This window comes from Glandiceps talaboti, chromosome 19 (assembly GCF_964340395.1).
Source record: "Glandiceps talaboti chromosome 19, keGlaTala1.1, whole genome shotgun sequence".
In the NCBI taxonomy this organism is placed as follows: Eukaryota; Metazoa; Hemichordata; class Enteropneusta; family Spengelidae; genus Glandiceps; species Glandiceps talaboti.
This window is the reverse complement of record NC_135567.1, coordinates 9,704,484-9,816,983: the sequence shown is the minus strand read 5'-3', so window position 1 is coordinate 9,816,983 and position 112,500 is coordinate 9,704,484. Positions and strand designations below refer to the sequence as shown.

Sequence of the window (112,500 nt, the reverse complement as noted above, 5' to 3'; positions counted from 1 at the left end):
ACTTGTACCCAATGACTAGGGGTATCTCATCACTCCACACACCTGCATGATCGTGTACATTAAAACATGTATCTATCAAACAACCCGGACTAAGTCATCAGAATAAGGGCCCCGAGTATAAGATACCGTAGATAATTCACCACAGGACTATTCATTGTTTGTGGTCATCTTTCATTTTAATCACAACCGAATAATTTTAGAAGAATGTAATGAAGGAGGATTAATGTAAAGAATTGTGTGTACATTTCCCGCCAAGTAATCAATAGATAGGTCATGTTTTGAAACGAAATATTCACTGTATTATTTTTACTATATCATTTATAGGGTGCCAACCTGAACCTCTGACAAAGCAATCGTGATCTGACAGACCAGACAAGCATGTGACGTATGTGACCTTGTGAAAACCCTGGGTCAGGAATACATTAACTTCATTAAAGGAGGCAGCAATGGGAATATCCTTGTAAGTGACAAAGTTCATTTTTCCGACAAGAAATACATATACGATACATATGCACAGTATCAGTTTCTCCAACTCGAATTACATACACAGGACAGAAGGGCATCATGATTTCACATGTCAACACAACTATTAACAACTGATATATACATCTGATATTGCCATATGTCGGTCAGGCATCGTCAGCTTTCTCGTATACATTTGTCCGTGAACCTCACACATAAGAGAAGACAATTCAAAATTCAAAGATGCAGTATGTTATACACAATATATATATATATATATATATATATATATATATATATATATATATATATATATATATATATATATATATATATATATATATATATATATATATATATATATACATTACGGTGTGCATGTGTGTTTGTGAGCGAATTAAGATATAGGTCAAAAGATTTATACTTTTCACTTTTTCAAACAGATTTTTGCAGAAGGACTTGATGTGTGCTGTGGCAAGGTCATCTATATCGTGATATTATTATAAAACTACATCACGAGGTCATACGAAGGACATCTTTGTAGCCATTTTTGTTGCATGACCTACATAGATAGGTCAATGGTCTGTATACTGTTAATACTATTTATTTACATGGTCCAACAATTACTATAACGTCCCAGGCAAAAAGTTACAAAGTGCGTTTAATATGAATATTGTTAAGGAAAAAACTGAAAAAGTGTATCCCAGTGTCTCAGAAACAAAACACTCATTAGGAATATAATGTATGTGACTTTGTTCTGTTGTTTGGTTGTATTGTGTGCACTATGGTTGTTGCATTGTACCTCATTGTATCCCTGTAGCTGTTTTAAATGGCAAACGGTGGTTACTAGCTGTGACTTTCACTGAGGGGTCAACGGTCGGTACTGTGTTTCAGTCTAGTGATGAGGATGGTTGTTGTGCTGTATATTGTGTGCACTATGGTTGTCGCATTGTACCTCATTGTATCCCTGTAGCTGTTTTAAATGGCAAACGGTGGTTACTAGCTGTGACTTTCACTGAGGGGTCAACGGTCGGTACTGTGTTTCAGTCTAGTGATGAGGATGGTTGTTGTGCTGTATATTGTGTGCACTATGGCTGTTCCATTGTACCTCATAGTATCCCTGTAGCTGTTTTAAATGGCAAACGGTGGTTACTAGCTGTGACTTTCACTGAGGGGTCAACGGTCAGTATTGTGTTTCAGTCTAGTGATGAGGATGGTTGTTGTGCTGTATATTGTGTGCACTATGGCTGTTCCATTGTACCTCATAGTATCCCTGTAGCTGTTTTAAATGGCAAACGGTGGTTACTAGCTGTGACTTTCACTGAGGGGTCAACGGTCGGTACTGTGTTTCAGTCTAGTGATGAGGATGGTTGTTGTGCTGTATATTGTGTGCACTATGGTTGTTGCATTGTACCTCATAGTATCCCTGTAGCTGTTTTAAATGGCAAACGGTGGTTACTATCTGTGACTTTCACTGAGGGGTCAACGGTCGGTACTGTGTTTCAGTCTAGTGATGAGGATGGTTGTTGTGTTGTATATTGTGTGCATTATGGCTGTTCCATTGTACCTCATAGTATCCCTGTAGCTGTTTTAAATGGCAAACGGTGGTTACTAGCTGTGACTTTCACTGAGGGGTGAACGGTCAGTATTGTGTTTCAGTCTAGTGATGAGGATGGTTGTTGTGTTGTATATTATGTGCACTATGGTTGTTGCATTGTACCTCATAGTATCCCTGTAGCTGTTTTAAATGGCAAACGGTGGTTACTAGCTGTGACTTTCACTGAGGGGTCAACGGTCGGTACTGTGTTTCAGTCTAGTGATGAGGATGGTTGTTGTGCTGTATATTGTGTGCACTATGGTTGTTGCATTGTACCTCATAGTATCCCTGTAGCTGTTTTAAATGGCAAACGGTGGTTACTAGCTGTGACTTTCACTGAGGGGTCAACGGTCAGTATTGTGTTTCAGTCTAGTGATGAGGATGGTTGTTGTGCTGTATATTGTGTGCACTATGGCTGTTCTATTTTACCTCATAGTATCCCTGTAGCTGTTTTAAATGGCAAACGGTGGTTACTAGCTGTGACTTTCACTGAGGGGTCAACGGTCGGTACTGTGTTTCAGTCTAGTGATGAGGATGGTTGTTGTGTTGTATATTGTGTGCACTATGGTTGTTGCATTGTACCTCATAGTATCCCTGTAGCTGTTTTAAATGGCAAACGGTGGTTACTAGCTGTGACTTTCACTGAGGGGTCAACGGTCGGTACTGTGTTTCAGTCTAGTGATGAGGATGGTTGTTGTGCTGTATATTGTGTGCACTATGGTTGTTGCATTGTACCTCATAGTATCCCTGTAGCTGTTTTAAATGGCAAACGGTGGTTACTAGCTGTGACTTTCACTGAGGGGTCAACGGTCGGTACTGTGTTTCAGTCTAGTGATGAGGATGGTTGTTGTGTTGTATATTGTGTGCACTATGGCTGTTCCATTGTACCTCATAGTATCCCTGTAGCTGTTTTAAATGGCAAACAGTGGTTACTAGCTGTGACTTTCACTGAGGGGTCAACGGTCAGTATTGTGTTTCAGTCTAGTGATGAGGATGGTTGTTGTGTTGTATATTGTGTGCATTATGGTTGTTGCATTGTACCTCATAGTATCCCTGTAGCTGTTTTAAATGGCAAACGGTGGTTACTAGCTGTGACTTTCACTGAGGGGTCAACGGTCGGTACTGTGTTTCAGTCTAGTGATGAGGATGGTTGTTGTGCTGTATATTGTGTGCACTATGGCTGTTGCATTGTACCTCATTGTATCCCTGTAGCTGTTTTAAATGGCAAACGGTGGTTACTAGCTGTGACTTTCACTGAGGGGTCAACGGTCGGTACTGTGTTTCAGTCTAGTGATGAGGATGGTTGTTGTGCTGTATATTGTGTGCACTATGGCTATTGCATTGTACCTCATTGTATCCCTGTAGCTGTTTTAAATGGCAAACGGTGGTTACGAGCTGTGACTTTCACTGAGGGGTCAACGGTCTGTATTGTGTTTCAGTTTAGTGATGAGGATGGTTGTTGTGTTGTATATTGTGTGCACTATGGTTGTTGCATTGTGCCCCTTAGTATCCCTGTAGCTGTTTTAATTGGAAAACAGAATTACAATAGACAAAAACTGATTCCACAAATTACATATTTGAAAGCCACTGTTCATATAAAAATCACCTAAATTTTTATTTTTTGTTTCGTTTCAATTCGTTTCGTTTTGATGCAGCGATTGCCATAAATCCTGTCATCCACTTTAACCAAGTCTCAGCTAGTCTGTGTCAGACATAAGCTGGTGACAAATCACTGTCATCCATTTAACCAAGTCTCAGCTAGTCTGTGTCAGACATAAGCTGGTGACAAATCACTGTCATCCATTTAACCAAGTCTCAGCTAGTCTGTGTCAGACATAAGCTGGTGACAAATCACTGTCATCCATTTTAACCAAGTCCCTGCTAGTCTGTGTCAGACATAAGCTGTGACAAATCATTGTCATCCATTTTAACCAAGTCTCAGCTAGTCTGTGTCAGACATAAGCTGGTGACAATTCACTGGCATCCATTTTAACCAAGTCTCAGCTAGTCTCTGTCAGACATAAGCTGGTGACAAATCACTGTCATCCATTTTAACCAAGTCCCTGCTAGTCTGTGTCAGACATAAGCTGTGAGAAATCATTGTCATCCATTTTAACCAAGTCTCAGCTAGTCTGTGTCAGACATAAGCTGGTGACAAATCACTGTCATCCATTTTAACCAAGTCTCAGCTAGTCTGTGTCAGACATAAGCTGGTGACAAATCATTGTCATCCATTTTAACCAAGTCTCAGCTAGTCTGTGTCAGACAAAAGCTGTAACAAATCAATGTCATCCATTTTAACCAAGTCTCAGCTAGTCTGTGTCAGACATAAGCTGGTGACAAATCACTGCATGTCGTCCATTTTAACCAAGTCCCTGCTAGTCTGTGTCAGACATAAGCTGTGAGAAATCATTGTCATCCATTTTAACCAAGTCTCAGCTAGTCTGTGTCAGACATAAGCTGGTGACAAATCACTGTCGTCCATTTTAACCAAGTCTCAGCTAGTCTGGGTCAGACATAAGCTGGTGACAAATCAATGTCATCCATCTTAACCAAGTCTCAGCTAGTCTGTGTCAGACATAAGCTGGTGACAAATCACTGCCACTGCCATCCATTTATCTAAGACAGGTAACACCTCTGTGAGGATGGCCACACAACTCAGACCTTTTAAATATGTACTGTGTAGGGAGAATCAATAAAGAGGGTTTTGTGGTGTGAGGGTCAGCAATCTCTAATAGTTTGGCCACACAACTCAGACCTTTTAAATATGTACTGTGTAGGGATAGAAAGTAAAGAGGGTTTTGTGGTGTGATGGTCAGCAATCTCTAATACTTTGGCCACACAACTCAGAACTTTAAAATAGGTACTGTGTAGGGATAATTTAGTGTAGAGGTACTGTGGTGTGACGGTCAGCAATCTCTATGAGGATGGCCACACAACTCAGACCTTTTAAATATGTACTGTGTAGGGATAGAAAGTAAAGAGGATTTTGTGGTGTGAGGGTCAGCAATCTCTAATACTTTGGCCACACAACTCAGAACTTTAAAGTATGTACTGCATAGGAATAATTTAGTGTAGAGGTACTGTGGTGTGACGGTCAACAATCTCTATGAGGATGCCATGGCCACACAACTCAGAACTTTAAAACATGTACTGTGTAGGGAGAAACAATAAAGAGGGTTTTGTGGTGTGAGGGTCGCGATATCAGCAATCTCTAATAGTTTGGCCACACAACTCACAACTTTAAAATATGCACTGTGTAGGGATAAAAAGTAAAGAGGGTTTTGTGGTGTGACGGTCAGCAATCTCTAATAGTTTGGCCACACAACTCAGACCTTTTAAATATGTACTGTGTAGGGATAATTTAGTGTATAGGTACTGTGGTGTGACGGTCAGCAATCTCTATGAGGATGGCTACACAACTCACACCTTTTAAACATGTACTGTGTAGGGATAAAAAGTAAAGAGGGTTTTGTGGTGTGAGGGTCAGCAATCTCTAATAGTTTGGCCACACAACTCAGAACATTTAAATATGTACTGTGTAGGGATAATTTAGTGTAGCGGTACTGTGGTGTGATGGTCAGCAATCTCTATGAGGATGGCCACACAACTCAGACCTTTTAAATATGTACTGTGTAGGGATAAAAAGTAAAGAGGGTTTTGTGGTGTGAGGGTCAGCAATCTCTAATAGTTTGGCCACACAACTCAGACCTGTAAAATATGTAATGTGTAGGAATAATTTAGTGTAGAGGTACTGTGGTGTGACGGTCAACAATCTCTATGAGGATGGCCACACTACTCAGACCTTTTAAATATGTACTGCGAAGGGATAAAAAGTAAAGAGGGTTTTGTGGTGTGAGGGTCAGCAATCTCTAATAGTTTGGCCACACAACTCAGAACATTTAAATATGTACTGTGTAGGGATAATTTAGTGTAGAGGTACTGTGGTGTGACGGTCAACAATCTCTATGAGGATGCCATGGCCACACAACTCAGAACTTTTAAATATGTACTGCGAAGGGATAAAAAGTAAAGAGGGTTTTGTGGTGTGAGGGTCAGCAATCTCTAATACTTTGGCCACACAACTCAGAACTTTAAAGTATGTACTGCATAGGAATAATTTAGTGTAGAGGTACTGTGGTGTGACGGTCAACAATCTCTATGAGGATGCCATGGCCACACAACTCAGAACTTTAAAACATGTACTGTGTAGGGAGAAACAATAAAGAGGGTTTTGTGGTGTGACGGTCAGCAATCTCTAATAGTTTGGCCACACAACTCAGACCTTTTAAATATGTACTGTGTAGGGATAATTTAGTGTATAGGTACTGTGGTGTGACGGTCAGCAATCTCTATGAGGATGGCTACACAACTCACACCTTTTAAACATGTACTGTGTAGGGATAAAAAGTAAAGAGGGTTTTGTGGTGTGAGGGTCAGCAATCTCTAATAGTTTGGCCACACAACTCAGAACATTTAAATATGTACTGTGTAGGGATAATTTAGTGTAGCGGTACTGTGGTGTGACGGTCAACAATCTCTATGAGGATGGCCACACAACTCAGACCTTTTAAATATGTACTGCGAAGGGATAAAAAGTAAAGAGGGTTTTGTGGTGTGAGGGTCAGCAATCTCTAATAGTTTGGCCACACAACTCAGAACATTTAAATATGTACTGTGTAGGGATAATTTAGTGTAGCGGTACTGTGGTGTGACGGTCAGCAATCTCTATGAGGATGGCCACATAACTCAGACCTTTTAAATATGTACTGTGTAGGGATAAAAAGTAAAGAGGGTTTTGTGGTGTGAGGGTCAGCAATCTCTAATAGTTTGGCCACACAACTCAGACCTGTACAATATGTAATGTGTAGGAATAATTTAGTGTAGAGGTACTGTGGTGTGAGGGTCAACAATCTCTATGAGGATGGCCACACAACTCAGACCTTTTAAATATGTACTGCGAAGGGATAAAAAGTAAAGAGGGTTTTGTGGTGTGAGGGTCAGCAATCTCTAATAGTTTGGCCACACAACTCAGAACATTTAAATATGTACTGTGTAGGGATAATTTAGTGTAGCGGTACTGTGGTGTGACGGTCAGCAATCTCTATGAGGATGGCCACACAACTCAGACCTTTTAAATATGTACTGTGTAGGGATAAAAGTAAAGAGGGTTTTGTGGTGTGAGGGTCAGCAATCTCTAATAGTTTGGCCACACAACTCAGACCTGTAAAATATGTACTGTGTATAGGGATATAAAGTGTAGAGGGTTTTGTGGTGTGTCTGTGTCAGACATAAGCTGTTGACAGATCACCATCATCAATTTTAACCAAGTGTCAGGTAGTATTTGTCAGACACATAATGTTGTTCTATTCTACCATACCCCATAGTATATGTAGTTATTTGAAGTGGCGATTTGCATCAAATATGTGACCTCCACGAATAGGTTAACTGTCAGTATGAGTGTGTTTCAATGTAGTGATCTCTTGGTTCTATTAATAATGTATGGGGTAATGTTACTGTGCGGAATATATCTCCAGAGAGCTAACATACATTCAAGGTCAGTCCAGTGGATAGCACACATTGCTACAGTCCTTGTATAAATATACTCTGAAGAGAAAAATAGAGAAGTACATTTGTTCTACAACTGGATTTGAGAACAATGCACATCTCCTCAAATTGTCAAAAGCTTAAAAACATTCTTTTCCGCTAATACAACCATTCGTTACATAATGGTTTTCAATTCGACTTGAAACAGTTTATATTTAACTGGTCAATACCAAATGTCTTGATATACAAAAGATTGCCACCTTATTTACATATCAAGCACGGGTCAATACCAAATGTCTTGATAAACAAGAGAATGCCATCTTATTTACATGTCATATTAATTTAAGCACTAGTCAATACCAAATGTTTTGATATACAAAAGATTGCCATCTTATTTACATATCATATTCATTTTAGCAATCACCCTTTATTGTTTTCTCTTTATTATAGACCTTGAGGAGCATGGAGATGTTACTCATAAGGGAACTAGGTGAAAATGCATAAGCAACGGTCATAGACCTTGACAACAGTTCCAAAGTGTAGATGAACGACGAAGACGAGATGGAATAAACATTGAATTCTCTATTTTCTCTTGTTTAACCAATGTCTGTGTCACACACAAGCTAATCACATTGACGTCCATTCTGCTAACCGAATATCGGCTTATATATGTCATGCACACAATGTACATTGTGTATTGTTAGTATGCACACTACGAACTTTCGTGATAGATCTTAATAGTTGTTACAGATGGATATAATTTCTATATTTTCACCATTACAGTTGCTCTAAAATATGTCCATCAAACGAACACTATTTGTTGCCTGGCCCTAGTGTTCCTCTTTGATTTGTCAACATTTTATAAAAAAAAATTGAGTTATTAGAACAGTTTTGCTTGTCATAAATAAAATGTATATGTCGTCCTTGTTACAACCATATATGTAACACATTGCTATTTTTATTTACAATGATATACACATTGCTATTTGTATATTCACAAAGACACAATTACGAAATTTGAAGCTACAACATTGCACTTTTTGACTTTCTGCGATAATATCTATATTCGTCTGAAAGTTTAACATTTTGAATAAAAGATTAGGGAGAGCCTTCCCCGACAAAGATTTTTATATGATAACAATCTAAAATCGGACATTTAATAAAAAACTTAAAGATATTGAGAGAGGGCTTCCCACAACGAAGCGTTTCTATCTAATATTATCGACAATATCAGCTAAATATCTAACACTTTGAATATCTTTTTGACTGACTACTCAGATGAGGGCGGGCTTTTCCCGACCGACAAAGCGTTTTTATTCGACAGTATCGTCTAAAAATCGAACCCTTTGAATGACTTACACAGATTTGAGGTTGAGGTCTGGCCTTCCACGACAAAGAGTTTTTATCCGATAGTATCATCTAAAAATCTAATATTGTTAAAAACTTAGACTACACAGAAGATAGAGGGTATTTCCCGACAAGATTTTCTGTAACCATCGTAAATATTTGACCTTTATCGATAATCCGGTCATGAAATTTTGTGCAATGTCGCGCTTGCATGAGTTCAGCATTCCCGTTAATTTCTTTTATCTCACAGGTTGCAGTGTAGAGAATGCAAGTATTAAATAAGTAATCAAAACAATGCTTCTGTTTTTACTTGTATCCTATACTTCCAGTCTACTTCTGTTTGTTATGTCGACAGCTTTTTTGTTAGTCTGTAAGGTACGCCGTGACGGGACGCCCTCACACATCGGCCAAACCCTCCTTGAGAGGAGGTCGGTAAGGGCAGAACGTCACGACGTATCTTACAGTCTACTTTTTTGTGTGTAACATTCATCAGGAAATCGTTTTTTCAAAATAACGTGAGTTCTATTCGTGGTCGTATGCATGTAGGTACAGTGATGCACTCAATATCTATTGGGATCGTGTCCGTAGAGTGACGCTGTCTGGTAAATGTAGACTATATGGCGTAAATCATCACTTATATTGACACCAAATGTCCATTTTAAAAGATAAAAAAATGAACATGTGGAAAGGGGACTAACATTATTTTCTGAAGTCATTACTAGAGGGCGCTACACTAGGAGAAATGTTTTCTTGATTTCATTGAATTTCTTTGGGATTTTATCATACAGTCGTTGGTGGCGCTGTTTATAAGAAAAATAATTGCGATCATTTCATTTGAATTCATTTTTGTTTTCCACTTACTCTCGGCTATTCAGCTCACCACTGATGGATCGCTTGTTGGCCGGGGTAGACTGGTGGTGGATAGTCTTAGTAACCGAGACTGTATACACAGTTGCCACTTGGACAACCAACACAAATGTGTTCGCTTTAAGTGGTTGCCATTACCAAAAACCTTAGACAATCCGGACAATAATGTGATGTAATGCTACACGTGACCTATGAAAAAACTGGTGAGGTATATGAGCCAATTAGTTTTTATACCTATATTTGATTCAATACAAATTCTGCAATGTTCAGAGTATCATATCGGATATGTAATAGGTATTCTCTGTTACATACACACATATGAATGTCAGTATGATCTTCTCGAACAAGAATGTGCATGAGTCATAAATGACATATTCTTATTAATAATACGTCTGGACATATTGTTCGTAACAGGGGACATATACTCATGAATGTTTGCACTCCCACACATAAATATCCCGAACAAGAATATGTATGAGTTATACAAACATATTCTTATTCATAATACTATTCCAGCGTATTCAGGTTTCCATATTGGGTTTGCCTAAATATTCTTTGCAAAATACTTTAGGGAATATGAGAATGAATATGTATGTCAATTTACCCAACATATTCACTTTAAAATACTACGCATATGCAATATTCCGAAATATTCCGTAATATTCACACTGGCATACGTAAGCATACAGAGATATAAGAATATTTCAGCATACTTCTGGCATACATAAAGTATTGCTGACATATGCTTGTTCGCATAGTACTGAATATGCAGCATTTGGTGCAGTGTAGTATAACATAATTGTGTTTATATCATCAGTACATTTAACATGTGTACACTTTCGAAAGATATTAAAATTTTCACATCATGTATCACCATTTATCTTACCTCTGTCAATGCTTGTAGATCACATCCATTTTCAAAGAGAAACTTCACCACATCAAGTTTACCTGCCTCAGCAGCTAAATGGATTGGTTGTACCCCGTCCTTCAAACAATATGATACAATGTAAAGATACTTAATTAGTATAGAGTATATTGAGAGGTCACGTATGCTCTCTAGTTTTATGTGAAATTTATTTCAAAATGTATTGATAGACAAATATCATTGATATAATTAATTCAAATGTTAGTTTATATTTTTGTAGCTGTATACACGATAAATCAAATCAAATTGATTACTGGGTCCGCACCCAAAAATCAGCGCCCTCAACGGTGATCTATTTTTGTCAGCAAGTATATTGTGGTTGCTTGATCGAAAAATGATACTCAAGTTACAACTAGTACAGTTTTAACATGGTGATGTTCAAAACCAAGCTTCTGTTCAAGATTTCAACTTGTAACTACAACACCTACGGATAAATCAGCGCCCTCAACGGATAACATTGACTGCTAACTGACAGACACAATGCCATTTCAAAGTAAATGCCCAATTTTCAGTAAATATGTCTTTGCTTCCATTACGAAATAAATGTCCAAGTTGCAGCTAATGCAGTATGCTTTGCTAAAATAACAATATCATCGGGTAGGTAAATGACTAAACACACAAATGTATGCTAATATTCCTAGCAAAAAAAACCACGCCCATAGCAACAGCCAAATGTTGGGTTCTATTGGAAAGATAACATCAATTAATAGACAAGTGAATTTCAAAAAACATATGGAAATATGTCGAGCAACAGGACCACACCAATAGCAACAGCCAACTGATGGTATTTGCAGGGATTAACAGACAAGTGAATAACAATTTATGTAAATATGCCTAGCAACATGACCATGCCCTTAGCAACAGCCAAGTGATGTTTTTATTACCTGTATCACCTGACAAATGAATAAACATTTCACAATTGTATGCAAATATGCTTAGCAACAAGACCATGCCCCCAGCAACAGCCATATGATGATGTATTTTGCAAATATAACAACGGGGATGAATAGACAACCATTAAACATACGGCAAATCATTTATATGTAGCATGGATCAGCATGTGGATAAACATTTTTTTAAATACCTTTACTGTTATGCTAAAATTCCATTGTCGCTATTTTTTCATTACCTTAAAATAAATTGCCTCTATCATCTGGAATAGTTTAAAATGTCTAAATAAACTTTCCAAAACTTGATATAGCATATTCTTTGAGAACTGAATCACAAACAATAAAAAACTTTCATAGTTTTACCTAAATGTAGCCTACATATGGATTAGTAATGAAATTAAAATATTCAGCACACTTACCTCGTCCTTTGCATCCAGTTTGTGTCCGTTGTCAAGGAGATTTTGTAGTTGACTGATATTCCCATCTTTGGCTGCTTGGTGAACGAGTTGCTCATCTTCCTATGGGATGAATTAAATGCAATTTTTCTTATGATCATATACAGGTGGACAGAGTTGTTGTAGTGTAAAATACCATAAACACGTATATTTTACAAGTAGGTGGGGTAGGTAGATTTTTTTATAATATAGATTTGCATGTGTGTGTGTGGCAGTGTGTGTGTGTGTGTGTCTGTATGTATGTATGTATGTATGTATGTATGTATGTATGTATAATGTATGTATGTATGTATGTATGTATGTATGTATGTATGTAAGTATGTATGTATGAATGTATGTATGTATGTATGTATGTATGCATGTATGTATGTATGTATGTGTGTGTGTCTGTGTACATGTGTGTATGTATGCATGTATGTATGTATGTATGTGTGTCTGTGTACATGTGTGTATGTATGCATGTATGTATATATGTATGTATGTATGTATGTATGTATGTATGTGTGTCTGTATGTGTGTCTGTGTGTGTCTAGTTCTGATATGTTTTCCATTGTTTTTCTATATCTATCTATCTATCTATCTATCTATCTATCTATCTATCTACATATCTACCTATCTATCTACCTACCTATAGCCTACCTATCTACCTACCTATCTACCTATCTACCTACCTACCTACCTATCTACCTACCTACCTACCTACCTGCCTACCTATAGTCTACCTATCTACCTACCTACCTACCTACCTATATACCTACCTACCTACCTATCTACCTACCTATCTACCTATCTACCTATCTAACTACCTACCTACCTATCTACCTACCTATAGTCTACCTACCTACCTACCTACCTACCCATTGTCTACCTACCTACCTACCTATTGTCTACCTACCTACCTACATACCTACCTACCTATTGTCTACCTACCTACCTATTGTCTACCTATCTACCTACCTATTGTCTACCTACCTACCCATTGTCTACCTACCTACCTACCTATTGTCTACCTACCTACCTACCTACCTACCTATCTATTGTCTACCTACCTACCCATTGTCTACCTATCTACCTACCTATTGTCTACCTACCTACCTATTGTCTACCTATCTACCTACCCATTGTCTACCTATCTACCTACCTATTGTCTATCTACCTACCTACCTACCTACCTATTGTCTACCTACCTACCTATTGTCTACCTACCTACCTATTGTCTACCTATCTACCTACCTACCTACCTATTGTCTACCTATCTACCTACCTACCTACCTATTGTCTACCTACCTACCTACCTACCTACCTATAGTCTACCTACCTACCTACCTATTGTCTACCTACCTACCTACCTACCTATCTATTGTCTACCTACCTACCTACCTACCTATAGTCTACCTACCTACCTATTGTCTACCTATCTACCTACCCATTGTCTACCTACCTACCTACCTATTGTCTACCTACCTACCTATGTCTACCTATCTACCTACCCATTGTCTACCTTCCTACCTACCTATTGTCTACCTACCTACCTATTGTCTACCTACCTACCTACCTATTGTCTACCTACCTACCTACCTATTGTCTACCTACCTATCTATTGTCTACCTATCTACCTACCTACCTATCTATTGTCTACCTACCTACCTACCTACCTACCTATAGTCTACCTACCTACCTACCTACCTACCTACCTATTGTCTACCTACCTACCCATTGTCTACCTACCTACCTACCTATTGTCTACCTACCTACCTACCTACCTATCTATTGTCTACCTACCTACCTACCTACCTATCTATTGTCTACCTACCTACCTACCTATCTACCTACCTACCTACCTACCTATTGTCTACCTATCTACCTACCCATTGTCTACCTACCTACCTACCTATTGTCTACCTACCTACCTACCTATCTATTGTCTACCTACCTACCTATAGTCTACCTACCTACCTATTGTCTACCTACCTACCTACCTACCTATTTATTGTCTACCTACCTACCTACCTACCTATCTATTGTCTACCTACCTACCTACCTATAGTCTACCTACCTACCTACCTACCTACCTACCTACCTACCTATCTATCTACCTACCTACCTACCTACCTACCTACATTTGTATTCATAGCACTACATACTACTACATACTGGCTTTGTATTCATAGCACTACATACTACTATAGACTGGCTTTGTATTCATAGCACTACATACTACTACATACTGGCTTTGTATTCATATCACTACATACTACTACATACTGACTTTGTATTCATATCACTACATACTACCACATACTGGCTTTGTATTCATATCACTACATACTACTACATACTGACTTTGTATTCATATCACTACATACTACTACATACTGGCTTTGTATTCATATCACTACATACTACTATATACTGGCTTTGTATTCATAGCACTACATACTACTACTACATACTGGCGTTGTATTCAAAGCACTACATACTCTACATACTGGCTTTGTATTCATAGTACTACATACTACTACTACATACTGGCGTTGTATTCAAAGCACTACATACTACTACATACTGGCTTTGTATTCATAGCACTACATACTACCACATACTGGCTTTGTATTCATAGCACTACATACTACTACATACTGGCTCTGTATTCATAGCACTACAAACTACTACATACTGGCTTTGTATTCATAGCACTACATACTACTACTACATACTGGCGTTATATTCACAGTGCTACATACATGTACTACTACATACTGGCTTTGTATTCATAGCACTACACACTACTACGTATTGGCTTTGTATTCATAGCACTACATACTACTACATACTGGCTTTGTATTCATAGCACTACATATTACTACATACTGACTTTGTATTCATATCACTACATACTACTACATACTACTACATATTGGCTTCGTATTCATAGCACTACATACTACTACATACTACTACATACCGGCTTTGTATTCATAGCACTACATACTACTAGATTCCCTGATCCGATTTGAAGTTATTGGCCAGGTTAGTTAGAAGGGGCATCGGGTGTGTCTGAGGCCTAAGTAAACGAATTTAGGTTTTTTTATCCTACAGTGAACTGTCATCTCGTCCCTAAGAGTGTTTGTACTGACAACATTACTTCCGTGCAATGTGCAGCAAATTTCCTGGTATGAGGTCAAACGTCATCATATTGAATACTTTGAATACAGGTGTGGGTTTCGGCGAAGTCATAGAATAGTGAAAGTGGGTTATGATTCAGTTGAATTACCAACTTTACTAGCGCCAAAATGTGTACCAACTTAGTCCTGCTTGCATACGGAGTAAGTCGTCCCTTCCTGCGCGCTCCGAAACGTGTGCACCGTCTGCAATTGCAAGCAGGACTACCATAGCACCAACTACGGTACACTGGTATGTTATGTTTTCACTCCTACACTTGTGTGTGCACGGGTTAGATGGTGTGCACTGTTTCGCTTATTGACAGGAAATGACAACTCATTCGTGGTAATGGTAATTAAAATAAGTACTCGAATATAGTGATATAAAAATCAAAATTCGGACGCCATTATATATTTAATAGCGATGAGGCTGGGTTAACCAGCTAAATAAGGGGAAAGAACACACTCATATTTGTCATGCGCAGTTCGATGTTATGTATGTTGACAACAATGGGGCTGATTATATGCAACAATGAAGATGCGCAATTCTAAAGTTGTTGAAAAGTTGTGCGATACCGAAATAGTTTTTGGAATGATTTCTTACTGTTAGCCTTGGCATTACTTGTCCTTCTTCTACACACCCTCTCAAATCGTTGACTCTTGGAAACGTTACTGGTTTTTTTCTGCCAGGTGGACGTGGATTCGAGTCGACTCACGTTTCCTAAGGTGGAGAATGGCTTCCTGGTATAAGGTCATCTTTTACTTTCAATATAATTCTTTTGAATAATTTACATACTCTGGTGTGGGGAATCCCCCTGTCTTGTTTACACAGTCTCGTCGTTTAGGGCTCACTTCAGACAACGAACAGGACAGACTGAGAACTCGACAAATTACAGAGGTGGTGAAATGCAATGAACGACGTGCCGAAAGACGTAGCGTATGCATGTAGATCTACGCTACGATGTGATAGTTCATAGGGGTAAACCAATTGATACAATGATAGGGGGTGGGGGGAGAGGAGTAAGCTGGAAGAATTGGACCTCATTTTTTAAAATCAGTTTGTCAAGGCCTATATATTCAAGTAAGATTTCTGTCATTAGATCAGTCCGACCTCCTTTAAGTTGGTATGCGATAAATTACATGAATAATACCTGAACAATATGGGGGGGGGTAGACTTTGACTATTTTTTTATTATGATCATATACAGGTGGACAGAGTTGTTGTAGTGTAAAATACTATAAACACGTATAGTTTACGATTAGGTGGGGTAGGTAGATTTTGTTATGCTATATATATATATATATATATATATATATATATATATATATATATATATATATATATATATATATATATATATATATATAATATATATATATATATGTGTGTGTGTGTGTGTGTGTGTGCGTGTGTGTGTCAGTGTCTAGTTCAGTGGTGGTTACGGTGGTGGCAGTGGTGGTGGTGGCAGTGGTGGTGACGGTGGTGGCAGTGTTGGTGGCAGTGGTGGTAGTGGTGGTGATGGATGTGGTGACAGTGTTGGCAGTGATGGCAATAGTGGTGGTTGAGCCATTTGATTACTTATCCTACAAAATCAATTTTACATTTAATGGGTCTGTGTCTACTGAATGCAAATATTCGAGAGAGAAAAAATGGCATCAAATTGAAGAATAGAATTTCGGTATTGTAAATGCATAACACTGAAATAACGTAAACTGTCAACAAAGAACGATTTTTTCTTATGTAACTACATACTACTATATACCGACTCTGTATTCATATCACTACATACTACTATATACTGACTTTGTATTCATATCACTACATACTGACTTTGTATTCATATCACTTCATACTACTACATACTGGCTTTGTATTCATAGCACTACACACTACTACATACTGGCTTTGTATTCATAGTACTACATACTACTACATACTGGCTTTGTATTCATAGTACTACATACTACTACATACTGGCTTTGTATTCATAGTACTACATACTACTACATACTAGCTTTGTATTCATAGCACTACATACTACTACATACTAGCTTTGTATTCAAAGCACTAAATACTACTACATACTGGCTTTGTATTCAAAGCACTACATACTACTACATACTGGCTTTGTATTCAAAGCACTACATACTACCACATACTGGCTTTGTATTCATAGCACTACATACTACTACATACTGGCTTTGTATTCACAGCAGTACATACTACTACTACATACCGATTTGAAATTTATTGTGCTTTCCGAAACATTTTCAATTTTGGCCAGTTTAGTTAGAAGGGGTAACGGGGGTGTCTGAGGCCTAACTAATAGAATTTAGGGGTTTTTATCCTACAGTGAACTTTTCATCTCGCCCCTAAGAGTGTTTGTACTGACAACATTACTTCCGTGCAGTGTGCAGCAAATTTCCTGGTACAAGGTCAAACAGTACGTCATCATATTGAGTATTTTGCGGATACAGCTGTGGGTTTCTGCGAAGTGATAGGATAGTGATAGTGAAAGTGGGTTATGATTCAGTTGAATTACCAACTTTACTACCGCCAAAATGTGTACCAACTTAGTTCTGCTTGCATATGGAGTAAGTCTTCCCTTCCTGCGCGCTCCGAAACATGTACACCGTCTGCAAGCAGGATTAGCATATCACCAACTACGGTACACTGGTATGTGAAGTTTGCATTCCTACACTTGTGTGTGCACGGCTTCGATGGTGTGCACTGTTTCGCTCATTGACAGGAAATGACAACTCATTCATGGTAATGGTAATTAAAATAAGTACTCGAATATAGTGATATAAAAATCAAAATTCGGACGCCATTATATATTTACTAGTAATAGCGATGAGGTTGGGTTTACAAGCGAAATACAACGTATGGGGAAAGAACACACTCATAACTGTCATGCGCAGTTCGATGTTATGTATGTTGACAACAATGGGGCCGATCATATGAAGATGCGCAATTCTAAAGCTGTTGATAAGTTGTGCGATACCGAAATAGTTTTTGGAATGACTTCTTTCTGTTAGCCTTGGCATTACTTGTCCTTCTTCTAGACACCCTCTCAAATCGTTGACTCTTGGAAACGTTACTGGGTTTTTTCTGCCAGGTGGACGTGGATTCGAGTCGACTCACGTTTCCTAAGGTGGAGAATGGCTTCCTGGTATAAGGTCATCTTATACTTTCAATTTTAATTCTTTTGAATAATTTACATACTCTGGTGTGGGGAATCCCCCTGTCTTGTTCACACATCCTCGTCGTTGATGGCTCACTCCAGACAACTAGCAGGACAGACTCAGAACTTGACAAATTACAGAGGTGGTGAAATACGTAGCGTATGCGTTCAGATCTACGCTACGATGTGATAGTTCGTAGTGGTAAGCCAATTGATACAATGATAGGGGGCGGGGCGGGGCGGGGGGGAGAGGGGTAAGCTTGAAGAATTAGGCCTCATTTTTTAAAATCAGTTTGTCAAGGCCTATGTATATTCAAGTACAATTGCTGTCATTACATCTGTCTGACCACCTTCAATGTGTGTGTGTGTGTGTGTGTGTGTCAGTGTCAAGTTCAGATAGTTATGTTTTCCGTTGTTTTCCATATGGTCTCTGTGTTATTGATATCTTCTCTTGAGATATACAGTCATTAAAGATTGAAAGAACAGTTTTATAACTTTTTAAGTTGATGTCAGTTTCCACATCCACTATTTCTTGTGATTTTATTTCTTTCTCGAATACGTACAAAAAGGCGTAGGGGGTCGGTAGTGAAAAAATAGGTGGGGTCGGGTAACTGGAACCAAACAATTTTTTAGGCCTAATCTTCAACTGTCAGGCCAGAAGATTTATGTTTTTCCCAGTTACAAGTAGCCCCCCCCCCCCCCGGATAAAAAAGTTGACCACAAATTCAAACATTTAAAGATTATAAAACCATCAAATCTCCAAATTGACTGGTACCAATCTAGTATATGAACCATACAACAGTATTAGAAACTAGTTTATGTTGCTTTAATTTTTGTCAACATTTGATACATTTGTAAGGACCAATTCTGATAGAAAGAGTTGTAATAAGTCTCCCATAGATTTATGATGTGGTATGAGATATCCTGAGAAAACTGTGGAACCGAACACGAACCGTAGTGAAGCTTGGTGTTATTACTTTTTTAAAAGATACATTTGGGTAGAACAAAGGAAATCTCTAGAAAGAATATTAAACTCTATTGAATTGAATTTTTAATCTGAAAATAGGTCCTTTACTCTCATACAGTTATACCTGCTTCCGGGACTACGCTAGGCGAGTTAGCGTATGAGCTGAGGTCAGTGGAACGTCGGGGTTCGAACCCATTCAGGGTTTGATTAAATTTACCACCCTGTAAGTAAGAAGCATGCCGTTCAGTTTGACTCTACCGAACAGCACAATTTCTTCATGGGTAGTCCGGTTTCCTCCTGAATTAACACTGTCCCCATGAGGCGATAGTCCCCACTGGATGTTTTGGGAGATAAGTGTTTATACTTGAACAACTATCCACTATAAATAAAGATTAAACACAACAAATATAAATGAAAACGTCTCATTCACATGCTTTCTATCTATCTATCTATCTATCTATCTATCTATCTATCTATCTATCTATCTATCTATCTATCTACCTACCTACCTACCTACCTATCTCTATATATCTATCTATCTATCTATCTATCTATCTATCTATCTATCTATCTATCTATCTTCCAGTATGTCTGTATCTGTCTTTATGTGTCTGTCTGTCTGTCTGTCTGTCTGTCTGTCTGTCTGTCTGTCTGTCTGTCTCTGTCTGTCTGTCTCTCTGTCTCTCTCTGTCTCTCTCTGTCTCTCTGTCTCTCTCTGTCTCTGTCTCTGTCTCTGTCTCTCTTCACATTAAATTTTTTGTTTAGGAAAACATCTATGAGAGACAATACAGTTAATTAGAAATGTACTATAGTCATTTAGACAATCTCTTTCCTTCCAAACAGAGTGAATGGTGAAAACCTGCAATGACCAACAAGGGGCGAGATCAATGGTTCAATGTAGGATAAAAAACTAAATTATTTTCCTTTGAGGGTTGTGGCAGTGGTGGTGGTAGTGGTGGCGATGGTGGGGGGCAGTGATGGTGGTGGTGATGGTGGTGGTGGCAGTATTAGTGGTGGTGGGGGGCAGTGATGGTGGTGGTGGTAGTGGTGGCAGTATTAGTGGTGGTGGTGGTGGCAGAGGTGATGGTGGTGATTGTGATGATGGTGGTGGTGGTGGTGGCAGTGGCAGTGGTGGGGGTGGGGGTGGTGACGATGGTGGCAGTGGTGATGGCAGTGTTAGCAACGGTGGTTTCAGTGGTGGTGGTGGTGGTGGTATTGGTGGTTACAGTGGTGACGGTGGTGGTGGTGGTGGCAATGGTGATGGCTGTGGTGGTGGTTACGGTGGTGGTAGTGGTGGTGGCGACAGGCGTGGTGGTGACAGTGGTGGTGGTGGTGGTGGTGAGGGTGGTGGCAGTGGTTGTGGCAATGGTGACAGTGGTGGTGTTGTTGTTGGTGGTGGTGGTGATGGCATTCGTGGTGGTGGTGGTTACGGTAGTGACAGTGGTGGTGGTGGTGGTGGTGGTGGTGGTGGTGGTGACGGTGGTTGTGGTTACGGTAGTGGCAGTGGTGGTGGTGGTGACGGTGGTGGCAGTGGTGGTGATGTAGGTTATGACAGTGGTGGCAGTGGTGATGACAGTGGTGGTGGTGGCAGTGGTCGTGGTGATGGTGGTAGTGATGGTGGTGACAGTGGTGGCAGTGGTGGTGATGGAGGTGGTGACAGTGATGGCAGTGGTGGTGATGGCGACAGGGTGATGGTGGTGGTGGTGGTGGTGGTGGCAGTGGTGGTGATGGGGACGGTGTTGGTGACGGTGGTGGTGATGGTGGTGGCAGTGGTGGTGATGGAGGTGTTGACAGTGGTGGCAGTGGAGGTGGTAACAGTGGTGGTGATGGCGACAGGGGTGATGATGGTGGTGGTGGTGGTGGTGGTGGTGGTGGCAGTGATGGTAGTGGTGGCAGTGGTGGTGGTGGTGATGGCGGTAGTGATGGTGGTGACAGTGGTGGTGACGGTGGTGGCAGTGGTGGTGATGGAGGTGGTGACAGTGGTGGCAGTGGTTGTGATGGCGACAGGGGTGATGGTGGTGGCAGTGGTGGTGTGGTGGTGGTGGTGGTGGTGGTGGTGGTGGTGGTGGAGGTAGTGACAGTGGTGGTGATGGCGACAGGGGTGATGGTAGTGGCAGTGGTGGTGGTGGTGGTGGTGGCAGTGATGGTAGTGGTGGCGGTGGTGGTAATGGTAGTGGTGGTGGTGGTGGTGGTGGTGGTGGTGGTGGTGGTCGTGGTGGTTGAGTCATTTGATTTCTTATCGTACAAAATCAATTTTACATTTAATGGGTCTGTGTCTACTGAATGCAAATGTTCGAGAGAAAAAAAATGACGTCAAATTGAAGAATTGAATTTCGGTATTGTAAATGCATAACACTGAAATAACGTAAACTGTCAACAAAGAACGATTTTTTTCTTAACTACATACTACTATATACCGACTCTGTATTCATAGCACAACATACTACAACATTCCGATTTGAAATTTATTGTGGTATCCGAAACATTTTCACTTTTGGCCAGTTTAGTTAGAAGGGGTATCGGGGTTTGTCTGCGGCCTAACTATAGAATTTAGGGGGTTTTTTATCCTACAGTGAACTGTCATCTCGACCCTAAGAGTATTTGTACTGACAACATCACTTCCGTGCAGTGTGCAGCAAATTTCTTGGTACGACGTCAAACGTCAAATTTCCTGGTACGACGTCAAACGTCATCAAATCGAATAATTTGCATACAGGTGTGGGTTTCCCCTTACCCAGCCTCATCGCTATAAAATATATAATGGCGTCCAAATTTTGACTTTCATATCACTATATTCTAGTAATATTTTTGATTACCATTACCACGAATGAGTTGTCATTTCCTGTCAATAAGCGAAATTGTGCACACCATCCAATCCGAACATATACAAATGTAGGAATGTAATCTTAACAAGTAATACACATACCAGTGTTGTTGGTGATATGCTAGTCCTGCTTGCAGACGGTCCGCACGTTTCGGAGCGCGCAGGAAGGGACGACTTACTCCGTATACAAGCAGGACTAAGTTGGTGCATATTTTGGCGCTAGTAAAGTTGGTAACTCAACTGAGCCCAACCGGTTTTCACTATCCTAAGACTTCGCAGAACACACTCATAATTGTCATGCGCAATTCGATGTTATCTATGTTAACAACAATGGGGCTGATTATATAAAACATTCAAGATACGAAATTCTTAAGTTGTTGAAAAGTTGTGCAATACCGAAATAGTTTTTGGAATGATTTCTTACTGTTAGCCTTGGCATTACTTGTCCTTCTTCTACACACCCTCTCAAATCGTTGACTCTTGGAGACGTTACTGGGTTTTTTTCTGCCAGGTGGACGTGGATTCGAGTCAACTCACGTTTCCTAAGGTGGAGAATGGCTTCCTGGTATAAGGTCATCTTATCTTATTGATAATTCTTTTGAATAATTTACATACTATGGTGTGGGGAATCCCCCTGTCTTGTTCACACAGTCTCGTCGTTGAGGGCTCAATTCAGACAACGAACAAGACAGCCTCAGACAGCACACAAATTTTTAATTCGTAGTGTATGCATGATCTACGCTACCATGTGATTGTTCGTAGGGGTAAGCCAATTGATACAATGATAGGGCTAGGGGGCGGGGTGGAGAGGAGTAAGAATTGGGCCTCATTTTTTTAAAATCATTTTTGTCAAGGCCTATATATTCAAGTACATTTTCTGTCATTAGATCAGTCCGACCTCCTTTAAGTTGAAATACATGAATAATACATGAACAATATGGGGGGAGGGGGAGGGGGGCTAGCCTTTGACTAAACTTAACTGAATTAGTCGACTGATATCGCAAAAGCGGGAAATTCCTATAGCTACGGCTTAGGACTGCCAATTGGGATGATACGAAAATTCTTAAGTTCACTTAGGGTACATGTCCCCCCCCCCCGGGGGGGGGGGGTACATGTATAACTACACAACATACATTATAGAGCTCATAGGTGGGGAGGGGGGGGATTAATCCCCTCGCTACCTGCCCGATCCCTGTTTGGTATTCAGTGCAAAGAAAAATTTATTTTAGTTGGCTAAACAAAAACAAAATGTTACTGTTAACGCATGGTGTTAACAATAGAACTATTTTTTGCTCACTACATATACTGACTTTATAATTCATAGCACTACATGTACTACTACATAGTTATTTGAAATTGATTGTGCTGTCTGGAATATTTCAATTTTGGCCAATTTAGTTAGAAGGGGTGGGTAATTTGAAGCCCTAAGCACCTTTAATCCACTCTTGTGTTAAACAGCGCCCACTAGCGACGAATATGAAGCTACCGCTATATTCACATTGAGCGTAGAGGTCAACTTTTGAAAGTGAAGATGAATATGAATATTCATATTCATCTTCACTTTCAAAAGTTGACCTCTACGATCAATGTGAATATGATGATAGCTTACACCTCATCATCAGATTCGAAGTACTTCCGAATGGCTACGAACATGCGTTCGGCAAATCACATATCCTTCATTGGCAGGTTGAAATCATGTGATTGTAATTACTTTTCACTTGATTTGCCTGGATTTGCATGCTCTCTTGTTATTTTTGCCAGAGTATCCAATTTGCACCATGAATTATTGTTGTCATGGACCATTATTTTTCACAATCGATTGCGTTGACCGATCCCGATCAATGGAACTACACACATTGTGATAATTGTGGTCTTGACAACACTATATTGTGTAAATTTCACCAGTGTAAGTGTTAAGTAGGGTTTCAAAGATAGCAGCACTGCGGGAAATCAAAACACACCCAGCCAGGCTGTATTTTATTACATTACTCATACATTTTTTTTGTACACCCAAATATTGATATTTCATTTTCAAAGATATGGGAAAGGCATACTAAACATCCAAATTAGTTTTTTATATGACAACAATAATTCATGGTGCAAATTGGATACTCTGGCAAAAATAAGAAGAAAGCATGCAAATCCACGCTAATCAAGTGAAAAATAACTACAATCACATGATTTCAACCTGCCAATGAAGGATTTGTGATTTGCCGAACGCTTGTTTGTACCCATTCGGAAGACTTCGAATCTGATGATGAACGTGTGAAGCAATCATCATATTCACATTGAGAGTAGAGGTCAACTTTGAAAGTGAATATGAATATGAATATGATGGTAGCTTCACACTCGTCACTCGTCCCTCAAGCGACGTGCATTTCCTTTTCAACTTTGACCTTTTGAGCTCTGAGTGAAAGACGTGAAATGTGCAGCTATCGAAATGTGAAAGAACTAGACTAGGACAGACCCAGAGTCGCATCGAATGTTGACTTTATCAACCTGTAAGTATCTCATTAACTAAATCATTATTCATAGTTTAATAATTTCGACACCCTCTGCATTTGTTGAGGTATGCTTGCCCACGCGGTGTGTGCTACTCGTACTCGCGGGACATACAGTGCACACATACACTATTTATAATAATTATGCACTAAGCTTATGTGTTTGCGATTGACTTCGTCCCAATTTCAAGTCGTCCCCGTTCAACTCACCCCATTTTCAACTCGCCCCAACAACACTAGTAAACTTTTATAAATCTAAACGATACATGGACTGGAAGTACGGGACCGAAAAATGTACATGATTTTACCTACGTAGCGTAGCAAATATGCCAAAATGTAACATTTCGTAGCAGAAAGTGGTGTGGGTTTTCGCTAAGTGTTTGCTAGATCTAGTACTTATACTAGCACAACAACTTACCTCAGTCATGGAATATCACTTTACACATTTACAACCCAAATAAGAAATAATAATGATAATAATCAGGGCCCAGGCAGTGATTGGGAAGTCTCAAAACACCAATGTGACAATGGCCCCATTCCAGCAAAAATGAATGGGCCATTTTCAATTTCAATGGGCCATTCAGAAATTCTAATGGACCCAAGTTAGCATTCATGATCCAACAATATTTAAAATAGTTAAAATGAAGTAACCATCAATTCTACATTTTTATTGACAAAATATGAGCTCACACATAGGGAGGTTTCAAATGTGAAAGATGCATCTTTCAATCACAGGTCATTACATAACAGTTAACTATTATAGCAAAATCCAAACAATGATGAGCACAGGGATATATGAGTCTCTATTTAACAGAGGTTTTTATTAGCCTCTTTTTGTCATGAAATTTCCTGAAAGATTCCTCAAAGTTGTGGTCTTTGAGACCTTTACCCTCAAGTCGAACTCGTAATAGTCTCTCACAATGTAGTGGTGAGAGCCTGTTTCTCAGCTTGGATACCACTAATATCTTTTTCGGAAGCATGTTTAATACAGTAAACGCACGTGTTTGCCAGCCAGAAATGACACGATCGCGATGTGGGGGATAATTCATCCATATAGTTACATTGTTTCTAAATTATGTATACGAGTAGTACGTAAAATGAGACTTTATAGTATAGTAACGAGTTACTACGGAATGAATTGTGAGCTAGAATTGCCAACATTCGTTATTTCTGATAGGGCCTATAGGGGTACGAAAGTAAAAGTGTTCTTATGTAGTCACATGAAAATTAAATACATAAATAAGTAAAGTAATATTTCTGCTTGTTATTGTTTGTACAGTTGGGAAGCATGTTCAAGTCGCGAACCGTAAGTCTGTACCCAATCTGATTAAAATCCGATGTGGTGAAAGCGGCTAGATCGCGGCGAACACTCCGAACAAAACAAACGTCACAACACGATGAATAGAGGTAAATAAGGACATCTAGCCGCTTTCACCACATCAAATTTTAATCAGATTGGTCCGTACCGTATGAAGCCATGCAACCGTTGTAAGCCTGACACGGAAAAGTGGACATCGCGACAGTAGTTTTCTGTGGTAGCGATTTGAGTTGTTACCTACAAGATTAGTAATTGTGTTGATAAATTTATGCTTCAAGTATTTATTCTAAAACATCGGTGATCATAATCACTGATCGTAACATTCATTCAAGGAGTTGACATCTTTTCTCAGGCATGATGAACGCAGTGACTGTCAGGCGAAAGATTAAACAATGTGTAAAATATTTGTTATAGTACGTACAATAACAAACTTTTTTGCATTTTTTGCATCTTTTTGCAATGTATTGAGTTATGAATATGGATTGGTATATGTTATTTCACATTATTTTTTCAAGTAGAAAAACACAGTGAAGCTGTTTTATCAAATAAAAATCCAAAATAAATACCAAATTCTCATCCATATGGCCACTTTGATAGACATCATTGCCTATGTGTGCTAGTATAGCTATAAGACTACATGTATAACTTATAGTCTTAGTACAAATATTAAACAATGTGTAAAATGTTTGTTATAGTACGTACAATAACAAACTTTTTACACTTTTTGCATCTTTTTGCAATGTATTGAGTTATGAACATATACTTGGTATATGTTATTTTGCATTATTTTTTCAAGTAGAAAAACATGGTGAAGCTGTTTTATCAAATAAAAATCCAAAATAAATACCAAATTCTCATCCATATGGCCACTTTAACAAAAAAACTAAGTGTTTCCAATAACTCAACCTACCCTAGTTTATGCTCTTAAAACAAAAAAATAAGAAATTCTTTGTCTTCTTTGACCTTCATCTTCATCTGTTTTCTTTCCCCAGCAATGCCTGTACATGTCGTCAAACTCACAGAAGGGGTATTCGGACCAACAGTTTGTTAGTTGACAAAGACTGAAGTGTGCAGTTGAAAATTTCAGGTAAATTTCAATATAACATTTTGTTTGCTTTTGAATCAAAGTAATATTTTTCAAAAATAAAAATAATTAAAAAGTAAAAGTATGATGACATGAAATTCTGACCTTGTGTACCTACCTTATCATCTAAGGTCATGTTATCGAAAACACACATTATTTTTTTTTTTGCCTTATTAGAAATTGATGTGTGCTAATATTTGTCAATTAACATTAACTAAATTTGTAAAGACAAATACCTGAGATTGAAACATGGCTCATTAACCCTCTCTTCCCTGACTATTTTACAGATTAATACAGACCAGAACAAGAAAGTATAAAGTTTATACCAGGAATACTTCCAGGAGTAACACAGACCAGGATAAGAACATACAAAGTTTATACCAGCAATACTTCCAGGAGTAACACAGACCAGGATAAGAACATAGAGAGATTATACCAGCAATACTTCCAGGAGTAACACAGACCAGGATAAGAACATACAGAGTTTATACCAGGAATACTTCCAGGAATAACACAGACCAGGATAAGAACATACAGAGTTTATACCAGGAATACTTCCAGGCGTAACACAGACCAGGATAAGAACATAGAGAGTTTATACCAGGAATACTTCCAGGAGTAACACAGACCAGGATAAGAACATAGAGAGTTTATACCAGGAATACTTCCAGGAGTAACACAGACCAGGATAAGAACATAGAGAGGTTATACCAGGAATACGTCCAGGAGTAACACAGACCAGGATAAGAACATAGAGAGGTTATACCAGGAATACGTCCAGGAGTAACACAGACCAGGATAAGAACATACAGAGTTTATACCAGGAATACTTCCAGGAGTAACACAGACCAGGATAAGAACATACAGAGTTTATACCAGGAATACTTCTATGAGTGACACAGACCAGGATAAGAACATAGAGAGTTTATACCAGGAATACTTCCAGGAGTAACACAGACCAGGATAAGAACATACAGAGTTTATACCAGGAATACTTCCAGGAGTGACACAGACCAGGATAAGAACATACAGAGTTTATACCAGGAATACTTCCAGGAGTAACACAGACCAGGATAAGAACATACAGAGTTTATACCAGGAATACTTCCAGGAGTAACACAGACCAGGATAAGAACATAGAGAGTTTATACCAGGAATACTTCCAGGAGTGACACAGACCAGGATAAGAACATACAGAGTTTATACCAGGAATACTTCTAGGAGTGATGTGGGAATGAAATATTAGAGGCTGCAGAACACAGTTTCCTGCAAATTATGTGTAGTTTTATGAATTGCACCAAACTGTCTCTATGTTAACAATGTAGTGTTTTTTACACAAACAAACCAGAAACTCAGATATATTGTCGTGATCAGCGTGGACATATTTATGTACAAAGATGAAATGCAACATTTCCAGAGTACCTGGTGAGGATGACCACGTTTATAACATTGGTTTAGAAATCGGAACCAATGGCAGCCATATTGTTTTCGCTATCGGCAACAAACATACTTTACAAGCAGAAGATGATTTGCCCTTCTTCAAAAACGCAGTCCATCGATTTCACACACAAGAATGCAAAGTGAAATGTGACTTTTGTGAAAACATTTTGCCGCTTAAAGTCCATGTTGGAATTGATGGTGAAGACACAAATGCGTGTGTTTCTCCTAATAATCTACCAAGGAATGATAGTGTATTGGTAAAGAAGATGATAACAACGACGATAAGCAATACTTTGACTTTGAATAGAGAGACTGCTGTACTGGACACAAAATCAAGTTTTGGAAATGCGTACGGTTTTTCTGATGGTCAAGTCTGTGCCCTAGCTACGGAACCAGGAATACACCATGACAGGCAGAGTGCTGTAGAGGGCACAGAATCAACAGTTAGAAAAACTGCCTTGTGTACAGAAGAACTTGTAGTACATGGGTGTATAACCAGGGCAGATGGTGGTAGTCCAAACATGACAGATGATGGTAGTACAACCATGGCAGATGATGGTAGTGTAGCGATAGCAGATGATAGTAGTACAACCATGGCATATGGTGGTAGTACAACCATGGCAGATGATGGTAGTGTAGTGATAGCAGATGATAGTAGTACAACCATGGCAGATGGTGGTAGTCCAACCATGGCAGATGGTGGTAGTACAACCATGGCAGATGGTGATAGTCCAACCATAGCAGATGATAGTAGTCCAACCATGGCAGATGATGGTAGTACAACTATGACAGATGGGGGTAGTCCAACCATGTCAGATGGTGGTAGTACAACCATGGCAGATGGTAGTACAACCATGGCAGATGGTGGTACAACGACCATGGCAGATGGTGGTAGTCCAACTGTTGCAGATGGTGATAGTAGAAACATAATAGATAGTGGGCTCGATACAAACATGACAGGTGATGGTATTACAGATGATGGGCTGGATACAAACATGGGAGATGATGGTATTACAGATGATGGGCTGGATACAAACATGGGAGATGATGGTATTACAGATGATGGGCTGGATACAAACATGGGAGATGATGGTATTACAGATGATGGGCTGGATACAAACATGACAGGTGATGGTATTACAGATGATGGGCTGGATACAAACATGGGAGATGATGGTATTACAGATGATGGGCTGGATACAAACATGGGAGATGATGGTATTACAGATGATGGGCTGGATACAAACATGACAGGTGATGGTATTACAGATGATAGACTCGATACAAACATGACAGGTGATGGTATTACAGATGATGGGCTCGATACAAACATGGGAGATGATGGTATTACAGATGATGGGCTGGATACAAACATGGGAGATGATGTAATTGAGTCACATAAAGGTATTGATGATAAAAAAATTGAAGAAGGCATCAAAATGTTGGCAAAAACTTCAACAATACCAATACCATATTTTGGAGGGATGATGTCCACAAACATAAATATTAAAGGAGAGGTAAATGATGAAATATTTACAGCGTGGCAGCTACAGTCAAATTCTGGTATAGGAAGGGATGGGAAGGAAGGAAGGAGTGAATGCGAAGGAGAATCATCTGGCAGAACAGATATAGAAAGGGAGAAAGCTGGAGGGAAACCATTAAAGGAATCTACAGTTGATGGAATGACCTTGGAAATGGTTTGTGATAATGATGAGACTGAAGATGATATGACAAGATATAATGAGAAAATTGAAATATCTCAAGATGCAGTAGAAACTTCTGAAACAATTGTGGTGGCTGCCAGTAAACCCGATAAAGCTAACGTAATAGACAACTCAAAGAGGTTGCCCAGCAAGAAACAATATAAGTGTACGGAATGTCCGCGCATGTATAAGACGAAAGTGGGTGTGAAAAAACATGTCGAGAAAATTCATCATAAAACCTGGGCTGAAGAGGCAGACAATGATACCCAAGTTTCATATGTTGAGCACAACTACTGTACTATGAAAAGTACTTCTAGTCAAACATCCCGAAGAGTACCAGATGTTTATCGTACTGATACATCGATACTAGAAGAGAAATACCTAAGTTGTGAACACTGCTGCTGCTGGTTTAGAAGCAAAGATCATGTAAGTCAACATGTTGAAGATTACCATGAAAAAAAACAATGTGAGTGTTGTGAGACGTGTACCAAAGTGTTGTGTGGGACGCAAAATATGGAGAGCCATGCTACATCACATACATTTGGACCTGCGTTACTTGAAGACAAACCTGAAAAATGTCAGGAGTGTCGAAAATGGTTTATTTTGAAAAATCACAAGTGTACATCTCCCGAAATGCCCTTGAAATGTAAAGTGTGTGGAGAGTGTTTTCACTCAGAGACGATTCTTGCCAGTCATGTCAAGGTTATCCATAAACAAAAAGTTAAGGTGACTTATCCCTGTGCACACTGTAAGATGATTTTCAGGTTGCATATAAGTCTGAATAGTCACATGAAAAAGAAGCATTTACAGCGATATCCGTTCAAATGTACGATATGTTACAAGAGATTTTGCCAGCGTATTGGTTTAAGAGACCATATGTTATCACATGATAGACAACCACTGTTTAATTGCGGTGTATGCTTCCAGGAATTTAACAACGAGCAGTTAATGTTCAAACATAAATGTGAACGGCAAAACTACCTGAAATGCGGACAGTGCTCATTTACATCTGTGGATGCACAAAGCTTACATGATCACTTAATGGAGCTGAAGTGTTCAAACACCTCACTACCAGAATCCCATGAATTGAGCAACGCTATTTGTTGTAAATACTGTGGGAAATCTTTCAAGTGTTGGGAGAAATTGGAAGCCCACTTGAATACTCATTACAAGGAGAAGGCACTACAGTGTAAGATATGTTCAAAGCAGACCATGACGAAACAAAATCTTAGACGTCACTTTTATAGAGCACACACAAAACAAAATTACACTTGTTCTGTTTGTTCAAAAATCTTGCAAGGTAAAGATTCTTTGAAGTCTCACATGACTCTTCACAGTGCATGGAAATCTTTGAAATGTGAACATTGTAGCAAAACTTTTACTTCCATGAAAGATTACAAAAATCATCAAGGTCAGCATAAAAATGTCTATCAGTGTCAGTCGTGCCAAAGAAAATTCTCCAAGAAAAATCTACTTGATGCACACACCAAAAGAGTTCACATCGATAAACCAATATTTGTGTTTAGTAGTTCTACTAAGGTGTGTAATGTCGGTAAACCAAAGTTTGTATTTTCGCTTCCTGAGAATGTTCCTCATGTTGTTCGCACTGTTAAAAAGACATATATTTTTCGATGTAAGCTATGTCAGGAAGTGTTTGAAAATACGTATAGACTTGCGAGACACAAATTAGAAGTGCATACGAGGGACGAAGATAAACCATTTCACTGTAAAGTTTGTAAAATCGGTTTCATAAGCAATATTGAGATGGGGAAACACATGTACGAGAAACACAAACAGGTGCTCTTCAGCTGTGATGTTTGCCAGAAGACGTGTACTTCTGAAAACTATCTAAGAAATCATAAGATGACCCATGATCTGCAGAGACCACAGTTTAAATGTGATGTATGTGGCAAGATTTGTGTCTCGAAAGCTGGAATACTGTGTCATCAGAAAATGCATCGCAGTGGTCGAATTAAGCAGAAGTGGTACAGATGTAAACACTGCAAGGAGAAGTTCACAAATCGAGATTCCTTGACAATACACTGCAAGCAACACAAAAAAAATTATAAATGTAAGTACATGTACTGTGGAAAAATTCTAAGCTGTCTAACAGGCTTGAGATCACATGAAAGGTCGCACCTGGATTTAGCCTTGAGAACACCGAGAAAACCGTACAAATGTGAAGTGTGTGATAAGCCCCTGGTGTCCTTGCATCAGGTTGAAATGCACCAGAGAAAACATACAGGCACTAAGCCACTTTTATGTGAATACTGTGGGAAATCATTTTACGCTAATGCTGGCTTGCAAATGCATATGAAAGCACATAAACGAACTGTAGAGCTTGAGAAGTACAAAGGTGAAAATAGTCTACAGTGCAAGGAATGTGGAGAACAGTTCACAAAAATGTATGATTTCCGAGTCCACGTTTATCAGCATAGTGGTATGCCCTGTCATCAATGCCATAAATGTGGTAAACAGTACCTCACATTAGGTGGGTTGGCTTGTCACTTGAGAAGTCATGAAATGTCTGCAGAATTATATGCATATTTGAATGATAAACCCCTAAAGTGCAAAGTGTGTGGGGAAACGTTCGCAGTGTTGAAGGACTTACGATGCCACAACACTCTTCATACCGGAAAGGAAGCACAGCAGTGTGATGAATGTGGTAAAGAGTTCCTTACTAGAGCTGGGTTGAAAAGTCACAAAAGATCTGAAAAGGCACATACTCAGCAGGTTGATAAATGCCTGCAGTGTAAACAATGTGGTGACAAGTTCACAGCCATGTATGATCTCCGAATACATAAAACAATTCATAGAGGAAAAGAAACACACCAGTGTGATGAATGTCGTCAAGCGTTTCATTCCATAGTTGGGTTTAGACGTCATCGGGAAAACTGTGGAAAGGTGCATGGAAAGCAGGTTGATAACTTCCTACAGTGCAAAGAATGTGGCAAACAGTTTACAGTGTGGCGTGATTTGAAATTCCATATAAGGTGTCATACGAGGACGGAAACATTTCAATGTGATGAATATGGATGTGAGAAACAATTTGCATCTGAGAGTGGATTAAGAAAGCACAAAAAGATTCACAAAGTTGATTAGTTGCTAAACATTGTCTTCAGCATCACTGAAAACTTGAAGAGGACTATAGATATTATTGAAGAGCGCCCTCTATCATGCTCCTGTGCAGACATTTCCTTTCTGTGGCTGGATTTACTCAGTTTGTGTATTTGAAAAAAGTTTACAAGTTATAAAATATAGTATCCTTAATACGGTCAGGAATTCATTAGTAATCACAATTAGGATAAACGCTTATCTCGCTTGGGATAATTATCTTTCTTCAGGATAAATTATTGTAACCCACTCGGGATGAAATTTGAACACTTTTGCATCTGCAGCTATGACATGGCAGATAGGGAAAGATGTATGTATGAATATTTGATGCACTCATCCAATCTGATTAAAATTTGATACTTGCCGCGATTTCTTTTTAGCTCTTGCGTTTAATGTCATTTATTCTTTTGTGAGTGCCTGATACCTACATTTGACACAATATTATAGGTTTCTCGAGCCACACAGGAGTGCCGAGTTAATCTAAACGAATGAGAACACGTGCTGTGCCGAAACATATGGTGCAGTACTTCAGAGGGCGCTGTTCAAAAAAGAGCATGAGCACAGAGTGCAGACAACAATGTTATTGTTTGGTGGTTCTCTTTCTTTTAATTTCGAATATCGAGTGTTATATTGTAAGGCAAATTCTGATTGGCTACTGTAACGCCTATGGTATTGTGTTGGATGTATGTAACGAGCGTTCACAAAAGAACAAATGACAGTAAACGTAACAGCCAAAAAGATATAGCTTGTGTACACTACATCAGATTTTCATCAGATTGACCTGTGACCTGACCTCAAGTTACCTTGAACTTCTCAGATGATCTTTCCATTATGTTGATGAGTATTTGTAGTTCATTCTAAATGCTGTAGCCAATTTTATACCACTAAATTGTTTTGAATTTTCAATATTTAGGGTAACCTAGCCAGGAGCGGAGAAACCAATATTTAAATTCCCCATCCCCATGCAAGGGTTTTCCCAATCTGCTTAAAATCTGATGTGATGAAAGTGCCTACTAGATAATAGATGTCTTTATTTACCTCTATTTCCATCATTTTGTGTTGTTTGTTTTGTTCCAGAAGGTCTCCGCCTTTGCACATCTGACCCTGTGTAATAGAAAATCTCGTTTGAATCGTGCTCTTATGAGTAGCCAATCAGCATGAGTGTGTTATGTTGGCAGCTGCACACACTGGAGAAATTGAAAGAAAAACAAACAAACACAGCGATTTTGAAAGAAGAGTGCTGATTGGTTGTAGAAACCTTTCAAGATCCTTGAGATTCAAACAATATTTTCTATTACACAGAGTCAGATGTGGGAAGGTGGTGATTACCCGGAACAAAACAAACGACACAAAACAATGGAAACAGAGGTAAATAAAGACATCTACATGTAGTCGTTTTCACCACATCAGATTTTAATCAGATTGGGGTTTTCCATGTTTCTAGTGATGTTGCAGGGATATTTTATTTGAATGTTCAATAAAGTAATGTTGCTTGCTCGTTATTTTGTGTGGTTGTGAGTTCTTGAATAGTTTCATCATAAGAGATGTTCGCAAACCAGAACTGTTATTGTCGCATAACACTGCGGTGCGTCTTGGAAGATGCCGTAAAAGGGGTTGTGGTTGACGGCGATGTTGTAAGAAAGCTATGTAACTCAAATTTTGGACAAACACATCCACCAGAGTCGAAGTGCAATCATGTTTTCAACTTGTTGCTATACTAATTATAGATATAATTGACCTCTAATTAAATAATATGTCTACAGATTATCTTAACAATTTTCAGTAAATAAAATTGTTTGTTGCTTCATCAACTAAAAAAACTCCAGTGACAGCTAGTACAGATTTAAGATGCTATTCCAATTAGCATAAAAACAACAGAATTTACAGTTTGGCCACTAGGAGTGCTGTTCAGAGAAAGTTTTGGTCCAGAAGTGAGGGCCATGGTAGTTGAGAATGTCAGCCTTTCCCCAGCATTTCATGACAACCATGTGATGAGTTCTCAACCAATCAAAACATTCTTCGTCTTTGATTCTAAAAACACACGAGCTTTAGAAACTCTTGGAATTGTTCCAATCACTTTGCCTCCTTCATGCAACTGTAGCCCTCATTTTTACTTACTAGGTGTCTTCTCATGGCACTATTTTCAATGTTAACTGAGTATACTAACTGAAAGATTGTAGGCACAGTTTTTGAATTTTTTCAAGTTGTTTACAAACTTAAAAGCAACTTGTTTAAGTTAACAAGACTGTCGACTCGCGTTTGAAACAGCGCCCGCTACCGACGTCAATAAAGAATGTTCAACTTTGACCCTTCGAGTTGCAGTCGCCATTTGATTTTTAAGCTCTTTAACTGAAGGATCGATGACGAAATTTTAGAGTCTAGAGGTTTTAGACCGACTGTACTGTTGAGGAACTGCACAGGCAGACAGTTGCGAGATTTGTTTGCATTTGTGTGGATTTGCAGCTGGGTAAGTTTATTGCTTAAATATCATACGAATCGTGCTGCTACAAATGTAACAATCTCTAGTAGAAAAACACAGTTTTTCCTCACAGCTACGAAATTATCGTAGTCAAAACGTTGTATATTTAGCCTGTAGACCAGGACAACAACAATCTAAGAAATACTTCATGCCCCTGTGGGTATAGTCTAGTTCCTGACGATCGTTTTCTGATTTTACACAACGTTATCTGCACAAAATTACAGTAATGACTAAAATATTGAATAAAAATTATAATCTTGATTGCATCCGTCAAGAAAATTACATTTGTTCATTATCGTTGGGTGTAGGTGTGAAGATAACGTAGCGTAAAATCGGAATATGGTCGTCAGAAACTAGACTACTGTGGGTAGGTTAGCACTCAATATTCTGATGTCCTCTATTACTGGACTAATACATCACCACATGCAGTGTAGTGTGGGACCTGTGGGAGACTCGATTACAGCTAAAATGATGTAGGCTTGGTGTTTCACTCATGGGACATTACAGCTAAAATGATGTAGGCTTAGTGTTTCACTCATGGGACATTACAGCTAATATGATGTAGGCTTGGTGTTTCACTCATGGGACATTACAGCTAAAATGATGTAGGCTTAGTGTTTCACTCATGGGACATTGCAGCTAAAATGATGTAGGCTTGGTGTTTCATAGTCTATCTGCTAGACCTCGGATGTTCTTCCGATAGAATACGACACACGCCCGAACATCGCTATCGAGGATGGAACATCCGAGGTCTAGCAAATGTCATCAGGATATAAATAACTGCCAATCAGAGATCCGTATTAGCGGCAAGCACAAACAGAGGACAATAGCTAATTTTTCATGCATATTCATCTTAAGGAGGGGCTTATAAAAATAACCACCAATGCGTTAACTAAAATGTGTGAATGACAACGTCTACACACTCATCAAACACAATTATCATAAACTGATAAGACATAGTAATGACATAAATGTGTTTGTCAACACCTGCATGCAGAGATTGAATATACTGTATTAAAGTATATATATATGCATACATGGCCCAACCCACTAATCTCAATGGAATGTCCGGTCTGAAAATAACATTAGCTAGAATGCTCGGGCAAGCCCTCACTGCGAACTTCATTCGCTTATAGCATCGAAAGAAAGCTTGGACGTCTAGCAGCAAGACTAGGTGTTTCACTCATGAATGGGACATTACATCTAAAATAATCTAGGCTTGGTGTTTCACTCATTGGACATTACATCTAAAATAATCTAGGCTTGGTGTTTCACTCATGGGACATTACATCTAAAATGATGTTGGCTTAGTGTTTCACTCATGGGACATTACAGCTAAAATGATGTAGGCTTGGTGTTTCACTCATGGGACATTACAGCTAAAATTATGTAGGCTTTGTGTTTCACTCATGGGACATTACAGCTAAAATGATGTAGGCTTGGTGTTTCACTCATGGGACATTACAGCTAAAATTATGTAGGCTTTGTGTTTCACTCATGGGACATTACAGCTAAAATGATGTAGGCTTGGTGTTTCACTCATGGGACATTACAGCTAAAATTATGTAGGCTTTGTGTTTCACTCATGGGACATTACAGCTAAAATGATGTAGACTTGGTGTTTCACTTGTGTAACATGACATTTAATAACACACTCATACAACTTCTAATGCAAATGAAACAATTACATTGGTGCCGTGCACAGTGGGGATGTAGAAGTAGTCAAGTTGAAACTTTGATTATCAGTTAGAAAATAAACAATTGTAGCCGTTAAACTCATCAAGTCCATGTGTACTGTTTTCATTAGAAGCCTGTGTTTACTGCACTGTGAAAGAATAGCAATGTTTATCAGTGTTCAATGTGATTGAGCAAAGGATCCTGCTGTGTTTATTGTGTCTTTTATTATTAGTCTAGATTTATTGAGAGAGAGAGAGAGAGACAGACAGACAGACAGACACAGACAGACAGAGACAGACAGAGGGAGAGAGTCAGACAGAGAGGGAGAGACAGACAGACTGCACATTTTCACATATTGGAATATTTGTTCACCAGGAAAGACTAGAAATAGGTTTAGTTCAGCCATTTTAATAGGTTTATGGGCATTCAAATGGCTGTTGGCATTTATTTCACATGAAAAAAAGTGTACAGGTAATATCTGGGCATTCTGGCAGTTAGCAGAGCCTTGTTCTTGAAGTGTGTGATTCTATTGCTACCTAAAATCCACTCTTCATGTAGTGAACTGGAGTCAATTCATATATGTGAAGATTTACATGACCTGGGATTGAAACATGGCCCATTCACCTTCTTCTGTTTGACTATTTTACAGATTAACATACTAGACCAGGACAAACAAATGTATACCAGTAATACATCCAGGAGTAACACAGACCAGGACAAGCACGTTTATACCAGTAATACTTCCAGGAGTGGTGCTGGAATGAAATATTCAGGTGTGCTATTACAGGATGAATAACATGGTTTCCTCCAAATTATGTACACCTATGTGTATTTGGTGAATTACAGCAAGCTGTCCATATTTCAACATACACAAACAACAAGTTGAACAAGTCAGAAACATACATATTGTCTGGATCAACTTGGATGTTATTGTACCCCGGTACAATTAATGAACCAGAAACTCGAATACATATTGTCGTCATCAACGTGGACGTTATTGTACCCCGGTACAATTAATGAACCAGAAACTCGGATACATATTGTCGTCATCAACGTGGACGTTATTGTACCCCGGTACAATAAATGAACCAGAAACTCGGATACATCGTCATCAACATGGACGTTATTGTACAATAACATAAGTTAGAAACACAGATACATATTGTCGTGATCAACGTGGGCGTTGTTCTACAGAGATGAAATACACCACACATAGAATACCTGGTGAGGATGACCATATTTATAATATTGATTTAGAAATCGGAACCAATGGCCGCCATTTTCTGTTCGTTATCGGCAGCCAATGTACTTCGCGTGTAAAAGACGATGTTAAACCTGTCCATCAAGTTCACACACAAGAATACAAAGTAAAATGCAAGTTTTGTGAAAATTCTTTACCTGTAAAAGTCCATGTTAGAATCGATAATGATGATGAGATAGACCTAAGTGTGTCTCCTAACAATCTACCAAGGAAAGATAGCATATTGGTCAAGAAGGTAACAACAATAGTCAGAGAGGCAAACAGTTTTGAAAGTACAATCTCTGCTCCATCAACAGAAGAACTAGAAATACCCCATGATACACAGATTGCTGTACAGAGTACAGATTCAACAATTAGCAAGACTGCCTTGTCTACAGGAGAACTAGAAATACCCCATGATACACAGATCGCTGTACAGGGTACAGATTCAACATGTAGAAAGACTGGCTCGCATACAGAAGAACTAGAAATACCCCATGATACACAGATCTCTGTACAGGGTACAGATTCAACAGTTAGAAAGACTGCCTTGTCTACAGGAGAACTAGAAATACCCCATGATACACAGATCACTGTACAGAGTACAGATTCAACATGTAGAAAGACTGCCTCGCGTACAGAAGAACTAGAAATACCCCATGATACACAGATCGCTGTACAGGGTACAGATTCAACATGTAGAAAGACTGTCTCGCGTACAAAAGAACTAGAAACACCCCATGATACACAGACCCTTGTACAGGGCACAGATTCAACAACTAGAAAGACTGCCTTGTCTACAGAAGAACTAGAAATACCCCATGATACACAGATCGCTGTACAGAGTACAGATTCAACATGTAGAAAGACTGCCTTGTGTACAGAAGAACTAGAAATACCCCATGATACACAGACCACTCTACAGGACAGAGAATCGACAAGTAGAAAGATTGCCTCGGGTACAGAAGAACTAGAAACACCCCATGATACACAGACCACTCTACAGGGTACAGATTCAAGAGTTACAAAGACAAGCAGCATTGTTGGTAAACACAAAGACATACATGTAAAGACAATTCCTGACAAAATTTCTGTTCCCGCTGTTAAAAGTAAGCGTACTTTTCGATGTAAATTTTGTCAGGAAGTGTTTAAAAATAAGTACAGACTTACAAGACATAAACAGAAAGTGCATATGAAGGATGAGAAGATAACGTTCCAGTGTGAAGTTTGTAAAATCGTCTTTCTTAAGATAAAGGAAATGAGAAAACATGTGAAGAAGGAACACAAAAAGGTTTTCAGCTGTGATGTTTGCCAGAAAAAGTGTACTACTGAAAACTATCTAAAGAAACATAAAATTGTCCATGATCTGCAGAGACCAAAGTTTATATGTGATGTATGTGGCAAGATTTGTGTAACGAAAATCGGAATGTTGAATCATCAGAAAAGTCATCACAGTGGTCGAGTAAAGAAGAAATGGTACAGATGCAAACGATGTAAGGAGAAGTTCAGAAATCAAGAGTCGTTGACGTTACATTACAAGCAACATAAACAAACTTTTGAATGTAAGTACTGTGGAAAAATTGTAAGCTGTCTGGCTGGATTGAGATCGCATGAAAAGTCGCACCTGGATTTGGCACCGAGAACACAGAAAAAACCGTATAAATGTGAACTCTGTGATAAGTCGTTAGCATCTATGCTGCAGTTTGAAGTACACCAGAGAATACATATGGGAGATAAAACACATTTATGTGATCACTGCGGGAAATCGTTTTACTCGAACTCAGGGTTACTACATCATGTGAAAGTACATGAAAGAACGGTAGACTTAGAGAAGTATAAAGGTGAAAACAATCTACAGTGCAAGGAATGTGGGGAACAGTTCATGACTGTACATGACTTTAAAGTCCATGTGTATCAGCATAGTGGGACCACGCATCCCCATCAATGCCACAAGTGCGGTAAACAGTACCTCATGTCAGCTGGGTTGACGAGTCATTTAAGAAGTCATCAAAGATCAGAAGAGTTGTCCGCATATCAGAATGATAAAGTTGTGGAATGTAAAGAATGTGGCGAAAAGTTTACAGTGTGGCGTGATTGGAAATTCCATAAAAGGTATCATGCGGGAAAGGAACCGCTACAATGTGATAGATGTGGCAAACAATTCCTTTCAATGGGTGGGATGAAAAAGCACAAAAAGATTCACAAAAGTTGATTAATTTCTAAACAGTGTTTGGACTTGATTATCACGGTGTACTTCAGTTAAGTTTTTATTTACACTTGTTGTGTACGCATTCTTTCGAGGATACATGAATAAACCGACCGATTTTGTCGGTTATAGACGGTCAAACATGGCATCGGGGAGCGATAAACATAATCTTAACGTTTATTTCTGTACTTAAATTAGCAATGATGTCCTTGCATATGAAGCCATGGTGGTGCTCTACTTCCTGTCTGTGTGTCCCATGGAGAGGTATACATACACTGTAATTTGCATATGTTGATGGCAGCACATTCTGATAGAAAATTGTTGCATTTTGTGTAGATTTGACATTTATAACAGACAGGATGATTAAAAAAAACAAAAAAACTGACAGAATGATTCACATAACTAAATGAAACTGTTGCAGTATTGTCAGGATGTAAATCTTAGAATATAAAAAAAAGGCCTGTGGTTTACTTCTGTAAATCTTACATAGCCCAAGTGATCTTTGACCTTTGACCTGACCTGACCTTGTTATCTTACACTTCTCAATGTGTATGTCAAATAATCAATTGTACCATTATGTTGATTACTTTGATAAGTAATTGTATTTCTAAATGCCATGGTCAATTGTATTCTACCATGTTGTTTTTAAATCATGAAAATTGTGAAGTCTTGCAAGAAATGCATGTAGTGGATGCCGAAACTGGCATCAACTTAAAAAAAGACAATATAAAAGTGTTCCTCCAAACTGTAATGACTGTACATCTGATGGGAAGAAATAAACAACACAGAGACCATATGGACAACATCGGAAACCATAACTACTTGAACTAGACACTTGCATTTGAAAAAAAAATAATAAAGAGAAAATATCTACCTACCCCACCTATTCTAAAATTGAATATAATCGGAACAACACATTTTTTTATATTAGGTCTTATTCATCTCAAGTTCTTTATTTTAATATTTTTTTTAGTGATGTTATGAAGATATTTCATATTAAATTGAATGTTCAATAAATGTAGTGTTTATGCAATTAATCTTTTTTGTGTGTGTGGTTGTGAGTTCTTCAATATTCCATTGCAAGAAAGCACTATAAATACTGACATCAGACCATGGATAAATGGAATCTGTTACAAACAGTGAAAGTAAACAAATAAATTGGATTAATAACACTTGGCACAATATGTTGGAACAGCAGAGACTTGTATTACACACCGTGGTTTGATAAGAACAGTTTTATGACCTTTTTATGTGTACAAGAAATGCCAGGGGAACTGGAAATTTGTTCATGAACCCATAAAAACTTGAAATGCCAGGCGAACTAGAAATTTGTGAATGTAACTATACCAGTATATATTTAATATAAGTCTCTGTACTGCCAACAAACATGCTATGCCAAGTGTTCGATTCAGTTGTTTACTTCTCCTGTTTGTAACTTGGTGGGGAATTAGTTGCTGCATAACAGCCCTCACAGTAATAGATGTGTACTAACGCCTTCGTTGTAATAGATGTGTACTAGCGCCCTTGTTGTAATAGATGTGTACTAGCGCCCTTGTTGTAATAGATGTGTACTAGCGCCCTTGTTGTAATAGATGTGTACTAGCACCCTTGTTGTAATAGATGTGTACTAGCGCCCTCGTAGTAATAGATGTGTACTACCACCCTCGTAGTAATAGATGTGTACTAGCGCCCTCGTAGTAATAGATGTGTACTAGCACCCTCGTAGTAATAGATGTGTACTAGCACCCTCGTAGTAATAGATGTGTACTAGCGCCCTCGTAGTAATAGATGTGTACTAGCACCCTCGTAGTAATAGATGTGTACTACCACCCTCGTAGTAATAGATGTGTACTAGCGCCCTCATAGTAATAGATGTGTACTAGCGCCCTCATAGTAATAGGTGTACTAGCGCCCTCGTAGTAATAGATGTGTACTAGCGCCCTCGTAGTAATAGGTGTACTAGCGCCCTCGTAGTAATAGATGTGTACTAGCGCCCTCGTAGTAATAGATGTGTACTACCACCCTCGTAGTAATAGATGTGTACTAGCGCCCTCGTAGTAATAGATGTGTACTAGCACCCTCGTAGTAATAGATGTGTACTAGCACCCTCGTAGTAATAGATGTGTACTAGCGCCCTCGTAGTAATAGATGTGTACTAGCACCCTCGTAGTAATAGATGTGTACTACCACCCTCGTAGTAATAGATGTGTACTAGCGCCCTCATAGTAATAGATGTGTACTAGCACCCTCGTAGTAATAGATGTGTACTAGCGCCCTCATAGTAATAGATGTGTACTAGCGCCTTTGTAGTAATAGATGTGTACTAGCGCCCTCATAGTAATAGATGTGTACTAGCGCCCTCATAGTAATAGATGTGTACTAGCGCCCTCATAGTAATAGATGTGTACTAGCGACCTCATAGTAATAGATGTGTACTAGCACCCTCATAGTAATAGATGTGTACTAGCACCTTTGTAGTAATAAATGTGTACTAGCGCCCTAGTAGTAATGGATGTGTACTAGCGCCCTCACAGTCAGGTAATAAATGTATTATAGTCAACCGAGGCAGGATGCAGTGATCTTTATTACCAATGAGCCAAGGGTCAGTTATGTTGTGGACATCATGAAATGTCTGTCTGTCTGTGAGTGTATTACACATAACAGAAAATGTTGACTGGTCGAGTCACTCGCATGTATTACAGCCCGTTTCAATTCACTGAGTCTGTCTGATGCAACCAAACAGAAACCAACAAGAAACTGGACATGCTACACTTCAAGATAGCAAGATTGAAGGAATACAGATCCTTGCTACATTTTGTCTTAATGAAATCAAATACATATGCCAAAATATTGATGCCAACATGTCTGCAGTAGTTGCTGTACGTTTAAATGGTTTATTTCATATTAGACTAAATGTAGCAAAATGTAGCAAGAATTTATTATCTTGTTATCAGTGGAGAATACTAGTGTTCAGTGTCTTGCTGGTTTCTTTGTGGTTGTATCAAACAGCTGGTGAATGTTAACTTGAAACAGGGTGTACAAAGTATCCAATAGGCCTTTCCAAAATTTGCCACATGGTGGCGCTCTACTTCCTGTCTGTGTGTGTATCTTGGGGGTATACATGGTATTAGTTACTCAGTTAATCATAAAGCACTGCTGCTTTCCTTGATGTCTGAACAGTATGAAAAACATCCCTGATTTACACTTCTACAGAATACCAAGGGACAAAGCTCTTAATAAATGGTACTATGAGGTGATGATACCCCCAATTTGAGCGAGGGCGGTGTATTCTCAATTTCCTGTTTGCAGTCTGAAAAGGCCTACTAAACATTTCTTCCAAACACCAACTTGAAAATTATATATGATATTTTCAACTGCACAAACTTGCAGGTACCTATGACCCCCTAAATTACTGGGTGCTTGCCCGTGTGAGGGCGCTAACCTGAGTAAGTACGGTATTAGGCTCATGTCACTGTGAGGTCATGTTTTCTAAATAGTGAATTAATCTATTGACAAAAACTGAAGTTCGTGTTTGGAACAAAAGTTTAATTCGAAGCTAAGGTTTACCATGGAGTGATGTTTCCATGGTTTTACCACAGGGAGCAGCGAGCATGTAACTGATTGATCGATCGATCGATTGGCTGATTTATTGATTGATTGGTTTATTTATTATTTGGTTGAATGATTGATTGATTGAATGATCAATTTTTGTGGTACAATATAACTTATTTTGCGTGTGATATTGATCAATTCACTCATTGAGTTTTAAAACTATCGCTGTTCCCTGTGGTTTTACCATCACAGATGAATTCATTATTTGAAGCATGTATTACATAATGGGAGTTTTTTTATTTTTGTTAAAACTATTGGACATGTACACTGTACAGCAATATAATATATAAACACACTGTGGACGGCTATAAAGAATAGTAGCTATGTGTAGAGAATATACAAAAAATGTTACATAATATTACTACCAAATCAGGGTGACTATAGAGTTTGCATAAGGCAACACAATATGAACGATTGGACCCTGGTATTGGTGTATGTGTTGCCAATGTACTACCAACCCAGGGTGACAATAGAGTTTGTATTTGACAACACAATGATAGAAACTATTGGACCCTGGTATTGGTCTGTGTGTTGCCAAGGTACTACCAACCCAGGGTGACTATAGAGTTTGCATAAGGCAACACAATATGAACGATTGGACCCTGGTATTGGTGTATGTGTTGCCAATGTACTACCAACCCAGGGTGACAATAGAGTTTGTATTTGACAACACAATGATAGAAACTATTGGACCCTGGTATTGGTCCATGTGTTGCCAATGTACTACCAAACCAGAGTGACTATAGACTTTCTATTAGGCAGTGCATAGCAGAAACTTCTCCACTATCTATGGGAAGTGTGATGTTTTTTTACGTTTCACATGTGTTTTATTACATATTACCTAAAACAAAATACAAACACTAATTAGTATGCAAGCATATAATGATACATTTTATCTCATTTTCAATACAAGTCACAATTTGGTTTGACAAGGAAAATTCAAACATAAAAATGTTTAATTATGTTCACAGTGAGATAAAACGTAGTCAATACGGCATATGCCGGTTATCGAACTTCCGGTTGTTTCGCAGGAAAGTATCGCGAGAGGGCGCACCATATCTGACAAAGTGAGGGCCAGAATTTTCGTCATGGCATCTAATAGTATGGCGATGTATGAAGCTGTCAACAAAATGGGCGTAAAAGAACTCCGTGCATTCATAAAAGAGCGGAAAATTACTACTTCTAAATCTACTAGATATCGCCAGAAATGATAGACTGATAGACTAACTGAAAACGTGAGTGAAATGCTAGATGTCAGTGTAGTACTGTGTACTACCCGTTTCAAAATGTTGTTACTTTTGGGTTTTCCTCACGGTCGAATTGCAGAGCCAAACTTACGCGAAATATTAGGAGAACAAGAGGTTAATTTGCTATTTCGTTATTTGATGGGCGATAATGCAATATTATAGCGTAAAGTTACGGGGAATGACAGACAATCTTTAGTCAGTGGTTACGATGACTATAGACTCTATGCTTTGCAACAATGCTCTACAATTCTGGCCCTCACTTCCGGTTCTAAAACAGCGCCCCTAGTGGCCAAACAATCATATCTTTTATCTTTTCAGGGCTTCTTCGATAACCGGCATACGGCGTATTAATGTGTATTAGGGCCTGTATTTTGTTTGTGTAATTCCTAACAAAAAACAGTACTGCCTAATTTTCAGTACCTGCAATAGCAATTTCCCTCGTGTTAGGGGGTCAAAATAGAACAAGAAGGTTGATTAATTCTCACACGTCTATAGTAATGCATGTGAAACATATGGATCGGAAGTTATGGTGTCAAACAAGAAATTGAATGTTCCTTATTTTTATGATGCTCCTAGGCAGTACTATACTATTCCAGGTACCATGTATTGAAAGTATATAGTCACTCTGGTTTGGTAGTAATTTTTACCTCAAATGAGTACATGTGTGAACAAATACTAACAGCCATAAACTATGTCAAGATGGATTCATGCCAGATCCAACAGATGATTTTCCAGTTCCAAGATGTATTGCATGAGAGGACACCGCTTATGTTGTTACATTTAGTCTTGTTTTGTCTTTACTATCACGTTTGAAATAACATTTTTATCAGGAGAGGATGGAAAGACATGTTGACCTCTTTGATTATGAGTGATTTTATAGAACAAAGACTAAACACCATCAATGGTTGAGAGGGATTTTTCGGGTGAACCCAGGGTACCGTCAGGTGATGACCAGCCCCCTGAGTAGCGTGTGCAAACCACTCAGCGTGTACACAATACATGGCATTGTATGGTGAGACACACCGCAATGCATCTTGGAAACGGCAACAGGTCTATGGGTATAATTGCTATATAAATGTATACACATACACCTGCAATAAATGAATTAAAAAATAATTGTAAAACATAACTTTATGGTTGTTGGTAGTTGTTCTCGTACACTTTTAATAAGAGAAAATTTACCACAAATGGGTATAATTCGATGTAGACACACGTTGTTGCAATTGTGACATAGACATCCATTGCCGTGATGCAGAATGGCAGAGTATAAATTCCATATTTTTTTGTTGAACCTGGCTTGTGCATGGTATATAATGTCATGACAACATGTCCACATCACTGGTACTCCTGTATTTGAAATATGAGTCAAAACATTCAAAATTGCCATTACTTTCCTCAATTTTTCTTTGATATTACTGACACTGGTATAATTATGTTATTCTCCAATACTTGTCTTCGTTCAGCCGGACAATAATTGTAACCTAAAGGTTGTCACTACGAGTCACAAGCTGAGTAGTGACAAAGACCCCTTAGGTCACTCATATTTTCCTTGGCTGAATGAAGAAGAATATTGGTGAATGAATGATATTGAATTAGTCATCTAATTGTGTACCTGTAGTCTAGCTACTAGTCATGGCTTCAAATCTCATGATCTCACTTCACCCTGTCTAGCTCAATAAGAAATCATGAATCAAAAGTTTTTATCTGACAACTGTACCAAATTTGGACAAAATGTAACTGCCCGAATAAACACCAACTTTATTTATTGGTTAGAATTTTGTGATTGATGAACAAAGACATGATGTTAATGACTACTGTGTGGGTGGCTTTGGTTGAATTTGAAATTTCATTTCAGGACCTCGTTCAGCTAGCCGAGAAAAGAGATTTGAAGCCACGGATAACATCTAGACTACCCAGAATGCACCACTATGCCACCTGTTTCCAATTTGAATATTCCAACCAGAGCACGCCTGTTACAGGCATGTAAATTTCTAGCTGTGTATAAGTACAATCCATCACAGAACTGTTCAAGTCCTGAAATATGTAATTTTATAGGCCATACAAAGGAAATATTCTGTTTGCCATGCAGTATCATAAATTTTCACAAAATGGAAATTTTGTCATTTGAATTATCGAAATTCGAGAATACACAATCAGTGAAGCCACAAAAAGAAAACAATTTGTGTTCCATGCACAGATTACTAAGTAAATAATCAGAACTGTGCAAGTCCGCGAATAAACAACCCATGAGGCCACACAAACAAAACATTCTGTTTGCTGTGCAGAGGCTATCCAATAAATCATCGCTACTGTTTAAGTGTTGGAATACATAATTTGATGAAGCCACACAAACAAAACCATTTGTTATCCATGCAAAGGTTTTTCAATAAATCATCAGAAATGGTCAAGTCTTGGACACGAGGCCACACAAACAAAACCTTTTGTTTTCCATGCAAAAGCTATCCAAAAAATCATCGGTATTGTGTAAGTAAGTCCTGGAATACATAATTTAATGAAGCCACACAAACAAATTCCTTTGTTATGCATGCAGGTGTTATTCAGTAAATCATCAGGAGGTGGTATTTTGTTGTCTGAATTGTCTCAGTCCTTGAAGGAAGACTTGTTTAGTTTGGTCCATCATTTCATGGTACAGTCTCAGATCTTCTTCTTTGGCTTTCATGGTGCTTTGCAAGGCAGCTTTTAATGCATCGTTTTCATCAAATTGTATGGCTAGTCTGAAATGAGAGGGTAATAATGATTGTTAATGACTTCATCAAACTGTATGGCTAGTCTGAAATGAGAGGGTAATAATGATTGTTAATGACTTCATCAAATTGTATGGCTAGTCTAAAATGAGAGGGCAATAATGATTGTTAATGACTTCATCAAATTGTATGGCTAGTCTGAAATGAGAGGGTAATAATGATTGTTAATGACTTCATAAAATTGTATGGCTAGTCTGAAATGAGAGGGCAATAACTACCGTTAATGACTTCATCAAACTGTATGGCTAGTCTGAAATGAGAGGGCAATAATGATTGTTAATGACTTCATCAAATTGTATTGCTGGTCTGAAGTGAGAGGGTAATAATGATTGTTAATGACTTCATCAAATTGTATGGCTAGTCTGAAATGAGAGGGTAATAATGATTGTTAATGACTTCATCAAACTGTATGGCTAGTCTGAAATGAGAGGGCAATAATGATTGTTAATGACTTCATAAAATTGTATTGCTGGTCTGAAGTGAGGGTACTAATGATTGTTAATGACCATCAAATTGCATGGCTCACTTGAAGTGAGAGGGAAATAACTACTGTTAATGACTTCATCAAATAGTATGACTAGTCTGAAGTGAGAGGGCAATAACTACCGTTAATGACTTCATCAAATATATGGCTAGTTTGAAATAGGAGGGCAATAACTACCATTAATAACTTCATCAAATAGTATGGCTAGTTTGAAGAGAGGGGGCAATAACTACCGTAAATTATGAATATTCATGTCTGCTAAGTCACATGATGCAATGCTACATCACTGAAAGAGTGATAGAGGTGACAGAGTTTCAATAAGTGTTTCTTGGCAACCGAGTGAAAATTATGTAATGTGAAGTCATGAAATGATTTTCAAGAACCAACAGTTTATGAAAATATCTTAAGTTTATTTCCTGAAGTGGAGTTTCTTTTTAATTTCTTACCTTGTTTGTAATTCCTCTATGTTATCTTGAGTCTGTGGTAGATCACTCCGTAAAAGATCATCATCCAGGATCACACTCCGGGATAAATCCGGCCCACTTTTCCCGGATTTCATTTTCTTTCCTGGTGCCTTTGCAAGGTTGGCAACTTCTATCTTGGCTTTTCCTAGTTGTTTCTCCAGCTGTACATTACGTTGTTTCAGCTGTGCTAATTGTCCCTGGCTGTCTGTCAGGTTCTGATTGGCATGGTCATTCCTAGATACAAAAAAAAACAAAAGATGTCATTGATTACAAGTTGAACACTTGGTGGCTCACATCCAGGATGGGTGTGGTCATTGTCTAGACTCATAGATACAATAGTATCGGTCATCTTATCTCTTTTCAAAAACCTCTGACCTTCACTACATACATTTTTGTATACATCTTCTGATATATCACCTCACTGGACTGCTTTAACCTCTAAGCAATTCTTACTTTAGTTGTAATACGGCCACCAATTTCATCAATTCTTCTCTCTCTACTTCAGTTCCTGACCCAGTTATTTACTATCCTGATACATTACATATTCAATGCACTCTTTGTACATATCTATAAATATATCACCTCATTGGACTGCTTTAAGCTTTAACTAAATTCTAACTTTTATTGCAATAGACTCAAAACTTCCATTAGTTTATCTCTTCCTACCTCAGCTACCTGGCCTAGAAATTTCTATTCCCCATATATATGTATATGCAAATTTCACCTTCAGCATACGCTATATACATGTATATCTATTAATATATCACCTCATAGGACTGTTTTAAGCTCTAACTAAATTCATACCTTTGTTGTAATACGGCCACTAATTCCATTAGTTTATCTCTTTCTACTTCAGCTACCTGTCCGAATGATTTATATTCCTGGCATTGTAATGTTATCTGTTCTAAGGTTGAGTTTCCTCCAGACACATTGCTGAAGATATAAACACAAGATAAAAGAAAATTATCGAATTGTGGTATTTTGAATTGTGAAACGTAAAAAATGTGAAAATATAGCAACATACATGTACTTGGCAAAATGTATGACAAAAACCTAATGTCAGCACAGGGATAAGCTGTAATTGAGTGATCGATCGATCGATCGATTGATCGATCGATTTATTGATTATTTGATTGAATGATTGATCAATTGACTGATAAATTTTTGTGGTCCAATAAAACTATTTTGTGTGTGATAATTTATCAATTGACTCATTGATTTTTGTTGTGATATAAAACTTGTTTCTTCCTTCACTGGCTACTTTTCTCTCTTTCAGCTGTATATAATTCTCTCTTTATTGACTAAATAAAGACACCTTGTCCATTCTTCTCCTCTTATCTAAATTGAAACACTCCTATCAATCAATCATTCAATCAAATAATCAATAAATCAATACATTGATCGATTGATTAATCAGATACACGTTTTCTTATTGCTGTGATGTGAGTGTGTAACTGTGGCGTACTTAGGGTATTCACGGTGTTCTCTGCTGCCATCCTTTCGCGTGTTACAAGCAGAAGTGCAACTGCAAGCACAAATGCAGCTAGAATCACTGCAGGCAGAAGTGCAGCTAGAATCACTGCAGGAACAAGTACAGCTAAAATATCTAGCAAGCATGAGTGCAGCTGAAATACTGCAACCATGCATGCAGCTAGAATCACTGCAGCCATGCATGCAGCTAGAATCACTGCAGGCAGAAGTGCAGCGAAGCTAAAATCACTGCAGGCACAAGTGCAGCTAGAACCACTGCAGGCACAAGTACAGCTAAAATACAGCAAGCATGAGTGAAGCTGAAATACTGCAACCATGAGTGCAGCAAGCACTAGTACAATTACATAAAGTAGCCACACATACTCAATGTATCATTGGGGTTTTGTTACTACATGTACATGTACATTATCATGTTTATGCAGAACAGCAAATCTTGTACAAAAAACAATACAAGCTGTACATTTCACTTCATTACATTTACATAGAATAATTGCTAGCTAATTTGCATACAGGTAATGTTTTTTATATTGAACACCAGTGCAGATAGAGGGCGCTCTTGATCCACATCACTGATCAAATATAATACTGCACAAGTTGGACAGATGGAAATCTTTTTAGAAATACTAAATCATATTTGGTGCAATATAATACAATACTTGGTTACCAAACAGTAAACCTTCATAAATTGGTTCCTTCTTACCTTAGACTGGCTGATCTGATGACTCTAGAGGGCGCTCTAGGTGGCATATCTCTATTTCCACTTCCAGGTCTAGAAGAACTTCTGTTAATGTGATAAAAATACATAAAAGTATGGTGTGTATATTCTCAACATGAGAGATTTTGTGATAAAATTTTCACTCTAACCAACCAGAAAGCTGTCTTTTTCATGACACTCTACAGAAATGCTAAAAATAGGTACCGATATTTCAGAATTTATTTTCACACTTTCTCTCACACTGACTGCCAGTCACACACACCCCTCTCTCGCTCTCTCCCTCCCCCTCCCTCCCTCTCTTGCTCTCTCCCTCCCCCCCTCTCTCTGTCTCTCTCTCTCTCTCTCTCTCTCTCTCTCTCTCTCTCTCTCTCTCTCTCTCTCTCTCTCTCTCTCTCTCTCTCTCTCTCTCTCTCTCTCTCTCTCCTTCTCTCTCTCTCTCTCTCTTATTATACCCCGCTTAGAGGTGTACAATACTAAAAGATTGTAAATGTATAGAAAGGGAATATACATGACTATTACCTTGACTGTGGTGGTTGGGGTGAGTGTAATGTACCACTATCTGATGTAGCAGGTCTTGTATTGTCAATATACCCCCCACTTGGAGGCCTTGCATTGGAGGAGAGTATGACAGTTCCAGGACGAACACCTCTAGAGGGCGGTCTTTCTGAAATACTGCCTGCATTAGCTCTCTGATGCTGTAAGAAATGAATTGTCTTTTAAAGTGTTGATATATTTATACATATATGTTGGTTGTCTAGGCATTACTATCTCAAGCAACAGGAAGTAGTTTACAGTAGTTTACAACTCAACTTCTTGCATGACCCCTGGGTCAATGGTCAGCGAGTTTTGAAAGCTATGGTGAGATTTTAACCTGCACTAGCTGCAACTGAGACACTTTACATAATAGTTCGGTTCTCAAACAAATTTCCAGTTTCCCTGGCATTTCATGTACACATAAAGAGGCCATAAAACTGTTCTTACCAAACCATGGTGTGTAATACAAGTCTCTGTTGCTCCAACATACTGAGCCAAGTGTTATTAATCCAATTCAGTTGTTTACTTTCCTTGTTTGTAACAGATTCTGTTTGTCTACGGTCTAATGTCAGCAGTTGTAAATATGCAGTAAAAACTACGTCTAAACACATATAAACTCAGCATGTACCCTTTAATGTAAAAGTAACAACATTTTCTACAAAAAACTTACATTTATTCTCATTTGGTTAATTTCTTCTTCTAGGATTCTAACTTTTTGTTCTTTCTCAGTCACAATTCTTTTCAATTGTTCTACAACTCCCATATCTTGGATATTTTTAGTTTGTAGTTGTTGGACTTCTTTGTGTTGTTTGTCTTTTACTTCTTGTTGTAGTTTGGAGTTCTCTTCTATTATCTGTTTCATCTGAGTTTGTTGTTTCTGTGAAGACAAAAAATGGTACACTAAAAAGTCACTATCCAGAGAGAAAAAAGGGTGAGGAAGTGACAGGGATTGAGAGAAAAAGATATAAATAACCTTGTAACTTTCAGGGATGATCCTCACCGCACTTCTTGGGAGACCATTGTTTATATATTTAAAGAACTAGCCAGTATAGACAACGATTACTATTATTATAAACAGATAGGAGATATACAGACAGAGAGCCAGATAGAGTCACAATGAAGAGACAGAGACAGACAGATGAAGACAGACAGACAGACAGACAGACAGACAGCACAGTATATATATATACTGACACAGGCAGTAAGAGGAGAGAAAGAGAGAGAGAGAGAGAGAGAGAGAGAGAGAGAGAGAGAGAGTAAGAGAGAGAGAGAGAGAGAGAGAGAGAGAGAGTAAGAGAGAGAGAGAGAGAGAGAGAGAGCGAGAGAGATAGAGAGAGCGAGTGAGCGAACGAAGAGAGAGATAGAGAGATAGAGCGAGAGAGCAAGCAAACGAATGAACGAACGAAAAGAGAGAGAGAGAGAGAGAGAGAGAGAGAGGGAGAGAGAGAGATAGAGAGAGCGAGCAAGCGAGCGAATGAGCGAAAAGAGAGACAGACAGACAGACAGACAGAGAGACAGAGACAGAGAGAGAGACAAAGAGAGAGACAGAGAGAGACAGAGAGACAGAGAGAGACAGAGAGACAGAGAGAGACAGAGAGAGAGAGAGAGAGAGAGAGAGAGAGAGAGAGAGAGAGAGAGAGAGAGAGAGAGAGAGAGAGACTTTGATGTGTCAGAAACAGATGTCAGAAAGGAGGTGTGTATGAGACTGTGTGTGTGTGTAACAAAGACAGAGTGAGAGACTGTGGGCTAAAGAGTGTGAGAGAGAGAGAAAATGAGTGACAGTGTGAAAGTAACAAATAAAAGGAAATCTGTGCTATATCAATTAATGGCAAACAAACTCGAAATAAGAGCAAACAAACAAACAAACCCACCATAAGAGCAAATAAACAAACAAACTTACCATAAGAGCCGTTATTAGTTCATTGTCATGAGTACTTTTATCCACTAAGGTAGATACTTGTTGTTTTAACGTCTTCACTTCATTGGCTAATACTTTATTTCTAACTTTAGATGCGTCAAATTTCTCCTTCAGCTTACTATGGTCTTCCTCTAATGCTTTCAGTTCTGTCGCTGCTTTCTAGAAATAGTGAAAAAGTTGCACATAAACGTGTCAATGTGTTTCAATCTGATGCTACTTTCTAGAACAGTGAAAAAGTTATAGAATTCAGTTCTGACATGACTTTCTACAAATAAATTAATAACAGTGAACAATTTACATATAGAATTCAGTTCTGACACGACTTTCTACGAATAAATTAATAACAGTGAACAATTTACATATAGAATTCAGTTCTGACATGACTTTCTACGAATAAATTAATAACAGTGAACAATTTACATATAGAATTCAGTTCTGACATGACTTTCTACGAATAAATTAATAACAGTGAACAATTTACATATAGAATTCAGTTCTGACATGACTTTCTACAAATAAATTAATAACAGTGAACAATTTACATATAGAATTCTCAATGTGCTTCAATCTGATGCTACTTTACAAAACAGTGATAAAGTTTTACATAGAATTCTCTGGACAATTCAGTTCTAATGTTGCTTTCTACGAACACATTATTAATAATGAAAAAGTTACACAAAATTCTTTGGGCACTTCAGTTCTGACACTGCTTTCAATGAACAAATTAATAACAGTGAAAAATAGATTTACTGTTTCTTCCAAGCAGATGTACAAAACCAGTAATGTAGACACAGGTTGTCATGATGTAGCACCACAAAACCAGTGATGTAGACACGGGTTGTCATGATGTAGCACCACAAAACCAGTGATGTAGACACAGGTTGTCATGATGTAGCACCACAAAACCAGTGATGTAGACACAGGTTGTCATGATGTAGCACCACAAAACCAGTGATGTAGACACAGGTTGTCATGATGTAGCACCACAAAACCAGTGATGTAGACACAGGTTGTCATGATGTAGCACCACAAAACCAGTGATGTAGACACGGGTTGTCATGATGTAGCACCACAAAACCAGTGATGTAGACACAGGTTGTCATGATCTAAAACCACAAAACCAGTGATGTAGACACAGGTTGTCATGATGTAGCACCACAAAACCAGTGATGTAGACACAGGTTGTCATGATGTAGCACCACAAAACCAGTGATGTAGACACAGGTTGTCATGATGTAGCACCACAAAACCAGTGATGTAGACACAGGTTGTCATGATGTAGCACCACAAAACCAGTGATGTAGACACAGGTTGTCATGATGTAGCACCACAAAACCAGTGATGTAGACACAGGTTGTCATGATGTAGCACCACAAAACCAGTGATGTAGACACGGGTTGTCATGATGTAGAACCACAAAACCAGTGATGTAGACACAAGTTATCATGATGTAGAACCACAAAACCAGTGATGTAGACACAGGTTGTCATGATGTAGCACCACAAAACCAGTGATGTAGACACGGGTTGTCATGATGTAGCACCACAAAACCAGTGATGTAGACACAGGTTGTCATGATGTAGCACCACAAAACCAGTGATGTAGACACGGGTTGTCATGATGTAGAACCACAAAACCAGTGATGTAGACACAAGTTATCATGATGTAGAACCACAAAACCAGTGATGTAGACACAGGTTGTCATGATGTAGCACCACAAAACCAGTGATGTAGACACGGGTTGTCATGATGTAGCACCACAAAACCAGTGATGTAGACACAGGTTGTCATGATGTAGCACCACAAAACCAGTGATGTAGACACGGGTTGTCATGATGTAGCACCACAAAACCAGCGACATCAGACACAGGTTGTCATGATGTAGAACCACAAAACCAGTGATGTAGACACAGGTTGTCATGATGTAAAACCACAAAACCAGTGATGTAGACACAGGTTGTCATGATGTAGCACCACAAAACCAGTGATGTAGACACAGGTTGTCATGATGTAGAACCACAAAACCAGTGATGTAGACACAGGTTGTCATGATTTAACACCACAAAACCGGTGATGTAGACACAGGTTGTCATGATGTAGCACCACAAAACCAGTGATGTAGACACAGGTTGTCATGATGTAGCACCACAAAACCAGTGACATAGACACACGTTGTCATGATGTAGAACAATCAGGGTATAAAACCCATATTTTCTGTTCAAGACCAATAAATTGGCTTGGGTATGGTATAATATGACAACTAACCTCCTTGGCTTCTTTTCGGTCTCGTTCCATCTGTCGTATCTTGGTTCTATTTTTATCGTCATAAATAGAGGACGAAGCTGACCGTGGTGACGTGGCCATCATGGTACCCATCGTCATGAACTGTTCCTCTAAACTCATCTCAGTTCCTGGTCTAGTCTGTAAATGTCCAACCTGTGATTTCAACTCTGAAACCTAACAAGTGAAAATTGGTGTCAAAAATATGCCACATGCTAGTTATTTGACAAACAAAAGATTTTATACTTTGGCCACTAGGGGTGCTATTCAGAAGCAGCTTATGGACCAGAAGTGAGGGCCACAATAAATAATTGGATACTGCAGCCTGTGATTTCAACTCTGAAACCTATGAAGTGAAACTCAGTGTTAGAAGTTGTCTACTAGTTCAACAAGACCTCACTCTAGTCTCAGTCAGTAAATGTGATAGTGACTACAATTTTAGCTTAAACACCTACAATGTAACAAGTCAACACTGATGTAAAAAAATATGCCGCACGCCACCTATTTGAAAAACAAAAGATTGTATACTTTGAACACTAGGAGTGCTACGCAGAAGCAGCTTTTGGACTGAAAGGAAAGGTCCCAACAGTTGGATACTGTAGACACCTTTGAACAACTGTCATTGCCAAGTGTTGTGCAACGACAATCAACGACAGATTTTCTAAGTCTGTCTGATTTTTTTGCTTATTAATTTTTTCAATAATCTAATTATTAGGCACTCACACATACCTCTATCTCACAAAAGACAAATAAAAATACACTAAAAAAGTCCTTTCCAAAATATGCCACATGGTGGCACTCTACTTCCTGTCTGTGTGTACCTTGGGGGTATAAATGGTATAGGTTACTCAGTTAATCATAGAACACTGCTGCTTTCCTCGATGTCTGAACAATACGAAAAACATCCCTGATTTACACTTCTACAGAATACCAAGGGACAAAGCTCATAAGAAACTGTACTATGAGGTGATGATACCCCCAATTTGAGTGAGGGCGCTGTATTCTCAATTGCCTGTTTGCAGTCTGTGGAGGTCCAAAATCTTACCTTGTGTTGTAGCGATATAATTTGCTGTGCTCGTCCTCTCCATGTACTAGTACCATTCAACAATGATTGGATATTTACATTCTCTCCGACTTCTTTCTCAACTATTTTGTGTGCTATCTTTAGTTCTTGTTTTAGTTGTTGCACCTGATTTCTGTGTTCAGCCATTTTGAAATTAGTTTGAGATAATTTATCCTGTAAGGCTTTCAATTCTGCCTGGTTTACAGTTGGCTACAACGACACAAAGAAACAATCATTAGATGTTAGTCCCCAAAAGTTTTCTTTGTTTCAGCCAAGGGAAATACGACTGACCTAAGGGGCTTTGTCACTACAAGTCACTAGACAAGCAGTGACAACACTTAGGTCATGAGTATTTTCCAGATGAACGAAGAAAAATATTGGAGAATAACATAATTGTATCATCGCCAGTAATATCAAAGATATATACTAAAAATTATAATTATAGATAATATAATTATATTATTCTCCCATATTCATTCAACCAGAAAATACTAGTCTACTGACTCGTAGTGACAAAGACCCCTTAAGTCACTCATATTTTCCTTGGGTGTGCCTGAACAAAGAAAACTATTGGCCAGGAGAATAATCTCTAAATACACATATTTTAGAAAAATATGGTATAAACTCAGGCACATACTTTGTCAGGTTTTTGAAAAACAATAGCATTGTTATGTTATGTTATGTTATGTTATGTAAAGTACAAAAACAATAGCATTGTTATGTAGAGTACAAGGTAGATGTTGTACATTATTACATATGTACCAGAGATTACTTACAGTGGTGTATGCACATACCAGTGGTATTTGCACTGCTGTACAATACTAAAACATTATTGCATACCTGCATGCAAATGATATGCAAATGAGGATGTGATCATTTGCTAAACATAAAATTGCATGATCACGCTGTATGATTTTTTTATGGAAATTTGTTGTTTCAGATAAACATATGTAATAATAACAGAAACCCCATGCCATGTGAGTTCCAGTGTGGGTATTCAGAGGTATTTGCACTTGTGCTTGCAGTGTTTTCTACTGCATTATAACAAGGGTACAGAACACTGCAAGCACTCATGCAAATATACCCTGACTTTGCCACACTTGCACTCGTGTGTCACGGGGTTCTGTCATAATATTTATTGTTATTTTTTATCTGACTGTATATTGTTTTCTATTTTATGGGACATCTTGATGGTCTGAAATAAAGCAAGAATTATAACAATTTTAAATTGAATCACTGTTTCTGAGTAAATGAGGTGAACTGTTTTTCCCAATTAGTCTTGCTAATGATCCAAAACTTCTGTAAAAAGACAGATTTTGTTTTTACCTTTTCTTCCAATGTATCTCCAAATGTGTATTGTTTAGCTGTTTGTTGATGACCACTACCAGATTGCGAACCACTGCCTTCAGCTGATAACTGTCTTTTTGTAAGTACCAGCTGAAATAAAAGCTTATAGCTTTAAAATAGAACACATGGGGATGAATTTCACTACAAACAAAACTTTTTTAAATCTCTCCAGACTTTGTCATATGAAAGCTTGCTCCTGGTCCTTTTGATATAATAAAAGAAATTTGAAATTCACCATCTTGTTTTGAAGCAAATTGCCAATCTTTCATTTTCCCATAGAGTTAACACAGTATTTGGCAGCCATATTGGATCGGTGGCCATATTGGATTCGGTGGCCATATTGGATTCAGTGGCCATATTGGATTTGGTGGCCATATTGGATTCTAAAATGACTAAATTTTGATATCATTTTGTGTTTTAAATATTTGTAAGGTGACCTCTGATTTTTTACTGATTTTAAATGAAGAATAGTTTTCTTGAGCAAAGTAACAATAAACAGATTATTTCTGAGGTGCATTTCACGAAAAACCCATAATAAAAAAAAACTTGTTTTTTCTATGTAAAATTTGTAAAGTGATTTGATTATGAATACAAATAAAATATTTGATTGTTGGTCTCAATGTGACAAATACAAAAATGTCAAGATTAAAGAGACTGTGGTACATGTAAATGTGATGTCATCACCAGAGGTTTTCCCATAAACAATTGCAGGAAATGCCCAAAATGGCCAAACATACATTTTATGTCAAGTGCTGTAGCACTTTTTTGCAAGATGAATAAGTAACTAGTGCTAACACCAAGATGGCACTTAAATGTCACCTGCATGTGTTAGCAATGAGAAGGGTTAATGTCCCCACCAGCCCACCATGTTGTTTACACCTTACCTCTCTTTCAAGTTCATTAACTTTTCTAAGTAGTTGTCTTGACTTATTCTTTTCACTTTCAACCTCAGCTGTTATTTCACGGTTCTTTTTGGATAACTCTACTATTCTACTTGCTGCAGTGTCACTTGCAACACCACCACCTAATTTGAACAAAATGTGCATATTACCTCATTTGAATAAACTACACCCAACACCTAATTTCAATAAAATATACATGATGCCTAATTTGTATAAATATGCATAGTACCTAATTTAATTAACATATGCATAACAAATATTTGAATAAAATATGCATAACACCTTATTTGAATAAAATATGCACGACACCTAATTTAAATAAAATATGCATACATAACACCTAATTTAAATAAAATATGCATACATAACACCAAATTTAAATAAAATATGCATACATAACACCAAATTTAAATAAAATATGCATACATAAAACCAAATTTAAATAAAATATGCATACATAACACCTAATTTAAATAAAATATGCATACATAAAACCAAATTTAAATAAAATATGCATACATAAAACCTAATTTAAATAAAATATGTTGTGGCTACAAACAAGTACAAGCTCGGATTGACAGCCATTGGACTTTGGCACTACACAAACTCTTTCGATAGATAGATTGACTGATTGATTTACGCTACAGTCAATAGAACATGTATTCTATAACAGCTAACATATAAAGTCTTACCTGTCATGGCTAGTTTTGTTTCTTCACGTTGTTTCTTTAGTTTTCGTATTTCATAATCCCTTTCACTGAGGAGTTTGTACAGCCTTCCATTCTCATCTTTCAATTCCTGCAGGGATACATATTATACTAATAAAGGAATGTGCGACAGGTCTCAATGATTTTCAGCTCTGCATATGAAGAATCACATAATGTTGTTCTTACTGATAGACAATGACATGTATATAACAAGCCCTCATAAAACATAGAGTCCCAACTGTTTGTATGGCAAAGTGACTGCCCAAATTTGTGAGTGTAGCCTGTAGGTAAGGCCAAAAAAAATATCTGGTTGTGGTCAGGGTAAACTTTCTAAAGTGGTGCGACGACATGAATTTTTTTTTCCTAATTTTTTTTTTTTGGCAAATTAGTAAATACACATTTTTTTGACACTTTACATACTCTGTTCTATCATATTTATCTCTTGAAAAACTTCCTTTTTCTTTGAAGCAGTTTAGGCTTTGTATTTAAGCAGTCTTGGCATGTAGGGTAGATTTCAGCTGCTTGTTCTCCTGATATCAGGAATAAATAAGAAACGGGAAAGCAAAATTATCGAAAAAAAAAGGATTGACGCGAGGGTATTCAGGGCACGCGCGCGCTGACCAGAACCAGATATATATATTTTTTTGGCCTAACAGATATGTAGAACACACAGTGACAAATCTTGAAATCTAAAGTTGGGCTACGTCCCTGAAAACCACTTGAACTCCGTTCTTCACCAACTGTTGATAAATTCAAGAAGGATATCAAGACACATCATGATCTGTTTGCAAGAGCTTTCTCTAATTTTTACCATTGATCTACTATTGTTCCTGTTCCTGTATTGGATTTTGGCACAAATTTTTTTGATTGATTGATTGATTGATTGATTGATTGATTGATTGATTAAAACGTTTACATGAACACCAACAAATAGAGCAGAAATAAGTACATACCCTAATTTGTTGGTTGAGATGTGTTGCTAATTCTTCATTATATATTGAATCACTTTGTGGAGGCTCAGCAAGCTACAAAATAAAAACATCAATAAATTCACTGAAATAATCAAAAAACAGAACTGTATATCACTTTCAGTTTTATAATGTTAGTTTTTATATTTAAAGCACTTTCCCACTCTGTGCTCAAAGCACTTTACAATTATTACCCCTGGCACGGATCTATTTACAACAGCCCTTCATACTACTTCAACTCCCTGGGGAGCATACATTTTTGTACATTCCATTGCAGCCTTTATAAGTGCATAGGATTAAAGCATTTACATTACAACCTCTATCCTATCAGGTCCCTAATTATACAGCTGGGTTGACTGTGGCACAGTCGTGGTTCAAATCTTGCCCAAGGACTTTAGCCACTCAGAAACAAATGGCAGCAATGGGGCTCGAACCTACATGTACAACCTGCAGATTCCAAGCCGGTCACTCTAGCCATTCGCCCATCATGACTCCACAACTGGATGTGGGTTCAAATGCAGCTCTCGGAATTAACTTACAAAGTAGTTGGTAGTCCTAGTGGGCTACCAGTTTCAGAAAGTGGATGCCCAAGAATGGTGACCAATAGTCCTATATTCCTGAACTGAAAACAGAGTTTCTCTATTGGAAATATGTGTGTTATTAAAATACTTTTATGTCGGTAAATCTTCCATCCTTTAAATCATCACATAATCAGTGATAGCCTGAGTGGGCTACCAGCTGCAAATTATGGTAGCCCAATAACATGAATTGGTCGTCTATGGACATTGAACTACTATCAATTTTGAGCTCTGAAATGACTATTTTTGTCAAAGCGGTTAGTGAGACAGCAAAACAAAATCAAAGATATAGGCTAGTAAAGTGGTAAAAGTTTGATGTATTTTGAATTTCTTCTGTTTATTATTACATATATGTATATATCAGAGATTACTTGTACTGGTGCATATGCAAACTACCCCAGTAGTGGTATTTTTACTGCACTGAAATACTGAAAACATTACTGCATACCTGCATGCAAATGATATGCAAATGTGGAAGCATGAAATTTGCTGTTTCAGATAAACATATGTAATAATAACAGAACCCCATGCCACATGAGTTCAAGTGTGGGTATTCAGAGGTATTTGCACTTGTGCTTGCAGTGTTTTCTACTGCTCTTTGACTCACTTACGCACAGAGAACAAGTTGCAAGTACTCATGCAAATACCACGATTAAGCCATACTTGATGTATCATGGGGTTATGTTATATACTTACATGTATGTATCATGGGGTTATGTTATATACTTACATGTATGTATCATGGGGTTATGTTATATACTTACATGTATGTATCATGGGGTTATGTTATATACTTACATGTATGTATCATGGGGTTATGTTATATACTTACATGTATGTGTCATGGGGTTATGTTATATACGTACATGTATGTATCATGGGGTTATGTTATATACTTACATGTATGTATCATGGGGTTATGTTATATACTTACATGTATGTATCATGGGGTTATGTTATATACTTACATGTATGTATCATGGGGTTATGTTATATACTTACATGTATGTATCATGGGGTTATGTTATATACTTACATGTATGTATCATGGGGTTATGTTATATACTTACATGTATGTATCATGGGGTTATGTTATATACTTACATGTATGTATCATGGGGTTATGTTATATACTTACATGTATGTATCATGGGGTTATGTTATATACTTACATGTATGTATCATGGGGTTATGTTATATACTTACATGTATGTATCATGGGGTTATGTTATATACTTACATGTATGTATCATGGGGTTATGTTATATACTTACATGTATGTATCATGGGGTTATGTTATATACTTACACTAAGGCCTAAATCGTCATCAATTTGCAAACCATTTTCATTCTCTTTTTCCTTCTCTTTGCCCTTTTCCTTTGCTTTCTTGTCTTTGTCTTGTTTCCGTTGTTGAAGTCTTTGTAGTTTTTTCTGTTGTTGTTCCTGCAAAGCTTGGAACTGTTGTTTCAATGTTTCACTATTGCCGTCCATTTTAAGTACAAAGCAGGCTTGTAAACCCGACCTGTAAAAGTAAATCCACACAAGAAAGATATTCAAAATAGAATCCATTAGCCGTAATCAAATTCAGGTGTGCCAGACATGTCCTACATTGTAAATTCCTATTGGGCCAAAGTTTTCATGCATCAATATAAATATATTTACAGTACCCACTCAGTCAACTTATGATACTATTAATCTGTATTGCCATTACAGGGGTGAACAAATCCACTGGTCCTAGCTATTTTTTGGGGCGGACCACGCAAATTTTACCTTGTCTGGTCTTTCAGACCAGTACCTTACTGTTAATAACTATGTTAAAAAGTCATCTGAATATACAGATTCATTGGTAAGATTTAATGTTTCACATTAGAGGGACCTGGGACTACTAATTCTTTCAACAGGACCACTGGATTTTTTAAGGCACTGGTTTGGAGACCACCAGTTCACAAAATAATTTGTTCTCCCCTGCATTAACTGCATCAATTATTGTAGTCTAGTTCCTATTATTATATGATGCATTATGATTACCATGACCATGGATGTTTTAGGGGAGATACATCCATGTCACGACCATCAACAATTGTAATAAGTTTCTATCCGACGCGTTACGATTACTACCACCATTAACGTAACATTAGTTTTAATTTTGGGTTGTTCTTTTATATTTTGAATTTTCTTTTGTTGCAGCTTTTAAGTGCAAACGAACATGATTGATTATGTTAGTGGATTTCTGATATAGTGGTGATGTTTATAGTAATAATCTCTCATGACAACGTTGGTGTGGTACTATTTTACTATGTTTAGTATACTTAGTTTCCTCCAATACCTGGAGAACCACAGCAATGTGTAGCTAACAAGATTTTTGGGTTGGGGAGGTAATAAACTAATATGTTACTAGAACTATATTACTAAAATAACACAACACAACACAACACAACACCCCCCCCCCTTATTTTTTTTTATTATAAAAATTACCTGAGAAACTCTAGTGGAATGAAAGGGTCAGTACATCCTGAGGACATCTGTTTGATATCAGGAGTAAATTGAATTTAAGCCTTCGATATCTATTTAAAAATTGTGCGATTGGTGTATCGCAACTACTCCCGGGGTCAACCACAAAGGTCAACCGTCATGAGAGCTCATTGACAACGAACATAAACAACGGTTTCGTGACTACTTACTGAAGACAATAGTAGCTAACGTCCGATACTCGCACTAAATCGACGTGAAATTTAGCCGGTTGCAAGCTTAGTAATATTCCTTGTTTCTACGATCTTACTTACCTGTGAAAATTACTCCAAAGTCATGAAAACACGATAAATTGTCAGAGTAGCAATGAAAGACAGTCGGGGGCAGCCATTTTGAACCTGGAATCTCAGTGTCATCTCGAAAAATCTCGCGAGGAAAATGGCACAGCTGATTTCAAAAAGGGATCTGTTGTAATCTATGGTAAATTTACAAACCTTAACACCAAAAAAACAACATTATTCCCCATATGTTATTAGATATCAAATGAAGTGATATTACTCTGTATTACCCAAAGTTTTAATTTTGTTTCATAGCATAATGTTGCAACACAAAATATGAAAACATTATTTTCACATACCCCTTATTTTGAAATGGACAGTTCCTCATCCAACGCATGCGCTCTACACAGATATTTCCAGGACGTTCAAAATAGTTTAGGTGGTCGTCTGCCAAATGATGTGTTTTGGCCAATATTTATAACTTACGACGATTTTTCGAGATTTCTGTTCAGACAGAAAATACAAATTGGAATTTCAAACACAGAAACGCTGTTTGACCTATTGGAATTCAGTTCTGATTCAAGTGGCTCCTGATATTGATACCGGCGACTGGTGAACGACTTGGTAACGACGTCCCTCTTCAACTTCACTGCAAACCTTGGTTTGGAGAGGTGATAACTTGATAAAATACAAAAATACACACGGGAATATTGTCAACAACATAATTCAGTAACAATGGCTGATGCTGACTCGTTATCGCTTGTAAGTAATTCTATAAATCAAATATCGTCCTCGATAGTTATGTTGTCGTTTGTAAATAAATAACATCAACAAGTGGTAGTACATCTTGTATTCTGTGATTCAGAGTGCTATTATACGGCCTATTAAAAAATGTGTGGTTCCGATTACTCTCAATTTTAGAATAGGTGATGTAGGTAGATTTTATATTTTATTTTATTATATATTTTGTTCTGTGTGAGTGTCTAGTTCAGGTTTTCCATTGTTTTCCAAAGTGTTGATTATTTCTTCCCATCAGATGTACAGCAATTATAGATTGGAGGAATAGTTTTATTTTGTCATCTTAAGTTGATGTCAGTTTCAACATCCACTATTTCTCGTGAGACTTCACAATTGTATTATTTTTTTCTCGAATACATAAAAAAAATTAGGGTTGGCAATGAAAAGCTAGGTGGGGTCGGATAACTGGAAGCAAACAAATATTTTTTTAGGCCTAAACTAAAAGATAATCTAACGGTTAGTTCATGGATGAGGCGATATACCCATGGTTAATACATTCATGGTTAATGGAAGCTCTTTTTTCGACAGGCTTTCATACGATGATCCCATGATCGACCTTTGTAACATATTGCATTTTCATAAAGAAAATAAAAATTGTGAGGTTTGTCATAAATGTGAGAATGATATTTATTTTGGTAATCTGGCAAATGATATTGATAAGAAAGGTGTATACATAAATGGGAAATTCTCTCTCTCCCTCCCTCCCTCCCTCCCCCCCCTCTCTCTCTCTCTCTCTCTCTCTCTCTCTCTCTCTCTCTCTCTCTCTCTCTCTCTCTCTCTCTCTCTCTCTCTCTCTCTCTCTCTCTCTCTCTCTCTCTCTCTCTCTCTCTCTCTCTCTCTCTCTCTCTCTCTCTCATGTCATATTGTTTACTATTATTTTTGTATTTTCACAGGCACGTTTAAATTATTACTGTCGTGAGAAGTACTATCGACATATGCAGAATGCTGCATTAGAAAGTCTGAAGAAATATGGCAGTGATCCTGTTCTTCTATTCTTTAAAGCATACAGTCTTGTCTTGGAAGGTGAGTGACAGTTTTTTACACATACAGTCTTGTCTTGGAAGGTAAGTGACAGTTTTACACACATACACTGTGATACAGTCTTGTTTTAGAAGGTGAGTGACAGTTTTTCACATACAGTCTTGTCTTGGAAGGTGAGTGACAGTTTTTCACATATACAGTCTTGTCTTGGAAGGTGAATGACAGTTTTTCACACATACAGTCTTGTCTTGGAAGGTGAGTGACACTTTTTCACACATACAGTCTTGTATTGGAAGATGAGTGGCAGTTTTTCACACATACAGTCTTGTCTTAGAAGGTGAGTGACAGTTTTTCACACATACAGTCTTGTCTTGGAAGGTGAGTGGCAGTTTTTCACACATACAGTCTTGTCTTGGAAGGTGAGTGGCAGTTTTTCACACAATCAGAACATTATATTTTTAGCATAATAGGTTTGTCACTGTTCAAATGGAAATTCATCTGTGTTGGTAAATCATTGTATCAAGTTAATCTTTTGTTCCCAAAACAAACTTGAAAATTGTTACCTGTATCATTATTACTACGGAAATCAGGAACTGTGAACAGGGAATGAAAGAAGCTGTTTGCATCGGGGCATTACACAGAGACTGCATAATAATAGGCTTGCATATCTGTAAGGTCACATGCTCAGCATAGTGGGTGAGTCTGTTGACACAGATTAAAATTTGCTGTTCAAATTTTAGGTGACAGTTTTTTCAAGTTTGTGTTATGAACAAAAGCATTGCTACATTCATGTACATCTTTTCACCCATAATGTAATTTGTAAAGACTCTAGTATACGGAACTCATATTGTCCTAACCTGGATAGAGGAAAAAGAAAATCTTAGTCACTAATATTTTCTGGTCAAGTGCAGAAATATATTTAGGAATAATTAGCTGTTATTACCCAATATTTTTCTTCATTCAACCAAGGAAAATACGAGTGACCTAAGGGGTCTTTGTAAGTACGAGTCGCAAGACAAGTAGTGAGAATCCTTAGGTCAGGAGTATTTTCCAGCTGAATGAAGAAAAATATTGGAGAATAACATAATTATACCAGCACCAGTAATATCAAAGAAAAATTAGGGAAAGTAATGGTAATTTTGCCGTTTTTGATTCATATTTCGAACACAGCAGAACCAGTGACAGACACGCACTGTTGTGACATAGACGTGTGTTGTTGTGACATAGAACGACCAGAGTCTATATATGTTAATTCCATATTTTTTATTCAACTTGCCGCATGCATGGTACATTGTATTATATGATAATACCTCGTCAGTGATAGTTTGGTAAAATAATGACAACTTTGAATGTTTAACTCATATTTTGAGCTCCACAAATTCAATCACGTAGATTTGAGCTGTCATGACGTAAAACAACCAGGTTATAAATTCCATATTTTTTGTTCAACTTTACTAGTGCATTATTGTAATTGTACTCTACTTGTTGTCATTTTTGTGTAGATCGGATTCCTGAAGGTATGAGAGAACTAGAAGCTCTGAAGGATAAACCTGAAGTCATGTTGTGTACAACCATGGCGTTAATGTATGCACATAAACGATGTAAAACTGTTGGTAAGTACATTGTAGTTCAGTTCAAGTTTTGTAAATAAAGAATCTGACTACAGTTAACCCCCCCCCCAAAAAAAAAAAACAAAAAAAAAAACAACAACAACAACAACAACAAATCAGAATTGTTTCTGGTCAGCACATTTTGTCTAAAGGTATATAGCCTTGAGTACGACAACACGTTTTTTTTTGTTTTATTTTATTTTCAACAAACCTGTCACTCAATCTACTATTTATGGCAGTTACTGTTCTTTTTATTTAGTACTTTAGACTAGAGCCAAGTGTGTATGTGGGGCAGATGTCATTTGCTTGTTCATGTTTGGCTCTGGTTTTATTTGTCAATTTTGATCATTTCACAGATAAAGAAGCAATACAGGAACTTGATGCCAAGTTAAAAGAAGAAAGAAAACATGCCAGGGAAAAGGTACATTATGTAAAACTATCTTAATTCTTTGGAGATTATTAATTCTCGGTACCTGCAATGGCATTTTATCTCATGCTAGAGGGTCAAAATAGAATAAGAAGGTTGACTTATTCTCAGTACCTGTAATAGCATTTTATCTCATGCTAGAGGGTCAAAATAGAACAAGAAGGTTGACTTATTCTCAGTACCTGTAATAGCATTTTATCTTGTGCTAGAGGGTCAAAATAGAACAAGAAGGTTGACTTATTCTCAGTACCTGTAATATCATTTTATCTCATGCTAGGGGTCAAAATAGAACAAGAAGGTTGACTTATTCCCACATCATGTGTATAGTAATGTATGTGAAGCAGGCTGTAGTGTCTACCAAGAAATCAAATATTCATTATTTAAGTATGCATAGGCAGTAATATTCTATTTCAGGTACCAAGAATTGATAAATTAAATAATTTTATTTTATATTCTTAGCCCCAAAGTAGGGGGTTATTACAATGGGCACATCACATGTAATGACACCAGGTAAAATGCCCCAGGACCAGAAAACCACCTGTATATAAAATTGCAAATTTGCAAATAGAATTATCACCCCAGAATAAATAATTGCCATTTAAATAATATTAAAATGTTATTTGTGTTTTAGGCTTTGTACTTTGCTGCTCTATTTCTGTGGCATACTGGACGCCATGATAAAGCTAGAGAATATGTGGACAGAATGTTGAAGATGTCACCACAGGCTGTAGATGTAAGTACACACCATAATATATGGCAACTATATCTTAATCTTCTTTCTCCCAATTTCTACTTAGTTGTGTACAAACAGATATCCCCTAGGGAGAAAGAGGACCAACTTGTACTTAGTTGTGTACAAACAAATACCCCCTAGGGAGAAAGAGGACCAACTTGTACTTAGTTGTGTACAAACAAATACCCCCTAGGGAGAACGAGGACTAACTTGTACTCATTTGTGTACAAACAAATACCCCCTAGGGAGAACAAGGACCAACTTGTACTTAGTTGTGTACAAACAAATACGCCCTAGGGAGAAAGAGGACCAACTTGTACTTAGTTATGTACAAACAAATACACCCTAAGGAGAAAGAGGACCAACTTGTACTTTGTTGTGTACCTACAAATACCCCCTAGGGAGAAAGAGGACCAACTTGTACTTAGTTGTGTACAAACTAATACTCCCTAGGGAGAAAGAGAACCAACTTGTACTTAGTTGTGTACCTACAAATACCCCCTAGGGAGAAAAATGACCAACTTGTACTTAGTTGTGTACAAACAAATACCCCCTAGGGAGAACGAGGACCAACTTATACTTAGTTGTGTACAAACTAATACTCCCTAGGGTGAAAGAGAACCAACTTGTACTTAGTTGTGTACCTACAAATACCCCCTAGGGAGAAAAAGGACCAACTTGTACTTAGTTGTGTACAAACAAATACCCCCTAGGGAGAAAGAGGACCAACTTGTACTTGGTTGTGTACAAACAAATACCCCCTAGGGAGAAAGAGAACCAACTTGTACTTAGTTGTGTACCTACAAATACCCCCTAGGGAGAAAGAGAACCAACTTGTACTTAGTTGTGGAAATAAATACTCCCTGGGGAGAAACCGGATTAATCATTATAGCCACCAACTAACTTGTTAGTATAATGTAGCAAAAGAAAGTCTTACAGCAGCCAGAGAGGGCACCCTTGCATATCCATAATTTGTTCTTTCTCCACAAGAAGAAAGATCCAGAAATCAGTATTTTACACTCTTGCATTGCAGGGTATGATATTGAGAGGTTGGATTGATCTGACCAGTGGTAGAGATAATTTTGTGAAAAAGTCACTCAGATATTTTGAAGATGCCCTCAAGTAAGTACAATGTATTAAAAACTTCATTCTTTTTTATATTTTGCTGAATAATATTAATAAGTGTGTTGTTACGAAGGTGGTATTAAAAACTGTTACTCTCGTAACTTATTATAACATTTTGTTATTCCCGTCTGCTCGCTGTCGTCAATCAAACCAACAAGGGAAAATATATGTTATTGCTGCTAAAAAAGTGTGGGCTTGCCGACTCTCGCTCTCTCTCAGCCAGAACTTATTGACTGTGCAGTACTTCAAGTCACTTGACGAGGAGTAACAACCCTTAGGTCATGACTATTTTCCAGCAGAATGATGAAAAATATTGATAAATAATGTAATTATACCATTGTCAGTGATATAAATAAAAAATGGGGAAAGTAAAAGCAATTTTGAACGTTTTGGCTCATATTTTGAACACAGCAGAACTCATTGACGTAAATATGCGTTGTCGGACATAGACACACGTTGTCGTGATGTAGAACGACCAGAGTATATATTCCATCCTCTTTTGTTGAACTTGGCTTGAACATGGTATAATATGTTTGTGATACTTTCTCACCAGAGTCTACAGTTTACACAAAACACAGAGAGGTTTCGTCTTAGAACTAAACACTACAACTTTATTACAGTCCACCATAGTTTGGAACAAGCACATGTAACTTCTAATATATCAATACGCCAGTGATAAGACTACAAATAACTCAGTACTGGTATACATATCATTAGGCTAACAATAAAGTAGTTCCAAAAATCATCACAATGTTAGATATGATTTTGTTAACAGCAGAACTCACTGACATAGACATGTGTTGTTGGGACATAGACGCGCGTTGTCGTGACGTAGAACGACCAGAGTATATATTCCATACTTTTTGTTTGAACGTACTTGGCTTGTGCATGGTATAACATGTTTTATATCATTTTGTTAACAGCAGAACTCACTGACATAGACATGCGTTGTTGGGACATAGACACGTGCTGTCGTGACGTAGAACGACCAGAGTATATATTCCATACTTTTTGTTTGAACGTACCTGGCTTGTGCATGGTATAACATATGTTTGATATGATTTTGTTACCAGCCTGTCAGGAAAAGAAGTAGAAGCGTTATTTGGCAAGGCTAAGTTTTTTGAGTTCAGACACAACTATAGTGGATCTCTAGAATTAATCAACCAAGCTGTGGTAGCATACCCTGGATTTATGCCAGCACTCATCGAGAAAATGAGATTACAACTAGCACTGCAGGATTGGGAACAAACCATTGAAACTTCACAAAGGTAAGACATTGTGTAGCTCAAAGACTTCTGTTTTTTATCCTGCTGTGATCAAAACCTAGGCGCCAGACCAATACAATACTGCAATACTATACAATACAGTACAATATATTACGATACAATACCGTTGGATTATCGGTGGCCGAGTGGTTAGACCACTTGCCTCTTACCACTGCGGTCGGGGTTCGAACCCCATTCAGGGTTGTCAGTGGCCGAGTTATTAAACCACTTGCCTCTTACCACTGCGGCCAGTCAGGGTTTGAACCCCATTCAGGGTTCAATTAAATTTACCACACTGTAAGTAAGAAGAGTGTCGTTCAGTTTGACTCTATCGAACAACACAAGTTTTCCTCGGGTACTTTGGTTTCCTCCTGCATTAACACTGAACCCATGAGGGACGGCCCAGGGAGACAAGTGTTTATATACTTAAAGAACTATCCAGTATAAATAAATTTTATTATTATTATTATTATACAACATAATACAGTTCAAACTTTACTTTCTAGCACATTGATAAGTGTAATTTGATTTTGTACTATTTCAGAGCGTTAGCTCAAGACCAGCATGTCATTGAAGCTGTACGTATACATATCCTGCATATGTTATGTAGGGAAGGTAGCTATGATGAGGTAAGTTTGCCACTTTACAGTAGATTTGAATCTAATTAGATGTTATACCCCAATATTTTTCTTAGTTCAGGTAAGGAAAATATGATGACCTAAGGGGTCTTTATCACTACGAGTCACTACATGACCTAAGGGGTCCTTGTCACTACGAGTCACGACATGAGTAGTGACAAGGCCCCTTAGGTCACGAGTATTTCAACAACACGTCAATATTTTTAAATGGTCATATTAATGAGGATTGGGTATTTATTTTGAATTACACTGCAAATTTATCATGGCTTCATACTCGCAAAATCAATGTAAAACAACATATACCAAGACTGTGTTTGTAACTGATTACAATGCGAAATGCACAAAAATGTGTAAAAAGTTTGATATTGTTATGTAAAATAACAAATATTTTACACGTTTATTGATTTTAATTTGTAATTTATTGAGTTTTGATCGATCTACTAATACTACAAATATTGATTATGCAATGATTTAATTTTTCAGCATTAATGTGTCACTCTGAAATTTAAAAAAAAAATGTTTGTTTTTTTATTTTAATTCTAGGCTGCCAATAAACTGGGTGAGGTGATCCAAATGTTGGATAGATTTGAACCAAAGAATCCCTGGTTGTATTATAACATGTCTCAGGCATTTTGTAGAGTGGTAAGTTATATCAAAGCTGATTGCAGGATGGAAGAAGTGGTCATGTAGTTCTCTTACTAGTTTTAGATTCATGAAATAAACTTGTTTTGTGTGACAGTGTGGATGAAGTGTGTAGTGACCAGTGTGACCTCTAAGCCAATTTGACGCACAATTTCTAGTGACACACCAATATTTGGTGTTCCCTTATCTCTTACTATGTATTGAGCATCACTGTGTGCCCTCTAAGCCACGTGCCACGGATGCACACAATTTCTACTGACACACCATAATTTGGTGTTCTCCTGTCTCTTATCATGTGGTGACTCACAAGAAATGCCAGTTTTTCTCATTTCGACTCACAAAATGTGGCTATCATTAGAGGGCACACTAGTTGGGAGAGTGTATACACTACTGTATCAATAGTGCCCTAGAGTCAATTTACATGAGATATGTTCATTGCACACATGTAGTACATTCAGTATTCTAATTTCTTGTTTGTATTACAGTGTGGGAGGAATACCCTAGTCTTACAGCAGACGTACACATTGATGGAGAGAGCTCTAGGCTTGGATAGTATGAATTCAGACTATGCTACAGAAGCTGGCTATGAATTACTTCTACAAGGCAAGGTTAGAGATGCCATGAAGTGTTATAGGAATGCCATGAAGCTGGATGAGACTAGTGTAGCAGCACTTACAGGTGAGAGGAAAGGGGGGAGAGAGAGAGAGAGAGAGAGAGAGAGAGAGAGAGAGAGAGAGAGAGAGAGAGAGAGAGAGAGAGAGAGAGAGAGAGAGAGAGAGACAGACAGACAGACAGACAGACAGACAGACAGACAGACAGACAGAGATAGAGAGAGACACAGACAGACACAGAGACAGACAGACAAGGTACAAGAATAAGAGATAATTGAGAGAAAAATAGACACGGACAAGTACAGACGAACACACACAGGGGCAGACTGACATGCAGAGAGAGGAGAGAGACTGCGACAAACAGGCAGGCAGACAAACAGACAGACAGACAGACAGACTGGTACAAGAATAAGAGATGAGAGAGAAACAGTCAGAGACAGAGGCAAAGATCTTGAGAGACACACAGACAAAGAAAGAGACACAGACAGAGCGCAAGGTTTCAGACAGAGAGGGATAATTACACATACAGACAGAGGGAGACAACTTTTAAGTTTTAAGAACATATCTTGAGGCCACCATACCATAGATCCAGGTTACATAATAATATAATTATCTTGAGACTTGTTTGACATCATCATGGCCTAAACTTACCATTCAGGACACCATACCGGTATGTTATTGTAAATGATAGGGGTTGTCGGTGGCCAAGTGGTTAAACCACTTGCCTCTTACCACTGTGGTCAGGGTTCGAACCCATTCAGGGTTCGATTAAATTTACCACACTGTAAGTAAGAAGAGTGTCGTTCAGTTTGACTCTACCAAACAACACAGGTTTTACCCTGGGTAGTCCGGTTTCCTCCTGCATTAACACTGAACCCATGACGGATAGCCCTCACTGGACTTCTTGAGAGACAAGTGTTTATATACTTTAAGAACTATCCAGTATAAATAAAGATTATTGTGATTGTTGTGTGTTTTCTACTCCAGGCATTATCAAGTGTCAGCTAATGGAAGGTCACTTAGATGATGCAGAACAACAGTTAGAGTTTCTCAATGAAATCCAGCAAAGTATCGGCAAGTCTTCAGTAAGTTCTAACAATTATTATCATAACTAGGCAAAGCCCATAAGCTCACACAGAGTAGATTCATTTGTGACTGGTGAGCCTCATGATGATGTCGTAGATAGCGCCCTCAACATGGAGAATGCACATAGTATATAGAACGCGCATGTGTAGTCATTGTACTGCAATGCATCCTTGGGTAAAAACACCAAAAAAACATTGCATAGTATACATAGTGCGTGCATGCGTACTAGTCATTGAGCCGCTATGCGACCTATTAAAATTTCTTGAATGAAATTCATATCTCACTTGTATCAAGAATACCCCAGTACGATATACTAGAATATTTTGATGTTATCCCCCAATATTTGCCTTCGTTCAGCCAAGGAAAATACAAGTGACGTAAGGGGTCATTGTCACTACGAGTTGAAAAACGAGCAGTGGCAACCCAGTGTTGTATCATTTGGAATTGTTATACCTCAGTGCAGTGTTGTATCATAAACATTTTGTACTCTCTCTTTGACAGGATCAAGTTGTTATATCTCAGTGCAGTGTTGTATTATAAACATTTTGTACTCTCTCTTTGACAGGAATTGTTATATCTCAGTGCAGTGTTGGCAAGAAAGAGAGGTAAAGGAGGTGAAGAAGTGACACAGATATTGAATGATGCTACAGAAACACACTTTGGATCTCTGAAAGGTCTGCCACTAGGTGTCCAATACTATCAACAATTAAACCCAGATTTTCTTATCGAGATTGTTAATGAATATCTACTCTTTGCTCCATCCACGGTAAGTCTCAAGTTTATGTCAGTATTTCTGTTTTATTTAACACAACAAGTCAAGACAAGACACAAATTTATGGAAGGCAGTCTTGTGTTGGTAAGACTAGCGTTATTTAAAATGATAACTCATACACAGACACAAATTTATGGAAGGCAGTCTTGTGTTGGTAAGGCTAGCGTTATTTAAAATGATAACTCATACACAGACACAAATTTATGGAAGGGCATGCCTGTTTGGGTAAGGCTAGCGCAGAAACAAAATTATGGAAGGCAGTCTTGTGTGGGTAAGGCTAGCGTCAGTGATGTCTGTTTTATTTAAAATGATAACTCATACAGAGACACAAATTTATGGAAGGGTATGCCTGTGTGGGTATGGCTAGCATTATTGAAGTCTGTTTTATTTAAAACGATAACTCATACACAGACACAAAATTATGGAAGGGCATGCCTGTGTGGGTAAGGCTAGCGTCAGTGAAGTCTGTTTTATTTAACACGATAACTCATACAGACCCAAAATTACAGAAGGGCATGCCTGTGTGGGTATAAAGGCTAGCGTCAGTCTAGATGTGTTTAACCTCTTAGTTTTCTGAATACATTAATAAATATAGCACCAAGAATGTTATATATCCGTTGAATTACAAACAACATTTTAAAAAAAATAATCAGAGTATAATCATATTAAAGTGACACAATTTGAGTTTATAATTTTTTTACTCACAAGTGAAAATACTTAAATAAAACCACATTCCAGTATAATGTTAATGTTGATAAATGTCATCTATAACATTACAACTGTCTTTTGACATTTGTTAGAAAAGTTGATTGCATAGTAGGGATTTCCTGAACATTTGTTTATATTCTGTATAATAAAATTATATCACCGGATCGTTTATATGTTATATCTTAATACCAGGTTTGAGTTCAGACAATTGTAAATGATGATTAAGCTTGCTGTAGCAAGTACAATAATGCGAGTACCTTTTAGATATGCAGCACAAACTACACCCGAATACGTATAAACTCAGCCTGTGGCCCTTAAATATAAATGATAAAAATAATCTTTCAATTTGTATATTATGACACAGTGATTGCAAATGTTTAGCTCATTAGTTTTATTGATTCATGTTGATTTGTAAACTAGCAACAAAGTAGCAAACTTCATAGATTATTTTAATTTAATTTATATTAAAATTTATATCTATCGATTCTCACAATAATATAAATTGTCTTTTTCAAAGGGTTTGTTGGTAAGTTTATCATCCATTTAATATGCATTGTTGTATCTTTCTCTGTAATCTTTGTGATCTTTGCAAGGCAATTCTCTAGTATTTACAGTATGATTTAAAAGGAGAATGTAAATCCTTGATAACATGCCATCTGTAAATTATAAAACTTCTCTCAATAATTGACATGTCAATGGCACAATGCCAACTTGATTGTTTACACTACAATTGGCAACATGCCAACTTGATTGTTTACACTACAATTGGCAACATGCCAACTTGATTGTTTAGAATAATTGGCTTCATGCCAACTTGTTTGTTTGCAATGACTGGCAAAATGCCAACTTGATTGTTCATGCTTCAATTGGCAATATGCCAATTTGGTTGTTTACAGTAATTGCCGCCATCCCAACTTTATTGCATACCATATATGGCACTGTACCAGCTTGCTGGTTTACAATACTTGGCACCTTTCCATCTTAATGGTTTATAGTAGTTGGCACCATGCCAATTTATTTATGGTGATACACTAGAATGTTTTTTTTTCAAGTAGACAGCATGTGTAGACTGTAATTTCAAACTCTGTGTCAAATGATAGATAATCTATCTAAATTCTTAAAGTCTATATAAGTCATGTTTTTAGTATGTATACATGTTCTGCAATAGATTTAAAAAATCTAGCTATGATTTCAGGATGAGTATATAGCAAATTTTGCACCAATTCATTGCAGAGTATGTTTACATACATGTATGCATTGTTACATTGTATCTATCATACTTCTCTATTTTCATAACTTATTGTGACTTAGTGAAAATGTAAATCTTATGCTACTAGGATAGAAGTATACATTGTATAAATTTACTGTTTGATGTTTGTGCTTTAGTACATGTTATATGATGGTTAGACTGTCGACAGTCGCTCGTGCCTCGATATCAGTATGCAATTATAGTAGTATTGCACCGGATCGGAGTGCCGCAACGACTTAAGTTTAGATAAAACGTAGGGGAAAAAAGGCGCGAGCGACTGTCGACAGTCTATATGATGGTGTGTTATCACCAGTACTTCACATATTACCAAAGGTTTGCTAATTTATCTGTTTATGCCATTCTCAACCCGTAAGTTCAAAGTACTTAAAAAGTCGCTTTCATGTGTGACAGTCACACCGCCCTCATCCCAGTAAACATAACCTGGTGATGGTAATTCACCAAATACAAGCAAGATCATGGTTGAATGGAAAGTACAATGTATGCAATAATTGAACCCATTGTTGGCATTTGTCCCCTTTCACTCTGCCGCTTCTTCATGGAAGAGTTATAATTGAAAATGTAACATGTATCATTGATAGTTGTAATTGGTGGCGACAGAATGTTACAATGTAACACTGACAGACATGGTTTATTTGGTGGAGATTGTTTTGACTAATGTCTCAGACATTGTGTTCACAGTCTGGGATAGCACTAACTATTTCTGGTAATGTTGTGTCTGGTAAACCTTGATTGATTATCATGTTTTTGAAACAATGTTGCAGTTACACATGCAATTACTACAGACTCATAAATAGTCACACAGACTCTCACTGAGTGGTGTTTTCAAACAGAAAGAAATAGAGTGTTGGTTCAATTAAAATCATGTTGCATAGACAGTACTTTTAACACAGCAGTGATCTTGGTTGTATTGCTACAGTAGGGATTTATATACGATCATGGGTTTCTATACTACATACAATCACAGACTCTACCTACAGGGTCTATAATACAATCATGTACATGGGTTTCTATACTACGTACAATCATAGACTCTACGTACAGGGTCTATAATACAATGTAATTCTACATATTAACCATCCCTTGTTTGCTTTCAAAGGTTTAGAATGGAAATAAACAGAGAAGCATGACCTTTGACATCAATTGTGTGTTTAACCTCTGAACTCTGACCTTACCTTTTATCTCTCCTATTTATGTGTTTATGTATTATTGTCCACAGAATTTAAAACCACACTATATGTTATCTTTCTATCCTCTCACTTTAAGGTAGTGTGTGCCTTTGTGACCTAAAAATCAAAGTTCTTCAATTCTCTCCCAATCTGATTAAAATCTGATGTAGATGTCAGCTAGTCATTCATTGTTGCTTGAATCGACCTTCGCAAGACGTGTTTACGTTTTCGTCTCGATGGCCGCCTCTACCATCTAGATGAAAACGTAAACATGTATCACAAGGGTCAATTGAAGCAAAAAATACTGGTAAAATATAACAATGAACGATTAGCCGACATCTATATCGGATTTTAATCAGATTGATTCGCTCCAAGCTTTGCCATACACGGAAAGCTTGTTTTGGGTTCTTTTGAAATAATCTAAGAAATTTAGCTTTCACCGTCTTGTTTTCAAGGAAATTAAAAATTTTGTATTTCCCATCACAAAGTTAACATTATAATATTCAGTGGCCATTTTAGGTCTATAGTCTAGTTTCAATACGACCATGTTACAATTTACACTACGTTACCTTCACTGTTCACACATAAGTGTAGTCAAAGTTGTTACTCTAGCACAAAAATTTGTGCTACCGCTTACCAGTACCCCCGACAGCGTTCATATAAATGCGATGATGTTATCGCGTCTCCACATGATTTTCGTTTAGTACAGCTGTACTAATTGAATATTAATGAGTAATTGTCTGGAGGAAGTAAACTAATTACAACTGCCTGTCAATTTGTGATGGATTGCTACTGACATACACCATTCACCCTTCACCCAGCATGGAGTTTTAGCCAGATTAACGGTAACGTGTTTAACTTTGACTAGACGTAATGTTTGAAGATCACGTAGTGTAAATCATAACACTGTCGTATTGGGACTAGATTATATAGATTCTTAAAATGGCTGAATTTTGGTATATTTCAATCTCTACTTCAAAAGTGCGCATGATGACTCTTGGTGGTTTTTTTTCACTTGATTTTAACTTAGAATGGGTTTGAGTTTTCTTGAACAGAGAAACAGTAAAAGTTTACTTTAAGATTTGTATTGTTAAGGCACATTCTACATCTACGTATTCTAAGCCAGGGTTCAATTTTGCCATGAATGTAGACACATTTTGAAAGAGATAGACTAAGAACTAGAAATTACCTGTGAATCTAAAACTAACAAACCTTTATATACATTAGTCAGGGCAGGAAAAAAGTATACACACTTAAGGTTCTGAATAATGTTTTATGTATATGTATTTAGGTCGAAAGGTTATGGTTAAACTGTTTATTTGCTGGGTTTACCACTAGGTGGCGTAGTAGTGATGATGTAATCATAGACAATGAGTAATGTTTTGTGATATTCCCCCTAAAACACAATTCTGTGTAGTCGCACCATTATAGAGAGATGTCCTGACCAGAAATATTTGGGGGGGGGGGGGGGGGGGGGGGTTTACTGTTCTACTCATAGATAAAATAGACCACTACTTGACATGAATAATGTCTAATTACAGTAGTTAATAACTGTATGTTAATAATTTTCAGTGAATGTGTTGTTGGTTGTCTGGTTCAAAAAATAAATAGTCCAGTTACAGCTAGTGTAGGTTAACTGTTTTGTTACATTGGGTTGTAAAAAACCTGTATCGCTTGTGTATTCATCAAATACTATATCTTTGCACAAGCTGGGGTAGATCCCCCTAGTTCATGTGTTTATAACCCTGGCTTAGAATAGGACCTCCTATCTTGTGTGTTTATTAACTGTCACTGTTTTGTTGCATTCACATTCCATGATCCGATGCACAACCTGACACCCTTCATGGTATTGTGTTGCTATGGTAACCCTTTCTGTTTTGCATGCTACCCAGTTGATACAGGTGAGAATCAGAGATTGTACAGTTCAATGACCTCAATTTGTCACTAAAAGGGTTTGTATCATCGGAGGCAAAAATCTAAAAGTTTTTGCAATTTTTAACAATATTTACACTTCATTGCTAGATATTTTTAGTATCTTACATTGCTTATAATTATAATAACATTGTAATGTTTACCCAGAAGAATTGCAATGCTTCATTTTAGGCAAGTTCAATTGCCTGACTTTAAAGTTTCATTTGGGGTGCAGCTAGTTCCATATAGTGCAAAATATGAGGCTATACTGACTATTGCAGATCATAACTGCAGTGTTTTTAACTTAGTAAGTGGTATCTAGTGCAAAATATGAGGCTATACTGACTATTGCAGATCATAACTGCAGTGTTTTTAACTTAGTAAGTGGTATCTAGTGCAAAATATGAGGCTATACTGACTATTGCAGATCATAGCTGTAGTGTTTTTAACTGAGTAAGTGGTATCTAGTGCAAAATATGAGGCTATACTGACTATTACAGATCATAACTGCAGTGTTTTTAACTGAGTAAGTGGTATCTAGTGCAAAATATAAGGCTATACTGACTATTGCAGATAATAGCTGTAGTGTTTTTAACTTAGTAAGTGGTATCTAGTGCCTAATATGAGGCTTTACTGACTATTGCAGATCATAACTGCAGTGTTTTTAACTTAGTAAGTGGTATCTAGTGCCTAATACAAGGCTATTGACTAATTGCAAACTCTACTTCAGCAGTGTGTTTAAAATAAGTAGGCTACTGATTCATTGCATATTATATACTACAGCAGTGTTGTTGATGTAGTGCTCGGTAAGAGTTAGCACATAATCAGGGGTGAACAAATCCACTGGTTCTGGGTCTGGGACTAGCGGTTTTTTGGGGGCGGACCACACAAATTTTACCTTGCCTGGTCTGTTGGACCAGTACCTTACTGTTAATAACTATGTAAAAAAGTCGTCCGAATATACAGATTCATAGGTAAGATTTAATGTTTCACATTAGCGGGATCTGGGACCACTAATTCTTTCAGAAGGGACACTGGATTTTTTAAGGCACTGGTCCGGGGACCACCAGTTCACGAAATGATTTGTTCACCCCTGATAATACAACGCCACTGGCTATTGCAGAAATATGTTTAACGATATAGTATAAATTATAATGCATAATCTTATGATAATGATACATGTATTCATACATGTATAGTGATAATCAAATGTATAAGAGCTGGCATGCCTGTTTCATTCATTCATACATTAACTTTCATTACTTATCAATATTGATAACAAATCTTAAATTCATCAATCAACAGTGCAATAAAAGATCAGAGTGTTCCAATATTTCAACGACTACTAATAGCCATCTTAATCTGGGAATGAGGTCATGACCTCAAAAAGGCCATGACCTCAAGCCTAAGGTGGTGTAAAAGTTCATTCCCAGATGAAGATGGCTGCCATTCGTCGAAATATTAAAAAACTTTGATATTTTGTTGCACTGTTGATTCATGAAATTAAGTTTTGTTGAGAATTCTACACAGTGAATGAAACTATTTCAACATTTCTCAATATTAAAATGTGTTGGTTGCAAATGTGAATAACAGGTGTACACTGGTGAGATTTGTTTTGGCAAAGTCTGCAATTTTTTGAGTGCTGGTTGGTGCTGACTAGCAAAAGAAATACCCTAATGTTTGTATCACTGACTTTGATTGGTCCATGATATGGGGAATTGTAGAACAGTGACCAATCATTGCATGTGATACAAATCAATTGTATGTAAGAGGGTCTAGTCTACCTGTAACCTAAATCTAACTCCCTAGCTTCAGAAAAAAATGTGTATCTTGGCCCAGTCAGTCCACTGTTGTACATTCTTGCACTACTATGCCAATTCTCTGTAATTTGGTTACCCATCTTGCGGTCACTTTTCAAAGAAGTGTCTCCAGAATGTATCCCATATGAGGAAAAAATGAAGGCTAAAATCATATGGTAGTAAGTACATGATGAAGCAGTCAACAAACTTGGCTAAAACAATGATTTATTGTAATTTGAAAATGAGATGATCAGACTCAAAGTTAGTAGAATATCTTGATGGTTGCCGCCAACTTTGTAATATAACACTTGAAATTGATCATGTTTTCAAGAGGACACTATACATGTAGTAATTAGTAATACCTGAATGTCATGGGCCTCACGCCTACATGTAGTTCAAAAGTTGTCTGTGAACAGCACTCCTAGTGGCCAAACTATGCAATCTTTTGTTTTTCTGATAATTTGAATATACATCCAGTATATTAGACTGAATTACAGTTGAGCCAACCACCCGGTCAGTCAGTCAGTCAGTCAGTCAGTCAGTCCACTATAATTCTTTTTTGCCCTCCCTCCCCCCCCCCCCCCCATATTGCCTGTACCCTGAATCATGCAAATTGCACTGAAGCACAACTGATCACATATTATATATATTATATAATTATATAGTTATTCTTCTGGCCATCCACCCGGTCAGTCAGTAAATCCACTACTTTACAGCCCCCCCTCCCCCCTACTGTTTTTGCCAGTACCCCAGATTATACCAATTACACTAAAGCACAGTTGATAACATTGTCAATGTCATTCTTTTCAGCCAAACACTCAAGGACAACCTGCAGGACCAGTGTTAAAGCGATGTGCTGCTGTACTAGATCCACTAACCAAAGCTGTACCAGGTTTACTGGATGGTTTGTTTTTACTTGGTAAAGTGAAATTCCTGTCTGGTGATGTAGACGCTGCACAAAGTACTCTACACCATTGTCTGGAAGTCAACCCTGCATTCTCTGACGCCCATTTACTTATGGCACAGGTAAATAATTGTTATAAATATCAGTAATATTCTCAGACTGATTTTCAGAAGACTCCCTAGCAACAGCTAAATGATCACATACACGTATATTGCAAAGATAACATCAGAGATCCATAGACAAGTGAACAAACATTCAAAAACTGTATGCACATATGTCTAGCAACATGACCACACCCATAGCAACAGCTAAATGATCACATTGCAAAGATAACATCAGAGATTCATAAACAAGTGAACAAACATTCAAAAACTGTATGCAAATACCGGTATGTCTAGCAACAAGACCATGCCCATAGCAACAGCTAAATGATCATATATATGTATATTGCAAAGATAACATCAGAGATTCATAGACAAGTGAACAAACATTCAAATACTATATGCAAATATGTCTAGCAACATGACCACACCCATAGCAACAGCTAAATGATCACATTGCAAAGATAACATCAAAGATTCTTAGACAAGTGAACAAACATTCAACAACTGTATGCAAATATGTCTAGCAACATGACCACACCCATAGCAACAGCTAAATGATCACATTGCAAAGATAACATCAAAGATTCATAGACAAGTGAACAAACATTCAAAAACTGTATGCAAATACCGGTATGTCTAGCAACAAGACCATGCCCATAGCAACAGCTAAATGATCACATACATGTATATTGCAAAGATAACATCAGAGATTCATAGACAAGTGAACAAACATTCAAAAACTGTATGCAAATATGTCTAGCAACATGACCACACCCATAGCAACAGCTAAATGATCACATATATTGCAAAGATAACTTCAAAGATTCATAAACAAGTGAACAAACATTCAAAAACTGTATGCAAATATGTCTAGCAACATGACCACACCCATAGCAACAGCTTAATGATCACATATATTGCAAAGATAACTTCAAAGATTCATAGACAAGTGACCAAACATTCAAAAACTGTATGCAAATATGTCTAGCAACATGACCACACCCATAGCAACAGCTAAATGATCGCCTTTATTGCAAAGATAACAACATGGTTGGATAGGCAACTGGATAGTCATTCACCAAATGAACACTTATTGTTAGCATGGACTAGCATATGGATAAACATTTTAAAAAACTGTACAGTTGTGCTACAATGCCATTGGCACTTTTTTTTTTTACAGGAAGTCACTTTTTGCTGTCTTCACAGCTAAGTGGTGTAGTGGTGATGATGTACGATTTTCATAATTTGTTTTTACATTTTTTTTTACTAGATCCATTCACACCTCGGTAATTTCAAGCAAGCCTCCCAGTCTTTGGAACAAGGTCTCAGCTACAACTTTGAGGTAAGACTCAACTTATGTCAACATATATTCTCAGTGTCTTTGCTCAAGTTGGAGAAACCCTGGTAACAGAAAGGGAGAATTGGGTAAAATTTGCATAGTTTCCCAAACACTCTATTATAATAGCAATTTTGAACATTTTGACTCATATTTCAAGCACAGCAGAACCAGTTACATAGGCACGCATTAACAAGACATCGACGTTGTCGTGACATAGAACAACCAGAGTATATATTCCATATTTATGGCTTATGCGTGGTATAATAATGAATAAACTGTATTAATTTGACAGGTACGTGAAGCACCGCTGTATCACTTAATAAAAGCCAGAATTCAGAAACGAAAAGGTGACATAGAAGACTCCGTAAAAACTCTACAGACGGCAATGACACTGCCTGGAATTAAAAAACCTTGTAAGTACATTTCTAACATTAAATTTTTTTAAATTTCAGGCGTGTTCTATTGGGTTCTATTTGGTGCGTGCAAATATTAGAACTTTTCACACGTATAACCGTTAATCACGCACGGTTGTCATTCTGTTCCATAACATTGATATGTGTTCAGGTGTTTACTTGACATGTCTGAAGCTCACCGATATTACCTTGAAAAAGAATTTTTATTTGAAAAATCGGATTTTACATCAATTTATACTGACTGACTTACAAGTTCTATATGCATTTCTTTAAATCTTTGAGCTATTCATCTTCACTACATGTAGTAAGCTCTCATTACACACGGTTAGCTCTAAAAAAATTGCTTTGTTCCATTTACCCAACCCCCACCTACTTTTTCACTGCCGACCCCAAACTTTTAAAAATTATTTGAGAGAAAAATAATAAAATCTCGAAAATTTTGAAGTCTTGCGAGAAATATAGCGGATACAGAAACTGACATCAACTTAAAAAGACAATATAAAACTATTATTCCAATCTGTAATGGCTGTATATCTGATAAGAAGAAACCAATAACACATAGACCATATGGAAAAGAACAGAAAACATTATAACTACCTGAACTAGACACTCACACATTAAAAAATAAAATATTTAAAAATAATTTAAAATAAAAAATCTACCTACCCCATCTCTTTTAATATTGACTGACTGATTGATTGATTGGTTGATCGATCGATTGATTGATTGGTCAATCGATTGATTGATTGATTGATTGAATGATTGATTGATTGATTGATTGATTGATTGATTGATTAAACTTTGCAATAAATATGATTTTTAGACTGAGAATGATATATCACTGATGTGTAACAAAATGCAAATGAGGATAATTTATTTAGAACTTGTATAATCTATTTTCAGCACACCCTGGGTCAGCCAAGAAATCTAAAGGTCAAATAAGCACCAATGATAGAGTGTCTGTCTTTTTGGAATTAGCTGATGCTTTCAGACAATTGGACAGACAGGTGAGTAACATTTCATATCACAATTCCTATGACAACAAGGTTAGTTATAACCATGGTTACTTGAGAGCTACCTAACAAGGGATTTTACGTCTCACTGCAGATCTCGCGAGATATGCCAAATTTATGCTTAACAACAGCGGTTGTCAAACGTGATCACAGTCAAGCTTTTCACCTTGCCATGTGCGACGACATTGAGAACAATAGTGTTGGTAAGCATTTGACACATTCAGCTTGACCACTCTCACGTAGTTGCTATATGGACGAATTAGCTCATGCAGAATCTCGTGAGATCTGCCCCAAAACAAAAACGGTTTATTAGTTCTGCATAATTGATGGGTATTGACAGTGTTCCTTAGTACTTTGGAGTGTATAATGCTCCTTCAGGAGAACTCTGGATATTATTGAAGTTGTTGTAGCATATTAAGTAAAAGTTAGGGAAGTGACTGTGTAGATCAGTGTGCCCATAGGCCAATTTGACATGCCACTGATGCACACAATTTCTAGTGATGCACCAAAATTTGGTGTTCTCCTATCACTTACTATGTGGTGAGTGTGCCCTAAGCCAATTTGACGAACCACTGACACACACAATTTCTAGTGACGCACCAAAATTTGGTGTTCTCCTATCTCTTACTGTGTGATGAGTGTGCCCTCTATAAGCCAATATGACACCCCACTGATGAACATTATTTCGAGTGAGGCTCAAAAATTTGATGTTCCCTTAACTCTTACTATGTGGTGACTCACAAGAAATCCCAGTGTTTCTCATTTTGACTCACAACAACAAAATTTGGCTATCATTAGAGGGCACACTGTACTATCCCTCACTACTAGTTAACCAATTAAGTCATTTATGCAAATCAACAGAGGAATGATCTATTTTTGTCTATTTAACATTCCTAGCCTGAGGCTGCCAAAGTGATGCAGGATGCTATCAATGAATTCACTGGCACACCAGAAGAAGTCCGTATCACCATTGCCAACGCTGACTTAGCCTTACAACGAGGTGATATAGAACTAGCACTGGGTATGCTGAGAAATATTACACCGGAACAAGCCTACTACGTAGAGGCCAAGGAGAAGATGGCAGATATCTATCTGAACTATAGGAAAGATAAACGACTCTATGCCAGTTGTTACAGGTAAGATTTCTTACATTGCTGTAACCACCTACAATGTGAGGCCCTTGATATACAACTCTATGCCAGGTGTTACAGGTAAGATTTCTTATAACCACTATAATGATGTGTGTAATCTAAATAATAAATATTATTAATATTTATTTATTTACTGATTGGTTGGTTGGTATAACTGATTGGTTGGTGGGTGGGTAGTTGATTGATCTATTGATTGATTGATTGATTGATTGATTAATAGATAGATTGATTGATTGATTGATTGATTGATAGCTTGATTGATTGATTGATTGATTGATTGATTGATTGATTGATTGATTGATTGATTGATTTAAAATGACACTGACTTTATATTTTTTGGTGATTATTTTTTTCAGAGAACTTGTTGACAAACATCCCAGCTCCCATACATGTCTACTCCTTGGTGATGCCTACATGAGTATCCAGGAACCTGAGAAGGCAATTGAAGTGTACGAGTCGGCACTGAAAAAGAACCCCAGAGACTCTGCATTGGCTAGTAAGATCGGTAAAGCACTGGTTAAAACACACAACTATGGCAAGGTAAGGACAAGTGACTTACAGCCAAATTGAAGTTGGCATGACATTTCACTCATTGGACATGATGTTATGTATGGAGACATAGAAGTCTTTCGACTCCACATTAACAATAACAGAGACACCACACTAGTGTGCCATCTGCACCATTGACATAACCCTTTACTTCCTCAACTCCCTGGGGAGCACTATGCCCTCTAAGCCAATTTGATATGCCACTGACACACACAATTTCTAATGACGCACCAAAATTTGGTGTTCTCCTATCTCTTCCTACATGTATGTGGTAACTCACAAGAAATACCAGTTTTTATCATTTTGAGAATTTGACCCACAACAACAAAATTTGGCTATCGTTAGAGGGCACACTGTTGTGACCACACACACACACACACACACGCGCGCGCGCATGCACGCACGCACATACAAAGCAGAATACCTTACGAAATGACAATGATAAACATTTGCTCGTCTTGTAAAGTGCAGTAGAAATCAATCAATCAATCAATCAATCAATCAAAATTCCAATAGCACCGAATTCCAGAGCAATGTTCTTTTCAGTGGTGCTGATTGGCTAAAGCACACCATAGGCTTTGGTGAACAAATAAATCTTCAGTTTTGATTTGAAGCAATCCAGGCTGGAGGCTTGGCAAATATCAAAAAGGAAAAATAATACATAGACTTGATGGTCATAGCATAGTAGTTTCCATTGTTGACTTTCATACCGATATAATCAAAATAATAAGCTTGTCTGGTTCTACCTGTACATCCCAATTGTACTCTGATTTGCCAGACAATGATAAACTGATTCTGTAATCTCTAGAGTATATATTTTAGTGGAGAGCGTATGCACCAAACTCATGCAATTATTTCCTGTACCTCTCCCCGAAACACTTTGCCCAAATATGGCAAGTGGTACGCTCATTGATATCCATTCGCTCAATGGTTTGACTTTGTTAATTTTGTGAATGAAAGAATATTTCACTGCCAATTTATGCGGTGATGTCATTCAAACGATGATTCCATGCCATTACATGGGAGATATGATAAACCTTTACAGCCCCTGCAAATGGGTTTTGCAAACTTCAGAAGTATAGCTAAAAGGCCCTTCTACAGTCACACCCTTCCACCGTACTACAACATACCTCAGTCTACAAAACCCATATCATGGCCACATAGATAAGTACATGTATACTAAGTTACACCTATTTTCATATCTCTTTAGGCTATCAATTACTATGAAGCAGCCCTGAAGACAGGCAGTCAAAATTTTCTACGATATGACTTGGCAGAGTTGTTACTTAAACTACGACAATATGACAAAGCAGAGAGAGTGTTAAAAATAGCGCTAGAGAAGGCACAGGGTGAGTATAAGAATTATTACTTAAACTACGACAATATGAGAAAACAGAGAGAGTGTTAAAAATAGCACTAGAGAAGGCACAGGGTGAGTATAAGAATTATTACTTAAACTACGACAGTATGACAAAGCAGAGAGAGTGTTAAAAATAGCACTAGAGAAGGCACAGGGTGAGTATAAGAATTATTACTTCAACTATGACAGTATGACAAAGCAGAGAGAGTGTTAAAAATAGCACTAGAGAAGGCACAGGGTGAGTATAAGAATTATTACTTCAACTATGACAGTATGACAAAGCAGAGAGGGTGTTATAAATAGCACTAGAGAAGGCACAGGGTGAGTATAAAAATTATTACTTAAACTACGACAGTATGACAAAGCAGAGAGAGTGTTAAAAATAGCACTAGAGAAGGCACAGGGTGAGTATAAGAATTATTACTTCAACTACGACAATATGACAAAGCAGAGAGGGTGTTAAAAATAGCACTAGAGAAGGCACAGGGTGAGTATAAGAATTATTACTTAAACTACGACAGTATGAGAAAACAGAGAGAGTGTTAAAAATAGCACTAGAGAAGGCACAGGGTGAGTATAAGAATTATTATACCAAGTTGAACTAAAAATATGGAATATATATGGTAGTTCTACATCACAACAACACATGTCAACTACATCATTAGTTCTACTGTGTTCTAAATATGAGTCCAAACGTCCAGAACCAGTGACGTAAACACTTGCAGTCCTGACATAGATGTACATTGTGACGTAGAACGACCAGAGTATATTATTATATTTTCATTTCAGGCTTATTCATGGTATAATATCTGATGTCAGAAAATATTTTCACAACTTCTCATCCATTTTTTTTGTTTTTAACTTCAGCTAAAGACCTACAATCGATGATAGAAGAAACTCGATGTATGATATTACTGTCTAAAGTGTATCACAAAGCCGGCAAGCTAGATGACTGTATGCTGTCTCTAAGTAATGCCAGAGATGTCCAGGCAAGGTAAAAACTTCAGTTCATATATATGTCCAGGCAAGGTAAAAACTTTAGTTCATATAAATGTCCAGGCAAGGTAAAAACTTCAGTTCATATAAATGTCCAGGCAAGGTAAAAACTTCAGTTCATATATATGTCCAGGCAAGGTAAAAACTTTAGTTCATATAAATGTCCAGGCAAGGTAAAAACTTCAGTTCATATAAATGTCCAGGCAAGGTAAAAACTTCAGTTCATATATATGTCCAGGCAAGGTAAAAACTTTAGTTCATATAAATGTCCAGGCAAGGTAAAAACTTCAGTTCATATAAATGTCCAGGCAAGGTAAAAACTTCAGTTCATATATATGTCCAGGCAAGGTAAAAACTTTAGTTCATATAAATGTCCAGGCAAGGTAAAAACTTCAGTTCATATAAATGTCCAGGCAAGGTAAAAACTTTAGTTCATATAAATGTCCAGGCAAGGTAAAAACTTCAGTTCATATAAATGTCCAGGCAAGGTAAAAACTTTAGTTCATATATATGTCCAGGCAAGGTAAAAACTTCAGTTCATATAAATGTCCAGGCAAGGTAAAAACTTTAGTTCATATATATGTCCAGGCAAGGTAAAAACTTCAGTTCATATATATGTCCAGGCAAGGTAAAAACTTTAGTTCATATATATGTCCAGGCAAGGTAAAAACTTCAGTTCATATAAATGTCCAGGCAAGGTAAAAACTTCAGTTCATATATATGTCCAGGCAAGGTAAAAACTTCAGTTCATATATATGTCCAGGCAAGGTAAAAACTTTAGTTCATATGAATGTCCAGGCAAGGTAAAAACTTTAGTTCATATAAATGTCCAGGCAAGGTAAAAACTTTAGTTCATATAAATGTCCAGGCAAGGTAAAAACTTTAGTTCATATATATGTCCAGGCAAGGTAAAAACTTCAGTTCATATATATGTCCAGGCAAGGTAAAAACTTTAGTTCATATATATGTCCAGGCAAGGTAAAAACTTCAGTTCATATAAATGTCCAGGCAAGGTAAAAACTTTAGTTCATATATATGTCCAGGCAAGGTAAAAACTTCAGTTCATATATATGTCCAGGCAAGGTAAAAACTTTAGTTCATATATATGTCCAGGCAAGGTAAAAACTTCAGTTCATATAAATGTCCAGGCAAGGTAAAAACTTTAGTTCATATATATGTCCAGGCAAGGTAAAAACTTTAGTTCATATAAATGTCCAGGCAAGGTAAAAACTTTAGTTCATATAAATGTCCAGGCAAGGTAGAAACTTTAGTTCATATAAATGTCCAGGCAAGGTAAAAACTTCAGATCATATAAATGTCCAGGCAAGGTAAAAACTTTAGTTCATATAAATGTCCAGGCAAGGTAAAAACTTCAGTTCATATATATGTCCAGGCAAGGTAAAAACTTCAGTTCATATATATGTCCAGGCAAGGTAAAAACTTTAGTTCATATAAATGTCCAGGCAAGGTAAAAACTTCAGTTCATATATATGTCCAGGCAAGGTAAAAACTTCAGATCATATAAATGTCCAGGCAAGGTAAAAACTTCAGTTCATATATATGTCCAGGCAAGGTAAAAACTTCAGTTCATATAAATGTCCAGGCAAGGTAAAAACTTCAGTTCATATAAATGTCCAGGCAAGGTAAAAACTTCAGATCATATAAATGTCCAGGCAAGGTAAAAACTTCAGTTTATATAAATGTCCAGGCAAGGTAAAAACTTCAGTTCATATAAATGTCCAGGCAAGGTGAAAATGCACACAGACACATGAATACAGACACACACACAGACACACAGACACACACACGCACACACACAGACACAGACACACACACACACACACACACACACACACACACACACACACACACACTCACTCACTCACTCACACATGTCTAGTGTATGATAATAATTTGGTGGAAGTTCATTACAGTCCCATAAGTTAGAAAGTTAATTTATTCATGGTGTTTGTCTTTGTTCTTTTTTTGTGTAGAGTTTTGAAGAGAGTACAATTAGAACAACCTGATGCAGTACCAACACAGAAAGCCCTGGCAACTACGTAAGTATACACTACATGTAGTTTGGATACCAACATGGTTTCTAACTAAACCACGTCTGGTCAAAGTCCCTTAATCAGCACAACAAGTTGTTCAACCAATCAGTGAACCCAACTGTTATAGTGACGTAAACAGTGTATAAGTAGCATCCTGAGCTGACAAATATACCATATTTAGATATTACATAACTGCCCCAATAACTGCCCCAATAAATGAATTAGTTCCAGTACATGTAGTTATGTTAGTTACCATTCTACTAGCTACTTTCTGTCTTCCCTTTCAAAATTGCATGTCTCATTTCTCTTCTCTGCTTCTCTTTGTCTACATGTACTTTCATTTTCTCTCTCTCTCTCTCTCTCTCTCTCTCTCTCTCTCTCTCTCTCTCTCTCTCTCTCTCTCTCTCTCTCTCTCTCTCTCTCTCTCTCTCTCTCTCTCTCTCTCTCTCTCTCTCTCTCTCTCTCTCTCTCTCTCTCTCTCTCACTCTCTCTCTTCTCTCTCTCTCACTCTCTCTCTCTCTCTCTCTCACTCTCTCTCTCTCACTCTCTCTCTCTCTCTCTCACTCTCTCTCTCTCTCTCTCTCTCTCTCTCTCTCTCTCTCTCTCTCTCTCTCTCTCTCTCTCTCTCTCTCTCTCTCTCTCTCTCTCTCTCTCTCTCTCTCTCTCTCTCTCTCTCTCTCTCTCTCTCTCTCTCTCTCTCTCTCTCTCTCTCTCTCTCTCTTGTAACCAATCTGTAAATGTTATCTACAGTAATGATATAATCCATGTCTTATTTGTAAATATTTTATACAATTATACTATTTGCAGTATTTGTGCTCAGATGGCCAAACATGCCACAGAACAGAGAGAGTTTGATAAAGCTATAAAACTCTACAAGGAAGCATTGATATATACAGATAATGATGGAAAAGCAATGCTAGAACTAGCTAGGCTGTACCTACAACAAGATGACCTGGATGCATGTCAACATCAACTTATGCAGTTATTACAATCTGATAAAGAGAATGATGCAGCAACTGTGGTAAGTATGCCACCTCACACAGCTGTTACCATGGAAACAAACTTTCAAAATGATGCAGTATTATTATAAATATCATCTCACGCACACAGCTGCTATCATGGAAAAAAACTTTCAAAATGATGCAGCAACTGTGGTAAGTATTATATTACAAATATCATCTCACACACAGCTGCTACCATGAAACAGACTTTCAAAATGATGCAGTATTATTATAAATATCATCTCACGCACACAGCTGCTACCATGGAAACAAGCTTTCAAAATGATGCAGCAACTGTGGTAAGTATACCATCTCACACAGCTGTTACCATGGAAACAAACTTTCAAAATGATGCAGTATTATTATAAATATCATCTCACGCACACAGCTGCTACCATGGAAACAAGCTTTCAAAATGATGCAGCAACTATGGTAAGTATACCATCTCACACACAGCTGTTACCATGGAAACAAACTTTCAAAATGATGCAGCAACTATGGTAAGTATACCATCTCACACACAGCTGTTACCATGGAAACAAACTTTCAAAATGATGCAGCAACTATGGTAAGTATACCATCTCACACACAGCTGTTACCATGGAAACAAACTTTCAAAATGATGCAGCAACTATGGTAAGTATACCATCTCACACACAGCTGTTACCATGGAAACAAACTTTCAAAATGATGCAGCAACTATGGTAAGTATACCATCTCACACACAGCTGTTATCATGGAAAAAAACTTTCAAAATGATGCAGCAACTGTGGTAAGTATACCATCTCACACACAGCTGTTACCATGGAAACAAACTTTCAAAATGATGCAGCAACTGTGGTAAGTATACCATCTCACACACAGCTGTTACCATGGAAAAAAACTTTCAAAATGATGCAGCAACTGTGGTAAGTATACCATCTCACACACAGCTGTTACCATGGAAACAAACTTTCAAAATGATGCAGCAACTGTGGTAAGTATACCATCTCACACACAGCTGTTACCATGGAAACAAACTTTCAAAATGATGCAGCAACTGTGGTAAGTATACCATCTCACACACAGCTGTTACCATGGAAACAAACTTTCAAAATGATGCAGCAACTATGGTAAGTATACCATCTCACACAGCTGTTACCATGGAAACAAACTTTCAAAATGATGCAGCAACTGTGGTAAGTATACCATCTCACACAGCTGCTACCATGGAAACAAACTTTCAAAATGATGCAGCAACTATGGTAAGTATACCATCTCACACACAGCTGTTACCATGGAAACAAGCTTTCAAAATGATGCAGCAACTGTGGTAAGTATACCATCTCACACAGCTGCTACCATGGAAACAAACTTTCAAAATGATCCAGCTACTATGGTAAGTATACCATCTCACACAGCTGCTACCATGGAAACAAGCTTTCAAAATGATGCAGCAACTGTGGTAAGTATACCATCTCACACACAGCTGTTACCATGGAAACAAACTTTCAAAATGATGCAGTATTATTATAAATATCATCTCACGCACACAGCTGCTACCATGGAAACAAACTTTCAAAATGATAGCAGCAACTGTGGTAAGTATACCATCTCACACAGCTGTTACCATGGAATGCAGCAACTGTGGTAAGTATCATATTATCATATTATAAATATCATCTCACGCACGCAACTGCTACCATGGAAACAAACTTTCAAAATGATGCAGCAACTGTGGTAAGTATCATTATAAATATCATCTATCGTCCTTACTGGTATATTTTGTGTTTGGTGAGCAGAAACTCAAAAGTGACAATGTTTTTTATTTCTATGTACAGATGATGGCTGACTTGATGTTTAGGAAAGGTGAATATGACCAGGCTATATTTCATTTCCAGCAACTTTTAGAAAGATCACCAGGTTAGTACATGCATGTATCAGAAACTTAAAAACAGGGTGTGTTCTACTAAACTCGTTTGGACTGTCAACAACAAAATTGGGCTATCATTAGTGGGCACACTGTACGCCACACTTGCACTAAAGTGTACTGGGGTTCTGTCATAGTATGCACTCACAACATTACAAGTAATCTCTGCTACATATTTAAAAACTCGTTTTGATTTGTTCTGTAGACCATTATGAAGCACTGAGTCGACTGATAGATCTGATGCGTAGAGCTGGTAAATTAGAAGACGTCGGACAATTCTTAGAACAAGCTGAGAATTCCTCAGCAAGAGCACCGTCAGATCCTGGGTTTAATTATTGTAAGGGCTTACATGTATGGTAAGTATATGTATGTTACAGTGAAAATGATGACGGTTTGGTGTTTCACTCATGGGACATTACAGCTAAAATGATGTAGGCTTGGTGTTTTACTTATGGGACATTACAGCTAAAATGATGTAGACTTGGTGTTTCACTCATGGGACATTACTGCTAAAATGATGTAGGCTTGGTGTTTTACTTATGGGACATTATAGCTAAAATGATGTTGGCTTGGTGTTTCACCCATGGGACATTACAGCTAAAATGATGTAGGCTTGGTGTTTCACCCATGGGACATTACTGCTAAAATGATGTAGGCTTGGTGTTTTACTCATGGGACATTACAGCTAAAATGATGTAGACTTGGTGTTTCACCCATGGGACATTACAGCTAAAATGATGTTGGCTTGGTGTTTTACTTATGGGACATTATAGCTAAAATGATGTAGGCTTGGTGTTTCTCTCTTGAGACATTACAGCTAAAATGATGTAGGCTTGGTGTTTTACTTATGGGACATTACTGCTAAAATGATGTAGGCTTGGTGTTTTACTTATGGGACATTACTGCTAAAATGATGTAGGCTTGGTGTTTTACTTATGGGACATTACTGCTAAAATGATGTAGGCTTGGTGTTTTACTTATGGGACATTACAGCTAAAATGATGTAGGTTTGGTGTTTCACCCATGGGACATTACAGCTAAAATGATGTAGGCTTGGTGTTTCACTCATGGGACATTACAGCTAAAATGATGTAGACTTGGTGTTTCACTCATGTGACATTACAGCTAAAATGATGTAGGCTTGGTGTTTTACTTATGGGACATTACAGCTAAAATGATGTAGGCTTGGTGTTTCTCTCTTGAGACATTACAGCTAAAATGATGTAGGCTTGGTGTTTTACTTATGGGACATTACTGCTAAAATGATGTAGGCTTGGTGTTTTACTTATGGGACATTACTGCTAAAATGATGTAGGCTTGGTGTTTTACTTATGGGACATTACTGCTAAAATGATGTAGGCTTGGTGTTTTACTTATGGGACATTACAGCTAAAATGATGTAGACTTGGTGTTTCACTCATGGGACATTACAGCTAAAATGATGTAGGCTTGGTGTTTTACTCATTGGACATTGCAGCTAAAATGATGTGGGCTTGGTGTTTAACTCATTGGACATTGCAGCTAAAATGATGTAGGCTTGGTGTTTCACTCATTGGACATTACAGCTAAAATGATGTGGGCTTGGTGTTTAACTCATGGGACATTACAGCTAAAATGATGTAGGCTTGATGTTTTACTTATGGGACATTACAGTTAAACTGATGTAGGCTTGGTGTTTCATTCATGGGACATTACAGCTAAACTGATGTAGGCTTGGTGTTTCATTCATGGGACATTACAGCTAAAATGATGTAGGCTTGGTGTTTTACTTATGGGACATTACAGCTAAAATGATGTAGGCTTGGTGTTTCTCTCTTGAGACATTACAGCTAAAATGATGTAGGCTTGGTGTTTTACTTATGGGACATTACAGCTAAACTGATGTAGGCTTGGTGTTTCATTCATGGGACATTACAGCTAAAATGATGTAGGCTTGGTGTTTTACTTATGGGACATTACAGCTAAAATGATGTAGGCTTGGTGTTTCTCTCTTGAGACATTACAGCTAAAATGATGTAGGCTTGGTGTTTTACTTATGGGACATTACAGCTAAAATGATGTAGGCTTGGTGTTTCACTCATGGGACATTACAGCTAAAACGATGTAGGTTTGGTGTTTCACTCATGGGACATTACAGCTAAAATGATGTAGACTTGGTGTTTCACTCATGGGACATTACTGCTAAAATGATGTCGTCTTGGTGTTTCACTCATGGAACATTACATTTTTGACACAAAGATAGACATATTTCAGCTCTAGGCTAAGAGTAACAGACCCCATTCTGTGTGAGTTCCAGTGTGGGTACTCAGTGATATTTGCACACGTGCTTGCAGTGTTTTCTGCCCTGCTTTCACTTGCTACACCAGCTGTTGATTAATTAATGTCCTATTTATAGAAACAATAGACCCCTAATTTATATGTACATTGTAAAATGCCCAATCAATCCTTTTTAATGAATATATTGCCAGATTTCTGATTAAAAAAATAGTACTCCAATCAGAGGTATACTGGTAGTGCAGCTTTTAATTATTATTAACACCATGCATATTTTTTATATATACTCTATGTCACAACAACACGCGTCTACATCACTGGTTCTTCTGTGTTCGAAATATGAATCAAAACATTCAAAATTGTCATTACTTTCATTGATTTTTCTTTGATAGTACTGGCAGTGATATAATTTGTTATTCTCTAATATTTTTCTTCATTCAGCTGGAAAGTACTCATGACCTAAGGGTTGACACTACTCATCGAGTGACTCATAGTGACAAGGCCCCTTAGGTCAGTTGTATTTACCTTGGCTGAATGAAGAATAAATGGTGGTGAATAACTTCTCTAATTATATCTATTGTTGTAAATATTTGTAGGTACTTAGGAGACGCTAACACTGCATTGAAACATTTCAACATGGCACGTAAGGACACGGATTGGGGACAGAAAGCTTTGGAGAATATGATAGAAATTTGTCTAAATCCTGACAATGATACCGTTGGAGGTGAAGTCTTTGAACATATGGATGGGGAATTTAGGTAAGACATACACATCATACAGCCCTCAGTGATTGGCCTAGATCAAATCACATGACCCAAAGTGACTAATTTGCATATAGTGGACACTAGTCATGTTCTATTCTCCCTAGGGTGATATTCATCGCTATCAAGGATTTGCTTTGGTTACTGAAAGTATTGGCTCAGATCAAATCACACGATATGAACTATTGGCCCTAAGTGACTGATTTGCATATAGGGGTCACTAGTCATGTTCTATTCTCCCTAGGGTGATATTCATCGCTATCAGGGATTTGCTTTGGCTACTGAAGTGAAAGTATTGGCCTAGATCAAATCACATGGTATGAACTATTGACCCAAAGTGACCTCAATTTGCATATATGGGGCACTAGTCATGTTCTATTCTCCCTAGGGTGATATTCATCGCTATCAGGGATTTGCTTTGGTTACTGAAGTGAAAGTATTGGCCTAGATCAAATCACATATTATGAACTGTTGACCCATAGTGACCTCAATTTGCATATATGGGGCACTAGTAGTGTTCTATTTTCCTTAGAGGGTAATATTCATGAAGCATGTATTTGCATTGACTACTAGCTTTGACTGTGCCTGAGAATGTCATGTGTTACATAACATTTATTGCATAGTGAACACATATTGCCTGGCCATGAGGGCTATAGCACCCGTTTATTACACCCGAGGGACTGTGAGTTACCAGAATCACATGCTATTTCCCGAGGCCAAAGGCCGAGGGAAATAGCATGTGATTCTGGTAACTCACAGTCACGAGGGGGTAATGAACGGGTGCTATAGCCCGAATATAGGCCAGGCAATATGTGTTTTATAATATACCTCATGCTGTGAACTCGCGGTGGCAGACGACATCGTCAGAAGCTCCCATTTTGACCTGCTGTGAACGCGCGGTGGTCACGTGACCATGTAAAAATTGATGGGACTATTTCCCCAAGGGAAGTAGTCATTCTATTTTCCTATCACGTGACTGATTCTAGCGAATCATGGCACAGCATTATCACTAGGTATATTATAATTCTATCTAGTCACTAGTAGAACTATACTGTGGTAACGAGTCTAAAGACAACCATGTCATAAGACACCAAAACTGTATTTGTCATGTGCAAGAGAACTAAGTTTACTTTCATTATATATATTATATGTGTGACAACGATGCTTTGTTCGATTACTATGTTGCATGTACACTCAGTTGAGCTAAGTAAAACATTGAAACTAGCCAACAGGCAACACACCTTTATAAGACATATTACCCCTTGTGCACTAGTATATCAACTTTTGCCCCTTGCTGTCAGTTGCGTAACAACCGTAGAGGTAATATACGTGTACTAGTACCCTTGACACCTGTCAATCATTCATATAATTAACATAATTACCGATGCCTATTCAACATTAATAATTTAAGCAGAAGTGTCTAGTCGCGATTCTGATGAAGCCGATATTACATAATATTCCGAGATTCCGTGGTCATGTGAAATTTCAGTATTTTTAAAGGAAGACGAGCAGCATTTAGTCACTTTATTTTATAATTGTGTATATTTTTCCAAAGTGGTAATTTTTTATGGAGGATATATTATTCATGGTTCCAAGAATCAATAGCACAGTACAATATAGTTACTTTGGAACGGTAAATAGGAAACGAATGCAACGTTTAATTTCGATTCGATCCGCCCTCTACTATGAACCTTCATCACGCAATCATTTCATTATTCAGCGTTGATGTCGCCCTCTGTAACTTTGAATGTTTTTGTCTTTTCCAGTAATTCTACAGAGAAGCAGGATTCTGAAGCCCTGGCTGTCAGAACAGCTGAGAAATTATTAAAGGTGAGTCTATCTAACGATTTAAAGTACACTAACTGTGTAATAGGGGTATAACCAACCGATATTACACCATACCCAAGCCAAGTTATTGTCTTTGAACAGAAAATATGGATTATATATCCTGGTCGTTTTACATCACAACAACCTGTGTAGATGTCACTGGTTCTGCAGCGCTTGAAATATGAGTCAAAATATTCCAAATGGCCATTATTTTTCCCAAGTTTTTTTGAATAATGCTTGATGGGGTATATTATATTATTCCACATTATTTTTCTTCATTCAACCGGAAAATACTTCAATACTTGTGACCAAAGAGTTGTCACTACTCATCAAGCAACTCATAGTGACAAGGCCCCTTAGGTCACTCTGTATTTTCCTTGGCAGAATGAAGAAAAATGTTGAGGAATAATATGTTTTATATTCACAGAAAATTGTATTAGTAGTGTAATATTAAAATCATGATTGTATTTGTGGACTGATTTTTGGGTGTGGACCCCTAAATCAATTTAATTGGGTACATTGTAGGATATCATATATATACAGTTACACAGATACCGGTATGTTTACCACAGGTGATTAAATGCAGTTCAAGGTGTACGATTTTACAATTAAACATAGCGTCTAAAAAAAAAAAAAAAAAAAAAAAAAAAGTTTGAAAAAACGTTACAGTTGCAGCCAGTGCAAAATAAAATATGTCCATTGGTTCTTCACAGGAATTAAAACCACAACCTGGTTCCGTGAGACACTTGATACTAGAGAACAGTGCTGTCATGGCAACCAAATCTAAACCAAACATTGAGAAAGCATTGTCGGCTTTCATGGAGATAGCTACTAATGAGGTAAGTATTGTCTGTTTCCATGGCGATGGCTACAAATTATCTGTTTCCATGGCAATGGCTACAAAGTGCCTGTTTCCATGGAGATAGCTACAAAGTGCCTGTTTCCATGGAGATAGCTACAAATTGTCTGTTTCCATGGAGATGGCTACAAATTGTCTGTTTCCATGGAGATGACTACAAATTGCCAGTTTCCATGGAGATAGCTACAAATTGTCTGTTTCCATGGAGATGGCTACAAACTGTCTATTTTTTATGGAGATGGCTGCAAATTGTCTGTTTCCATGGCAATGGCTACAAATGGGGAGAAAATTGCCACCATTTTTGTAACTGATAAATGCCTATTGAAGGAATATTTTCCTGACATTCATGTATCAAAACATTTCCTACTTGCTCTTAGTGAAAGATATCAATTCTACCTTCACATTTACATTACCAGCACACCTGTGGCATTTCCTACTTGCTCTTAGTGAAAGATATCAATTCTACCTTCACATTTACATTACAAGCACACCTGTGGCATTTCCTGAAATTACATAATGTCCGATATTGTTTGTTACAGAGAGATCATGTGGGCGCACTGCTAGGTATGGCCACAGCCTACATGATGATGAAGCAAACACCAAGAGCTAGAAACCAGCTGAAGAGAATAGCTAAGATGAACTGGAATTCCATGGTAAGTAATAAAAAACATTTTTAGATAGTATGGATAGCTTTCATAACATAGTTTTTGTTTGAACCTCTGTAACGTCCTCAGAATAATGAGTTTAGTTTAATTAACTAACATAGTTTTCATCTGAACTTCTGTGACGTCCTCAGAATAATGATGCAAAAGTTATCTCTACAGTTAATATGGAGTGGAGTATCAATTTCTATCTATTTTGGTATTGAGATAATGATTGCATATGCATGACTCCCATGATGCAATGTGTCCAGGGCAAGGAGTTAACGTTACTCCCATGATGCACTGTGTCCAGGGCAAGGAGTTAACGTTACTCCCATGATGCAATGTGTCCAGGGCAAGGAGTTAACGTGACTCCCATGATGCACGTTGTCCAGAGCAACGAGTTAACATGACTCCCATGATGCACTGTGTCCAGGGCAAGGAGTTAACGTGACTCCCATGATGCACTGTGTGTCCAGGGCAAGGAGTTAACATTACTCCCATGATGCACTGTGTCCAGGGCAAGGAGTTAACGTAACTCCCATGATACAATGTGTCCAGGGCAAGGAGTTAACGTGGCTCCCATGATGCAATGTGTCCAGGGCAAGGAGTTAAAGTTACTCCCATGATGCACTGTGTGTCCAGGGCAACGAGTTAACATGACTCCCATAATGCACTGTGTCCAGGGCAAGGAGTTTACATGACTCCCATGATGCAATGTTTGTCCAGGTGAAGGAGTTAACATGGAAAACTTGTTTTTTCTTATCACAGGATGCTGAAGATTTTGAGAAGAGTTGGTTGTTACTAGCTGATATCTATATCCAGTCTGGAAAATATGACATGGCTACCGAGCTTTTAAAGAAGTGTCTGCAACATAATCAGGTAAAAAATCCCAAAGTTTGGTACTAAATGACCATTTTTGTCATATACACACTTCTTTGTTGTCTGACATCTGGCCGGAGAGAAGGTGTCGTTTTTTGACAGCTAGCCATAGAGAAGGTGTCATTTTTTGACATCTGGCCATAGAGAAGGTGTCGTTTTTTTTACATTTGGCCATAGAGAAGGTGTCATTTTTTGACATCTGGCCATAGAGAAGGTGTCATTTTTTGACATCTGGCCATAGAGAAGGTATCGTTTTTTGTCTGCAACAACATAACCAAGCAAAAAGCCCTAAAGTTCAGCACTGAATGATAATCTTTCGCCCACATACACACTTTTTTGCTATCTGCCATCTGGCCATAGAGGGCGTCATTTGTTTTGTCAGACTCTATCAATGTAGGGCAAGTCAGTAATTATACGATACTCTTAACAATTGGTTATGCAATAAGAGGAATTTCTAGAACCCCTGACTTTATAGAACTACTGGTGACATTTCTAGAACCCCTGACTGTTTATAGAACTACTGGTGACATTTCTAGAACCCCTGACTGTTTATAGAACTACTGGTGACATTTCTAGAACCCCTGACTGTTTATAGAACTACTGGTGACATTTCTAGAACCCCTGACTGTTTATAGAACTACTGGTGACATTTCTAGAACCCCTGACTGTTTATGGAACTACTGGTGACATTTCTAGAACCCCTGACTGTTTATAGAACTACTGGTGACATTTCTAGAACCCCTGACTGTTTATGGAACTACTGGTGACATTTCTAGAACTCCTTCCAAAAAGTGTTCATATTTTCATACAAACCCTGCAGTGTGTCTTTTTTATATACCTCATATGCTAACATAACAAAGAAATAATTTATATTATGAAACTCTTCACAATTCTATTTTTCAAAGCAAAACCTGTCACATAGAATTTTCCTTTGAAAAAACTAACACTGTACATTTTAATTTGATCCTCTTAGTCATCATGCAAGGCGTATGAATACATGGGATTTATCATGGAAAAAGAACAGTCTTATAGAGATGCAGCTATGAATTATGAGAAAGCCTGGAAGTATGGCAACCAAAGTAGTCCTACAATAGGTTGGTATAACTTGTCATTACTTGGAGTAGTCTTACAATAGGTTGGTATAACTTGTCATTACTTGGAGTAGTCCTACAATAGGTTGGTATAACTTGTCATTACTTGGAGTAGTCCTACAATAGGTTGGTATAACTTGTCATTACTTGGAGTAGTCTTACAATAGGTTGGTATAACTTGTCATTACTTGGAGTAGTCCTACAATAGGTTGGTATAACTTGTCATTACTTGTAGTAGTCTTACAATAGGTTGGTATAACTTGTCATTACATGGAGTAGTCTTACAATAGGTTGGTATAACTTGTCATTACATGGAGTAGTCTTACAATAGGTTGGTATAACTTGTCATTACTTGGAGTAGTCTTACAATAGGTTGGTATAACTTGTCATTACCTGGAGTAGTCTTACAATAGGTTGGTATAACTTGTCATTACTTGGAGTAGTCCTACAATAGGTTGGTATAACTTGTCATTACTTGGAGTAGTCCTACAATAGGTTGGTATAACTTGTCATTACTTGGAGTAGTCTTACAATAGGTTGGTATAACTTGTCATTACTTGGAGTAGTCCTACAATAGGTTGGTATAACTTGTCATTACTTGTAGTAGTCTTACAATAGGTTGGTATAATTTGTCATTACTTTGAGTAGTCTTACAATAGGTTGGTATAACTTGTCATTACTTGGAGTAGTCCTACAATAGGTTGGTATAACTTGTCATTACTTGGAGTAGTCCTACAATAGGTTGGTATAACTTGTCATTACTTGGAGTAGTCTTACAATAGGTTGGTATAACTTGTCATTACTTGGAGTAGTCCTACAATAGGTTGGTATAACTTGTCATTACTTGTAGTAGTCTTACAATAGGTTGGTATAATTTGTCATTACTTTGAGTAGTCTTACAATAGGTTGGTATAACTTGTCATTACTTGGAGTAGTCGTACAATAGGTTGGTATAACTTGTCATTACTTGGAGTAGTCTTACAATAGGTTGGTATAACTTGTCATTACTTGGAGTAGTCGTACAATAGGTTGGTATAATTTGTCATTACTTGGAGTAGTCTTACAATAGGTTGGTATAACTTGTCATTACCTGGAGTAGTCTTACAATAGGTTGGTATAACTTGTCATTACTTGGAGTAGTCTTACAATAGGTTGGTATAACTTGTCATTACTTAGAGTAGTCCTACAATAGGTTGGTATAACTTGTCATTACTTGGAGTAGTCTTACAATAGGTTGGTATAACTTGTCATTACTTGGAGTAGTCTTACAATAGGTTGGTATAACTTGTCATTACCTGGAGTAGTCCTACAATAGGTTGGTATAACTTGTCATTACTTGGAGTAGTCCTACAATAGGTTGGTATAACTTGTCATTACTTGTAGTAGTCTTACAATAGGTTGGTATAATTTGTCATTACTTTGAGTAGTCTTACAATAGGTTGGTATAACTTGTCATTACTTGTAGTAGTCCTACAATAGGTTGGTATAACTTGTCATTACCTGGAGTAGTCTTACAATAGGTTGGTATAACTTGTCATTACTTGGAGTAGTCTTACAATAGGTTGGTATAACTTGTCATTACTTGGAGTAATCTTACAATAGGTTGGTATAACTTGTCATTACTTGGAGTAGTCTTACAATAGGTTGGTATAACTTGTCATTACTTGGAGTAGTCCTACAATAGGTTGGTATAACTTGTCATTACTTGGAGTAGTCTTACAATAGGTTGGTATAACTTGTCATTACCTGGAGTAGTCTTACAATAGGTTGGTATAACTTGTCATTACTTGGAGTAGTCTTATAATAGGTTGGTATAACTTGTCATTACTTGGAGTAGTCTTACAATAGGTTGGTATAACTTGTCATTACTTGGAGTAGTCTTACAATAGGTTGGTATAACTTGTCATTACTTGGAGTAGTCTTACAATAGGTTGGTATAACTTGTCATTACTTGGAGTAGTCTTACAATAGGTTGGTGTAACTTGTCATTACCTGGAGTAATCTTACAATAGGTTGGTATAACTTGTCATTGCTTGGAGTAGTCTTACAATAGGTTGGTATAACTTGTCATTACCTGGAGTAGTCTTACAATAGGTTGGTATAACTTGTCATTACTTGGAGTAGTCCTACAATAGGTTGGTATAACTTGTCATTACTTGGAGTAGTCTTACAATAGGTTGGTATAACTTGTCATTACTTGGAGTAGTCTTACAATAGGTTGGTATAATTTGTCATTACTTGGAGTAGTCCTACAATAGGTTGGTATAACTTGTCATTACTTGGAGTAGTCTTACAATAGGTTGGTATAACTTGTCATTACTTGGAGTAGTCTTACAATAGGTTGGTATAACTTGTCATTACCTGGAGTAGTCTTACAATAGGTTGGTGTAACTTGTCATTACTTGTAGTAGTCTTACAATAGGTTGGTATAACTTGTCATTACCTGGAGTAGTCCTACAATAGGTTGGTATAACTTGTCATTACTTTGAGTAGTCTTACAATAGGTTGGTGTAACTTGTCATTACTTGGAGTAGTCTTACAATAGGTTGGTATAACTTGTCATTACTTGGAGTAGTCTTACAATAGGTTGGTATAACTTGTCATTACCTGGAGTAGTCCTACAATAGGTTGGTATAACTTGTCATTACTTTGAGTAGTCTTACAATAGGTTGGTATAACTTGTCATTACTTGGAGTAGTCTTACAATAGGTTGGTGTAACTTGTCATTACTTGGAGTAGTCCTACAATAGGTTGGTATAACTTGTCATTACTTTGACTAGTCTTACAATAGGTTGGTGTAACTTGTCATTACTTGGAGTAGTCTTACAATAGGTTGGTATAACTTGTCATTACTTGGAGTAGTCTTACAATAGGTTGGTATAACTTGTCATTACCTGGAGTAGTCCTACAATAGGTTGGTATAACTTGTCATTACTTTGAGTAGTCTTACAATAGGTTGGTATAACTTGTCATTACTTGGAGTAGTCTTACAATAGGTTGGTATAACTTGTCATTACTTGGAGTAGTCTTACAATAGGTTGGTATAACTTGTCATTACTTGGAGTAGTCCTACAATAGGTTGGTATAACTTGTCATTACCTGGAGTAGTCTTACAATAGGTTGGTATAACTTGTCATTACTTGGAGTAGTCTTACAATAGGTTGGTATAACTTGTCATTACTTGGAGTAGTCCTACAATAGGTTGGTATAACTTGTCATTACTTGGTGTAGTCCTACAATAGGTTGGTATAACTTGTCATTACCTGGAGTAGTCTTACAATAGGTTGGTATAACTTGTCATTACTTGGAGTAGTCTTACAATAGGTTGGTATAACTTGTCATTACCTGGAGTAGTCTTACAATAGGTTGGTATAACTTGTCATTACTTGGAGTAGTCCTACAATAGGTTGGTATAACTTGTCATTACTTGGAGTAGTCCTACAATAGGTTGGTATAACTTGTCATTACTTGGAGTAGTCTTATAATAGGTTGGTATAACTTGTCATTACATGGAGTAGTCTTACAATAGGTTGGTATAACTTGTCATTACTTGGAGTAGTCTTACAATAGGTTGGTATAACTTGTCATTACTTGGAGTAGTCTTACAATAGGTTGGTATAACTTGTCATTACATGGAGTAGTCCTACAATAGGTTGGTATAACTTGTCATTACCTGGAGTAGTCTTACAATAGGTTGGTATAACTTGTCATTACTTGGAGTAGTCCTACAATAGGTTGGTATAACTTGTCATTAATAGGAGTAGTCTTACAATAGGTTGGTATAACTTGTCATTACCTGGAGTAGTCTTACAATAGGTTGGTATAACTTGTCATTACCTGGAGTAGTCTTACAATAGGTTGGTATAACTTGTCATTACTTGGAGTAGTCTTACAATAGGTTGGTATAACTTGTCATTACTTGGAGTAGTCTTACAATAGGTTGGTATAACTTGTCATTACCTGGAGTAGTCCTACAATAGGTTGGTATAACTTGTCATTACTTAGAGTAGTCCTACAATAGGTTGGTATAACTTGTCATTACTTGGAGTAGTCCTACAATAGGTTGGTATAACTTGTCATTACTTGGAGTAGTCCTACAATAGGTTGGTATAACTTGTCATTACTTGGAGTAGTCCTACAATAGGTTGGTATAACTTGTCATTACTTAGAGTAGTCCTACAATAGGTTGGTATAACTTGTCATTACTTAGAGTAGTCTTACAATAGGTTTGTATAACTTGTCATTACCTGGAGTAGTCTTACAATAGGTTGGTATAACTTGTCATTACTTGGAGTAGTCGTACAATAGGTTGGTATAACTTGTCATTACTTGGAGTAGTCTTACAATAGGTTGGTGTATTTCAAATCATATTATAAAATGATATAGTAAGTGTTTTTAATTCAAATCATGATACGTTATACAATGATATAGTCAGTGTTTTTAATTCAAATCATGTTATACAATGATATAGTCAGTGTTTTGAATTCAAATCATGTTATACAATGATATAGCCAGTGTTTTGAATTCAAATCATGTTATACAATGATACAGTCAGTGTTTTGAATTCAAATCATGATATGTTATACAATGATATAATATTCTTATATTACAGGTTACAAACTGGCTTTCAATTATTTGAAGGCTAAACGGTATGTGGATGCTATAGACGTCTCTCACCGTGTCTTACTAGCAAACCCAAACTATCCCAAGATGAGGAAGGACATCTTGGACAAAGCACGAGCTTTAATTAGAGTTTAACATCAATATATTTTTATTCATCTACGTAGAATCTATCTTACTTACCCATTACGATGGTTTGCCAAGGAGTATGAACACTTTGCTGGGGATATATTTCTTGTATTTTTTTTTTACAAGCAACACAGCATTAGAAGTAATTGGATATGAGATCCTTGTCAAAGCTGACCAGTCAACCCCATTGAGAGACACAATAATGGCACACACATAGTTGTAGATTTTTTCTAATGCTGTCTGGCTTGTAAAAAATCTGTATGTGTCACACGAAAGTGTGTAATGATTTGGCAAACCATTGTATCTTTGCAATGTACATCATCATTAGACCATTGCTAAGGGCATGGTCTTGTTGTTAGGCACATTTGCATACATTTTTGAATGTGTATTCACTTGCCCACCCAGCAATGTTATCTTTGAAAAATACACAGGCATTTGGCTGTTGCTTAGGGCATGGTCATGGTTGCTAGGACCAGGTTTGTTGATATGTTTTAAACAATATCTGCGAAGTAATAGCTCCAGAAACAGCCCCTCCAAATTTCAACCCCATTAGACCATTGCTAAGGGCATGGTCATGGTTGCTAGGGCCAGGTGTGTCAATATCTGCAGAATAATAGCTCCAGAAACAGCCCCTCCAAATTTCAACCCCGTTAGACCATTGCTAAGGGCATGGTCATGGTTGCTAGGGCCAGGTGTGTCAATATCTGCAGAATAATAGCTCCAGAAACATCCCCTCCAAATTTCAGCCCCATTCACCAGGAGTCTTTGAGATTTATCCAAAGATAAGGAAATATTTTTTTGCACAAAGCCAGAGTTTGAAGTAGGGACTCTAGTGAGGAAAGTCAATACATTTTCATGAATTTGTAATAGACTTGTACTGTACAAAAAGTCATATTTGACCATGTCTTTCCACCGGGGTAAATCTTGAGCAGAGGATGTGTAAATATGGTGAGTATGAGACAAAGTTCTACCTTTGACTTAGTTTACACCCGGTGATCTTTCACCTAGGGGTTGTAGACAGTCAAAAGTGGTAGTGCGTCTCATACTACCCTTGGACAATAGTGGTTAGGTGAAAAACATTGGAGAGTTGTATCAGCTCAAGTAATAGCAGAGAAAAATCGGGGGAAGTAATGGCAATTTTGAACGTTTTGACTCATATTTTGAACACAACAGAACCAGTTATGTAGATAGTGTTGTTGTTACATAGACGTGATTTGTCGTGACATAGAACGACCAGAGTATATATTCCATATTTTTTGTTCAACTTGGCTTGTGTATAATATAATAACTGTAATGTGAACGTAGTTCTAAGATACTCTTTGGTTTTGGTGACATTATAAAAAATGAATTATTGTAAATATATTAGTTTCTACAAATAAACTTCAGTCTACCAAGTTTGAATACCGGTATGTATGGAACTTTAGAAAATGAAACATTGTATAAATTTAATGACGTGTGTGTGTTTCTTAAATTTGTATTTTTCAAATCTATAAATAAAAACCAGATGTAAACTGAATGTCTTCCGTAAGGGCAAAGTTTTGAGATTGTCGTTCCTACAGACAATTGTTGGAATACAACAGAACATATGTAATAAGTTATTTTTTCTCATTGATTGTTATTGCTGTTAGTGATCTCCTGGCCAACCACAACATGTACTGTGACATTTGTTGAGAATGTAAAAAAAAATAATAAGTGCATCGTCGTACCACTTTAGACAACATTTCCTGACGAGAAACTATTTTTTCCTTTTTAGTGGCCTACAAAAATATGCCAATGATTTATTAAAACTAAAAGCTACATCAATAATATTTTCAGGACAATTTGGTATCACAAATGCATGTATCAAATTATATTGAATTTGAAGTGTGCATTCTTGAGATATAGCCTAATTACCGAAAACCATAATTATGTAAATTTCTCGTTAATATTCTTGGGATGTTTACCGAAACCTAATCAGTTCTTGTCACTACCCTACAGAACACATGTAATAAATTTCGTTTGAATTGAGCCAGTCATGTTTTAGAAAATGGTGATAAAGTCGCACCACTTTAGACGACATTTCCTGACGAGAAGCTATTTTTTTCTTTTTTGTGGCCAATCGAAAATATGCCAATAACTTATTAAAACTAAAAGCTACATTAGTAATATTTTCAGGGACAGGTGCGCTTTTGTATTGCAAATGTGTGTACCAAGTTATAATGAATTTGAAGCGTGCATTCGATCTTGAGATATAACCTAATTACCGAAAATCATTAATTACGTAAATTGCTCATTAATATTCACAGGATTTTTACCAAAACCTAATCAAGTCTTGCCATTACCCTGCGGAATACGTCTTCAAAATTTCGTTTGAATTGAGCAAGCCGTTATGGAGAAAACGATGACACAGACAGACAGACACACAGACTTCCACCCATAAATATATCTCTTCCTTACGGAAGAAAAAATAGCACCAATGGCATTGTAGCACAACTGTACAGTTTTTGAAATGTTTATACACACACTGATCCATGCTATGTATAGGTGTTCATTAGCAGAATGTTTATCCAGTTACCTATCCAACCCTACTGTTATCCTTTGCACTATTAATGAGTTATTTACATAATTAATGGTTTTGCAGTAATTAGGCTATATCTTAAGAATTCACGCTTTAAATTCAATGTAATTTAGTACATACATTGATGATAACAAAGTGCATGTGTCATAAAGTTTGATAATACCGTATAGCTTGTAATTTTAATGAGTTATTTGCATAATTTGTGATTTTCAGTAATTACGCTAGATCTTAAGAATGCACACTTGAGGATGCACTCATCCTCTGGTGTTATATGGATGTGTGAGCTGATTAAAAATATGCACTTCTGATCTCAATAGATACATTACTTAATCGATAAAATAGAGAAAATATCATTGTATACTAGTACATGTATATTTTTGCATGTCATACCTCTCAGTATCGAAACAGTAAATTGTTCATGCATATATTCGGAACAGGTAGCCCGTGGGGATCAGCTATGAAACGGTGATGCGAAGCCCAGGGTTAGTCGAATCTCCACTAAAACTACATCGAACTGTACGACATGAATGGGTACTCTTAGGTAGGTTTTATTTGAGTAGACGTGGTAATAAAGACAAAAACAGTTGACAAAACAACTACTTGAGAGGTAGAACTGATTAATTTTTTTTCAAAGTTATTGTCTAGTATTAAATTGATTTTACTGGCACGAAAGAAGAGATTCGGTTGAGGTGTACTATACAAAAAGTGAAATTTACCCACCTTTACCCTACCTGTGACCCACCTAACTACCATCTCTGTCAAGGGGTAGTACGAGACAAAGTGACACTTTTGACTCCACAGCCCCAAGAGGAGAAATCACCGGGGGTTAAATTAAGTCAAAGGTGTCACTTCGTCTCATACTCTGCTGAAGATTTACCCCGATGGAAAGACATATGACTTCGTATAGTGAACTAAAATGGTGGACTCTAGTGAAAGTTACAGTGGGTTAAAAATACACCTAACTCAACTTTTACAGAAGAGGATATGAACAATAAGTTCCAAAGCTACGTTTTATTTATTGATGTAGTAACTAATGTATATGCAATATCATGTCTGATAGCGCAGAATTTTTCTTTCGACAAGGCGTGAAGGAACTGTTACAGCAATCCAAAGTTTTGCCTTTACTGAAGGCATTCAGTTTACATCTGATATAAACATATTTTTGATCAATAGCATAGAATCAATTGAATGGTTACTATACAAAGTTATGTATGCGAGTGAATAGACCCAATTATTTTTATTCAAAACTATTGTCTATTCTCTCGCTCACGCCATTGAATATTCGTAGGTTAGATCTATTGTTTACGTTTCTACTAGTATAGCTATTTGGTTGGATTTCGATATCAATTCAGGGGTACAACATGAATAAACGTGTTCCCCGCTGTTACATTTGATTACGTTATTTTATCAAATTCTAAAATCAAACAGGATAAAGGACAATGTAGTATAAAATAAAGATGATAAATTCAGTATCTGATGAATGTCTTTTATAATATTTCAAAGGAACAATATGAATATATACATATTTAGTTTAGTTATTCAGCGTGAAGACACTCTTACATTCAATTACGCAACGAACTTCCTCTTGGTCAGTCATGAATAAAGGTTGATTCAAGAAGGCAAAGTTGTCGTGTACATACAGTTATTAACACTTTTTTATCATAGAAAATTGCATTGTTTTGACGAGACTTTCAATTAAGAAAAAATATTAAG

At 37.4% G+C, this 112,500-nt stretch overlaps 3 protein-coding genes and 1 long non-coding RNA gene across 5 annotated transcripts in view; 2 read left to right on the top strand and 2 right to left on the bottom strand.

The window, feature by feature from the left end:
• Positions 1–8,375, top strand: part of LOC144450314 (uncharacterized) — a 9,603-nt gene extending 1,228 nt beyond the window's left edge. The window contains exons 2-4 of the long non-coding RNA XR_013482225.1: positions 325–460; positions 906–1,043; positions 8,057–8,375. This is a non-coding gene — a long non-coding RNA (uncharacterized LOC144450314). The remainder of the gene's footprint in view (positions 1–324; positions 461–905; positions 1,044–8,056) is intronic.
• The window catches only part of LOC144450164 (uncharacterized), a 56,322-nt gene extending 33,489 nt beyond the window's left edge, over positions 1–22,833 (bottom strand). Inside the window, exons 1-3 of one of the 2 annotated variants that reach the window (XM_078140738.1) lie at positions 22,652–22,833; positions 12,055–12,153; positions 10,707–10,805 (exon numbers count right to left, since the gene is read on the bottom strand). In XM_078140738.1, coding sequence (XP_077996864.1) covers positions 10,707–10,805; positions 12,055–12,153; positions 22,652–22,804 — 351 coding nt within the window. In that variant the 5' untranslated portion in view covers positions 22,805–22,833. Of the gene's footprint in view, positions 1–10,706; positions 10,806–12,054; positions 12,154–15,855; positions 15,995–22,651 lie in introns of those variants that run through there. The other variant, XM_078140739.1, reaches the window with a different exon arrangement.
• A 21,873-nt stretch (positions 22,834–44,706) lies between these two features.
• LOC144450188 (coiled-coil domain-containing protein 13-like) lies at positions 44,707–64,937 on the bottom strand. The gene is made up of 15 exons (XM_078140769.1): positions 64,848–64,937; positions 63,373–63,586; positions 61,472–61,543; positions 60,504–60,609; positions 59,794–59,933; positions 58,889–58,999; positions 57,545–57,772; positions 56,485–56,676; positions 54,202–54,378; positions 52,972–53,178; positions 52,287–52,462; positions 51,753–51,833; positions 50,366–50,494; positions 49,544–49,795; positions 44,707–48,583 (listed from the first exon to the last, which is right to left on the bottom strand). The coding sequence occupies exons 2-15, from the start codon at positions 63,553–63,555 to the stop codon at positions 48,418–48,420; spliced, it is 2,220 nt and encodes a 739-aa protein (XP_077996895.1). The 5' UTR covers positions 63,556–63,586; positions 64,848–64,937; the 3' UTR covers positions 44,707–48,417.
• Positions 64,938–65,246: 309 nt separating this feature from the next.
• Positions 65,247–110,021, top strand: LOC144449931 (tetratricopeptide repeat protein 21B-like). The gene is made up of 31 exons (XM_078140482.1): positions 65,247–65,573; positions 66,503–66,632; positions 68,093–68,203; positions 68,557–68,621; positions 69,259–69,360; positions 70,394–70,482; positions 71,559–71,753; positions 72,295–72,379; positions 72,932–73,030; positions 73,516–73,708; positions 74,629–74,726; positions 75,293–75,493; positions 83,164–83,379; positions 84,632–84,703; positions 84,993–85,113; positions 86,017–86,120; positions 87,024–87,262; positions 87,634–87,817; positions 89,037–89,175; positions 90,054–90,180; positions 92,177–92,242; positions 93,044–93,257; positions 95,058–95,139; positions 95,352–95,502; positions 98,017–98,178; positions 99,948–100,011; positions 100,722–100,847; positions 101,407–101,520; positions 102,280–102,390; positions 103,364–103,484; positions 108,094–110,021. The coding sequence occupies exons 1-31, from the start codon at positions 65,547–65,549 to the stop codon at positions 108,237–108,239; spliced, it is 3,954 nt and encodes a 1,317-aa protein (XP_077996608.1). The 5' UTR covers positions 65,247–65,546; the 3' UTR covers positions 108,240–110,021.
• The last annotated feature ends 2,479 nt before the right edge of the window (positions 110,022–112,500 follow it).

Excerpts from the sequence above, each read along its gene's own strand:
- LOC144449931 (XM_078140482.1), top strand. The coding sequence starts at position 65,547 with ATGGCTGATGCTGACTCGTTATCGCTT. Across the intron at positions 65,574-66,502 it reads ATGCTGACTCGTTATCGCTT|GCACGTTTAAATTATTACTG; the intron begins GTAAGTAATTCT and ends GTATTTTCACAG. Across the intron at positions 98,179-99,947 it reads CATATGGATGGGGAATTTAG|TAATTCTACAGAGAAGCAGG; the intron begins GTAAGACATACA and ends TGTCTTTTCCAG.
- LOC144450188 (XM_078140769.1), bottom strand. The coding sequence starts at position 63,555 with ATGGACGGCAATAGTGAAACATTGAAACAACAGTTCCAAGCTTTGCAG. Across the intron at positions 59,000-59,793 it reads TTAATGAACTTGAAAGAGAG|CTGGTACTTACAAAAAGACA; the intron begins GTAAGGTGTAAA and ends CTTTTATTTCAG. Across the intron at positions 51,834-52,286 it reads CCCCAACCACCACAGTCAAG|AAGTTCTTCTAGACCTGGAA; the intron begins GTAATAGTCATG and ends TCACATTAACAG.